The 144,179-nt window shown below is 39.0% G+C and overlaps 1 protein-coding gene and 1 long non-coding RNA gene across 6 annotated transcripts; one reads left to right on the top strand and one right to left on the bottom strand.

Moving 5' to 3' along the window:
- Positions 1-15,541: 15,541 nt before the first annotated feature.
- On the bottom strand, positions 15,542-103,020 carry SMAD2 (SMAD family member 2). 5 transcript variants are annotated; one of them, XM_047764279.1, is made up of 11 exons: positions 102,902-103,020; positions 75,876-76,164; positions 43,705-43,794; positions 42,468-42,661; positions 41,532-41,666; positions 39,434-39,508; positions 25,820-25,873; positions 24,360-24,572; positions 21,046-21,183; positions 20,714-20,858; positions 15,542-16,118 (listed from the first exon to the last, which is right to left on the bottom strand). In XM_047764279.1, the coding sequence occupies exons 2-11, from the start codon at positions 76,109-76,111 to the stop codon at positions 15,995-15,997; spliced, it is 1,404 nt and encodes a 467-aa protein (XP_047620235.1). In that variant the 5' UTR covers positions 76,112-76,164; positions 102,902-103,020; the 3' UTR covers positions 15,542-15,994. The 5 variants fall into 5 exon arrangements, with proteins under 5 accessions (XP_047620235.1, XP_047620243.1, XP_047620228.1 ...); XM_047764287.1 differs by lacking the exon at positions 102,902-103,020 and adding an exon at positions 102,847-102,866; XM_047764272.1 differs by lacking the exon at positions 102,902-103,020 and adding an exon at positions 102,494-102,707.
- A 103-nt stretch (positions 103,021-103,123) lies between these two features.
- LOC125118176 (uncharacterized) lies at positions 103,124-106,679 on the top strand. Its single transcript, XR_007132788.1, has 3 exons — positions 103,124-103,631; positions 104,004-104,173; positions 106,094-106,679. It is a non-coding gene; the product is annotated as an uncharacterized LOC125118176 (long non-coding RNA).
- Positions 106,680-144,179: the final 37,500 nt, after the last annotated feature.

Here is a 144,179-nt window from a genome sequence, read left to right on the forward strand (position 1 = left end):
TGCATAATACTTTTGGATAATACATTTCTTAGCTGGAAAATAAGAATAGAACTTTACTGGGAACTATATCTAGTCACTTATGATGGAGCATGATAATGTGAGAAAAAGAATGTATGTGTATGTGTGACTGGGTCACCTGGCTGTGCAGTGGAAAATTGACAGAATGCTATAAACCAGCTATGATGGAAAAAATAAAAATCATTAAAAAAAAAAAAGAACTTCATCTAAGAACTGCCTAAACAATTTACCAAAACATGCACAAAGAAGTAATCTCAAATGATTTAGTGTAACATTACTAATTGATTAATTTGGTATGTTTAATACTATATGTGTCCAATACATTCTCTATGCTCATTATATCTGAACACAAAGCTAACTGATCAATAACATTCTTTGGTTCCACTGCACACTTTTATTTTAGGACACTTTCAATAGACACAATAACGAAGTGTTTGTCCCAAATACACTAATCAAAGTATATAGTCAATTTAAGGCACATAAAAAAATCATGCATGAAAAGAATATCTAAAACCTTTATATTTAATTTCAAACACCAAATCCTTTGTGTTGCTCAAAGCAAGTTAAAAAAATGTCCATTATAATTTGCTGATTGGCTTGATGCATTTTAGAGATTTTTCTTATGATTCGTAATAGCTTTCTCTAACTGAATATGCTGCTGGAGAAGCTTCAAACATTTCTTGTTGAAAATACATATACATCCAAAGTAAGGAGAGGAAAAAAATTACACCAGTGTTTTTCTCTGGCTGTTAACAATCTGGGTGATTTTTCACTGGTGTTTCTGTATTTTACAAAAATAATGGGGGGGGGGTCCATTGTGGCTCAGCAGTAATGAACCCAACTAGTATCCACAAGGATGCCGATTCCATTCCTGGCCTTGCTCAGTGGGTTAAGGATTTGGCGTTGCCATGAGCCGTGGTGTACGTGGCAGACACAGCTCAGATCTGATGTTGCTGTGGCTGTGGTGTAGGTTGTCAGCTGCAGCTCTAATTCAGTCCCTAGCCTGGGAACATCCACATGCCTTGGGTGTGGCCCGAAAAAGATAAATAATCATAATGGGTATATTAGAAAGTTGAACTAAAAAAGTTCTAACCACTGTGATGCCACTAAGACCGTAAAATGTTTTTGTGTGTTTACACGAATGCCATAATCAAAAGGAGTTGTGTGACCGTTATAGAGGCACGAGGGGAAGGGGGCCTCATTTAAACATATATTCCGGGTGTGGGAAGTAACATAATGTCTTTTCTATCAAAGGAAATCTTGGTTACTCCATTTTGCTCCCAGTTTAGGCTGAAACACCCTCCTGCGGCCCCCTCCTCTTTCCTCTTCTCCCAGTAACAGTTTGTTTCAAATTAGCCAATGGAGAAGAACGTGTGCCCTGACCTGACCAATGGGAAAGGGACAGGTACATCACCCGTGTTAGGGATAAATAGGGAGGGTCTTTTCTTCTTTGCATGCGCTTTTTGAGTACCTATGCCCTTCTGCAGAAATAAAGAGCCTTGTCGAGATCTCCCCGAGTTCATGTGTCTCATTTTCCGACAATGACAATCCCAGCCATTCTCCAACACTGGGAGAAATATACTCAGTTCTCTAAATGAAACGTAAAGAAACACTGGGCACACAAAGTTGAAGGCTGAACTCCACTTTTCAGGGCTACCCAGCTTGGCCAATATCACCAAAGAAATGCTCACCTCCCAACGTCCTCAATAGCAGAGACTCAGACCCTGCAGAAAATGTTTGATACCTGTCATCAAGACACATAATCATGATGTTTCCTTTTTTAAAATTTGCATCAGTTACAACATACCATGATCAGTCAGCCAGATCACTGCTAACACATTATTGATGAAGCTTCCCTAAAGCACTCCAGCTCTCCAGAAAAGGGCCAGCATGAGCTACAGCAGGCACACATCTTGGGTGTTAAGTCCCAGAGAGATTCTGGTCATTTGTTTTTTTGATGCGGGTGGGTGGGTGCACCCTCAACATATGTAAGTTCCCAGGCTAGGCGTCCAGTCATAGCTGCAGCAGGCATGGCAACACCATATCCTAACCCACTGAGCAAAGGCAGGGATTGAACTCAAGTCCTCAAGGATAGTAGTTGGGTTTGTTACTCCTGAGCCACGAAGGGAACTCCCTCCAGAAAGGTTTTGGAAGTGGCGTTAATAAATGCAAAATTCATCCTTAAGAGAAAAGTTTTCTGTGACTTGAAAGCTTCCTTTTACCTCATTTGTGAGGTGGACTAGTCTGTACAAGTCAGGCTCAGCGTTTAGAGGGTGCTAATTCCGGTTATGGGATAACAGCCAGGAGCGACTGCAGTGCAGAACCTCAGGAGTAGATAGAAAATACATTGCCTTGGTTTTGGCCATCTTCATGGTGTGTTAGAAGAGGCCTCTCCTTCATGCTCCATGGTGAAAACGCTTCCCCAAATCTCCCTCTCCTTACTGGCAAGCAATTACAACCACCAGCACAATGTGTGGCGTGGTGGACTGACTGCAGTTAGGGCCATGTTTCACCCTCCTATTGACCTCCTCCTTTGCTGTTTCACTGTGCAGTGTGCCTTTTCACTCTGTGCTTGCTTCTGCAGGACATGCTGGTTGGCATGGAGTGTGAAGCCTTGAAAGGGGCTGGTGTCGTTTGCCTTGGTTGCCATTGTCTTCTGGCACCTTATGAAAGCATTGTCTGGGGAAGGCGAGGGAAGACGGGACTTGGAAAAGGGTTGACTTGCCCCCGTCAAATCCACCTCTGCTGTGAGCCAGGCAAAACTAGAACCACCTAGGGACGCCCCATCTAAATCAATGATCTACCTCATAAACAAAACGAATGCTTAAAACTGCAGTCGCTGGGCTTTTATGGCTGTGATGCATTACTTTTGTGGCAACAGATAATTGCCCCACAGGCCCTCATTTATTTGACATCTCTCAGTGTGATATCTCTTGAAGTTTTTCTGAGAGGCAGGTTTGGGAGCAAGGACCTTCTTTGCTGCTGCCATCTGACAGGCCATTGACCGCAGATTCAGTCATCCAGCACTGAGCTCCTGCTCTGTAAGAAACGCTCTCATTTAATCCTCATAACCACTCTGAAAAGTAACTTCTTCATTTCGGGGAATTTGAGGAAATGAAGAACTTGAAGCAGACTGATGAAATTATCTAAAGTCACCATAAATTGGCAGAATCGGGGCCCAAACCCAAGACTTCAGATTCTGAGTTCAGCTGTATTTTCTCTTACATTGAAAATGATAACCAGAGCTTAAAACTAGCAGGATGTTATTCTGTCCAAAGTCATTAAAGACAGAAAGTTTGTTTAAAGAAGGCAACTGAGTTTTATTCCATTATCCAAGATAACTGAAGCATTTACCATTACAGGGCTGTGTCTTCAAGCATCTCAACCCTCAGCATTCTTGCTGCTTAAATGTCCTTTAAGACATTGCTAGAACCAGTTGAGAAACAGCCAGCTAATCATAGACTAAGTTATATAGATCTTCTACCATTTCTGTTTTATCTTAAAGGATTTTATGTTCAATAGCTTCCTTCAGCCAATTACTAATTATGTAGATTATAAATTTGAAGATCCGTTGTTCCTTGGTGGCAATACTGATTAAAATGAAAGTACACCCATGAAAAAAAATAAATGAGTAAAGAGAGGATACACAAAATATGCACCCATTTTAAAGGTGATTAGAAGAATGTAATAACAAGTCAGACTCTCAAACATCTCCTCCTTTTGTGATTTTGGTTCTTAAAAAACAGAAACAAATCGATTAAATATTCTAAGAGAAGGCAGTTTTCTAAGGGTTACTTTAATTGCAGGAGGTTATAAGAATAGGCTGGGAAATAGGGGGAAGAACACAGAATTAAGTGACATTTTGGGAAATGAAAGTTACACCATATAATTTGAGAGGTTGTATAGACATTGCTAGAAATTTTACTCCAAATTCAATTTACCAAATCTAGCTTCATTTTACTAACATATTTGATTTTATACTTATGTTAAATTTAAGCACCTGGATACTTGGAATGGTAAAAAATAGGAAAACAATTGTTTAGTTAAAAAGTAGTTAAACTTTCAGAGGATGACTATATGTCTGTAGCTGTTGCTAAAGAATTTAAAAACTGAACTTTCCTTTGCATCATACTTCCTTTATGCATGTAACTTGGAGCAGAAAATTCCCCCTTTAACAACTTCAGAGGAAAGCAAGAAACCACAGTGGTTTGCAGGCCACTAATTCTGTTACAGATGAAAGCATTCAATTATCTCTATAAAATTCAATTCCTTAGAAAATGTGTTTGTGATTGACTAAGTACGTTTTTAAAACGTGGTGATACAACATGCTATTATTCAGGATCTTGATTTAAAAGTTGGCATGAAGTAGCTTGTGGTTCTTGGGTAAAACGAAGACACTAATCTGTTTTTTTTCCCAATATAAAAATATTTCCAATATAAAAAGGCAACCTAGAATATTTTATTTCAGATGTTAAGCTAGGGCTGTATGAATCTTCATTTTTCCCACTGCAGCCCATACTTAAAAACTGCAAACAACCACTTAAAAAAATGGGTCATCAGTTATATTAAAATCTTATTTACATGGCATTTATATTTAAAAGCATGATCAAATACTATCAATAACAAGTCAATATAGCTTAGAGATATCTCTCATGGAAAAAAACCTTAAAAATCACATATTAAAAAAAAAACAGGGGAGTTCCCATCGTGGCGCAATGGAAATGAATCTGACTAGGAACCATGAGGTTTTGGGTTTGATCCCTGGCCTCACCCACTGGGTTAAGGATCCGGTGTTGCTGTGAGCTGTGGTGTGCTGTGGCATAGGCCCACATCTACTGCTCCAATTTGACCCCTAGCCTGGAAACCTCCATATGCTGTGGGTGCAGGCCTAAAAAAAAAAAAAATCAGTTAATTCTAGCTGAAGTTCAAGATGGGCAGTGGTTAAGGCCTCTGATGATTGCTGCTTCTCACCATGGAAATCTACATGTATAAAAGATTCTGCAAAAAAAATAAAAATAAAAACAAAAATAAAACAGAGTTTCCATCGTGGCTTAGTGGAAATGAATCTGACTAGCATCCATGAGGACGCAGATTCGATCCCTGGCTTCGCTCAGCAGGTTGGGGATCCGGCATTGCCATGAGCTGTGATGTAGGTCACAGATGCAGCTCAGATCTGGCATTGCAGTGGCTGTGGTGTAGGGTACAGCTCCAATTCAACCCCTTAGCCTGGGAACCTCCATATGCCTCAGTGCAGCCCTAAAAAGACAAAAAAAAAAAAAAGATTTTGCATAAAACTTCAGAGGGTTCTCTAGATTAATAATCTCTAGTTGTGAGCAAAAAGTTAAATTTCACTTAATACACACACACACTTATATGTATATGTGTAAACTCCCCCACCCCCAAAGAAGCAGGCCATCCTGGGCTGGGTTATGGCTGGTACTCTCACATCCTTCGCCCCAGCCAGCCGGCTCAGTAGTACAATTTCTATATAGACTTCGAAACCCAAGGTGAAGAGTTATCTTTGGCTTTTATCTCTTGGCCAGTCTCTCAGTTCTACTATTAACACCTACCTAGCCTGTGGTTGTAGCTTTCATGAACGTTCAGATCCGCAAACAAGAATTCTATTCCAAGATCTCATTTTGAACGGTCCCCAACTTGTCCTGCATCGCATTGTCTAGAAGCAACTTCTTGTGGTTGAGTCTTTCCTAAACTACTTTTTAAACTTTTAAAGCAAACTTATTGCCACATAGCATTAAAGTAGGTGCAGAGGCAGCCAACACAGCAATTGAAAGTTGTAAAACCTAAGGCAAATCCCTATCTCAAACTCCATTTATTCTATAATGAACAATAAGGTCAAGTTGCTTGGACTGGAGCACAGTAACACATTCTGTTCTTTCAAAGCTTCCTAACAACACCAGTGTGTTGCTGGCCCATTACAGAACTGGCCCATACATGTGATTCAATGTTCTTGCCTTCAGTCAATGTGGATGGTTTTAAGAGTGTCATTATTTTAAGTCTTTCTGTGTACAAACTAGCTTCAGTTACCAATCCTATAAGTACTCCCACATCTATTCATTGCAGCTGAAATCATCTGCAAACTTAATGTTTAGGTTGGACTCATCTTGTATTATTGTGATGAAAAGAATGATTCTGTTAAAAAGGAAGCTAGATAATTGCATGGTGCAAATATATTCTTGAGCAGGAGATGAACACAGACTTCACCCTAGTTCTTGGGCACACCTGGTACTGAGAACAAATGCATGCACTGGAGTACATTTGTTTGATATTAATAGGTATGCTTTCCACACTAGGGTTTTCAATTTATTCTGAAGCAATGGGAAAAAAGGATTTGCCAAGTGGGGAGAAAGCCCAAACAACACGTCTCTCCTACTCTTCGGCCCCTGAAAATGTGGTTATGGACACTGGGGTTATTAATATAAAAATCTCCCAGTGCAGATGACTAGGGTCATTAACAGCAGGCTAACTAGCAGGAATATTCTTCTAGTCATCTGTCAACTGAAGTGATGTTGTAATTCAGTGTTGGAAAGCTCTGTTTAGATGCTTTAGAAAGCTGTAAGTTGTAGTAATTTCAGTAATTTGTTTAAGTAGATTTTCTACATATATATACATATACATATATATACACATATATATACACATACACATATATGTATATATATGTACATACATATACATATATATGTATATATATGTACATAAACTTTTTAGGGCTGCATCTGCAGCATATGGAAGTTCCCAGGCTAGGGGTAAAATCAGAGCTACAGCTGCCAGCCCAGGCCACAGCAATGCAGGATCCGAGCCGCATCTGCAAACTACACCACAGCTCACGGCAGCCCCGGATCCTTAACCCACTGAGCGAGGCCAGGGATAGAACCACCAATACAAAATTGTTATTGAAGGGCTATTCAAGGAGGGTAGTGTTTTTTTAGCCTTTGAGGTCCCTTCTGTTTCATCCTAAAGCATGTGTGTTTTAAGTGGTTTGAGGAAAGTAGTCTGCTGGCCAGAGTACTGACTCATCCTAGGAACTGAGCTCTTTCAAGGCACAAAGAAAGTCTGGTTGATCTAAAAAGTTTGTTTTTCGGTTATTTCATGATGATAACATATATTACATATCGTTTTAAAAAAGAGTATTTGGTTTTTTGCTAAGAGTACATTGGAAGAGTAAATGTGAATTTCACCTTCTAGCCTGTTGCTGACATCATAGACCATGTGACTGGACCATTAATTTGGCATGGGCAAACTCTGAAATAAAGTAAAATGCTAACTTACTAGCACCGTGAAGTGTGTGCTGTATGCGTATATTAAGCAGTGTAGATCTGTCTGCCAGGGCAGTGGGATAAACTTTTTCTATAACATCAAACTTAAAAAAAATTAAAAAGATGCACTCTGAATATCATAATTCCATTATATGAAATACACACTTTTTTTTGGTTTCAGTACGATTTAAGGTGTGGTCAGCAAAATATAATCCCCTCTAAGAAGAGATCAGTTGAAATAAAAATCAATGAAAACAACTAAAAATTACTCCCGTAATAACACGGTAAACAACTCAAATGGCTTTTTTTTTAATGCTAGGAAAAATGTTCACCTTTCAATGGTGAAAAGTACTGTTAACACAGGTAGAGAGCAAACAAGGTAAAAAGTGAAAGCACATACAGACACACACAAATATATATAAAATTTGACCAGAAATCACAGGACATTTAAGCCATGTTTTCTTAACTATTTTTTTTTTTTTTGTACTTTAAATAGACTAAAATATTTGGTGTGGGTGGAGAGAAGGAAATCAGTATTTCACAATTTTAACTTGAAAACCAGCTGAAATAAAGCCTCAGCTCATCGTTTAATTTTAAAAAATTGGAACCACATCATATTTTGACAATCATAGGATTAAAGCTTACAAAGAACACAGCTACCATCTACATCACAGTGCACAGAGGATGCAGTCTCTGAGGACCACCACAGGGAAACAGTATCAGACTCTGCATCCATCATATTGCATTACAAAATTAATGCTGTCTTGGAAAAATCTCACCTCCCGTGGTCGGTGTCAGAGCTGGTAAGCACCTGAGCGGCAGGAGGCTATCAGCTGAGGGCACTGCTCAGTCTGGATCCCGACACCCAATTCCTGCCATTGGCTGATGCATTTAGTAATCTTAACATGACACTCACTGAGAACAAACACACTAGTACCACATTCTGGCTTCTTGAGCAGGATAGTCTAGGGAATGTAGCAGAGAAGAGAGCATCAAAGGCCATATTCCCCCTCAAGAGAGAAGGAATCCACAACGCTACTCAGTTTTCTTTCACTGTGAACACTGACATTTCTGATTAAATCCAACCCCATAAAGACATGATTTGTACTTACGCACACATGTTCAGAAGAACTTTGCTACCTAGTTGCCTTTTCTGTTTCAGTAAACCACCAGTTATCTTTCCTGGTTACTAAGTGTTAGTTTCACTACGACCTTGGTGCCATTCGCTACTGTTTGTTAAAAATCTCACATTCCATCCATGGTAATAAGTAATTGGAAGACAAGTATCAGAAATGATGATGGTCAGAGGGCAGCTGAATTTAGCTGCAAGTACTACGACATTTAAGGTAAATCACAGGAACACCTAGGGCTGTCAGCTCCTCCTGGTGCACCTGGGGGTTTTCTGGGAAAAGCCCTGCACCCAGGTGACAGTGTGGCCCCAGGCACACAAGAGCAGCTGGGCACCCTAAGAACACTACCTACTCCTCACTTCCTATCACTAGAAGAAGGCTAAGAATTTTCAAGACAGTAGGGTTACTTATTGAGGGAATCAGCTCAAAAATATTTTTAGGACACTTGCTAATAGCTAGTTCCTAGAAATCAAAAAATATCTTAATATTTAACAGTGTCAATTTTAATAATAGTTGGTAGGACTTAAGCAAATCAGTGAGCTGTGTAGAAAAGTTCATCCTTGAAACCCGTTTTCAGACAAATCCTCTACAAGGTTCTCCTGGTTCTGCCCAGTAATATAGTATATTTTACTGTATCTTTTTGAGATTTTCAAAGCTAAATGAATAATCCAGTTCTAAATCTTTTCATCTTTTTAGTTTTTTTAGGTGAAAATATTCCTTGCCAACTATTTCCCACATTCTTGCTTCACATATTAAAAAGAAGACTGCCAACTGGAGATATTTCCCTCAGATTACAAAGGCCCAGAATTATGTTACTTTTAACTGTGCTCTACCAGAAGGTCTGGCCTTGGGAAAAGACGGCAAGAAAAAAAAAAAAAACTCCCTCAGATATGAGTATTTTTATTTTGCCTACAATGCTGTGATTTAGCTCAACAACTGCACGACTGCTTTCATCCTAATCTTTCTAGTTTTTGTTTTGCTGTCTTGTATAGAAATGGTTAGTGTCACAGTTTCACTATCACTAAGAAAAAGATATAAACATTTATGCCTTTATGGCCAGGGTCAAAAAAGAGAAAAATGAAGCCTGAGATAGAGTTGGTCTAAGAAATGACCATTTTGGGTTCTATGTTTTGCCAAAAAATAGGGCATTTTTAAAAAATGTAAAATCCATGCAAGTTACCTACTTGCTATGTATGTGATAATTATTTCTCCTAATTTAAATTAATCTGTGTATAGATTACATAAAATTAACAAATGACTATATTCTTAAAGCAAATGCATACATTCATTAGAAAAGGACCCTAATCTTTTTCACCAACTTTTTTTTTTCTGTTTGAACAATTCAAGAATGTGAAAAAAGAGACAAATGGGTATTTTCTTAGGAACTTGGTGAGAAGGAAATCTCTTTGGAAGAAAAGACTTTAGTAAGACTTCTAAAGACAAATGCCGAGAACCAACTTCATGCTACAGCAGTGTAAAGAGCAGGACTTAATACAGAAACAAATATGTCAAGTTATCTAGTGAATGAAGCTGCAAAATAGTCAAAAGCATTAAAGCCACAGGGAGAAAGAAGAGTGTGAAATAAAAAATATGTAACAGTTAAGTATTTTTACAATTCTAACACTTTACTTTTGTCCTCAAATCAGTCTATTATGGATTTCATGGTTCAATAAATTATCATCGTTAATTAGAAAGAATAAGTAAACCCCTACCCACCCCACCCAAAAGAGCAAACAGGAAGACAAAGTTTTTTTTTTTTTTTTTTTTTTCAAGAGGGTAGAAGAATATCATTTTTGGAAAATTTTGTTGGAGAAAAATCTAAAAGTCCTTTGTGTGAAGTTAATGAGCCCTACTCCCATCCTTAGCGGTAATGTTGAACTTTTGGGTCTATTATGCATTTCATGGCAGCAAACCAACTAACACTGAAGTTAACTTAGTTAGGCTGATACACTCTGGTCAGATCCTCTGAGAATCAGAAATGGCCCTCAGAACTTTGGAAAATCCATTTCTGTTAAGCATGGCTAAGAAAGTTATCTTCAGGCTACCCTTAAATACAGAAAATTTGACCTCGTAGCAGTACTTCTCAGGGTATCCTCAACAGAAATCTTATGCCAAGTGGACAAGTGTAGGGCAGGGCACACGAGCTAACATCATTTAAAAAAAAAAAGAAAAGTAACTGTAAGTCAGTATCGAGTTTTTTTGGGGGGTGGGGGAGGATGCTAATGAATTTCAGTTATGACTCTCAATTGTCACGCTGCCAAAAAATGGCTTACTAACTGAACCACCAAGTTAGGACTCCAGCAGAATAAAAAATTTACTTTGATGGTCTGTCCATGAGAGGAAAATGTCTGCAAGCAAATTAAAAAATTTTCATTGAGATCTGAACAACAGAATCATTGAACACCGTTCAAATGTATGCAGATAAACAACCCTTTCTGTTAAGCTTCTTTTCCTGTGAGTGTGTATATATAAATCCATACATACACATTATATTATTTCCTACTAAAAAGATTTAAGGCAGTTATGCTACATATAAAGTCAGCTATACCCAAGATAAAACAGTTCCTACTCGAGAAATTACGTGAACACAGTAGACAAGTTCTTTTCATAAAAGCTACCGTGAGGCTATCTATATCTAATATATTTCATTTCCTGGTTGGGGCTCCAAACGCAGGAATTCCACTCCAAGAAATAGTTTGTCCCTCAATCCCCTCACACAAAAGATAGTGTGAACAGACAAAATATTCATGAAAACTTGAAAATATAAAAGGAACCCAATAAATAGGATCCTAACAATCTCAAGACACCACACATTATGGTTATTACTCTCGATTGTACTAAATAAATCTAACAACCCAATATGCTCCAAGGTGGAAACAGGATAGTATTATGCGGTTATCACTGGTTGCAACTGCTGGAAAAGGTCATAACCTAAACATAGTGGCATATGGAGGTTCCCAGGCTAGGGGTCTAATTGGAGCTATAGCCGCCAGCCACAGCCATGCCAGATCCGAGCCATGTCTGCGACCTACACCACAGCTCACGGCAATGCCAGACCCTTAACCCACTGAGTGAGGCCAGAGAGCGAACCCGCAACCTCATGGTTCCTAGTCGGATTCGTTAACCACTGAGCCACGATGGGAACGCCCTAAACATAAATTTAAAACAGAATCTGGTGATTTGTGCTATTTGATCATCACTAAAGCATTTACCTGGATAGAATTTCTGAGCCAAATTGCAGGATTTCAGTGATTGACCAGTCTGAAAGTCAACTTTCATGATGAAGAAACCAGGACCCTGGGTGTGAACAGCACTGTCCTTTCTGGCCTTTAGTACAATTCAAAGAAGAGAAACATTCTGATGTATGCAGAGAAAACAAGGTTGGTGAGGAAGAGGGCAACTAGCAAAACCACTAGGGAAACACACTGTTAAAACAAGGAAGAAGAAAGCTCAATTGAGGAATATCAAGGGTTTAGCAAAGTAAAGCTCATGAAGGAAAAAAAGGGGGGCCATGATTTGTTGTGTCTAAACATCAATGGGCTGCATCAAAGTAAGAGAAAACCCATGGGCTGCTTGGGCACACAGACTAGCTAGTTATCTAAAAAGATACTGGTGGAATGGTGGAGGCGGGAGCAATGTGTGGAACTGGCATGTTTAGCTATGAAAGCAAAGACCGTACATAGAGACAGATTTTAAGTCCAGTGAAGATTGTCTTGTGTGACATCATATTCCATCACTATCCAGACCAGGAGGGTGCTGATGATTGAACAAATGTTCAAAATATTTAGTTACTTAAAAAAAGAAAGCTGTTAAAGGTACATCTGGACAGTTTTGGAAAGAGGTAGAGAAACCAACTGTGTGTGTGTGTGTATATATATATATATATATTTCAACTAGCAAGAGACTAGACTGACTGTTTTTCACTTTCATAATCTTAGTCTTGATGAAATTGACAATAAAGGCACAAATAAAGGGAAACTAAAATAATTTTAACAAAGGAGAAAATCTGGCAATGTGTAAAAGACAGATGAATCAAGCAAAATCAGGTATGGTTTAAGGTTACAAAAAGACCTAGATATTAACAATCTGCAAATATATACTCAGAATACAGAGTAATAAGGGTGAGAGTACAGAATAAGAATATTTAGCTTTCAAGAAAAATTAGGCAGATTTCCATATGGCAAAGTGACAGGTCCTGAGAGAGAAAGTATCCTCCCCTCCCCAAGAATCAGACAGCTTGAGGATCAGTACCAAATCCCAGGGATCTTTTTATTACTCAAAATCTGTCACATTGGCTACATAAAGAACAGGCATCAATAAATGTTTATTGAATGAATGTGTATCATAATGAATAATTAGAAAAGTCAAAAAAAATTTTAAGCAATAAAACTTAAAGAAAGAAAGGAAGGAAGCAAGGAAGGAAGGAAGAAATAGATATGGAACTCCGATACAGAATAAAAATGTAGCTGCCACTGGTTAGGCCAAAGTTAGTGGGAATGTCACCAGCCTCCAGTTCCCCAAACCAGCACTAAGGTGTGTATCAACCACTGTGAAAACCACCATTCGCCTTAGAAATGTGGTAGGCAGCGTGGTCATTCAGTTCTCATGCTGTTAAACTGAGGAAATTACCAGCACTGTGTAGAGGAAATTACCAGCACTGTGTAGAAGAAATTCTAAATGATGTGGCTAACTTAAAGATAAAATTCTACGGAGAGAAGCTCTTATTACCTAGAAGAATGAAAACAAACCCTATAAAGGGGAGGAAAAAAAAAAACAGAATAAATTAGGGCACAGTGGAGAAAATATAACGCAAAACAGCATCTCATTAGAAAGCAAATAAGACCACTGGACATACTCATACAAAGGTTAACCACCACCACCACCACCACCATGAAGTCAACTGCTTAAGCCTAACTGCTCAGTATAACAGGTGTTTCCAAAGAGTTGAGTCCCAGTTTCACATTGTACAGAAGAATCCCAGCATAACTGTAGAGATGTGACTCACTACTGAAATGTTACAGATGGCACTGTTCCATGTAACATATCAATGCAAGAATAAGTGCCAGGACTTTTTTTTTTTTTAACCACTTTCGAAGTTTTACTTTGCCCCAGAACTGTTCCCTGACACCACAAGTTCTCAAAGAAGTAAACACTTCCAAAGGGCAGAGCCTTCACTGGTTACTTCCAACAGGTCTGATGGTGGTGAACCCTTGGGACATCTTCTCTATCCACAGTCTGGGCTGTACAAGTAGTGATTAGCGGGCAACAGGATGTCTGGAAGCAAGCAGCTAGCCACTACAGTGGTTAAAATCTGCCCAAGGCAGAATTAAAGAAAGGGTTGTTGAGTTGAATGGTATTGACCCAGTATAAACGTTTTACAGTAAGGGCTTGAGCAAGAGGAAATATTAGTAAGAATGATACATGGAGCAGTCTATCACAAAATAAGGCCACCTTCAACTACTATAAACTGTAGAACCAATCTGATCCTCAAGTTTGGATGTGTAGAGGTTTAATACCTAAAACATAATGAGTTTCCTCTAAAATGAGCCTTTGCATTTGATGCCATTTTCTTTGCCAAGAATGCCTATTTTCCCTTGCTCTCTACATGGCTTGCTCCTTTCTCCCATCAAGTGTTAGCTTGAGCATCACTACCTTACAGAAGCCTCCCCTCTGCTGTTCTATCACAGTACCCTGTTTATCTCCTTCATAGACAAATAAGCTAATAAACTGTTATATCTCAGCAAAGGCAAGGACAATATGTCTTGTTCACCTTTACTCAAAGGCGAAGAAAGTTCCTGGCACACATAACAGCTGAACAATAAATATTTGTTAAATGAATAATAATAATAATAAAGACTACTGCAAGTTTACAGGAACATGTACATGCATACACAAATATCTGAAAATGGGGAATATCTAGTAGAAAACAACCAAATGCTGAGAGTATTGAAAATAACACCTGTAGAGACAGGTGAATATGGTTTTGAAAAACAAATACCAAAGATAATCTGTCTTCAAAAATATGAGAACTTACTAAAAGGGGACCAGGAGTGGTTATTTTCCGTTTCTACTGAGATGCAAACAAGAAATGCTTAAACTGCAATGAGTTGATAATAGAAATAAGGGTTATTTGCTGCAGAAGGGACTATCAGCAGAGCTTTTGACATTTCCTGTCATCGCAGAGCATTAAGTATGGTTGGTTCTAAAAGTTACCACATATTCAGGATTCGTTAAGAACAGCTCAGAATGCAGGTAACTATAAGCTAAAAAACTTGCTAAACTGTTTTCCCTCAACTTTTAAAATTTGGAATTCATTACTATGTAGAATAACAGATTTTATAAATTTAATACAACATACCTTAAAAACAGATGGCCCTTATCAGCTGATCATACCTCTGCATTACTTTTCTAGGTATTTTACAGAAGCGATTGCATCTACAAAAGGTTCACTTCATAATACAATCTGGTAACTAAATCAAATGAAAGTCAACTCAAAGAGCCCTAGGTCTGCTAGTGAAATATTTTAAAATATCTTTTTAAAAAGAGTGTTTGTATCAATAGACTGATTTTTTAAAAAGGATGAACCTATTGAAATAATTGTAGCGTATCCCTGAAAATAACTATACTGCCACCTGTGCATATTTTATGAGGTGTAAAGACTGCTAGGTTGCACAAGTCTACTATTATCTGCTGAAATTGGAACTTGGTAAGACAGAGGGACAGACTCCATATGAATTCTGATTGTACCCCAGAATCAACTGGTGCTGGCAGTATCAGTGCAACCATTCCTGGCGATGGATATCATGCTACGCTGTTCTGGTATCAGGACAAAAGTGGAAATGGAGAACAGGGGTGGAGAGATTTTCCATAAGGTTTGCTTATAATGAGATTTAGCAGTAAGTGAACAAACACAAAAAGAATGAATATTTAAGACCCACTGAACACATAAGGTCAAGGATTTCAAAAGTTAATCCACTTTTCTTCCCCCATGAGTTTATTTTTGGTAAAAGGCAGAAAAATTAGTTTTTCTACAAGGGAAATCTGCTTCTAAATGATAATTTGAAAATCTTGATATATATTATATATTAAAAAAGACACACAAAAATAACGAAGAAGTGGGAATAACAGATTAGGTACTGTAACTTTATAAAGGCTTACCTAAATCAAGAAGCAGCACACACACCTAATTTATGCAAACTAAAAATGTATAAACAGCACAATACTGTGATACTGGATCTTGATACATTACCTGTACACATAACTACTACTGTTATTAATAAACCTTCGGGACACCCAGTTTTATGCCCAACAAGACATCAGTAAGTCTTTAAAATCTTCTCTTCCTCCTTTATGGGAGGGTATTTCTAGACACTAATTTTCCCACCTAATATCTGAACATAGGAAACCGATTCCACAAGGTGCTTTAATTGATGAGACCTCAAGTGCTGTTTTCTCTCTTGAAGTTTTGGACAGTAAACATAAACAGTCCACGGGGACCACACACAAATACTATGACAGAAGAGTTGGTACATTAAGTCTTTTGATGGGACTTGATTGGTGACGAGGCTTTTATGACATGCTTGAGCAACGCACTGAAGGGGATCCCATCTGAGTTAATACTTTGTCCAACCACTGTAGAGGTCCATTCAGATGAAGTTCAATCCAGCAAGGAGTGCTTGTTACTGTCTGCCTTCTGTTTTAAAAGAATGCAAGAAAATCATCATAAAATTAAAAGAATAACATAGTTATGTAAGAATTTAGATAAATCGAAAGGCTATATACACTAAAATCTAGATTTCTTTTGAACAAGTATGAAGTTTGGATACCTATTATTTTGATAACTTTTATCCTCAAAGTCTAACAAAGTACTTATGGATGGCTTTTTTTTTTTTCTTTTAAGCAGATGTATAAAAACATTCTATTCCCCTCAAATTAAGATTAGTAGGGTAACCTTATTATTTACCATCCAAAATGGCACACTTTAAAGTGAGAATGTAGTTACCATAATCATTGCCAGGGCAAGAGACATAAACCAGCTCTGCCCCAAACAAACTGGAATATAAAAAGTCACTCTACTTATTAATCATCCACAGGATAGAAGATACTCAACAAATATTTGAGTCTAAATGGAGCAGGGTTTAGGGAGTTTCTGCTGTGATCTAGCAGAAATGAATCTGACCAGGAACCATGAGGTTGCAGGCTCAATCCCTGGCCTTGCACAGGGGGTTAAGGACCTGGCGTTGCCATGAGCTGTGGTGTAGGCAGGCATGCGGAAGCTTCTATTCAACCCTTAGTCTGGGAACCTCCATATGCCGTGAGTGCAGCCACAACTCCAGCTCTAAAAAGCAAAAAAATTAAAAAAAATTTTTAATTTTAAAAAATTAAAATACTAAATGGAGGAGTTCCCATCATGGCACAGTGGAAACAAATCTGACTAGGAACCATGAGGTTGTGGGTTCAATCCCTGGCCTCTCTCAGTGGGTTAAGGATCTGGTGTTGCCGTGCACTGTGGCGCAGGTTGCAGATGTGGCTTGGATCTGGTGTGGCTGTGGCGTAGGTTGGCAGCTATAGCTCCAATTAGACCCCTAGCCTGGGAAGCTCCATGTGCCTTGGGTGCAGCCCTAAAAAGCAAAAAAAAAAAAAAAAAAAAAAAGCAGGGTTTAAATTTAAAGTATATCAAAACAAACCAGAACTCTGACCCAAGTGTATCACAGAATGTTAAGAGTTGAAGTTCAATTTTCCCTGACAACACTCCTTTTAGCCATATCATGCAGGCTTTTAACAAAAAACACCTCTATCTAGTACTTCAATAAAATGAGCTATCCTCTGGGAATCACAAATTGTTCAATGACATCCTATCATTTCCACATACTGATTTTAGTTCTGTCTTATTTATTATAGACAGTAAGTCAGTAAGTCGGCTTGCTTCTTCAACGTGACAGCCCTTCAAACATGACAAGAGGCCATTATCAACTCTCCACCTTCAAGGGACGCATGCTCACTATAATTTAAAACCAGGATGTGGTTTTCTGTAGCAGATGGTGTCAGTGCCCCACACTACAGCCTTTAGATTTTCTGTGCTCTCTAGCCAACTTCCAATTCTAGGTATCTGTATTTCTGTGCCTGAGAACTTCCCTGCTAAGTCCAACATATAGAGCGGATCAGAAGGGCCAGGAAATTAACATCCCCTGAACAGCCCTCAATCATTGACACATGACTTGGCATTTAAATGCTCAGTTTCCTTTCCCTCTGGGTGGGATAATTTTGTGTATTCTTTACAGTTTTCCAAAGTTTTCCTAAGGGAGTAGCTCTAGTGACCCACCCACCATGGCTGATGGCTTAAGAATGGTACTGGCTGCCTTCCCTCCCCCACCTCCCTCCCCACTTCCTCCTTCCTTACCAGTGAGCCCTCCATTTCCCGAATAAACTCTGTGCATGCAAACCCTCGGCTCAGAGTCTGAGACACACATTATCTGTCCCCTACCTGTTTCCACGCTTCAATACTAGTTCACTTAATGAGACACAGTTCTCAATTAATTATGAATTCATACATCTGTATTTCCTACTTACTACACTTTCTGATTTTTATTCGGGCAATCAAGCTGGCACTAAAGAAACTGAAAAAGTTTTGGAAATCCAACCTTTAGCTCTATCTCCTCAACTCCAGTGTCATTAAGGATAAAAGTTTCCACAGTTCACAGATATATGGGTATCTAAGTTATTTTGATCTGTACATGTTAAAGGAAACTACTTTATTATCCAAAGTCGATGTAAACTAACTCCATCATCCATGAAAACACACTGTATATTACTGCTCCTCTTAACTATAGATTTTAAATTATCTCTGGATTAAGAACAGCACGGTCCGCAGTAAACAAAGGGCAGTATCCCTAATCAAAACTGGTCTTAGAGTTCCCGTCATGGCCCAGTGGAAATGAATCTGACTAGGAACCAGGAGGTTGCAGGTTCGATCCCTGGCCTTGCTCAGTGGCTTAAGGATCCAGCATTGCCATCAGCTGTGGTGTAGGATGCAGATGCGGCTTGGATCCCACATTGCTATGGCTCTGGTGTAGGCTCGAGGCTACAGCTCTGACTGGACACCTAGCCTGGGAATCTCTGCATGCCGCTGGGGCGGCCCCAGAAAAGGCAAAAAGACAAAAAAAAAAAAAAAAAAAAGACAGGGAAAAAACAAAACAAAACAAAAAAACTGGTCTTAAGAGGAGACCTGCATGGAGTTCCTGTCGTGGCGCAGTGGTTAAGGAATCCGACTAGGAGTCATGATGTTGTGGGTTCGATCCCTGGCCTTGCTCAATGGGTTAAGGATCTGGCGTTGCCATGAGCTGTGGTATAGGCCGGTGGCTACAGCTCAGGTTAGACTCCTAGCCTGGGAACCTCCATATGCGGTGGGAGTGGACCTAGAAAAGGCAAAAAGACAAAAAAAAAAGAAAAAAAAAGAAACCCACAGATAGATAAGGAATTCTCCCTGATCTCTTCAGTTCACAGTTAATTCTACCCAAATCTCTACCATTCTGCAACATTCTAATCTTTTAAAGGAAAAAAAGAGTCTGACCTAATAAATTGGTATCAGATAATAATAGCTGAATCTAATTTTGCTACATCCCATAGGTTTTAGAGTGTCGTATCTTTGTTGTCATTTGCTTCTAGGTATTTTTTAATTTCCTCTTTGATTTCTTCAGTGATCCACTGGTTGTTCAGTAGCATGTTGTTTAGTCTCTAGCTGAATCTAATTTTAATATCAACTCAATCCAGCAGAAGAAAAATTCACCATTCTTTAAAGTTACTGCATCTCAGAAGGGAAATGATTAAAACAAAAGAGAACTATGACAAAGTAAAAAAAAAAAGAATTCTTCTACTAACATAACTGGGACAAAATAGTGACAAGTCTTCATTCTAGGATATAAATATGTAACACACAATAGAGTTTATGAAGTATGCAAAACAGTATATCTCAAATTTTACCACTTTGAAAGTCATACAGGGAATCAAGTCTAAATGAAATGAAATAAATTCTAAAGAAGGTCCCAAACTGCTGATGAAACAGAAGTACTATTACTATACTATGTAAATATCTTAAGCAGATGTTCAGAGTCAGTAATGTGAATTGGAGAAAGACTAAGTATTTTGCTTACAGTTTCATTTAATACGCTGATGAAGTCTTCCCTTCTTTGAGGTGGAGTCCAATCAATTGTTTTATTTAGCAATAACCTATTCTATCTTATCCCCTGAGGACAGATTAGCTTTCGTAAAACTCAATTGTGTAACTGCTACTATCATCCTTAGAGTCAAGGAGAGCTTTCCTCAAGTTTCCTTTCTACCACTCAGAATGTGCCCTTGGGCAAATTTTCAAATCACTTCTAAGCCTATTTCCAAATAAATATTAGTTTGGACAATTTTTTTAACCTACAAAGATTACAACCTTATATAAAAAGTATAAAAACAACAGAAATTCCTAGCCTTGCTGAAAGCCCTGAGACACTGCATTTACAACACAGCATGGGAGTTCTGTCGTGGCTCAGCAGTTAATGAATCCAACGAGGAACCACAAGGTTGTAGGTTCCATCCCTAGCCTCGCTCAGTGGGTTAAGGATCTGGCGTTGCCATGAGCTGTGGCTGGCGGCTACAGCTTCGATTAGACCCCTAGCCTGGGAACCTTCATATGCCACAGGTGCGGCCCTAGAAAAGAAAAAAAAAACAAAACACAAAATGGTGCCTGGTACCTAACTTTACTGAACATTGAACATTATTGAATAATGTTCCGCCTTTTAACATTATATTGAAGTCATTTCAACTTATCCAGCCATTGTTATCCTTCTTTACTTTCTATGCTCCAGTCAATCCGAACTGCATTGCTAAGATTATCATTTGCCACCCCCTAAAACCTGTGACTACTGAAACCCTGGGCATCATTTAAAACCCAGATCCCACGCCGACTACATCTCCCGCAGCCTCAGCAACACATCCCTCCTTCCATGAACTGACAGAATCCTTCAAATACGCCCTTTGTGGTATTTAACACTCTGCATTCTGTTACAGTGCCCGTCTGCACACGTTTTAATTCTATGTTCTATAACGACAGCACAGGAATTTGCCGTAGTTTTGAAACTGAGAAGCCTCCAACTTTCTTTTGTTATTTTATATACAAAGAGCTGCTGATTCCATAAACCTCCATGGAAAAAAAAAAAATACACCTGAACTTAAGAAGATACAAAGAAGGGAAGAAAAAAGAATTACACTGTGGAGATTAAGAACTGAAGATGTATTTCCTACCGGTATTCTGCTCCCCAGCCTTTCACAAAACTCATTCTTATGGTGCACATTCTAGTTAGCTGATACACGGCTTCAAAACCCTGATTAACGGACTGAGCCAGAAGAGCAGCAAATTCCTGGTTATTGAAGATCTTCAGATTACAGCCTATGGTTGAAAAAAGTAAAAAAATAAATTAAAAAAATTGTGTAAAGGGATATTACTCTAAGAAAATAATTTTAAAAGAGCCACAGAATATGAGCATGCAAATCACTGCCCGACTCCTAAATTAACAGCAGCTAGAAACACTTGGCAAATTGATAGGATAGATTTATTTACATTGTTGTATCCGTACCTGGTGGGATTTTACACACTGTTGCAGGGTGCCAGCCGTACCTCTGGTTACAGTTGGGGCTCTGCACAAAGATTGCACTGTCACTTAGGCACTCAGCAAAAACTTCACCGCCTATGTAATATAAGCGCACTCCTCTTCCTAAAACAAAATACATAAGTCATTAACTTTACAATATTTAATATTTCACCATGACTTTGGGAGAGTCTTCTAAAATGATATATTTTGATGACCTATTCCATTGGTATGCTTTTCTGAAATCTAACTTTGAAACATACCACTGTATACTTTTTCAAGTATTTTTTTAAATAATGATTTTATTGATTTGTAAAGCTAATACATGCTGATCAAAAGTACTTAATATAGAAAAGTGCATGGATAGTAAATACTTTCATAGAAATTATTATTTTTTATTTTTATTGGATTTAGAAATATATTCTTTTTTTATTACTCAAACGAATTTACCACATCTGTAGTTTATTATTTTTTAAATAAGTTAAAGAAAATGAATTACTTTGAAGGAAGTAACTAATGTCTCAACAAATATGCCTTCATTATAACAAATAGTATTTCCTTAAAGATCTCACTAAGGTTAAGAAAAAAAGGTAATAAAAATTATCAAGAGGTTAGAGTCATTTGCCTCTTTTTAAAACTATATATACTATGGTAGCAACCAGATCTCCATACAAGCAGAATTAGGTTAGAAAAAAAATTTTATGGGAACTTTTTTTTTTTTTGTCTTTTTGCTATTTCTTTGGGCCACTCCTGTGGCATATGGAGGTTCCCAGGCTAGGGGTCCAATTGGAGCTGTAGCCACTGGCCTACGCCAGAGCCACAGCAACTCGGGATCCAAGCCACATCTGCAACCTACACCACAGCTCAGGGCAACGCCGGATCCTTAACCCACTGAGCAAGGGCAGGGACCGAACCCGCAACCTCATGGTTCCTAGTCGGATTCGTTAACCACTGCGCCACGACGGGAACTCCTATGGGAACATTTTAATATACTTCTTTCAGAATTTGACAAATCAAATATATACAAATACTAGGGACATAGGATTTAAAAAAAAAAAGAAAAAAAAACACTGTGAAAAGCAATTCTAAGGTCTCAAATCAACTGACTCCAAGAAACTATCTTTGGTGGGCCTGACTTAATCAGGTAACAGTCCTTAAAAGAGACTGGGCTGGCCCTGGTGAAAGTGATTCAAAGAGAGTGAGAAGGATCCAACATTTCACTGCTGAACTTGAAGGTGGAGGGGGCCATGTGGAAAGGAATGAAGGTGGCCTCTAGTTGCTGGGAGCAGCCTCTAGCTGACAATCTACATGAAATGGGAATCTCAGTGCTACAACTTCAAGGAATTGAACTCTGCAGTAATCACCTGTGAGCTTGGAATAGGACTTCAAGCTCTAGATGAGAACACAGCCCATCTCACACCTTGATTTCCTCTTGTGAGACCCTGAGGAGACTCCTAACCCATAGAAACTGTGAAATAATAAATTTCTGTGGTTTGTAGGCTGGTAAGTGTGTGGTAATATGTTATGCAGCAAAAGGAAATTAATAAAACAATCGACAAGCTAAATTTAATACATATATACAGAACCTGGTGCCCTCTTAATGACTGCAGAATACTTTTTTTTTTTTTTTAAAGTGTGCACTTAACCATCAGGAAAACATTAAGTCCAAAAAGTAGAGATTTTTCAGGCCATATCCTCTGATCAAAATCATCCAATAAACTAGAAATCAAAAGTAAAAAAGACCATCTAATCATTACAGCATCTAAAATTTTGTAGAGAAGTATAAATAAGACAGGGTAAACCCTCTATTAAATTTGTATGTGGAACCCTAATCAAAACACAGAAAAATGAGAACTATTTTAGTTATAATACAGTGGGTATTTAGGGGCCTTCCTCATCTGCAAGACACCTGAGTACCTTAATAAGATTATATGAAATTTATACATTAGCCAAGATTTGGGAAATTCCACACAGAGCCAACTAACTGTCCTCTGAAGTCACGAGCACTGTGCAATATCACACTAAATCTTTTTTTCCTTTTTAGGGCTGCACTTGCAGCATATGGAGGTTCCCAGGCTAGGGGCTGAATCGGAGCTACAGCTGTCAGCCTACGCCACACAGCGACAGCAACACGGGATCCAAGCCACGTCTGCGACCTACACCACAATGCCGGATCGTTAACCCACAACCTCATGGCTCCGAGTTGGATTCATTTCAGCTGTGCCAGGACAGGAACTCCCGCACTAACTCTTTATCAGCATTGTAATTCAGGAGGTGATGGTTAACTAAATGAAATCAGAAGTAAATTATTATTAAAAGAAGTTAGTTTAAGGTGATGAGAACTAGTTCAGTTATATTAGCAGCACTCAAACTGCTTTTACCTCAGTGTCAAAAAAAATACCAAAGACCCCAAAGAATTGTTTATGTGGATTACATCTATGGAAACTCCATATTACATGTTAAAACTGAGATTTTAAAAAATTTATTAATTCATCTGAAAAGTAATAAATTCAGTATAAATTAATATAAACAAGTTTATGAAAAATAAACTATTTTCCAAAGCAAGAGAAGAATTAGTGGGAAGAGTAGCAATGTTTTAGATTTTTGCAAATCTCCTTAATGTCTGGCTGAAGAGAAGAGAGCAGAATTCTCAGCAGACTCTACATTTAATTTTTTTGCTCAACTTTAAGCCTTGTAGACTCTGGATTACAGTCACGAAGGAAACAAGAGTAAAAATGGCAAAGAATGTCTTTATATCATTATAAAAATAGTTTTCACCTCACAAACTTGCTGCAAGGGTGCCTGGGACGACCACATTTTGAGATCCTCTGAATTATTTTTGAACTGTATTAAATGGTAGTTCTTGTTTCAATATCTTGCTTCAGATTAATAGTACGTAGATTTGATTTACTATATGAACTCATTGAAGGGGGAAAAACTAAGAGATGTAAATAAACTGAAAAAAAGTCATGATTTGTTGAAATCACAATACTAAAATCCGAACATGACAATTTTATGACTGATAGAGGCTCGGCAAAGTCAGTATGTCTTTATTGAAGGACGTCTAGTATCGAGGGTACCAAATAAGGAGAAGCCCAAGATAAAAGTCTGCAGATGGAAGGATCACCAGGATCTATTAAAAGCTGTGAAGCTGTGCACTTAGACGTGACTACACTTTAGCTGACAGAGAAGGCAGGCTTTTCTATACACAATCTTGATAATCTTGATGTGGTAAACCACATAATGCTCACATTATGAGTACAGGGTATTGGTATTTCACACAAGGGGAAAAAAAAACATACCTATATGTCTTCTTGTCATTTCTACTGTAGCATTTCTGTTGACGTTGGAGAGTAAACCTAGGCAGAACCTCTCTGAATTGGACGGATCTGTGAAGCCGTCTACGGTGAGCGAGGGCTGTGATGCATGGAAGGTCTCCCCAACCCTCTGGTTTAATTCATAATATGCTATTGAACACCAAAATGCAGGTTCTGAGTAAGTAACTGGCTGCAAATCTGAAGGGGAAAAACAAACCCGTCAAAGCAAGAAACGCTGTGGGAACAATTCAAGCCAAGTCAAGCCAAGAATAGACTGCGTATCATCATCTTTACATGTTCTATGCCAGCTACCCTGGCGACAGCCCAGGAGACAGGTTTAACATCCACAGCACGAACTCCACATTCCAAAGATCCTACCAGATTTTCAATGTCTCTAATTTCCTCCATCTCGTTAAGTCGCCCAAATCTTCAAACATCTTTTTTAGACTTTATGGTGGATCATTTGTTCTACAAGTAGTTTTCCTCCAGTTGCACCATAGGTAAAATAAGTCAATTTGCATTATAAAGTTAATTTGGAGAAGGATAAAGTACAACGAAGCTGAAGCAAGGATTAATGAGTCAAAAGCCACAAGAAAAAAAAACTGTCTTACTAGGATACAAAATAGGACATATTTTTGACACGTGTCTATTTTAACATGAGAGTCTCACTGAGATACCCTAGTTATAAAAATAGGAGACTCACAAATACACAAGAAACGTAAAGTAATAAAACATAGCGTATGCAAGTGGAATCAGAAATAATAAAACATAGTGTATGCAAGTGGAATCAGAATACAAATCAAGAGTATTTACATATTTCATGAGAAAATGAGGACCACATATATTTAAGTTCTATAATTTTGATTAAAATGCATCATTGCGAATACATGGAAAAAAGACAATTTTGTAGAACAAATTCTGAATGTGTAGAAACTGAAGAGAAACTGTAAAACAACAAGGTAAAGGCCAAGAATAAACTACAGAAGGCATCCACACACACACATTAGCTACTGCATATATCTATCTATCTATCTATCTATCTAGCTCCCATACCACATGCATATATCTGTGATGGTGATATATGCATATATATACATATTTATACACACATCTCATATTAATAGTTGCTATTACAAAATAAATCAGAAAATAAACACACCCATAAAAATCTAGCCATATAGAATAAAATTTTCCATGAATAATGAATTTGATTGCCATGAATAAATATTATTAATTTCTTACATTCATATGTGCCAGAAGAAAAGTTTTAGTAATACTGAAGCACATTATCAATATCAATTTTTAAAAAGCATTACTTTGAGCAATCACTTGCTTATTCACTGGGATCTCTTTCTTTATATATGGAAAATAATCACTAGAAAGGATGCTTAATTAAATAAATGATACCGTATAAAAACTGTAGGGGAAAAGTATTTGCAACTTACCCAAACTATGATTAACAGGGGAAAGAGTAGTAGGCGATAGTTCTGCTGGCGATCCTGAAACAAGGATTCAATTTAAAGTAGCTGAGTAAATTTTTCCAGTACTTTGAACCAAATAATAATAAATTGATTCTATCTGGTCATAATTAATTATCACAAATAATACACAGATAATTTATATGCCAAGAATTCAAAATATACAATTGCTTTATGAAAGTTTAGTTTTGGAAACTTCAATACATAAAAGATACAAGAGGCCTGGCTTCTAGGTACCCTCTCCCAAAGGCATCAGTTGTCGCCAGTTCTTTGTGTACCTTTCCAGAAACATTTACAAACCATACAAGCAAATAAATTGTGTTCTGTGCCTCCTGCTTTTTATATACACATGGTAACATAGTTCTGAACTTTGCTTTTACACTACTTATTCTCTCAGAGATGTTCATACATTTCCTTTTTATTATCTATCTATCCATCCATCCATCTGTTCATCTATTAGCTGCAATACACTATAACACACTGTGATCCCATATTGAGGGGTATTCAGGTTATTTTCAATCTTTTGCTTTAAGAACCAAGATTCCAATGACTAATCTTGCATTCTGCTTACTTTCAAATGTATCTGAAGGACAGATTTTAAAAAGAGAAACTGCCAGATCAAAGGGCTATCCGTCTCTAATTTTGATAGATTTTACCAAAACAGTTATCTATAGAGGTGGTATCAGTTTACACTCCCAGTAACAACATAAACAGTGAGGGAATGCTCATGTGTTATTGCTGATAAATGAGGGCAACATCTTAACAAATTTAGTTTTAACTTATATTTCTCTTATAAATGACACTGAGCAGCTCTATGTTTGTTTACATTTTATTTCCTTCCTGTGAATAGTCTGTTTTCTTTTGCTCAATTTTCTATCATGAAACTGATCACTTTTGTCACTGATTTACAGAAGGCTTCTCATGTTGCAAGGATTAACAGTCCTTTCACAGATGGGATGCAAATATTTGGTCATCTGGCTTATGACTTTTCATCCCAATTTTGATTAAGCAGTATTAAAAAAACTTTTACGTAATTTAGTTTAACAGTCATTTTGGGGTATGTCACATTTTGATAAAACAATGGTGACTGGAAATTCCTATTTTACTCTTAACTTGAAGGGAATACTTCTACTCTTTGCCCATTAAGTATGATGCTAGCTTTGAGGATTAGCGAGATAAAATTCCTTATTTAGGAATTTTGCATCAACATCTGCAAGCAATAATGGTCTGCAGATTTTATGTTGCAAGTGCAAATGTTATGCTGCCTCATAAAGACAAGCCAGAAGCTTTACATCTTTTCTATGCTGTTACATAGCATTGGAATAACATTCTTTAATAGTTTGGTAGAATTCCTGTGTGAAATTGTTTGCAGTTAATTTTCCAGGGCTTACTCTAAGACATTTCTCTATTTCTTCTATGAAAGTTGACTGTCAAGACAGCTCTATGGTCTGGAGTCAGTTTCAGTAAATTATATTTTCTTAGAAAATGATTCATTTCTTCCAGTTTTAGGTAAAATGTCTAAATACAATAAAAAAAAAAATAAGGCAGGGAGGGGGCATACTCACATAAAATAAGAAAAAGAAGGTACCACAGACACAAGAAAAAAAGAATGACTGAGAGATTACTTCACTCAATTCCATGCAACTACACTTTAAAACATATTTGTTGTAAACTGTTAAATAAGCATAATTATAGAATAAATTTTGTTTGTTCATCATTATTCTCTACATATTCTGAGAAGGTCATCTAAAAATGCATGTTCTACAGCTCCCAAGCTTTAAATGCATAGCAATGGCGAAGATGTAGAACAAGGCCAGATGCCCCCAGGGTACCTCTCCCCTCTCCATGCTATGATAACTGTAACATCAAATACCAGGCAACACAGGTGAAATGGCAACCTCAGATAAGTAAATGAATCAAGAATAGAGAACCGGAGTTCCCGTTGTGGTGCAGTGGTTAATGAATCCGACTAGGAACCATGAGGTTGCAGGTTTGATCCCTGGCCTTGCTCAGTGGGTTAAGGACCCGGCGTTGCCCTGAGCTGTGGTGTAGGTTGCAGACTCGGCTCGGATCCCGCATTGCTGTGGCTCTGGCGTAGGCCGGTGGCTACGGCTCTGATTAGACTCCTAGCCTGGGAACTTCCATATGCCATGGGAGCAGCCCTAGAAAAGACAAAGAGACAAAAAAAAAAAAAGAAAAAAAAAAGAAAGAAAGAATAGAGAACAGGTGATAATTATTTTTAAGAATACAGAACAGCCTTTCATGATGGAGTCCTTATGTTCTTTTCTGTTCCTCAGTTTGAAAAATCTGTTGGCAAGCCACAACAGGTACAACTAAGAAAGGTCAAAATATATTTAGAACAATGAACTAAAACTCACTGTTACTTCCTGAAGCTGAGATAAAATAAACAAAGCCACTATTAGAAATGGAGGAAACTGCTCAATTTTTCATACCTTTTAACTGTTTACTCTCTCTACTAAATACGTATTAGAAGTGATGAATAGAGTCATAGCTCATTAATTTAGACTACAGGAGTTCTGTCAAATGTGACAAAATTTAGAATTGTAGATTACAGAAAGTTCACTATAATCATATATGAAATTTTTAGAAGTTTAAATTGAGCTAAAAATTATTAGTTAACAGAAGTCTTTAGGAATTTTTAAAAAACAGAGCCAGGATAAATGATGATAATCCTATTGGTTATTCATATATACATGCTGCTACTGAAGTCTGGGACTTCCAATTATGAGAGATATTAAATAATCTCACCATTTAAAGCTAGTTTCTATTACTTGCAGCTAAAACATCTAGAAAAATTCTTGTGCCTGTATCTTCGCATACAAGTCTGTATGTATTTGTAGGATACATTCTTTTCAACAAGAATATGTTAGATTAAAAGGAATGTGAGATTAAATTTTTATAAGTATCAAAGTACCCTCCCCAAATGCTTAGTCCCACCAACAATTTATGAGCTAGTGTTTCTTCACAGTGTCATAACCTTTTGACATATAACGATTTGATAGGTTTAAATAGGGTGACTCTAATTACTTATATTAATTTTTATTATAAATAGTGCATTCATGGAGTTCCCGTTGTGGCGCAGTGCTTAACCAATCCGACTAGGAACCATGGGGTTGTGGGTTCGATCCCTGGCCTTGCCCAGTGGGTTAAGGGTCTGGCGTTGCCTGAGCTGTGGTGTAGGTCACAGACACAGCTCAGATCCCGTGTTGCTGCGGCTGTGGTGTAGGCTGGCGGCTACAGCTCCGATTGGACCCCTAGCCTGGGAACCTCCATAAGCTGCAGGAGCGGCTCAAGAAAACGCAAAAAGACAAAAAAAGTGCATTCATGTTCTTTATGTCCATTTCTATTAAGTGCTATCTTTTTTTCTCAATTTATAGGTTTTAAATTTAGAAATTGATTATTAGGCTTGTACATTTACAAACATTTCCCCAAGTTTTCTGGTTTGTTTTGGCTTATCTTTCAAGGCAAAATTTTTTAAAAAATTTTTTAAATAACACTTTTTTAGAGCACTTTTACATCCAGACCAAAATTGGTCATGAAGTATGAGTTCCCGTATATGCATATACACGTACGTATACAATCTTCCCTGCCAGCAGCATCACACACCACAATGTATAGTTTTTGCAACTGAGGAACCTACATAGACATCATTATCACTCAATGCCCATAATTTACATTAGAGTTTATTCTTGGTGTTGCAGGTTCTGAGTTTTGCTTTTTTCTTTTTTTTTTTTTTTTTGTCTTTTTGTCTTTTCTAGGGCCGCTCCCGCAGCAATATGGAGGTTAGGGGTCCAGGCTAGGGGTCCAATTGGAGCTGTAGCCACCGGCCTACGCCAGAGCCACAGCAACGTGGGATCTGAGCTGCGTCTGCGACCTACACCACATTTCATGGCAACACCGGGTCCTTAACCCACTGAGCAAGGCCAGGGATCAAACCTGCAACCTCATGGTTCCTAGTCGGATTCGTTAACCACTGCGCCACAACAGGAACTCTTGGTTCTGAGTTTTGAGAAATGTATAATGACGTATATTAGCCACTGTAGTATCATACCAAACAGTCACACTACCCTAAAAATCCTCCATGCTTACCTCTTCATCCCTCTATCCCCCTAATCCCTAGCAATCACTGATCTTTCCAACTGTCTCTATAGTTTGTGCCTTTTCCAGAAGATCATATGGTTGTAATCATACAGTATGTAGCCTTTACAGATTGGTTTCTTTCACTTGTAATATGTTACTGTTTCATGTATTTTCATGCCTTTATTGAGCAGACTTCATTTCAGCACTGAATAATATTTGTCTGGATGTACCAGTTTCGTTATTCTTTCCTTCATTCTGAAGGACATCTTGGCTGCTTCCAAATTTTGACAATTATGTTTATTCATTTACTTATTTTGCTTTATTTATTTATTAATTATAAATAATTATTTTTATTACTTTATTATTTATTTATTTATTTATTGCATTTGCAGGCTGCATCTGCACCATATGGAGGTTCCTAGGCTGGGGTCAAATCCGAGCTTACAGCTGCCGGCCTCTGCCACAGCCACAGCAATTCAGGATCTAAGCTGCATCTGCGACCTACACCATAGCTCAAGGCAGTGAATTTTGGCAATTATGAGTAAAGCCACTATAAACAGCCATATGCGCAAGTTTCTGTGTGTTCAGAAAGTTTTCAACTCTTTTAGGTGAATACTAACGATCATGACTGCTAGATCGTATACTGAGAGTATGTTACATTTTGTAAGAAGCTGTCAATCTATCTTCCAAAGTGGCTGTCCCATTCATTTCTAGTCCCATCAGCAATAAATGAGAAGAGTCCTTGTTCCCTCTACATCCATGCCAGAATTTGTTGTTGCCGGTGTTTGGATTCTGGTCATTCTAAAAGGTGTGTAGTGGTAACATTTAAATTTTTATTTACTCGAATTTATCAATCTTTTCTTCTATTGTTTTATATCCTCCATGGTTCTTGCTCAGATTCTTTAGAAAATTCTTCAATGTCATGTCCTGGAAATGATAGGGTCTCATTTTTTAAGTGTTTTCTCCAAATGGAATTTGTTTTGGTATGAGTTATATGTTTAATATTTATTTTATAATGTTCTGAGGAATATTAAAATTAGTTTGAATTTCTTGAGCAAAATTAATGGCAAAAATATATTTTTAAGTTTCAGTGTATTAACTAACCATAAATTATTACCATTCAACTGAAAAATAAAACAGATTTATAATTTCAAAAGGCATATATGGAAGGACAGGAAGTTAAAGGCCTTAAAATCATTTTACCTTCTTTGCACTCATATTACAGAGACTTAAAGCATATGCTTTACAAACAATCTAAGTTACCAAATACAGACCAATCACATTCACAAACCTTTCAAAAAACTGAGAATCATGCTGGATTATTTCTTTAAGCACACCCATACCTAATCATCCAACCAAGTCCTATCTCAGCATTATGTTGCAAAAGTAGGCATTTCTCCCCATGTTATGTGAAACCAGCTAGAGGAAGTCTAGTGTAGTTGAGAACAGAATTTCTAGAATCTGAGATCCTAGGTGTAAATTCCTCTGTCACTTTCTAGATATCTTTTTCTGATATTCACTGCAATATTTTTTTTATGAATTACATACAATGTTAAAGCCCCTTGTTTTACCTGCTTTTTAATTTTTTACAGTGAACAACCACTTGTTGCATAATTCAAAATATTACATCATAATTTTAATCTGTAAAATACTATTTAACTTTGATATAGAATGGTAAAAACTATGACATTAAGAGAAAAAATTTTAAAGATATACATAATATGTCAACTCCACCTTAAAAAATACATTCCTCATGTTTATTATGTTCTACATATTTCCAATGTTCTGTGAGCATGAACTGCAGTCATAACGAGAATACAGTTGCTCTTCCGCTTTAATAATAACTTATACAGGGTTTCCCTTAGAGTCAGAATGTAGAAGACTGTTGGAAATACCCTTGCTCCTAAAATAAGAAAATATCAGAAACAATAAAAAGAGAAAACATATATATATATATATATATTTTACAAAAAGTTGGCCAAAAGCTGTAGATCTATTTAAGACTAAATGAAGTAGTTTACAGAGAGGGATGAGCTCTTCCCACCTAAGCAGAGTGGTAACCACTTTCATCGCTGGGAGCGTCTGACAAGTCAGAACACAGACACACATAGGACTGTACTTATCAAAGGAGAAACCAGCTGAAATTTTAATGGCCACGCAAGGCAGCTGGAATTGGAGAAGCCCACAGATAAAGCCTTCTTCATTAGCCAATTCTAACCCTCATGTCTTTTTGCCATTTCTTGGGCCGCTCCCGCAGCATATGGAGGTTCCCAGGCTAGAGGAACTGTAGCTGCCAGCCTATGCCAGAGCCACAGCAATGCGGGATCCGAACTGCGTCTGCAATCTACACCACAGCTCACGGCAACGCCGGATCCTTAACCCACTGAGCAAGGCCAGGGATCGAACCTGCACGCTCACGGTTCCTAGTCGGATTCGTTAACTGCTGAGCCACGATGGGAACTCCCAACCCTCATGTCTTTAGTTGAGTACGTGGTGGCACAGAGGTTTCAGGCAATGCTGGAAAGCAGTGAGAGATCCTACAGTCTCACCATAATACTCATATCTGAAAGACCTGCTGAGGTAGAGAACTGCCCCTCCTTCAAACCTGAGGTGATTTGATATTAAGTGTTATATATCAAATGCATTTGGGGTATACATTGTAATCAGCAGAATACTCAATGAGAAAATAATACAAATGATACTGTGACAAATTCAAGAGACTAGATTCAAATATAAACATACTTGATTAATATAAAAGGTAGGAAACCAGGAACAAAGGAACAAAAGCCAGATGGTACAGGCAGAAAAGAAATAGCAAAATGGTAACCCAAACCCAATGATACCAATAATTACATCAAATATAACAGGACCAGGTTATGGTTCAGCAGGTTATGAACCCAAGTAGTATCCATGAGGATACTAGTTCCCTCCATGGCCTTGCTCAGTGGGACGGATCTGGCATTACTGCGGCAGAAGCTCCAATTTGATCCCTAGTCTGGGAACTTCCATATGCTGCAGTTGTGACCCTAAAAAACAAAAATAAAATAAAATTAAATTAAAAAGGACCAAGACCAAATATTCCATTTAAAAGACAAAGATTGTTAGATAAGACATAAAAAGCTATCCACAAGAGGTACATTTTAAATATAAAGATGCAAATAGATCAAAAGTAAAAGGATGAATGAAAACTCTGCCATGCCACCTCTGAAATAAGAAAATACAGTGATGTTTTACACAAGACAAGTTTTATAACAGGGGTCACTTCATCAGAAGGACAAACAATTCTAAATGTATACTACTTAATAACATTCAAAGATTCAAAACACATGAAGTAGAAACTGACAGGGCAGGAACTTATGTTCCCACTGTGGCTCAGTGGTAACAAACCTGACTAGTATCCATGAGAATGCAGGTTTGATCCCTGACCTCACTCAGTGGGTTAAAGATCCAGCATTGCCATGAGCTGTGGTGTAGGCAGGCAGCTGCAGCTTCAATTTGACCCCTAGCCTGGGAACCTCCATATGCTGCAGGTGTGGCTGTTAAAAAAAAAGACAAAAAAAAAACCCAAAAAACAAAGAGAGAGAAAACTGACAGGACAGAAAAGAAGAAACCAACAATCCAAAGTCACAGTTAAGAGACTTTAATACTCCTCTCTATGACTGGCGTTAACAGATAAAAACAAATTAGACAGGATTAAAAGGATTTAAAGAATCATCAACCCCCTCCTCCGACCTAAATGATACTTAAGAGCAACACTACAACTGCACAGCACTCTTTTCAACCATAAATGAAACTCTCATCAAGATAAATAAGCCATGTTGTGGCATAAAATAAATTTTAGTAGATTTCAAAAGACTCAAATCTTACATAGTATATTTTGGATCCTAATGGAATTAAGTAAGAAATAACAAACTATCTAGAAACCACCCCCATACTTCTAACAGACGAAACTTCTAAATAATCATGGATCAAAGAAGAGATCAGAAGAGGAATTAGAAAATACTTAAAAGATAATAACAACTAAATAATAATGAAACATTTGTGGCATGAGCTAAAATAGAGCCGAGAGGGAGATTTAGTTTTAAAGGCTTACATTAGAAAAGAATCAATGATCTAAAAATGTAAACTACAAGATCTAAAGAGAGAAAATTCAATGAAAAATAAGCAGATGAAAATAATAAAGAATAAAAAAAAGTAGTAAAAAGATAAACACAATGAAAAATTTAACAAACCAGGCAGTTCCTTGTTAAACTGGGTTAAGAGTTTGGCATTGTCACCGCTGTGGCTCAGGTTGCTGCTATAGCATGGGTTCTACCCTTGGCCCTGGAATTTCTGCATGCCGTGGGTACAGCAAAATAAATAAATAAATGAATAAATAGCCAAAATCTGGTTCTTTGAAAATATTAACTGATAAAGCCCCTGTAAGACTTACCAAGAATAAAAGACAGAAAAGTCAAATTATCAATATTATAAGTAACTCATGTGACATTACTACAGATCTTGCAGACATCAAGGGGATATTAGAAATATTAGAATATTAAAAATAACTTTATGGCAATAAAATCTACTCAGATGAAATCAACAGATATCTTGTAAGATATGAGTTGCTAAGCCAACACAAAAAATCGACAATTGAAATAACTCTCAATTTAAAAAACCCTTTCCTATAAGAGATGATTTCTCTGGTAGAAACTATCAAGTATTTAAGGAAGAATTAATACCAACCCTATGCAAAGCCTTTCAGAAAATAGTAGAAAACCCCTTCCAATATATTTTGAGTCTACTCTTCCTATGCTATTGAAACCACAGGAAAACATTACAAAAAAACTAAAGACCAAAACCTCTCACAAACATAGATGTGAAAATCCTTTAAACAACATTAGCAAATTAAATCCCTAAGTATTTTAAAAGTGTAATTTATCATAACCAAATAAGGTCAAAGTTGGTTTGTCATAAGAAAAATCATTTAATGGAATTCTTCTCAAAAAAGGAGTAGAACTGTATAATCCTCTCAATAGATACTGAAAAAGTATGGATGGAAATTCCACAGCTATTCATTACAAACACTCAAGACACCAAGAACAGAAAGAAACATCCTCAATCTGACAAAGAAAATCTATTAAAAATCCATAATTAACACCTTTCTTACTGGGGGAATTATTAAATGTATTTCCCTTATGATCAAAAACAATGCTTTTTAAAAATGTCCATTCTTGGGAGTTCCTACTGTGGGGCAGTGGGTTAAGAATCTGACTGAAGCATGGTCATTGCAGAGGCACAGGTTTAATCCCCGGCTCAGCACAGTGAGTCAGAGGATCTGTCTTAGATTTAATCTCTGGCCTGGGAACTTCCATATGCCAAGAGGGCAGCCATGAAAAAAAAGTCCATTCTTATTATTTCTACTGAACAGTTTACTGTAAGTCTTAGCCAGGACAGAAAAAGAGGAAAGCATAAAGATGAGAAAGCAAGACGTAAAACTATCTTTATTTAAGAGATGACAAGATCGTATATATACAAATTAAGAATCTACAGAATACTAGATACAAAAAGCGATTTTTAGCAAAGTTCAGGAAAAAAGATCAAATACAAAAATCATACTTTATTCTATATCTTAGAAACAATTAAAAACAAAATTGGAAAATATAACTTTTTAACAGTACTAAAAAGGTTAAAATAGTGAAAAACGTATCTAAGGATAGCTCTATATCTATGCTAAAAACTATAAAACGATAGAGATGGCATAGCCAATTAAGATGACTACCCTAAAGTTCTCAAAACTGCCCCTTCATTCTTCTTTTTTTTTTTTGTCTTTTTGCCTTTTCTAGGGCCGCACCCATGGCATATGGAGGGTCCCAGGCTAGGGGTCCAATCAGAGCTGTAGCTGCCGGCCTCCACCACAGCCACAGCAACACGGGATCCGAGCCATGTCTGCAATCTACACCACAGCTCACGGCAACGCCGGATCCTTAACCCACTGAGCAAGGCCAGGGATCAAACCTGCAACCTCATGGTTCTTAGTCGGATTCGTTAACCACTGAGCCACAATGGGAATTCCAAAACTGCCCCTTCATTCTTGACAAATAACTTTACTTTCCTATTTCATTGAGAAGATCTCAATCATGAAGACGAATTGCTTTCTGCTTCTGGATCCCAATCCCTCCATTTATTTACCTCCATTCTTCATACAATCAACTTTCTTCCTTTTTCTTAATGGTTATTTCATCCTTTCATATTTTCTTTAAATATACTCATATAGTATATACTATGTATTAGGAACATTTAACTGTTTTACAAAAACTAACTTAATCCTATGAATTCAATAAGCTAATTTTCCCTAATTTACAAATAAGGTGCCTAGGTCATCTGGCTCACACATGATAGAGGGAGAATTCAAACTAAGGTAGATTAGCTCAGAGTCCAACCATGCATTTATTTGGTTAGAGAAGCTGTCCTTACCTAAGTGGGATATGTGAACCTTGTCTAAGTGTACACCAAATGACTGGCTTGCAACAAGAAAAATAATTAAACTTAGATTTCTTGAGATGTCTAGCCTGATCACTAAGGTCCACAAACTTTAAAGAATGAAGGCTTCGAGTTCCCTGGTGGCTCAGCAGGTTAAGGCTTCAGCTTTATCACTGCTGGGGCTGAGGTTTGATCCCTGGCCTGGAACCTTCTATATGCTGCAGGCATGGGGAAAAAAATTAAAATGAAATAAAAAAGCAAAGCAAAGCAAAAAATAACAGTGCTAGTTCAAAGAGTTCTTTGTTCTGCTTTATTTGCCCTCTGGTAAACTTTTAAAAAAATATATTAACTCCTTCTACCCCAGCAGGCCTTGAACAATTAATTTAATTATGTCCTTCCCTCACAGAAGAGTATGGACTAAAGTTTAAAAGAGAGGTCAATTTTGTTCTAAATCGGGACCTTGCATCAGTCAGAAAATTCTTGCCATGAAACTGAGAAAACAATAGATAGCAGGTAGAAGACTGGTATGTAAACTGACTTTTAGCATCTCATGAATCAAATATTCACACTGTCAATGTCATTATAGTCAATAATTTTATCATTATAATTTTTCATTTTTGCTTTTTACTGTCACATGTGGCATATGGAAGTTTCCAGGCTAGGGGTCAAATCGGAGCTGCAGCTGCAGGCCTAGACCACAGTCACAGCAACGCCAAATCCTTAACCCAATGAGCAAGGCCAGGGATCAAATCAGCATCCTCATGGATATTAGTCAAGTTTATAACCCACTGAGCCACAAAGGGAACTCCCAACAGTCAATAATTTTATTTTATTTTGGTCTTTTTGTCTTTTCTAGGGCCGCACCTGTGGCATATGGAGGTTCCCAGGCTAGGGATCAAATCAGAGCTGTAGCTGCCAGCCTACACCAGAGCCATAGCAACACCAGATCTGATGCGCGTCTGCAACCTACACCAAAGCTCACGGCAATACCGAATCCTTAACCCACTGAGAGAGGCCAGGGATCGAACCACAACCTCATGGTTCGTAGTCAGATTCGTTAACCACTTAGCCACAACGGGAACTCCCTCGATAATTTTAAATGCGTCGTTTTGAAAAAGTAACATTCCCCCCAATGAAACAGAATTAGAAATATTAGGTTACATTCAAAGCTGGCCCCAAAACATTGCATTCATTTTAGCTGATTCAGCTTATTCTCCCCTTTTGGATTTTGACCTATTACCATAATCATACCATACCATTACCATAACAGTAATTACATTCATCTTATTCTCCTCATTTCAGATATATTATTGAACAGGCATTTGTGCACTTAGGAATCCTTTTGGCCTTCTGCATTAGGATGTACAACATGTTATTTCCAATGATGATTATCTTTTCTTGGTTATTTCTCTTTTTTTAAATTTTGTTTTCTTCTGTTTTTTCTTTTTAGGGCCACATGTGCGACATATGGAAGTTCCCAGGCTAGGGAGTCAAATCAGAGCTGCAGCTGCTCGCTTACACCACAGCCACAATAATGCCAGATCAAAGCTGCATCTGCGACCTACACCACAGCTTACACCAATGATGGATCCTTAACCCACTGAGTGAGGCCAGGGATCAAACCCTCATCCTCATGGATACTAGTTGGGTCCTTAACCCACTGAGGCACAAGAGGAACGCCCAACTTTCCTTGGTTATTTCTTATTCTTGGGTCTTCTTTCTTTCATTTTTTTTTTGCCACACCAATGGCTGTAAGTTCTTGGGCCAGATGTTAAACCCAAGCCATGGCAGTAACCTGAGCCACAGCAGTGACAATGCTGGATCCCTATCCCGCTGAACCAGCAGAGAACTCTGGATATCTCCTATTTTAAAAAAATGTGATTAGCTATAGCAGAAGCTTCTTTACCTAGGAGTTTAAATAATGGAAGAATTTAAACAACAAAATTATTCTAAAAGCCAGGAGTTCCTGTTGTGGCTCAGCAGATTAAGAACATGACATAGTCTCTGTGAGGATGTGGGTTCAATCCCTGGCCTAGCTCAGTGGGTTAGGGATCTGGTGTTGCTTCAAGCTGCAGTGTAAGTCACAGATGTGGCTCAGATCTGGTGTTACCATGGCTGTGGTGGGGGCCTTGGCTGCAGCTCCAATTCAGTCTCTAGTCAGGGAAATTCCATATGTCACAGGTACAGCCATTTAAAAGAAGAAGAAAAAAAAAAGGCCAACCATCTTAGTCCCCACCACTTAAAAAATAACTAATATTATCATAAGTGCAGAATGCTTTACTATAAAATGTAAAAAAGCTGATGCTATACTCTGACAGGTTGGGATATTAATGTGTCCAATCCCTAAGCTATAAGCAGGGTGGAATAGATCAAAACAGACAATTACACTGACATCGTAGCTATTTCACTGGTAACCTATTAGTTCTGATGAGTTATATAAATTTTACTACATAACTGTTTTAAAGCTTTGGTGTGTGTGATATTTACTACATGTCAAAATTTTCTCTTCGTTGTATTGGAAACTGGTAGCTAAATGTTAGAAATTAATTGAATTAGATCAGGCATAGTGTACAAGGTATATGGTGTAAACGAGCTACAATAATTCAGAACTCACTATTAAGTTAAAAGAGCACTGAAAAGCTGATCCCATCTCTTAGCTCTAAATTCCTCTGAAAATTTGTTATTGGGCTAAAACAGTCATCACAAAGACATTTATTCAGAGTAACTAAAACTTTAAACAGAAGCACAGAATACTTACAAAAGTATCCGAGTGTTCTTCATTTACTCTAATAAGAGAAAATTCTAACAATTCTTCTGCAGAGGAGCATATGTTAATCTTTCACTGAGAACAGGTCCTCCCTTTGATGGTCCGAATATGATTAAACCAAGATAAAAGATTTTTTTTGGATATGTGTCCAACTTCTTTAAATGTAAAGGTTATGAGTAACTCTAGTGAGTTTTAAACAAGGCAAAAATGTATTATCTAACTACGGAGAAATTTTGAAAACTATTTCTTACCTGTGTCCATACTTTGGTTTAACTGTTGATCACTTGTTTCTCCATCTTCACTGATATATCCAGGAGGTGGCGTTTCTACAAAAGTTTAGAACAAATCAAGTATAGCTGCCATATAATCTCAACATCTTTTCTCCCAGCTACCAAAGATGACCAACAAATCACTCCAAGTAACAAACATGAATGTTTTATAACATTACTATAAAAAGTAATACTTGGATGCATTCCCATCGTGGCGCAGTGGAAACGAATCCAACTAGGAACCATGAGGTTGCAGGTTTGATCCCTGGCCTCACTCAGTTGCTTGTGATGAGCTGCGGTGTAGGTCGCAGAGGTGGCCAGCAGCTGCAGCTCCAATTTGACCCCTAGCCTGGGAACCTAAAAAAAACAATGCCTCGGATGCAGCCCTAAAAAGAAAAAAAAGAAAAGAAAGAAAAAAAAAAGCAATATTGGATACTGAGGGCTTATGATTCAGGTTCTTCCCAACCCTTATAGGTGAAGAGAAGTCTTAAAACCTATTGGTGATACAATTGAGCTCTCTGGAGAATATTTTGTTAGCTATTATTTACATATCTGGCTCATTCTCCTATGTGTATTTTCTGGGGCAAGAGCCAAAAATATAACTTCAAAAATGCCTCGGTTCTGAATCAGTATGCTTCAAAGAAATTAGTACCCACATTTTTCTTTTTTAAATCAATAGCCATCATAGATGGGTACTTAGAGATGATTAAAGGACACACAAAACACCCAAACAAGATTTCAGATTACAAAGTAATACAGGCTTACATCTTACACTAGGTTCTTTAGGGCAAAATACAGTAATATAGCTTAGGACTGGTCTAACTTGAATTCTACCTAAAAAGTATATTGCTCCAGGGATTTCTAACCAGTAAATCCTGAGGGAAATTCAAATACAGGCTACTATACAAAACTGAGGTAAACTATTTCCTGAAAAAAACAAACAAACAAACAAACAAACAAAAAAACAGGATTCTACTCTTTTTTTTTTTTTTTTTTAGGGTCGCACCTCAGCATACGGAGTTCCCAGGCTAGGGGTTGAATCAGAGCTGTTGCTGTCAGCCTACGCCACAGGCACAGCAATGCCAGATCTGAGCCGTGTCTTTGACCTACACCACAGCTCACAGCACCCCTGGATCCTTAACCCACTGAGCGAGGCCAGGGATCAAACCTGCAACCTCATGGTTCCTAGTTGGATTCGTTTCTGCTGCGCCATGTCGGAAACTCTAAAAAAAAAAAATAGGATTCTAACATGTCATTATGATTTATGAACAAAATGTTTATATTTGGGAGGCATCTGAATATCTAAATAAGTTCCATGTAAAATAAAAATATTTATACTAGCAATTATAATTTCAAGAAGGAAAAAGTTTAACATTTAACACTGTTATAGTTTTAAGCAATGTTTTACATTAATGCTGACATGTACTAAGAAGAATTTTGTAATTATTAAAAGGAGGATAGAAAAGAGATGGATTAAAGGTCCCCTTCATTAACTCTTAACAATCTTTCTTCAGTAAGCTAACTATAAATTTTAAGTACCAAACCTTTCATTTAAGTGTCAGTGCCCCCCAAAATTTAATAATGAAATTCACAAAATAAAATAAATTCCTTCATATACTCAAACAATGAAGATACAAAAATAAGAATACAAACCATTATGTGCTATTTTAAAGGTTAAAGCAAATAAAATTAAAGAGAGATAAGCTTTGCCGGTTTAACCACCCATGACTTAAAGGTCTAAATAGGAAGAAATACTGAAATGATATTTTATCCTTTTTCATTTTTCTCTATTACTATTTATCTATAAAATAATAAATAATAAAGCTACTAGAGTTTTGGGGAAAAATGTTAAAATTTCTTATACAGTGGAATAAAAAGTAAATTCCAAGGTTTTGCTGTCTGCTGGAGCAGGATAAGCCCCGCTGTCCAGAAAAGCAGACAGGTGTAATTTTTCTATTCAAAATCCAGAGCATTTTTTTAAAAGCCCAGTCATAAAACTATTAGTATGCTAATACATGAATGTTTATGCACACAATTGGTATGTATCCCAAATTTTAGGAGACTCAAAGGGCCAAAATACCTGGGATATAATTACTCTGTGGCTCAATTCCCGCTGGGAAATTAGTGTTTTCTGGAATGGAGTGGGTATAATCATCCAGAGGTGGTAGTTCTGTTAAGATCTCAGTATGCCGTGGCACTAATACTGGAGGCAAAACTAAAAGAGTAAAAAGTTCCAAGTTAACGGCAGAGGAAACTTTTTTACAAGTTTTCACAAAAAAAAGAAGAAAGCCTGATTAATGCTTAAAGTTTAGGATCCACCTATGTGGTATTACTTGGTTATTGAGAAATTGACAAACCTGATTATGATTTTAACTTACCATGCAGTCCATAATCTAAATTTCCAAGTCCCAATTTATCTTGTACTTTTGGGGACCAAGTGATCCTGGTAATATTACATTACCATAGAAGTTCATAAATCCTCACTGGAAAGGTTGCAGAAAGATTTGCAAAATCAGATTTGGGTTTTGTTTTTTTTTTTTTTACTATAGCTGTATTCTTTTAGAAAGTTTCAAGTATACAGCTAAACAGACTGAAAGTCTTGCTATAAGTTTAACGAAACTGCTAAATACAAATGATATCACTGAAGTACATCAAAAAGAAAACAAAGAAAAATGACTGAACAGTTAATGCAGCAGACAGATGAGACCTATCATTCAGTTGTAAGCAGACTGTATCTGTGGAATCAGAATTTCCTAGATAGGCACTTTGATACGAAATAGTATGCTATTCCAAGAAACAAAGCTATCTTTCCCTCTAGGATATATTTTTCCATAATGTACCTAAAAAAACTTTTTTAAGTATATTTAATTACCACCAAAAAATATAGTGATTTTAAGACAAGTGGTTTAGAGTTTACACCAAGATTTTATCTGGTTCAATAGGTATAAGAGTACCTAATACACTTAAGTTCAAGCATTTCATTCTAAAAAGGGGGGAAAAAATTGAATTTTCCTACCTGGTGTCTCAACTCTCTGGTAGTGGTAAGGGTTTACACATACTTCATCCTTTTTAAGATTAAAAGCATATTCGCAGTTTTCAATTGCTTTGAGTTCATGATGACTGTGAAGATCAGGCCAGCGCCATAATCGACAATAGATTACGTGTGGCAGTCCTTTTCGATGAGATACCTGAAGACGACCATCAAGGGACCTGTTGGAAAGCAAAGGGAAAAAGAGAGGAGGGAACTTTTAAAAAAAATAAATACATTCAATTGGGATAAATTCATACGATAAGAGCATCAAGATAGAAATGACAGACATTTAGTTAGTTTTAGTGAGTACAGGAAGAAAAATGTACTATCTAATGGATCTGACAAAAAAGCAAGCAGCAGCACTAGCGGATGTTTCTGATAAATATGCTTCATAAATGACTCAAATGCCAATGAACGGGTAACCGCTTGAGGAAAAGTGACTTTTAAAAAGAGAATCATAGCTATGCTTGAAAAACTTTTTTGTCAACTTCAGTCTTTATTGAATCAAACTCTTTTTGAGAGAGGCTTTTAAGGGCATTCATTCTGTAGGTGACTGAATTATCAAAAAAGGGAACTAGTGTGAAGAATGATAAATACCAACAATGATGTAAAAGTAACTTACTTAAACTAATGTAACTCATACCCAATTGTGACTGTTTTGAGTACTGAGGTATTTCTCTAGCTCACACATAAATGCAGATGGTGATGAATATGATGAGATGAAATGGACAAATACAAATACGCTCAAAAAAGAGAATAAGGTGATTTAAAAAAAAAAGATAACATAAAAACAAGTTAGCCTAGTGTTAACTGTGATACAGAGAGTTCAGTAAGTAACTATGTACTTATTAGTATAAAGATGAGATTTAGATGATAGCAGGAAATTTAGCAAAAACTGGTTATGTATCTACTTAAAACTTAGGCCAACAGATTATAATCTAACCTCGCACTAAAATGAGAAATAGAGTTATCAAAGTTCCTGTTCTTCAGGGGATGCGATAATTTAAAGAAGATTCAAAACTAGAATTTCATTGATCAAAACATCAGCTGAAACATTTAATATCTTTTTCATACTGGCAAGCAGTTGTTTTAAATGCCATGCCTTATTTTACATTAAGGAAACATCCTAGGCAAAATTATACTAAGCAACCCACTATAGCTCTTCCAAAACACCCTCCCTCCCACAAGATCTCTAGGATTCGAGAGAGGGCAGAATATTCACCTGGTTTGTTCAGAGAAGCTGTAAAGGCCTGTTGTATCCCACTGATCTATCGTATTTGGTGTACTCAGTCCCCAAATTTCAGAGCAAGTGCTGTGCATAAATTGAAAAACAAAAAATTGATGTGAACATGGAAGCATGGTTATTCAAATTACCATGATGTAAAACATGGAAAATGTACAGAATACTTCCTTCACCCAGAAAATATACATTGCTTCACTTTTCCACAGGCATTTAGTGCTGGTTTCTATATTTTCTATATGAAGGAAGCCAATAAAATGGAACATGTGACTCCAGATAAGTTATGATTATGTTTTTAAAATGTGAACACCAATGCTCTCTAGCTTTATGAAATCATACCTACACTCCAATTTCCTCTACTCGCAACAAAAGATCATACGCCATTAGCCTTTATTAACAGTGCTTCATTTTATAATCCAGATTTTTAAAAAAAAAAACTTATCGAAAAACAGAGGTCAACTGGTATTCTTAAAATAGGTAAAATTTCAGTTAAAAGACATATATCCACGGTTAAGATCTTCAGGGTACTTGCTTGAGATACATATATATTCCGTTTTACTGAAAATTATTATCGCTCTCTTATTACTACAGAGAACAAGGAAACGGATTTTGAAGTATACTACCTTAAAAGTTATGTGAAAGATATGTGAAAGCATAAAATTCTTAAAAGATAGTATCACTACGACAAAGTTGCTGTATCTAGTTTTTTTCCTTAATACACCTGGAAGACAGACCAGAAAGACCAAATTTTCTCTTCCACATTTCCTTCCAAAACATGGGCTGTCCAGAGATAAATCTGCCTAGTTACCCTGCCACCCTTTCATTTCAAAGTAACTCCTCCTCTGTGGGAAAAGAGGAGCTTAAAAAACAATTGGAATGGAACTTCTGACTGGTCACAAGTTGTACTTTTGAAATTACAGAGAAAAGATGATTTCTAAAACTCAATTCCACTTCTTACACATTACAAAGATCAGCAAAATGTAAAGGAAGAGGAAGAAACGTTTCAAAAGAATCAGTCGGTTAAACTCAGAAGTCAAACAACTGGTTAAATTCCAGATGTATACTCTGCTAAAGAGCTACCTCAATCAGCATTTCAAAGGGCGATGTGAAAAGTGCCCTCTTCCTGAGGCTGGGAAACCTGGGCTGCAGGCTACAGCGCTGGAAGGGTGGGGGTGGAGGCTCTCCTGCACAGTCACTGGGCTGCACAAACACCTCATGCCTTGGGGGTGACAGTAAGTATAAGACTGGATGGTTTTTAAAAACGCATTTTCAGACACGTCAGAGCAGTTTTTTGAGATATTTAACAGATTCTCTTGGTCTTCAGGCTTCAGAATTTCTCAGGCTATAAAAGTCAGAAAAAGCCAAACTGGAAGATAATTCAGACCTTCTCCTTTCCCCCAAAAAGGTTTACTGACTAAAAAACCATGCCATAAACGGTTCTTTTATTTAAGATATTGATCAACTATCTACTGGAAACATATAGCACCATGTAGTTTAAAACACAATAAAATCAATTAAATACTAGAGTCTCATGAATCTGAATTTAAACCTCAGAAGGAACAGCATACATCTTAACTTAAGGAAAATGATGGACGAAGGCATAGAAAAGGAGGCTATTCTGTTTTTATGAGACTAAAATGAACATTTCACTCCAGTAACTCTGGGACTGACAGGAGAACCAGAATGTAAGAGTGCAAGACGAGTTTAAGTTGTGCTTTATTAAAGCCTTAAAACAAATCCGAGAACAAATAGTGGTTGTTTAAAACATGCAATCAAGAGGCAGAGAGACTGAGATCCCAACTCTAATTCAGCCACTTTCCAGTTGCCATCAGAGTATATTTAAGCCTCAGTTCTACTGATCATCATAATTTCTCACACAAATTGGAAGATTTATTTAAAAACATCAAATTTGCTTCTAGCTAGTCAAGTTTTTCCTTGTTTATAAGAAAAAAAGTTAAAGAATCAATTTATAACAAAATATACAAATCATCCAGAATGTCATTCTATAAGTGTCAAAACTACACAAAGAAACATTTTAAATTATTACAAAAGAACACAAAAGTAAAATGAGCAAAGAGAAAAACATGTATCTTCCTAGACAGGAAGATATCATAGGGATATCAGTTCTACCAAATTTATATACTTCATGTACTCTCAATAAAAAGTAAAAAAAAAATTAAGACCCAGACAAATTACCTGAAATATAATACACCAAAATAAACAAGAGTGACCAGGAAAACACTGATAAGGGAGAGACTGGCCCCACCAGATCCTGAAACAAATTTTAAAATTCTCAGCAATGGGAAGAGTATGCAATTAACCAAAGAATACAGAAACAAAACAGTTCTGCCTGTAGAGCAGTCTCAATCAGGCAAACCTTCCTTTTAATAAAAATGACAGCCTCTGAACAAAATATAATAAAATAAACTATGTGAAAATATAATGAAATCAACTGTTTGGTCACAGTGCAGAGAGATCAAAAAGAGATAAAAACAGGAGGGAAGTCACCCTTTGTAAGGGGAGAACTGCACTGGGTGAGGGCTGCATTTATGTGGCTCTGTAGCCAAAGGACCCCACAGTGTAAGCCTGCGGCAACCAGACCTTAAGCAGCCAAACAGCAGCTGTAATGACCTGTAGAATCAGAGAGGGGATTAAAAGGCTGAAAAAAGAAGAGGGAAATTTCACAAGGGGGAAAAATAATCAAAACAGGAGTGTGATTAGTGTGACTGGACCCCCTAAACTATGTGGAGACTGCGGCAGTCTGCTAAAACTCAGCACTTGAAAGTCTGAGAGAACTAAGCTGAGATTTCAGCTGCTGCTTTCTTTAAAGGCAGTTTGGACTTTGAGGTCACTCAAAACTATCTGTTAGAACAAACATCAACACTCTTCAGAGAAGGAACAGAATTTAGTCTCTATAATATTTTGTCCTAAATATTCAGTATTAAAAAAAAAATCACAAAATGCTAAACATGTGGAGAAATAAGAAAATGTTACCCCGTAGTCAAAATTAAAAACAGCCAGTAGAAATAGACCCACCAGGTAAACTAACAGATAAGAATTTTAAAGTAACTACCATGGATCAGTTCAGAGACTTAATGAACAGATGAGACTCTCATCTGAGTATTGGAAGCTATAAAACAAATCAAACGAACTGAAAATTACAAGATCAGGAATTAAAAAGTAACCTGATGGTTGGAGAAGACAAGTGGTGAATTTGAAGATGGATCAATAGAAATTATCTAATCAGAACTGAAATAAAAGACTGAATAATAAAATAAACAGTCTCACTAACACGTGCAGTCCCTGAAAGATGGCGTGTAAGGAGGGACAAGGAAAAAATACAATAATGACTGAAACATTTTCAACTTCAGTGAACAACTAAAACTTCCAAGAAACTCAGTGAATGAATACGAAGCAGTCTTAAACAAAACAAAACAAAAAACCCCAAACCAAAAAAACAGTTGGGCGTATCATTGTCAAACAGCTAAAAACAAAAGATGAAAAGAAAATCTAGTGAGAACTACAAAAACTCTTGGCACAAAGGACTCCACCCAAACCCCTACAGTAAAAGACTTGACCAAACGCTAGCACAGCTTCTAGCAACCTGAGGTCCCTGCAGTAACCCAGACCCTTTTGAGGTCCTATCTGGAAAACCTCAAGTCAGCCTATTAAGAATTGACCATTTGCTCCAGCCAACACTGGTCCATAGACTCTGATCTCCTTTTCTTAGAGCACATATTTAAAAAACTTCCTCGGTCTCTTTGAGATGTATATGTGACTTCTACAACTCAAGTGTCTTTATGGAGGACCTGAAAACCATTCCTTTGAAATGGAACCAATCATCAGGAAAAAGAGGGCTTCTGTCTCCCAGTCTGCCCTCTGAGGAAACGCAGAAGCTTAACTTCCAGAAAATGCCCTTTAGCAGACCCGGGCCTAATCACCTTGGCACTGACCAAGGCTCCTACCCACTTTTTGGGTAAATTTCCACATCCCTGAGTGTTCAAGACCCCACTCTTACCACCTTGCTAATTCCACATTCTCCCAGCCCCTGCTGGAAATATGAGTTCTAATCTTTCCCTTACTGTAATGGTTTTGGAATAAAATCTGTTTTTACCACCTTCAACTGATGTCCAGCTTTGTTTAATTTTGACAGCAGCTAAACCAGAACAATTTATACATGTGGAGGCATAAAGACACCAAATAACAACCTCTCATCAGAAACAGAAGCCAGAAGAAAACGGAAAAACAGGAGTTCCCGTCGTGGCGCAGTGGTTAACGAATCCGACTAGGAACCATGAGGATCCCGAGTTGCTGTGGCTCTGGCGTAGGCTGTTGGCTGTGGCTCCGATTGGACCCCTAGCCTGGGAACCTCCATATGCTGTGGGAGCGGCCCAAGAAATGGCAAAAAAAAAAAAAAAGGAAAAACAGCTTTAAAGAGCTGCCAGGGCAGAAAAAAAAACCCTCGACCTAAAATCTATAATCAACAAAAATATCCTTCATAAAAGAAGCCACAACAAAAACATGTTCAGATAAACAAAAATGGAGAGATTTCTAGCAGACTTTGAAACCAAGAAATGGTAAAGGAAAAGTTCTCCAGGATAAAGAGAAACGACAACAGATGGAAAGCCCAAATCACAGGAAAAATGAAGAGAACAAGAAAGTATAGGTACGTAAGTAAACATAAAAGGCAATACCTTTTTCTTCTCTTAATTTCTTCAAAAAGGAGATGACCAGGTTGGTCACCTTAATCCCAGACACCACCATCTCTCTTTGGGGCTTTTCCAGTAACCTCCTAACTAGTCTCTCACTCTATCAACCATTCTCCATCCAGCAGCCAGATTTGCTTTATTTATTTATTTATTTTAGGACCGCACCCACGGCATATGGAGGTTCCCAGCCAGGCTAGGGGTTGAATCGGAGCTGTAGCTGTTGGCCTACACCATAGGCACAGCAATGCCAGATCCTTAACCCACTGAGCAAAGCCAGGGATCGAACCTGTGTGCTCATGGATACTAGCCAGATACCTATCCTGAAGGAATGTGTGTTTCTTTGTTTAGGATCTGTCTCCAGACATGTCCAGGCCTCCTCTCTTTTCTTCACCACTCTATCTACAAAGACTCATGCGAAACTTGTTACAAGAGGACTAAATAAACTGCTGAATGTAGAGCAAAGGCTGAGGGTGCGAAGGAGTGGAAAAGGGCAATGCTTAATTTTACTTGATAATTTTTATTCCTCTGTCAAGAAAAAACATTTTGAAGACCCAAATGCTCAGAAATTTTAGAGGGAATATTTTTACTTAAACATGTTAATTAGTTCAAGCTCTCTGAAAGGACCCAAGGGGCACTAGAACACGCTAGAGTCATCTACAGGGCCCATTCTGGTGGAGCTGAGGAAACTGAAAATGTCACATCAACCTTAAGAGAAAGGTCAGAAAAGAGCTTCCTCTGGACCTCACTGACTTTCTAATGAGAATCAAAATCCCAGCTTTCACGCTAGCCTGCTGCTGTCCTTTTGAAAATTATTGTGCCCTTAACCATTCTTTTCTCTTGTTTGTTATTTTCCTTTTTCTCACCCTAATCACATCTATTTTCATTCCTAGAGTCAACATGCATTTTTAAATCTCCAGGCAACTCTCAGCAGCACAAGACTTGTCTGGAGGATGGACCTTCTATAAAGCCCCAGTATCTCAAATAAAGACTGCAATTTCATCAAGGGGGAAAAAAAAAAAAAAGATGAACAACTAAAGAAAAAAATTCTAACTCTTAAAAATCTGTATATGTTATTTATATGGCAACGGCAGGTATTAAAAACCACATTATTGCAAAGCTAAAGAGGTATATAACGAGAAGTCATCCATGGATGCTATGTTGTAGTCAATGGGTTTTGAACAAAACCAAGGGACAAGATAGGATCTAGCACAGTAATAGTGACTCAAAAAAAAAGAAAAAATCTGACAAATGAATAAACTTAACAGATAAAAGGAGAAAGATTTATGCTTACTGTTGGCATTAAACAGAAGCATAGAGTAAGAGACAAGAGGAGTTCCCATCGTGGCTCAACGGTCAAGGAGCTCCACTAGGAACCATGAGGTTGAGGGTTCAATCCCTGGCCTCGCTCAGTGGGTTAAGGATCCGGTGTTGCCGAGAGCTGTGGTGTAGGTTGCAGGCGTGGCTTGGACCTGGTGCTGCTGTGGCTGTGGGGTAGGCCAGCGGCTACAGCTCCAATTGGAGCCCTAGCCTGGGAACCTGCAAATGCCAGAGGTGTGGCCCTAAAAAGAAATAAATAAATAAGAGACAAGAGTACTATCTCCTTTGCCTTCCCTTTAGCCTGAGGCACTTCTATTTAACATCTGTGATCCAAGAGTAACTGATCGATAATCATCTGGGGTCAACAGGCAATGACCAATGATCAATGAGCTATTTTAGGGAAATGATTTGCATTCATGCTGAATAAATGAATAATCTACAGAGACCTAAACTGAGTTTACTAAATTACACATCATGACATCCTTGGTTAAAAAGAAAATGACAGAGACCACATGCCAAGGCCTCTTACCTTTAAAACTTACCATAGAGAATTAAATTAAAAATCAATGACTGCCGGCACAACATTGTAAATCAACTACATTTTAATAAAAAATTAAAATTAAAAAAAATCAATGACTGAAAGATATTTGGAAAAGTCCCAAATATTCTGAAAATAACACACACCTAGGAGTCAAAGGAAAAATCACAAGATAAATTAGAAAATACTTTATATGATACAGAATCCACAATATAAAAAATTAGAATGGGTGCTAAGGGTAAATTTATTACTTAAATGTTTATATTAAAAAGAAGTATTTCAAATTAATGATTAAATTTTACTCAAAAATGATATAGTTCTAATTAACATTGCAGCCAGTGGCACAAAAAAGAGAAGAAAGAATATTAGAAAGGGAAGAAATAAAATTGCCTTTTTGGGGGGGGGGCTTTTGAGGGCCACACCCACAGCATATGGAGGTTCCCATGCTAGGGGTCCAACAGGAGCTAAAGTTGTTAGCCTACGCCACAGCCACAGCAATTGGGGATCTGAGGCACTTCTGCAACCTACAACCACAGCTCATGGCAACGTTGGATTCCCAACCCACTGAGCGAGGCCAGGGATTGAACCTGCATCCTCGTGGATACTAGGATTTGTGTCTGCTGCGCCACAACGGGAACTCCCTAAAATTTCTTTCTCAAAGAAATAGAGTTGAATGGCATGTGGAAAATGGAGACATGGTAGTCAAAAGATGAGCTCAAAGTTCTGGGAATCTAATGTACAACAGGATGACTATAATTAACAATACAGGCATTCTTCATTTTATTGTGCTCAGCTTTATTGCACTTTACAGGTATCATGCGTTTGTTTTTTGGGGTTTTTTGTTTGTTGTACAAACTGAAGATTTGTGGCAATGTTGAGTTGAACAACTATCAGCTCCATGTTTCCAAAAGAATTTGCTCACTTTACATTTCTATGTCACATTTTGGTAATTCTCACATATTTCAAACCTTTTTCATTGTTATTATACTTTCTGGTGATCTGTGATCTTTGATGTTACCATTGTAATTGTTTGGGGGTACCATGAATCACACTCATGTAAGATGGGGAACTTAATAAATGTTGTGTGTGTTCTGACTAGTCCACCTACCGGCCAACTCTGCCCTCCCCACTCATCCCACCTCCCTTTCCCTTGAGAGAAAAACAGGATTGAAATTAAGCTAATTAATAAACCTATAATGGCCTCTAAGTGTTCCAGTGAGAATTGCACCTCTCTCATGTTAAATCAAGTTAGAAACAATGAAGCTTAATGATGAAGTGATGTCGAAATCCCACACAGTCCGAAAGCCAGGCCTCTTGCCCCAGTTAGCCAGATTGTGAATGCAAAGGAAAAGTTCTTGAAGGAAACTCTAAGTGCTACTCTGGTGAACACAAAAATGATAAAAAGCAAAAACACTGCTAATAAGAATAAAGTTTTAGAAGATCAAACCAGCCACAACACTCCCTTAAGCCAAAACCTAATCCATCCAGGGCAAGGCCCTCTCTTCAACTCTGTGAAGGCAGAAAGAGGTGAGGAAATTGCATTAGAAAAGTCTGAGGCTAGCACAGGTTGGTTCAAGAGGTTTAAGGAAAGAGGCCATCTCTGTAACATCAAAATACAAGGTGAAGGTGAAGCAGCAAGTGCTGATGTACAAGTGGCACCAAGCTATCGAAGAACTAGCTAAGATAAACAGCGAAACAATACTTTCATTGTAGATGAAACACTCCTGTATGGGAAAAGATGCTGTCGAGGATTTGCACACCTTGAGAGAAGTCAACGCCTGGCTTCAAAGCTTTAAAGGATAGGCAGACTCTTGTTAGGGCCTAATGCAACTGGTGCTTTTAAGTTGAAGCCAATGCTCATTTACCATTCTGAAAAATCTTAAACTCCTTAAGAATTATGAAATTTTGACTCTGCTCTATAAATGGAATAACAAAGCCTGGATGACAGCACATTTGTTTACAAATGGTTTACTGAATATTTTAAGTCCACTGCTCAGGGGGAAAAAAAAAAAGATTCCTTTCAAATTTTTACTGCTTATTGACAAGGCACCTGGTCACCCAAGAGCAATCAGACTGTATTTTGTCCATGCCTGCTAACATAGCCATTCTGCAGCCCGTGGGTCAAGAAGTAATTTTGACTTTTCAAATCTTGATATTTAGGAAATACATTTTGTAAGGCTATAACTGCCACAGTGAATCCTCTGATGATCTGGGCAAAGTAACTGAAAATCCTCTGTAAAGGATTCACCATTCGAGATGCCATAAGAACACTCACGATTCACAAGAAGAGAAGTATCAACATTAATAGAAGTTTGGAAGAAGTTGACTCTAACCCTCATGGATGACTTTGAGAGGTTCAAGATTCCAGTGGAGGAAATAACTGCATATGTGGTGGAAATAGCATGAGAACTAGACTTAGAAGTAGAGCCTGATGTTGTGACTGAATAGCAGCCATCTCACAATAAGACTTTCAGAAATGAGTTGTTTTTATAGATGAGCAAAGAAAGTGGTTTCCTGAGATGGAATCTACTCCTGGTAAAGACACTAGGAAGGCTGTTGAAATGACAACAAAAGTTTTAGGATATTCCATAAGCTTAGCTGATAAAGCGGTGGGCATAATGCTATCAAACAACACAGCACACTACAGAAAAATAATTCTTGGAAGGAAGAGGCAATTGATGTGGCAAACTACACTGTTGTCTTACTTTAAGAAATTACCACAGCCACCTTGACCTTCAGCAACCACCACTCTGATCAGTCAGAAGCCATCAACATTGAGGCAAGACCCTCTATCAACAAAAAGACTATCACTCATTGAAGGCTAAGGTGGTAGCATTTTTGGGCAATGAAATATTTTTTAATTCAGGAATGTACATTGTGTTTTCCTTAGACATACTGGTATTGCACATAGACTACAGCATAGCATAAAAATAACTTTTATATAGATTGGGAAACCAAAAAATTAGAGTGTTTCACTTAAGATATGTGTTTTATTGTGAGGTCTAAAGCAGAACCCACAGTATCTCTGAGGTATGCCTGTACTGTATTGTATGTCTGAAAGTTAAGAAAGCAGATCTTAAAACTCCTCACACATAAGAAGGTAATTATGTGAAATAGAAGTGTTAAATACCTTTGTTATAGTGATCATTCTGCAATATATATATTATCAAATCATCACATAGTATATCTTAAGTTTACATTTGTTATATGTCAATAATCTAAATAAAGCTGGAATAAAAAAACTTTTTCCAAACAATGACATTGTTTACATAGAAAATCTGTGAAGCAAATTCTAGAACTCATTAATGAATTTAGCAGAGTTGTAGGATTTGATGGCAACTTATGAGAACCCACTGTATTGCTATTAGAGGAATAAACTACTTGAAAATTATAAATTTTAATTTCATTTACTGTAGTGTCAAAACATAAAACACTCAGACAAAAAGTTTAATACAAGATGTGTAACATCTGTATACTAACAACTAAAACTCTTGCTGAAAGATAATAAACATAGGTATATAAAGGAATACACTATATTCAAGATTAAATGGCTCAATATTAAGATGTCTATTTTCCCTAATTCCCTATAATATCTGGTCTATTTTTTCAATTCCATTGCAATTATGATTTCAACAAGGTATTTTTATAGCAGTGGACAAGCTGAGCTAATACGTATATGGAAATGAAAAAGGTAAAAGCAAAACATTCTGGAAAAAGAATTAGCAACAGACACAACATGGATGAATCTCAGAAACATTTAGCTGGATGAGAGAGGCTGAACTTGAAAGACTAGATACTGAATGATTCCATTTACATAAAATTCTAGAAGTGGCAAAACAAATTTAAAGTGAAAAAAATTCCAACAATGGTTTTATCTAGAGAGAGAAAGAGGAAAAAAGAACTTTCCAGGCAACTGGAATGCTCTATATCTTCATACACTGTATATGCATTTGTCAAATCTAATCCTATCGAGCACTTATGATTTGAAAATTTTACCTAGGAAAACAAACAGGAGTTCCCGCTAGTACAGCAGGCTAAGAATCTGGTGCTGTCTCTGCAACGGCGAGGGTTCGATCCCCAGCTCAGCACAGTGGGTTAAAGATCTAGCATTGCTGCAGCTTGTGGTATAGGTCACAGCTGTGGCTCAGATTTGATCCCTGGCCCAGGAACTTCCATACACCACGGGTGTGGCCAAAAAAACCCCAACCAACCAACCAGCCAACCCAAAAAACCTTCAGTGAAACAATAATCAAAATGGAAAGTATCAACCAAAAAAAAACATCATATGGTAATTTAATATATGAAAAAGCTCCCTGTGAACTGATATGGAAAGCCCTCCAAGATTTAATATTAGTGAAAAAAACATGTACAATATTTTAGGAAGCTACTCTGTGTAAAAAAAAGGACTAGTAAAAATATATCTTTAAGTATTTGTGTATACATACATGAAAAACACACCCCAAACGGCAGTTACTTGAGGGGCAAGAGGGAGCGAAGTGCGACTTTTTCAGTATTTGTTCTGTTTTTATGTATGTATATGTATACATATAAAATATATACAGATATGGACTTTCAAATTATGTGGATGTACTACCTTTTACCAAAATCAAATAAATCAAACAAAAGAAAAGACTTGCACAGAATTAAACAAGTCATCTTGACATTTCTATTAAAAAATATGCTTCTAACCTTAGATAACTAAGAATAAGAAGTACAGACTGTATTTCCTATTCTGCGTCATTTCAGCTTACTTTGGGAATTACTATAGAAGATAATAAAACGCCAGTCTGAGCCCTGTTTATTCTCTTCCAGCAAAATGTTCTTTCTAACATGGGCCTTTGGCATCCATTTTCTTCTGCATGCATTAATTTCAACAACCCCCTCCTAGCCGCCTTGTGACTTAACTACCAATTCTTTAAGAATACCTAGCAAATCAGGTCAATTTTTAAGTGTAGGGGATTTAAGTCAGGCAGTTTTAATCACCCCCTCTTCTTTAAAGACTGATTCTTTCTAATCGCAGTTTTTATTTATGGGGGAAAATAATTCCCTGTAAGACCTTTAACTCCCAAAGGCCTCTGTATACCTACACTGAGCAAGCAAGATAGCTGATGACTAAATTAGCAGTATTATAGCATAAAAACTGGATCACAATATTCCTAGTCACACTAAATCATAATACTTTAAATAAGAGTGGGGAAATGGATCTCTAAGGTTTTTAGTTTGTTAACAAGGAATAGCAAATTATAATTGCAAGAATGGACAGTTTTAAAAGATATTAAACACAGGAAAAACGTTAAGAGAAATGGCACTGATTGTAACAACTACTTTATAAGGCTTTTGCACGTTCCCTATTTGATAAATCTAAAATGCAACATTATATTGTGTTAAACTTAAAAGGAAAAGCTTCCAAGTTTATTTATATGATGAAAAAATGTGCATCTCAGAACCAATGAAATATGTAGTAACAACTGCCTTCAGAAGTTAGCTACTACATGTCAGGTACCATGTAAGACTTTAAATGTATTATGGACCTTATTATAATCCCCTGCAAGCTTTGTATTATCATCTCATTTTAAATTTGAGGAAACCAACCCTCAGAGGGATAGTAAAACAATCTCATCAAGGTCATACTTCTAAGTAGCAAGGTCAGAGTTCTAGCCCACTGTTGTCCAACAACACTTTCCACCCTACCAAAGCTCTACCAAGAGCTTTCTGAGCTTTTTTTCACACCACCTATATCAGCATTTTTATTGCCTAACACCTGGGGATCTCTGGCACCTCAAATATAGTACTGTCAAGGGGCTATGTGATTCCTACAATAATTTTTTAAGCTACATTCTTATTCTGAGTAAATAATAACTTGATATAAATCTTCTAAATACATATCCTAGATGATCTGATAAGCACTAGCCTTGGTCTGCTTCATCATCTCAGTCTCTGGGTTTGAATCTGGGTTTGACAGTCACTTCTGTCATAAGTAGAGAGATTGACTTAACATGCAAATAATGAGATCACACTCAAAAAGCCAAAAGATATCAGGATGTGCTAAATAAATTCCATTTTATATCAGTCTTAGATAAAAGTGGTAAAGAATTTAGCAACATAGGACACATGGTAGTAGCTGACATCAGAAGAACCCTTGTCATTCAGCACCACAATCACAATGGGAATGGAAAATCAGTATTAACAAAAATGGCATAATTCATTAACACGATGTTAGAATTTTCTTGGTTATAGAACTCAGGATAAATTAGCCTTTTGATGAGCATTAGTTACACTACATTAAGTTTCTATGCATTTAAACATCATTAAGGGGAAGTCCACAAGAAATGTCTACGCATTACTCCAACATGAAAAGTATCAACCTGCACAACATCATGCTGTTGACAAGAAGGAAGGAAGAGAAGGATGAGCCTGAAAACATTAAACTTATAAAAATACTTGCTAGGTGAAGTCAATATATCCCAAAGAAAATATATATCTTATCATTAATTATAAATTTAGCTATAGTGTTAGCACTATCCTAAACACATTAGCTCAACATTTCCTGAATTTAACCGACTTCACAGTCTAAAACCTCCTAAGTACCAAAAAAACATGCTAATTGGTTAAAAAATTGGTCTCAGATGAATTCTGTCTGATGAAAATTTAATGCTGTTTAACAATACAATTAACATAGACTATTACAAATAGATGATGAAATAAGATGTAGCAAGTCCTAAGTCCTCTACAATGCTAACCCTGCATCAATACACAGGTGAGCAAGCATATCCATGTTAGGATCTCATGCAAAGTCCCCCAGTCCTTTGTGTAGAGAACAATTTCTTAAAGGCAGAATGTCAACTGCAAAACTTTCTTGCTTACATGGACCGAACTTTTAAAATCTGGGGAAGAGAGGCTGGAACACCTATTAAAATCAGCAGGACACTAAACTGCCAAAAAAATCTCTATGGAATATATTAGCTGATCACTGGGCTAAAGATCATCACATTACTATCAGATGACTTGGTAGTAAACCTGGAAGATATCCTTATACAATTGCCCTACTTATCGCTTTTACAATTAAGTATCAGCAAAATCAATTAACGCTTTTCTTCATCTAAGAATAAACCTTAAAAAGAACTTAAGTTAAAATTTCAAATCTAGTGTATGATTTGCCAACTATATATATGCATAGGTATTTTGTACACACAACTACAATAATATCTTGCACTTTGGTTCAAACAGACATCATGTTGATTAATATATTTTTTGAGTTAAGGACATATATTTATTTTGCATATTGTTATCAGGAGATAGAAGAAATAAGCTCAAGAAAATAACACAACTTTGAAGGCTTATACCATAGAACCATATAAACTATTTAAGTAAGTTGTACTGTCCCTACAGTAGCTGCATAATTTACTGCAGCAGTTAAACTACCAGTGTCAAAAGTAATACACCACTATATTTTAGTAATTTATTTTTCGTAACTTTATTGCCTAGAGAGTATCAAATTAAAGGGAATGAGGATCTAGCCTGACACCGGAGAAACCCATATAAGCAATGCTAGACACCAGGTAAAATTAAGGGGTTAATAAATTTAGCAGCATGGCATCAATAAAAGAAACTTCACCTGAGGCTCCAGCTCGATTCTGATACACTCATGAAATATGGACTTCTATGGAGTAATTTATAACCACCCAGCCATAATTATTTCTACTTACAATAGATCAGTTCCTCCATTTTATATATGACTAGCAACACTGAAAGTTTATATTAGCTCGGGAATGAAGAACTGATCATTGTAATATAAAAGTCAAGTCTAATTATACATACTACATCTGCATGTATAGTTCACTTCATCACCTCTATTCAGCTAAGGGACAAGGAATGGAAAACAAGAAAATGCATAGTTTTTTACCTTCCCTCCATCATCAAGAAAGGCGCTTTAGGAAAAATCTAGTCCTTAACATTAGCAAAGGACACAAGTGAATAATTAAGAAATTTTCATTGGCTACAGAAACTTAAGAAAGAAAGAAAGAAAAAAAAGCCAACACTCATTCTAAGTATTTGCCATGTATCTGGCACTACTCAAAGTGCTTTCTATGTACTACCTGATTTCTACTCATAACAACCCTATAAAGTGAATTAACATGGACCATTATTTTCGGATAAAGAAATAAATGCAAGCAGTTAAATAACCCAAAAGGTCACAAAGCTATTGGGATACAGCTGGGATTTATATCCACTTCTGGCTGGCTTAAAAGCCTAAATTTATTCATTTATTTTATTTTATTTTTTGGTCTTTTTAGGGCCGCACCCGAGGCATATGGAGGTTCCCAGGCTAGGGGTCCAATCAGAGCTGTTGCTGCTGGCCTACACCAGATCCAAGCCCCCTCTGTGACCTACATCACAGCTCACGGCAATGCCAGATCCTTAAACCACTGAGCGAGGCCAGGGATTGAACATGCAACCTCATCGTTCCTAGTCAGATTCGTCTCTGCTGCGCCAAGACAGAAACTCCCCAAAAGCCTAAATTTTTCAGGGTATACTTCTGCAGAATGATGGTAGAGTTTCAAACTTTTGTAGGAACATGTATTAACTGTATTTTTCTCATTTTCAGTATCCTTGATATTCTGGCATTTGAGGACTTGATCCTGGAGAGACTGTTTCCCCCCCACCCTCCAATGACAAGTGATTCCCATGAGAACCCACCTCTGAACCACACCTGTATTTAATCAAACACACACTAAGCCAATATTCTTCCTGCCCTAAACTGCCCAAGGGTTAGGTATTGGACAGCTAGGAACCTACAGCCCAGAGACTGTTACTACCTCATGTTAAACTTAATTCAGCATTATCTACCTAACACTGTCATTCCTCCTCTGGAAAACTACAATGAAGGCTCTGAGTCATGCTGTCCTTGTCCAAAAAATTCATCTTGTTTTCTTTTTTCGGTCTTTCTAGAGCTGCACCCGCGGCATATGGAGGCTCCCAGGCTAGGAGTCCAATGGGAGCTGTAGCCACCAGCCTACACCACAGCCACAGCAACACAGGGATGCGAGTGGTGTCTGCAACCTACACCACAGCTCCCAGCAACGACAGATCCTTAACCCACTGAGCGGGGCCAGGGATCGAACCCGCATCCTCATGGATGCTAGTAGGGTTCGTTAACCGCTGGGCCACGATGGGAACTCCTCATCTTGGTTTTTGATGCATTCAAAATTAAACCACAGATACTTCAAATCTAGACACTTAAGTATGTGTATATTGTTAACTAGAGTTCACTGTTCACTCTTTTTTTGAGGTGAAAGTCACACAGTGTGAAACAAATCTGAATGGTACCAGTTTGGGGGTTTACCAGATGGGTAACCCTCAATCCTGCCAAGAAGTCCCTCCTACCCCTTTCTCAGCCAATCCCTGAGAAAAGGCAATCACTGGTTTGTTTTTTGACCCACTACTGTGGGTCATCCTGGTGGTTGTGCAGTGGTATTTCATTGTGGTTTCACAATTTGCGTTTTCCTGATGACTAACACAACACACTTTCTCTCTGCTCACTCTCCCTCAGTGTATTAAGGATCCGGCATTGCCTTGAGCTGTGGTGTTGGTCACACAAGCAGCTTGGATCTGGCATTGCTGTGGCTCTGGGGTAGGCCGGCGGCTACAGTCCCAATTCAACCCCTAGCCTGGGAACCTCCATGTGCCAAAGGTGCAGTCCTAGAAATGGGAAAAGAAAAAAAAAAAAAAAAAAAGGTTGAAAACCAGGCTATTCCTCTTCTCACCATTGAGTTACATAAGTTCTTTATATAAAATGTGGGTACTATCAATCCTTTTGTCAGAAATATGTTTCGCAAATATTTTTTCACTCCATGACTTTACTCATTTCTCAATGTTTTTTGATGAAATGTTTTTAATATCTATAAAACATTATAATATCTGTTTTTAATATCTTACTGCCTTCCCTCTCATTTTAAGAAAAAAGCCCTTTGCCTGCCTCCAAGTCATAAATGTATTCTCAACAAGTTTGATAGTTCTAGCTTTTAAATGAGAACTATGACCCATTCAGAATTAATTTTTTGAATTGTGTTACATGGGGCGCCAAGGTTCATTCTTCCATATGGATAACCCAGTTCTAGTATTATTTGTTAAAAAGACTTTCCTGTCCCTACTGGATTGCTTTAGCCTATTTGTCAAAAATCAGATAACCATGTAAGAATCTATTTGTGGGGTCTCTTTTTTTCCCCATTTATCTGTTTGTTTTTATGCCAGAATCACAATATATGATTACTATGGCTTCACAGAAAGTCTTGAAGTCAGATAAAGGCCTCTTTGTTGATCTTTTCCAAGATTCCTTTGGATATTCTAGGTCCTATATATTTCCATGTGAATTTTAGGATATATTTGTATATTCTATGAAAAACAAAAATATTTTAAGGTTTGATGATTTGAGATTGATTTGATTCAGATTAAACTGGGAGAGAACTAATTTAATACTATCAAGTGTTCCAATTCACAAACACGGTATGTCTGTCAATTTACTGCATAATGGTTCCAACATGAAGGTTGTCTCAGAGTTGGTCTCCACTGGTTCCCTTCTGAGAAGGGTCTCATTTTCTTTGTTCTTCAAATGTTTAGAAATTCAAGACTGTATACTGGACACTGAACATTACAAGATGGAGACACTAAATTCTGTTACATTCCTCCAATAAGTGTGAAATATTTTTGTTTCAGCAAGCAACTTGTTTGCACTCCAAGGGCAAACTCTTTGAACAATTCAAATTAGTTTTTTCCTTCAGCCAGACTGCACTAACTCCACCCCTAACACATGTAAGTTTAGTCAGCCTAGTAGTGTCTTCAGCAAAGTTTTTAAGCAGAATCTGTGGCTCCCCCTCTGTAGCTCTCTCCATGCCACAATTCTCCCTCTCTCTGTGATTGTCCTAAACTCTAACCTCTGGCTCTTCAGGACAGCAAAGGTAGGTTTCATACTGAAATTTTAGCTACCCCATACATTCTGTGTGAATAAAAGCTGAAAGCAGAAAATTCACCTTATGCCGTTTTCTTCTTCCAGGGTCAAATCCCTTCAAGACATGTCTATTTTGTTTGTTTACTCTCTAGTGCCGTATGTTTTTATCTTTTTATTTTGTGCAGAGTTTCTAATTGTTAGCCGAGGGAGTGTGTATCTGATAAAAGCGAATCTGGCCAAATGAGAAGAATGCTTCCCCTATTTGTTTGATTTTTCTCATTCTGACCGAAACGTCAGTGTACAGATCTCATGTCTTAAAAAAAAAATGTAATCCTAAACATTTTAATTTTGTTGATGCTACCACTAGAATTTTCTTAGTATTACTTTCATTTGTTCACTGCTAATATTTATGAAACTACAACTGATCCTGTAAAACACAGCCTTGCTAAATTTACTCATTTTCTTTAATGGCTGTTTTTGCAGATACTTTAAGGTTTCTTGTAATAATCATGTCATCTACAAAAAGCAAGTGTTTTGACACTTTCAGATACTTAAACCTCTTTCATCTTACTTTCCTTTCTCACTACTGGCTAGGTCCTCTACTAAAATAACAAATTGAAGAAGACACAAGAACGGACATCCTTGTTCTACTTTGGATCTCAAGGAAAATATTTTGAGTAAATATATTCCTAAACCATCAGTTTTTCTTGAATGTCCTTTATCAGACCACAGAAATCTCTTTATATTTCTCATCTGCTGGGAGTGTTTGTCATGAATGATGAATTTTTCTCAAATGCTTCTGACCAAGTAAGGCGATCATCTTTTTAGTTTCCTAGGTGATGACAGCTTAGTTTTTCTTTTCTAGTATAATTATTTAAAGCTATAAATTTACCTGTAAGCACTGTTTTAGCTGCATACCACTTATTTGATGTGGTGTAAGCTGATTATCATTTAGTATGAAATATATTCTAATTTCTCTCATGGTTTTCTTCTAAATAACTCATGGGTCAAATTATGATGTCATTTTTAAAAACATATCTTACTGGTTCTGCCTTTTAATTTTATTCTATTGCTGGCAGAGAACATACTCTATTGACTTCAATTTTTAAAAATTTATTGAGACTTGTGTCCTGCATATAGTCTTTCCTGGTGAGGTTACCATGAGCATTTGAAAAGACTGTATTATAGTGATTTTAGACCCATATATTCAAGTAGTCGGTTAATAGTATAATTCAGATCTTCTCTGTCTTTACTCACTTTGTTAGTCTAACTGAAATCTCCAACTATACCTGCAAATTTGTGATTCTGACCCATTAATTCTACCAATTTTTACTCACGTATTTTAAAGTTTTTTTTTCTTTGTTCTTTTTTACTAAGCAGATACACATTTATGGTTATGGCTTCTCAGAGATGTCATTTTACAATCTTCTGGCCCTCTTGCTTCTGCAAAAGGTCACCTGTCCTTCCTATCATTGTCCCCCAGTATGTAACATGTCATTTTTTGCTGGTTGCTTTCAAGATTTTCACTTCATGTGTTTGACTATGATGCACCTAGGTGTGGTTTAGTTTCATTTATCTTTTTTGAGTATAATGAGGAATCCGACTTCACTTTTGACATGACTGCTGATAGTTTCAAGTTCCACGATGTCCTTGTCCCCTCTGTCTCAAATCTGAGCAATAAGAGAGCCCAGATGTTCCCTCCCTTGGGGCGGGTGGGAATTTTAAAACCAAGCAAGCATGGGCACACACAGGAGCACAGGAACTGTCACCCCAGCCCTACGTCTCCTATCACACTGGTTTCTCAAATAATTTCTGGACCACCCTGGGAGCCTGCCCTGCCTTCCCCAGAAAGCCTCATTATAAGAGCAATAATCTTTTTAATGCCCTTTCAACACACGTTTGGCTCTATCAGTCTCACATCAAAATCAAATTTGGGCGTGGTGGTGGTATGAATCCATTCCACATATAGTTCATACTGATTAAGCATTTACTATTTATTAGGCATAGTACAAAGCCCTTACATCTATCAAAATCACTTAATCCTCCAACAGCCTGCAAATCAGGCATTGTTAACCTATTTGACAAAGGAGATAATAGAAGCACTGAGATAAAGCAACATGTCTAAGGTCATACAGTTAGTAGTTACTGAAAATAAAGACAGAGCAAGACAAAATTAAAACCATAGCTTAGGTATGGTATCCCAAATATTTATAGAAATGCACTTAATTATAAAAATGAGAGATTTCACTATAAGAGATAATTTTCTCAGGGAAAAAAAAAAAGGTTCTTTGGATAAAGAAATTACTAGAGCAGAGACACTCCCAAATTAAGATGGGGGAGACAACAGAATTTCCATAGTCAGAGTCCTGTAAGGTGAAACTGATACTCTTATTCTTCTTTGGTTTGGAATAGCTCTTCTTTTTTTCTTTTTTGTCCTTTTTTTCAGGGCTGCACCCGTGGCATATGGAGTTTCCCAGGCTAGGGGTCTAATCGGAGCTGTTGCCCCCAGCCTACACCACAGCCACGCCAGATCCGAGCCGAGTCTGCGACCTACGACCTACGCCACAGATCACTGCAATGCAAGAGCCTTAACCCACTGAGGCCAGGGATTGAACCTACAACCTCATGGTTCCTAATTGGATTCGTTTCCACTGCACCATGACAGGAACTCCAGAATGGCTCTTCTTAGAAGCAGAAGAAAGGACCAGGTTAACAACTGAAAAAAATTTTTCACATTTCCCTTTAAATGTTATGCTGAAAACTACTACTCTGAGATCTTACTAGAAGTTTCTACTGCCACTGGAAAATATATATAAAAAAATCTTCAACATGAATAAAATAGTCCCTATCACTGAAAAATTCTAAATATAAATTCTAAAAATAGTTGCTCAAAGTATTTTGAGTTCCTCTAAAAAACAAACTTTTTACTTAAAAAAAAAAAAGCTAACACTAAAATAGGCTCATGGACATTTATTTTAATAATATAATTGTTGATGAGAGAAAACCATGACTGGAAAAGATACATGTACTCCAATGTTCACTGCAGCACTATATACAATAGCCAAGACATGGAAACAACCTAAATATCCACCGACAGAGGAGTGAATAAAGAAGATGTTGTACATATACGCAACAGAATATTACTCAGCCATTAAAGAGAAAGCAGTAACAGCATTTGCAGCAACATGGATGGACCTAGAAATTATTATGCTAAGTGAAGTCAGTCAGAGAGAGAGAGACGCCAATATCATATGCTATTACTTACATGTGGAATCTGAAAAAAAGGACACAATGAACTACTTTGCAGAACAGACACTGACTCACAGACTCTAAAAAACTTATGGTTTCCAAAGGAGACAGGTTGGGGGGTAGGGGGATGTGCTGGGGGTTTGGGATGGAAATGCTTTAAGACTGGGTTGTGATGATGGTTGTCCAAATATAAATGCAATAAAATTCACTGAGTAATTCAAAAAACAATACAGCTGATGGACTGCCTTATATTAATTTTAATATATATTGAATGTTTCTAACAAATTAAAAAAAAAAAACAGTACCCTAAATAACAACAGAAATCCTAATAGAAAATATAAGTACACAATCATTCCAATTTCTTAAATTAAATGCATAAAACATAAAACAAGGATTGCACTATGGAACAGAGTTCTGTAAAAATTCAACTTTTTAAGTTATACATTTTTGTAATCTTGTATTTGGTTGTAAAGAAAATTTTTTTAATTTGACAATTTTAACATTAGCACCCTACAAAATAAAAATTAACTTGCATTTGTATAGCACTTTGAAGCAAACAATGTGTTTTTACATGTGGAGGTTAAAATGTTTAGGTAAGGTATATTGACTACTGTTTTATACTGTTAATGCAAATTATATAAGCCATGACATGAGAACTATGGGGGAGGAATTCTTTTAAGTTACTTAAATTGTTTTTCATTATAAGTTTTTGAGTATCTGACTCTGAACTTTTATGTCATCCTTAACACAAATATAGCCTCCCTTAACCTCCTCTCCCCAACTGGCCTAGCAAGCTTGCAGCAAACTAAGCCAGGGAAAAATTATATCTCTTATGTGTATATAAAGCCATAAAGACAAGCAAAGTTCATAAAAGAAGAAAGTCAGGGATGAGGGAGTTAGTTAATAAAAAATCTTCTATATTTCAGTTCTAATTTAAGCATTCTTCATGATCACAGTTTAGTAAGAGTCTCAAGACAACCATTTCACAGTACTTCCCGTAACAACCCAAAAGCGAAGTTAAGTAATGTTGGATTTTGAGAATAGAGATTAATCTAACAGTTCTAGGGAAAAAATGTGATGGTAATAAAAAGAAAACTCTTAGTTATAATAAAACAGTCCCTTTGGAAATAAGGAATCATTGGATAATTTAACAGGCATATGGTCAGATATTTTCTGTTTAGAAAAAAAAAAAAACTTCTGTTAAAATGCTGCATACTTAATGTAAATGTATGTAAAATAACTATTCTTCTCATATATTCTACCCATCCCCCGCCCACTGAATCTGGATTCCCAAGTTTTCAGAGTATATAGACAGCTTATTCAAAAAGCTGGATTTGGGAATTCCTGTCTCCGCTCAGAAGTAACAAACCTGACTAGGATACATCAGGACAAAGGTTCGATCCCTGGCCTCGCTCAGTGGGTTAAAGATCCGGCATTGCTGTGAGTTGTGGCTGTCACAGACATGCCTCGGATCCTGTGTTGCTGTGGCTGTGGTGTATGCTGTCAGCTACAGCTTCAATTCGACCCCTAGCCTGGGAACTTCCATATGCCAATGGTGTGGCCCTAAAAAGCAATAAGCAAACAAACCCCCAAAAAGCTGGATTTGCTGAGGGCTCCAATATCATTACTTTCACACAAAGCTCCTCCTTTCTGCATAAAAAATCTCAAAAATATCCTGTGGCTATTCTAGTCACACCCAAATATATATTAGCAAATACATCTCTTTGCAGAAACTAAAAATTTACTCTGATCTAAATAAATCAAAACTTTATTCTCTCATTCAATTCTGCTAATAACTCCACCTCTTCCAGGACTCTCCAGCTGCTATTTTTAAGGGTCCTGGAGGTTCTGGAACAGCAAGAAGAGGGGGTCTTAGAGGAAAAGGGAACAACTTTATAGGGATGATTTGGCTGAAATCTAATGTGACAGTAATGAGGTGGTGGGGTGACTTGGTGAATGTCAGAAGCCCAAATGCTGCCTCCTTACTCTCTGGAGTTAGTTCCTGTAGCAGGAACTTCTCTGGCTGGTCAGCCTGGGCCAACGACTCTCCAAGTGGAGCCTCTTGGTCTTTTTAAAACAAATCAACCTCAACTACCTCAGTGAAGTTCATCTGGCTCATGGCAAAATTCCTGCATTTTCAATGCAGTCCATTCCCACAGTGCCCGTCCTTCCTTCTACAGATACAGAAGCAGCTTGAGCTGCTCTCTCACTTTTTTACCCCTTTGCAGGTGTCCGTCAGGTACCAGTCTGTCTCCCAAACTTCACATCAAACTGAGAAGTTCTTCACATCAAACTGAGAAGTTCCCACTGAAGACCCTAGATTTGGATGAAGTAAACGGGAAATGCCACAGCATATCCTACTTTCTCCCAAGTTCTCCAATGGGATGTCTCTCTCGAACTATTATATTTTATTTATACAGCTCAGAGGTGAGTGATGGGTTAATGGTAGCAACATCTGCCTTAGGGAATCCTTTCTGCAAGTCTTTCATGAATGGTATAGCACCTTGATTCCGAGGGTAGGCTACCTGCAATCAGTTGTTCTCAGCTTTGGGGTCTTTAAATAAATATCAGAAGAGTTTCCACTTTAACATATTGTTACAATTTCACTTCCAAGTTAAGATACGCAGGTCACAGCACAGGCTAATATTGCAAAAACTGGGGGTGGATAACAAAATAATACTTATTCAAAGACAATGGAGAGCTATTAAAGTAATGAGATCCAAATGAATAAAAACTGTGAGAAGAAAGAACATTTTCTAGTGAAATGACAACTGTCTGCCATTTCCTGCCCTGGGGCCACCTGCAGATTCTAGGCAGAGGCTGAGCATCAGGCTGGGTCTGGGAAAAGAAACTAATGAAGACGAACTTTTGACAATCAGATTCTCCTCCCTTAAAGATGTCTGCTTAGTTTTAAAAATGCAAGCCTCAGGAGGCTCAAGGGCCAATCTCAAACTGTGGAAGAAGAGAAGTCAATCTCTCACAGCATTTTTTGAGGGAGTAGATGACAGAGGTCTGCCATGATTTCAGTCAAAATTCCAGGAGAATCTTATTTGTAGAAAAAGTATGTGCCGATGGTAAACTCAGTCACACTAAAATGACAACCAAGCCTCCCCCCCAATCCCCCCAGAAGATTAAAGTGATCAGCCTCTCTATCCCTAAGGAAGGTCAATTACTCTGCAGGGAAAGCATCATTTGTTAGCATCTTTAATTCTCTTGTATGCCATATGGGGCATACAATCAAAATTACACAGCATATGAAGAGGCAGGAAAATGTGAAGAAAAGCAAAAGAAGGGACAGACAATAACAGAAGCAGGCCAAAAGATGATCCAGATGTTAGAAAGCAGGAAAAAAAAAAAAACAGGTGAAGAATTTCAAGAGGTTCAGAATCTATAATATCAAAGGAACATACTAAAAATGAAAATATTTATATGTATGGCTACATCACTATACAGCAGAAACTGGATTGGCATGAGTTTGTAAATCAACTCTAATTTTTTTAACAAGAAAAATACAATATTTGAAATTAAGAATTTACTGAATATGTTTAATAGACTTAACATAACAATACAGGAGCAGAAGGAGTTCCCACTGTAGCTCAGCGATAATAAACCCAGTGAGTATCCATGAGGATTTCATCCCTGGCACTGCTCAGAGGGTTAAAGGATGTGGTGTTGCCATGAGCTGTAGTGTAGACTATAGACAGGGCTAGGATCTTGTGTTGCTGTGACTGTGGCATAGGCCGGCAGCTGCAGCTCTGATTTGACCCCTAGCCTGGGAACTTCCATATGCCACAGGTGTGCCCCCCCCCCAAAAAAAAAGGAGCGCTAAACTCAAAGTTAGGTCAGTAAGAAAATATCTAAACTGACAGAGGAAAGAACAAAGTATAAGAGACATGTGGGATCTGATCATTTTAGCCCAAATACCAGATAAAATTTAAAGCAAGACTGCAGGATATCCTAAACTGGTACTTCACTACTACTCTGCATCTCCATAATCCATGTGTGGTACTGTCAACTTCATGTCCCTTAGGTGGCAGTGGTACATTTACTTGTATCACCAGTGGAGACCACACAGACCTGCAAATACTCTATGACAAGACAGGCAGGAGAAGGAGTGATATAATTAAATGTTGTCCCCAGTAATTATAATCTTCTCAGGATGTGGTTAGTCACAGAGGAATGGTCTAGGCAAGCTAGAATTGTTCCAAATAAGACTACCAATACACAGCATGAATGGGACATGAAAAGTGGCGATGATGCTTATTGCATCAGGTGTTAAATTTAAAATTACAGAGATTAGGCGTTCCCGTCGTGGCTCAGTGGTTAACAAATCCGACTAGGAACGATGAGGTTGCAGGTCTGATCCCTGGCCTTGCTCAGTGGGTTAAGAATCTGGCATTGCGGTGAGCTGTGGTGTAGGCTGCAGATGAGGCTCAGATCCCGTGTTGCTGTGCCTGTGGTGTAGGCCAGCAACTGCAGCTCTGATTGGACCCCTAGCCTGGGAACCTCCATATGCCGTGGGAGCGGCCCTAGAAAAGGCAAAAAGACAAAAAAGAAAACAAAAAGACAACCCACAAAATAGGAGAAAATATATGCAAATCATCTTTCGCATAAGACTCATATCCAGAATATATAAAGAAATATGCAAAGAACATACCAAAAGACAACTGTATCTAAAAACAGGCAAACTATTTGAATAGACACTCCAAAAAAATATATAAATGGCCAGTAAATGCCTAAAAATAAATAAATAAATTTTAAAAAATTACAGAAATTAATCTGGGTATAATTCAGTAATTTTATAAAGGAATCTAGATCCTAGGGCAGATGGATGTGTCCCTTGACAAGGCAGATGGTAAAAATCTAACTCTAAATGTAGGTAGCAGATAAAGGTTAAGGGTCTAGCAAAGCATCTTTCAAACTATTTCACAGGACCCTACTGAAGTTTTATCAGAAGTGCATTCACAACTGATACACAGAATATAGGAAAGAAAATGACAAGCTGGATGCTGATAATCTCAAAGGTTTAGTTTGTACTTTAAAAATGTTTCATTGTTTTAACTAATCTACTTTCATAAATAAATGTTATACTAAATTATGATAGCTGTCTGAAAAAAATGCTGACTAAGCAAAAATAATCAATACAATTTAATGCCTACAATTTATTTACAATACATTTATGTATTGCTTTATTTATTTGGCCATGTCCACGCCGCTGCAGTGACTATGCAGATTGCTTAAACTGCTGTGCCAAAAGAGAACTCCCTGCCTATGATTTAATGTGAGTTCTCTTAGAACAAAAATGAAGACATGGAATACCTGTGATCATTTCAAAGAAATCATGTTCATAGTGCTTTATAGCTTACCAACAAAACTTACATTATTTCAAAGGACCCCAAAATAGTACTGGGAAAGTACCGAGTACCTTCCCCTTTCACAGATAAAGAAATAGTTAAAATATGTATATATAGTCATATGTCTCAGGATCCACACTGATCAGTACTAAAGAAGCTGACTCAAAAACAAGTCATTGGTCTTCAGAGTTCCTTCCATCAAAATACTACTCCATACATATCTCTCTCTCACACACACACACGCACAGCCTATATCTATTTATGTATGAGGGACAGAGAATTATTCTGAAATAACTAAAAAGCACTAGTTTAAGAACTGAAGGATACCATAGGTTGGGTTTTAAAAGACTTCTCTTTAATTCTTCCTGGATTATCCAGAGAAATAAAGGGAAAGGAATATAAAATTAAAAGTTGACAATATGCATAAAGTTTACTTCAATTATAGTAATGTTTAAAAATGCAGAATATGAAAAACAAAATCCAGATGTAACATTAAAAAGAAACACATCATCCTGGAAGGACACATAAGATACTAGTACTAGTAACACAATAAAGTGAGGAGACAGTGACAAAAGGAATGGGAAGGAAGCATTTTTCCGCTGTCCAATCTGTCTTTAAATTTGGAATTATGTACACATACTACTTTATGTTTTTTAAGGAACAACACTCTTTTTTTTTTCTTTTTTTTTTGGTCTTTTTCTGTGGCCGCACCGGCAGCATATGGAGGTTTCTAGGCTAGGGATCTAATTGGAGCCGTAGCTGCTGGCCTACACCACAGCCACAGCAACGCCAGATCTGAGCCGCATCTGTGACCTACACCACAGCTCAGGGCAATGCCAGATCCCTAACCCACTGAGCAAGGCCAGGGATCAAACCCACAACCTCATGGTTCCTGGTAGGATTCATTAACCACTGAGCCACAACAGGAACTCCGGAATAACACTCTTTTTGAAGGAAAAATAGATATAAATCCATGTAAGAATGTCAAGAAAATGAAAATATAATCGCCCTTTAACAGAAACACTGACTTAAAGGGTAATAAAAATAATAAAGATAGAGTCCTTTTGTGGCACACCAGGTTAAGGATCCCGTGCAGTCACTGCAGGGGCTTGAGCTGCTGCTGCGGCGTGGTTTCAATCCCTTGCCTGAGAACTGCCACATGCCATGGGCATCCCCCGCCCCTAGCAAAAAAAGTAAAGACAACAGTAGTCTTAGTATTGCCCAAAAGTCCTACTTAAACATTTAATTATACTGACTATAAAAGTACAACATACTTTTTAAATTTGTTAACATGAATACTGAATTTTATAGAAACCTCTTTCAAGATCCATCTAGACGATCAGACTGTTCTTAAATATGAATATGGAATATGGAATACATCACATTAATGGATCTCCTGTAGTTGAATCACACTTGCTTTCCCACAATAAACCTTACCTAGTCATGATTTTGTGGTTTTGTTTCTGTAATTCTGGTTTCTGATATTTATAATTTTTGCACCTATTTGTATTAGTTAAGACTGGTTTAAACTTTTACTATTTATGTTCAATTCTGGTATAAAATGAGTTGGGTTAAGTTTCCTTTATTATTAAAGCAAAGGAAACTGTGGGTTGGGATGGGTTTTTATAGTTCTTTGCTATTATAAACAGTACTGAAATGAACAGCACAAATCTCTGACTGTATTTCTGATTGTTTCCTTAGATGAAAGATCAAAAATGTACCTTAGAAAAGCCCTTATTATTTACGTTTATGAAAACAAATTCTGTGTTCCTACCCATTTATGTATAAAGGATATTATCAAATTGCCATTTTAGACCTCCCAGCCACTTGTTTTTAATTTTACAAACTCTCCATCCCCACTGCAATTTAAATCAGATCATGCATTGAAAGCCATTTTTTCTTCTGACTGATTCATTACCTAAGTATCAACTGCCATTGTGATTTTATGACTGAGTTGTCCTCCATTCCTTGTCTCAAATACGTCTTGAGATGGAAAAGCTTCATGAAACTTTATACTATTCAGTTCACTGTAGCTTAAAAGGTTAAGTTCTACCCATGAATCACTTTACATCACCATGCACTACAGTAGGAAAGAAGCAGTGACATATATGTATAGCCATAGCTTCTATACCTGCAGAGACAAAGCTATGAAGGGAGAGTAATTACAGGAGGGGGATGGGAGGGACAAAGTCAGTACTATGTTTGTTTATTTGTTTCTTTCTTTCTTTTTGGAGGTTCCCAGGTTACGGATCAAGTTGGAGCTGTAGCCACTGGCCTAAACCACAACTCACCCCATTGCCGGATCCTTAACCCACTGAGCAATGCCAGGGATTGAACCCGAGTCCTCATGGATGCTAATCAGATTAATTTCTGCTGAGCCATGATGGGAACTCCAGGACTATGTTTCTACCCTCAATTTAGCCCCACTCTAACATTAGAAAATAGAAAGTAGAAAGAAGAAAATTCTGTTAAAAGTCAATGAAACAGCTATTTTAACAGAAAATATTTGCCATTTTAAAAATTAAGTAATTTACATTTTACGTTCATCAACTGAATTTTTTGGTGTTTTTAGGTTTGTAAAACCATAAGGTATTTTATTAACAACTTACTTGCAATTTTAAGTTAATAAGCTTATAGTAAATCCAGTTTGTACTATATCTTAAATAATTTTGCTTAAGCTGTAGTTTGTATTCCTCCACTAATGGACCCTTTCCCCAACCATCCCCCATGCTTAAGAGATGACTGAATGTTTAAGGACATTTAATAGTTAAGGAATGACTAATAATCTGATATAACTGTTCTACTATTAAAAGCAAACATATATATATGGCTCCAAACTACAGTGTAAGAAACTTAAATTTTTTTAGAGACAACAACCTAAATGAACAAATCTTTATTTCTTGCAATATAAAAAAGACCACCACATGAGACAAACAAGTTTCTAAGCTTCAAGGAACTTTGAAGAATGAAGCAAATAATGGTTGATAACCAATTCACTTTCATTACTCAGGTAAAAGTGCAGGAAAAAAAATCTTTAAAGAATGAAAAAGTATAGGAAAATAAATTTTAAATGATGAAAAAGCATTAGAATATTAAAAAAAACTCTAATAAATAGACTGTAAAATGAATAATGGAAAAATAAGGAAAAGAATTTTGACTAAGGCGATTTTCACAGTTTAAATATCCACATCCACAAATATCCACGTCATGAGGTGGCTGCCTACTGCATCTTCTTAAAAGACAGGACTGCATGGTTACACCCTCAGCCCTGTTCCTTCAATGACCTCACCGCACTGGCAGCTGGAGTCTTAGATGAAGCTGTGCAAAAACACGGCTCCATGTCCCCCAGGGATCACATGACACCCTTTGAGGAGGGAGACCACATACTAACCAGTCTCCCTGCCTCTACTCTTGACAGGCTCACAACCATTTCCTCACTGCAGTCAGATGCTGTATGTAAACTAACCTGACTCAGGAGTCTTCTTTACCTAACACCGAGGACTCCACCTTCACCCAACCAAGCTGGGGTTCAGGGTGAACCCCTAGTGCAGGATGTGGGGGCTCCTCACACCCACACAGCCTCTCGCTCCTGCCATATGCCACCTCCCACTCCCAGGACACCCTTCACCAGTTCTGGCCAACTGCCACCCTCAATACCACAGAGCCTCTCTGGAGGGATTCAGCTTCTCCTGAAAAGTCCTCCTTGACATCCACTCAACCCAGGCATCAATCTTTCTCCAGCAGGAAACTTTCCACACAGCATGGAGTAGGGAAGGCTCCCCCTCTTTGGACATAGCTCCCTGAGCATACATCTTTCAGAACAACCCCTGGATGTTGTGAAATTATCTTTCTTCTTTTTTAAAGTTTATCTTCCTTTCTAGAAAGTAAACAACTCAAGAGCAAAGACTTTTTTTTCTAAATGTTTACTGAACTGAAACACCAGACACTATACAATGAAAAATCAACAAATACGGCCTGACTTATTCCTAGCCAATTCATTAGCAAATCCTGTCAGTTCAGCTTCCAACCAGATTCATCCACTTCCCGAGTTAGCACCACCTCGCCAGCCCAGCCTAGCCTCTGGCATCTCCATTCTGGATTACTTTAACAGTCGCCTCATTCCTCTGTGTCCAGACCACTATACCACACCAGTCTATAACACACATGCCCACACACTCCACTATCCACACCCTCTTGTCTCCAGCAGCCAGAGTGATCTAAGATATAAAGATAAAAATTTCCCTTAAAATTTACTTAAATTTAAAAATCCACTTTAAAAATCTTCATTTGCTTCCTATTGTATTGGGACTAAAATCCAAACTGCCTCCTGATGCCCCATCTGATCTGACTCCTTCCAAGCCTTGTGCTCGTTTGGTGTTACTGCATCTCTACTGTGATCCATTAAGTCTCCAATACGACAAGCTATGTCCCACCCTGGCCATCTGTATGCTTGCTCCTTCCTCTGCCTAGAAGACTTCCTTCAGCTATCTGCTACTTCTCCAAGTTTAGCTTAAGTGTCACAATCCAATCCAAAGCAGCTTTTTAATCCTTCAGTCACTGTCTTCTTTGTCCTCATTACCATCTCAAATTACATTAATTTGTCCACTTGTTTACAGTGTGTATCTGTCCCTCAGGAGGGCAGGAACTCTGCATTTCATCCATGCTGTGTTCCATATGCCTAAAACCAGTGCCTTTCACAAGGAAGGCATCCATAAGCATTTCTGAAACAAAAGAATAAACCAAGAAAAGTGACCCTTACTTAAGAAATACCTGAAACAAGGAGTTCCCGTTGTGGCTCAGTGGAAACGAATCTGACTAGCATCCATGAGGATATAGTTTTGATCCCTGGCCTCGCTCAGTGGGCTAAGGATCCAGCATTGCTGTGAGCTGTGGTGTAGGTTGCAGATGCGGCTCAGATCCGGCGTTGCTGTGGCTGTGACGCAGGCCAGTGGCTACAGCTCCAATTCGACCCCTAGCCTGGGAACCTCCATATGCCATGGGTGTGGCCCTAAAAAGCAAAAATTAAAAATTAAAGGTTTAAAAAAAAAAAAAGAAATACATGAAACAAGGTAAAAGAAATGGAAAGTAATCGGTAATTTTGTTTTATTACCAAACAAAACAAGGCAGGAAACATTCTAGTTAGTATCTGCAAGTAAGAAAGGCTGGTGTCACTGGGAGCTATTATCACAAGAGCATCCAGAGTTATTTCCCAAAACTCATTAGAAACATGTCAAGTAGAATGGTTTCATGTGCCATATGCTAGCCTATGTGTATGGCACTGCAAACAATCATTTTAGAAAATGCTATAAACTCACACTCCCCATAACCCTGCAATGTGCACAACTACAGTAGTGTACACTACAACACTTAAAAACTACTCGTTATGCTATTTGAAAAACCAGAATTTCTGACAGTGGTAATGATCTGTAAATGATTAAATTTATACTAATAAAACTTCAACCTCTTAGGTAACAGGTCTTTCTCTTATACGAGGCAGGTCTTCAAGACAGGATCTGACTATGGCACCTAAGAAGCTGCCTCATATACTGTTCTTTCTTAGAAATAATGCTGCAACTCAAACAAAAGCCATAACTCGTCACAATGTTAGCAGCCTCTGTTAACTCCTTACTGAAGTTTTGACCAGAGGAGGAGGAAACTGTCAGTCACTACTGCACTAGTGATACAAAAATCTTTGAATCTTTATTCAAACGTCACTCAATCACAAAAATTAGGATAACATACAATGAAGCATTTAGGCAATGAAGGCAAATGAAGACAGTGAAGATAAACCTTAGTAAAATCTAAGTATTTTATTTTGCTTGATTAAACTTTCTCGCTGTTCAAGAAAAGGATTTATAAAATAAACAAGTCTTATCGTGTCCAACAAAATTAATATGACAGGTTAGAAATAGATTTCATATTTTAATAATCACTATTGACAGGTGAATTGCATGTAACAAAATTTCAGTAACTTTCCTGCAGATTCCTTTAAGCAATTTTCAACAGGATGGCCATCAAGTTTCTGACCTAACCACACTTACCTTGGTATGGTAACACATTTAGTATTACAATTTTGAGTGGTGATGGCTTTCTCAAGCTCATCTAATCGTCCTGTTTTCTTTAGCTTCTTCACCAAACTTTTAACTGCTTTCTCACACCACTTCTCTTCCTGTCCATTCTGCTCTCCTCCACCTGCTCCTCCAGATCCACCAGCTGACTTCTTCCATCCCAGCAGTCTCTTCACAACTGGCGGAGTGAATGGCAAGATGGACGACATGTTCTTACCAAAGGCAGCGGTCCACACTAAGAAAATATCCTCCTTAATCTAACCTAGAAAAGATATGGAAAGGATAGTTGAGAGGCTAACTTCACCATCAACTACTGCTTTCAACACAGGAGCAAAAGCAAATTACAAAATGAGATAGAAATTCAAATTATTACTTTCAGAACAGACTTTCAGAAGTTATCTTTTTCACCCATGACAAGTCTTCACGAATTTAAATGAACTGTGGAAACAAATCCTTCTAAAAACAAGACAATGATAAGTGGGCCAAGAGAACAATTTTGCAAGACAGAAAATTTTTTTATCTTTATCAACACTGGACCATTAATCACTACCCATACTACTATATTTTTACCTTTTAATAGTAGCAATAAAATATTTTCACTAAAAGTTTTCCTTATGTTTTTAGAATTTCAGTCTATTCTCAAGACACTTAACAAAAATACATTTTTTTAATTTACAGGGCCAATCTTCCCGAAGTTTTAAACTTTCATAACTATCATAAAGTAAAGTCTAAGGTCATAACAAGGGGAAAGGAGAAAGGCATCAAGTGTGAAGTAAACAACCAGAATAAAGAAGTAAAGGTAACGAGAGACTGTGAGGAAGAGATTGGTTCACTTTGAGAAGACTTTTAATTAAGCTTCATTTTAAAAATATTTTTTTCTCTATCTAAGTAACAACCCACATAGTGGATAAAGTCAAATAAAGCTCTTCTCCCCACACCAAGGTACAACTCTTTAAAATCTTTGAACCTTTACTCTTGCTATTTATACCTCAGCAATGGTCCCCCTTGAAGTATCAAGTTAAATATGCCTATTGAAAATGAAGATTTATACCACAATCACTTGCTTTTCCTCCAGCCCTAAAAATAATTATCTTCCAACTGTAGTTTTATACCTGAAGAGATTAGTAGTAAACTACTATATAATCCTGTTTCCTTTTTTGTACATCTCTTTCTTTTTCCCCAGAGCTAATTATGTCAGTTTTTCATCTGCCTAGTTTTCTAAGCACCTACCATAAATTCTTCCTACTCTCTCTACCAAGTCCCTCAATTAAAATTTAATGTCAACAGCTTTAACCTCAAAGTGAGAGATAAGAACATTTACCACTGAGGGCAGAACTAGAGAGTTTAGATTTGAGAAGAAGGGAAAAGATTTAGAAATGCAGCTCTGAGAAATACTGTAGAAAATCGAACTGAGTGAGGTCAGATAAATTTTATCAGGTATTTGCCAGACTATATATCAGAAAGTATTCCATGAAGGAGTTCCACTTCTAAACAGGATGTAGCAAGTCACAAGAGACCACCACTTTCACCCTAACAAACAAGACAGATAAACTATAAAATCATGGTTTTTCTGAACCCGTCTAAAAGTTAAAGATGCAAAGTAATAAGCTAAGTGTAACTAAATTCCAGAAAGTGTTGAATTTTGATAGGAGAGGGGCCCGCAGATGGTCTCTTTCCTAGTGGAGCAACCAAGAAGGAATGATCCCACCATGATGAGGGGAAGGAGAAATCAACCTAAACTTTTAAGACATTTAATAGCAACATGTAGGCTGACATGATATATTAGAATTCAAAGGGTTCCCCAGAGCAAGGCTATGACCCCAACTACTCAACCCCACAGGCCCTCACCAAGTGCTGGCCAAAATATTCCAAAGGTTGATGGACAGGGCTGAAAAGATGGGAGATACCCTAAGAAGCTTGGGGTCTTCCTCAAATGCAAGGAATCTGTCCTCTGACCAGGGAAGGGAGTGAGGGGAGGTAAAAGAAATCAATCCAAGAGACTATAGACATGCAGCTGCCAAGGGCTGAGGTGGTACAGAAGAGCTGAGACAAAACCTTAGAGCAGACACTCTGGAAATTGAACTACCAAGGCTGGGGTAGGAAAGGACTGCTGAGAGAAACTCTGGAAGGTATCTCATAGGCACAAAATCCCGGGGCAGGACTAGAGAGCAAAAGGAACTCCAGAGTAGAGTTCCCTGGTGGCTCAGTGGGTTAAGGACCCAGTGTTGTCACTGCTGTGGCTTGGGTTCATCTCAAACCCAGGACCTTTTTTATGCCATGGGTGTGGCAAAAAAGAAAGAAAAGAGCAGGAGGATGGGGGAGGGGGAGGCTCCAGAATGGCCAAGGGACCAGCAGCTGGGCTGTAAAGCTGAGAAACCACCCACAGTTCAAAGAGCTGATGGCTCAGAGATAAAGCATAAGGAAGTAACTGAAATTACACTAAAACAACAAAGCTTGAAGAAGGAATCTTAATCCCACTCTCAAAACACTTGAATTAATCCAACTGAAGTTGCAAAGAAGCCCAGAACCAGTTTAACCACACACACATCTTACTGACACAGCCCCAAGAGAAATGATGGTCCATTTTCTGGTTTTACAAAAATGTTCAGCATCCAGTCAAAAATTACAAGACAGAGAGAGTAGCAAACCACAGTCAAAGATGAAGTACTAATATAATCACATCAAAGAGGGTCTATATTTTGGGATTATCAGACAGAGACTTTTTTCTTTTTTTTTTTGGTCTAAGGGCCTCACCCATGGCACATGGAAGTTCCCAGGCCAGGGGTCAAATCGGAGCTGTAGATGCCAGCCTACACCACAGCCACAGCAACATCAGATCCCAGCTGCGTCTGCGACCTACACCACAGCTCATGGCAATGCCTGATCCTTAATCCACTGAGTGAGGTCAGGGATCAAACCTGCAACCTCATGGTTCCTAGTCGGGTTCGTTTCCACTGCACCACGACAGGAACTCCAAGACACAGACTTCAAAATAACTATGATGAAAACCGATGGAACAGACGGACAACATGAATAATGAAATGGAGAATTTCATCACATACATTGAAGCTATTAAAAAAGATCACAAGGAAATGTTAGAAATGAAAAACAGTATCAGTAATTAAAGATTTCTTCAGATGGATTTAATAATAAACAGAAATGAGCAGTGAACCTGAAAACAGACCAAATTAAAGTGGCCAGACTGAAACACAAAGAGGAAAAAAAAAGAAAAAAAGTATATGGAAAAAAAAGCCAGAACATCCAAGAGTTGACAAACATCCAACATCAATTGGGGTTTAAGTGGAATTTAACTGGAGTCCCAGAAAGAGATGAAAAAGAGAACGGGGCAGAAAAAGCATTAAGAAGAGATGATGGCCAAGAACATTTCAAAAATGATGGCAGATATCAACCCATGGATGTAACAGCCAATCTGCTGAATATTAAAGATAAAAGTAAAGACAAAACTGAGTGTCAGCCAGGATAATTAAGAATCCCTGGAAAACTCAGACAAGAGAGAAATTTGCACTCACACACAAGCTCTTCTCCAAGGACCTCAACTGAGTTCTCTTGAAAAAGAATGGCATGGGGCAAGAGATGAAAAAAGCTCCTCCCCTTTAAGTGGCATCTCCTACGAAGTAAAAACCTTCAACCAGGAGGGGAAATGCAGGAAAGCCTCCCACACCCAGAGCCCAAGGAGCCCTGCCTCAAAGGAAGAGTGGAACAAAAGCTATGTAGTATTTGGGAGGATCAGGGGAGTAGAACCTACTTGCCCACCTCCCACATATACACACGCCTTTTACTATGTAACAATGACCACAGTCTACTAGAGGAAGGCAGAGCACTTCTGACAACGGGCCAAGAAACTGTCTTTAGCCTAAGGTTCTGCACTAAAACAAAGCAACGGTCTGCTACTACTAGGAGAAATCCTTATCAAAATATTAGCAAATCACACCCAGTGATATATACAGAAAAGGTAATACCTATCACTAAGTGGGGCTTATCCCAAGGAGCAAAACTTGCTTAACATTTTTTAAAAAATCAAGCACCTCATTTACAGTATACAGGAAAAAACACTATGATTCTCTTAATTGATGCAGGGAAAAAAAATTGGCAATGTTACTTTAGTATCTATCCACGACGAAAAACTCAGCAAACCAGAAAAAGAAAAGGGGAAGAAGTTCTTCATTCTGAAAAAGGACATCTTTGAAAAACTTAAAGTTAGCAACTTATCTAATGATGAAACAATAAATCCCTTTCCTTTTGAGTGGGGATAAGACAAGGATGTCCACTGTTACCACTTCTATTCAATAATGCAATGGATGCTCCAACCAGAACAATAAGCCAAGAAAGAGAAATAAAAGGCATAAAACTTGAAAAAGAAAGAAGTATATTTTGTGGTGATATGCTTGGAAACTACAAAAAACACTAGTAAAATTAGTTAAGTGAATTTAGTAAAGTTTCATGATAGAAGTTCAACATATACAAACTAATCATACCTCTACATACAAGTAAAGAACTGAAATATGAAGAAAAACCAGTTATAATTACAACAAAAACCACCCTACAGGACAATCTCAAGAAAGATACTCAAGACCTCTACACAAAGAATTACAAAAATATTGCTAAGGTAAATGAAAGACTGAAGTGAAGAGAGATTGTGTTTGTAGACTGGAAGACTCAAATTATTTAAATGTCCATTCTTCCCAGTTTGGTATATAAATATATCCCTGTTGAAATCCCAGCAGATTTTTTTTTTTAAAGAAACTGATATGCTGATGCTAAAATCCCTATGGAAACAAAAAAGATCGAGAATAAACAAGCCAATCTTGAAAGACGAAAAAGGATTTTGGAGGATTACACCACCTTATTTCAAGACTTACTAAAAAAGCCTTAGTAATCCAGAGTTTAGAGTGGACGTAAGGAAAAGAGATGGTGAAATAGAAGAGTCCAGAAATAGACACATACATATACAGTCAACTCATTTTCTACCAGGGCACCAAGTCAATCTAGTTTCCACATTTCTTCAACAACTTTTCAACAATACGGAATACAGTATGCCTCAATCACTATCTTCTATCATCCTCAATGGTAAAGCAAAATCTGAAACTCAGAGGAAAACACAAATACTTTTATGTCCTTAAGACATAAAAAAACACTAATCACAAAAGAAATATAATTAACGCAAACCTCATCAAAATTTAAAATGCCCGCTTATCAAAGGACATCATTAAAAAAATGAGTAGGTAAAAGTCACAAACTAGAGAAAATTTACTATGTCTATATGACAAAAGACTACTATATAGAATACATAAAGAGCTGCAAGTCAAAAAAAAAGAACTTTTTTTTTTTGTCTTTTTGCCATTTCTTGGGCCGCTCCCGCGGCATATGGAGGTTCCCAGGCTAGGGGTCGAATCGGAGCTGCAGCCACCGGCCTAGCCAGAGCCACAGCTAGGCCAGAGCCACAGCAACGCTGGATCCAAGCCGCGTCTGCAACCCACACCACAGCTCACGGCAACACCGGATCCTTAACCCACTGAGCAAGGGCAGGGACCAAACCCACAACCTCATGGTTCCTAGTCGGATTCGTTAACCACTGCGCCACGACGGGAACTCCTCAGTTTTTTTTTTTTTTAAAGAGGCTAAGGACAAATTACAGACATCTCATGAAAGAGGATACAGGAATGGCGAATAAGTACATTAAGAGTCATGAAAACACAATTAAAACCACATTTCACATCATTTAAAGATGTTCTGACACCACCAAATGTTGGTGAGGATACAGAATATATTAGTTTGCTATTGATGCTATAACAAATTATCACAAACTTAATGCCTTAAAACAACACAGATTTGCTAAAATAAGCTTCAATAAAATTAAAGTCAAAGTATATGACTACATGACTTGTTCCTCTGGAAAGTCTAAGGGGAGAATTTGTTTCCTTGCCTTCTTCAGCTTTTAGTGGCCTCCTGTATCCCCTAGCTTATGCCCCATTCCTCCATCTTCAGAGCACATCACTCCAATCTCTGCTTCCATTGTCATACTGCCTTCTCCTGCAGTCAAATCTCCTACTCCCGCTCTTATAAGGACATTTGTGATTACATTCAGGGCTTGCCCAGATAATCTACAATAATCTCCCCATCCCAAGATCCTTAGCCACACCTGGAAAGTCCCTTTTGCTATGTAAAGTAATAGTCGCTGGTTCTGGGAATTAGGACCTGGATGTCTTTGGGGACCTTTATTCAGCCTACCACATGTAGTAACTGGAACACTTACATTACTGATGCAGGTATAAAATAGCACAGTGTCTTTGGAAAACTGGCAAGTTCCTAAAAAGTTAAACATACATCTGCTCACAACAATTCCACTTCTACACATATATTCAAGAAAAATGAAAACTTATGTTCACAGAAAGAGACTTGTATAAGAATGTTCACAGTAGTCACACTCACAACAACCCCAAACTGGAAACAGCCCTAATAGCAAGAAAACTGAAAAACATTAAACAAGCAACCATGTTATTATATTCATACAATGGAATACTGTTCAGAAACAAAAAAGAGTGAAGCTATATAAACACTTCACAACATTGATAAATCTCAAAAATATGCCTGGAAAAAGACACGCAAAATATATACTGATTCCACTTATGACTTCTAGCAACTAGGGAAACTAATAAGTGACAGAAGTCAAAATGACTGTCTCAGGAAAGGGAAACAGAGAAATGCTTGGTGTCAGAGGCACAAATACCCTTTTGGAGTGTCTCAGGAGGGAAACAGAGAAATGCTTGGTGTCAGAGGCACAAATACCCTTTTGGAGTGATAAAACTGTTTTCTATCTTATTTTGAGAAGTAATTACATGTGAGTACACAATTATCAAAACTCGCAGAACTGAGTATTTAGTATTTGCGCATTAAACACATGCAAATTTAATTCAAAAAAATTAAAGTTTTTGGACAAATAAGAAGTTCCTAGACAGGGAAAGTTAAATGGATTTCTTATTTAAGGCCTTACCAAAAGTTCAATATGCCAATGCATTCTAAAAAATTTCAGAAGGCAAGAGATGGCCCATAGATGTATGCCCACAACTTGGAGGTAAGCATCTGCAAGCACATCTAGGTTTGTGTTAGGGAACAAATCTTGAGAGCCCAAATGACATCCAATCACAAACTTATTTGGGGGCAGTGGTGGCAAGGTTGCTGTAACAGAGGTATATATTTATTTAAAAAAACATACAAAAAAACCGAAACAAAACATCCAGTAAGTATAATTCTCAAAGAAGGCCCCAAAACGGTCTTCTAACCGAAGATACTTGAGCTTTGCTACAGTTTGCTAGAAAATAATGGCCACAACCTAATTAATAATCATATTCATTACCCCTCAAAAGGGAAAAACAATTAACTAAAGTCCCAAACCTCAATTCAGGAGACGGTCCCAAGGATCTCTCACAAGAGGCAATAGAATATATATACCACTTTTCACACATTTATTTGGCCAGGGGGACCCTTTTATAGGGACATCTCTGGAATTCTACTTAACAATACTGCCCTGGCACCCAAGAGCCCAACTGTGGTTTAGATGGTAAATATTTCAAAGGAGCCAAAAAGCAGGATTATGTGACTTTCTTTAGAAATGGTGAGAAAGTGAAGTGTGCCTAGGTAGAGAACTGTAAGGTAAGTAAAGAATGTAAGAACCTGACAGTAGGTAGCACCATTTAACTCAAGTCTATAGTGGGAAACTATAATAATACACACAAATAAGTATATGTAAAAATGTTTACATTACAATATACTAAATACCGTAATTAAACAAAAGACCTGTAGTACATAAAACTACAAGTTGATAAAATAAAGCAAACAAAACTTCAGCGCACACATATATATATTCACCAAAGCAGACATTTGGAACCCCCAGGTGACAAAATACGTACTTAGCCACCTCTGACCTCTGCTGAATTCCTACTGTCACAAAGGATGCTCTAATGGAGCCAGCTACATAAACCTCGATGCCATGCAACAGTCTTAGCCACAAGAGGGACACCACAGCAGAAGTCTTTTTTAAAAAGAGAGAAACACCAAAGTTCAGCAGGTTTTCTAGAGACAGAAAATGTTAGGAGTTACTTAAAAAATGTAGGTATTGTCAGAACACAAAGAAGCAATGTGGTAGAAGAGTGAGGCCCGTCCAGTTATAAAACACTGAAGACAGAAGTTAGTGCTAACGATAGGAGTATTATCACTTCAGTGATTTCAGAAAACAATTCACACGTTATTGGCTAGTTGGATGTGGACAGCTCAGGGAAAAGGAGGACTTCAAGATAACGGCTGCTAACCAGTATAACAGACAGCAGTGTGGAATGGTGCACTAACCACTACTCGGAACACAGAAAGAGAAGCAAATCTGAAGGCTGAGGTTAGAGGGTCAGTGATAATACATGGCTTACTGCAGGTAATCATGTTTATCACATAACGGCGGAAAAAAGAAATGTGGCCCAGGAGAGAGGGTAGTCAGGGCACCAATAAGAGGCGCCACGTCCAACTGAGCAGGTCTCCGGGCTTGGATTCCTAGGACTCTCTCTAGGCACTGTTTCAGCCTCACACCAACTTTTATCCTTAGAACAAAACTCCCCCTGAGTTATATGAGAAACTAGTTCCTTATGAAAAACTGATAGAACAAGGAAATATAACAAGACTCTATCTAAAAGTAACTATACCTTCAGTTCAATTAATCCATCCATGAGAATTCAGCCTAGGAAAGTTGACAAAAATTAAATTTTTATATAATCAACAAAAATGAAAGAGATTCCCAGTATTAGGAAGAATCTGAGTAAATGGGTTCTCTGATACACTTCTGTTAGGAGAAATGTTTCCTGTGAGTTAAGATGATAATCTTGGGGATCTGAAAGTTTTCCATAAAACTTTTATTTTTCTTAAGGAAATGAAAATATGAAAAGTTTAAGCCTATCCTGAGTCAACTGAATGACCTCATGACCACTGCCACGTGATTTCAGTGTCCCATGTCTTCAAAGAGCAGTTTTGGCCACACTGGAACACACAATCACTTAAAGTTACCAGCCTTAACTTGTCATGTCTTACTAACCATGGCTGGCTGACTCCTGGCTAATTATCTCTGGTAAACTTTTCAATTATGCAATATTTTTCAGTAATGCTAATACATTTTAATTAGCTGAGCATTTAAAAAAAGCTAAGGTGTCATATTTAGGCAATAATTTTGAAATGTAAACAGACTGAATTTAGGTTTTTTACAAGGTACTGATTTCCGCGTATTCCAAGTTGAAGACAAAGTGGAATGAGAAAATAAGTAAATTCGATTTATGATCAAGTTATCTTTGAAATGTCAGTGAGTCATTTACATACTATACAGATTTCCTTAAAGAGTGTAGCAGCAAGCTCTGTACTGAAGTTAGAATTTTTAAGTTCAGATACTAACTCTGTGCCTAATTCCAGAAACAGGTGATACTTACAAAATGCAGGTTTCAAAAGAATAGGAAGGCTATCTTTACAGCTAAATGAGAAAGCTTATCAAGTGATGCCTTAGTAAAATTGCGATTCCAAGATTACTCACTGGAAAGTTTCAGTTAAGAGGTCTGATTATACTGAACTAGCAAATAACGCCTTTATGTTACTAATACCTGTATGATAGTTCTGCAAATAGCATTCTCTATATGTCTTCTTAAACTACGGTTCATCTTATTAAACTATGGTCATCAATAAAACTCCATTTCTTTGCAGAGTCTCAATTGTGTTCTTTGCTTACTGTTTTTATTCTGATAAAACCTTTATCACCGATTATGTATAACAAAAAAGTCTCCAAATCCTTAGACTGCTTTTACTCAGTGCTTTTACTCAGTGACACATTAGTCTAAGAGTCAGGTAATTCTCACAAGAATCTAGTGCTGTGGGTATTATTATCTACAAATGAGGAACATGAGACATGAAGAGATACCCTAATGTTATAAAGGCATTGTCCCTCCCCCATGCAATATTCTTGTGGATATTTCAGTTTTGCTCTTTCCATTTAGGTTTCTAATTTATCGAGAATTTGTTTTTAAGGGGTGAGAGCGATCTAAACATCTCCTGAAAGGATAGCCCATTTCACTAGCATGATTTATTGGTTTATTTTTTCTTTAATAATGCAAAATGCTACTCCTGTCACATGTCAAATTCCTATATATAAATGTCTGATTGTGGCCTTTATATTCTGTTCACTCATGTGCTTGTTCATACCTCTGCCACTGCGACCACTTTCAAGCAAAATTTGGTATCTGTAGGATGAGCTCTCTTTCCTTTTTCAAATTTACATTATTTTAATGTGAGCTTGTCAAATTCCACCAAAACCCTGCAGCCCTTTGCATTTGGATGTGCAATGAACATTGATTTGTGGAGAACCAACAATAGGATCTCATTCCTATTTATGAAAATATTTCCATTTATTTTAGACTGATACCTATCAATAAGTTGTCTCATTTTCTGCACAAAGGTTTTACACACCTCATTACATTTACTTATTCCTCAAGGTATCTTCGGTTTTATTGTGAATGGGGCATTTATTTTAAAAAGTTAACTATTTCAGTCATATACAAAAATACACTGAAACCTCTGGGCCTCCCCTCCAGCACTGTCAACCTTAAGCACTTAGCAGTGTTTGATCAGATATAAGAAATAAGACAAGATTAATGGATACAGCAAAAGTCCCTTAAGAACACTCTCCTCCACCTAGGTTCTCAGATAATCACTATCTTGACTTTCCCCAATGGTGATTTAACGGTTTTGATACCTATTGCATCCACACAGAAAAGTCTGCCCATTTTATAAATCTATGTGAAACTTTAACACTGTTCATGTCACTTCCCTTTTGACTCACTCCTGTAACTATCCATGCTGATACCTAGAGTCCTCAACTCCAGTGCATTCATTATCACAGTTCACTGTCTATTCTCCTTTTGATGACTAGGCCTAACTTTGCATGAGTAGTCTGGCATATATCTTCTTGTACGTATATGAGAGTTATTCGAGGGCAGAAACTTTTGGACTTCTTGATCAAAAAAGAAGCTGCACCATGAGAAATACATTTTACATGCAACCTCACACACACACACACACACACACACACACACACAATTAAAACAGTTACCCTCTGTTATTTCTCTAAATTGAGGGTTATGAACCATTAGTGAACACAAAATTCACTTAGTTGGTCCTGAGAATTAACTTTTCAAAAGAATAGGAAAAAGAAAATGGAAGAAAATCAAACAATATGGTAGAAAACAGAAAACACTCAATTATTTCAAAAATTTTAATTCAGTCTGTTGTCTCATGTAAAATATATTTCCTACTATGGGTTTGTAAAAAAATATATGAAAGCCACTGCTTAGGACATATACCAAGGAGTAGAAATGCTGCATGGTAGGATAGGCACATATATAACTTTTCCAAATACCATCTAAATGGTTATACCAACTGTCATTCCCACCAGGGAAATGAGTTCCTAGTTTACTCAGTATCACCAACACATCATTTGGTCCCTCAAACTCCAGTCAGGATGGGTACAACACAGAGAGCTGCCAATGTTTAGCACCTCCCCAACTACTAAGGAGTTTGAGAATATTTTCATGTTTATTGACTTCTCAGGATTCTGTTCCTTTGAACCATTTGTTCACATTTACCATCTTTTTCTTTTGTCTTTTTTTTTTTTTTTTTTGTCTTTTTGCCTTGTGAGGGCCGCTCCGGTGGCACATGGAGGTTCCCAAGCTAGGGGTCTAATCGGAGCTGTAGCCACCGGCCTAAGCCAGAGTCACAACAACGCAGGACTGGAGTCGAGTCAGCAACCTACACCACAGCTCACGGCAATGCCCGATCCTTAACCCACTGAGCAAGGCCAAGGATCGAACCTGCAACCTCATGGTTTCTAGTTGGATTCGTTAACCACTGAGCGAGCCACAATGGGAACTCCCTGATGGCCTTTTTTATGCTTAAGGATTTCACTTGAATGCGCTCAAATTTATCCTGATTTTAAATCAAATGTATACATTTGTATCTTCTTAAAGATCCTTCCATATGTTGTCATCTTTTAAAAATCAAAGTGTAAAGTTTTGCTTTTCACATCTGTAATTTATTTGTGTGCAGTGTGAAGCAGGTATCTTCCCCTCCCTAACAGAAGTAATCAAGTACACCAGCACCCTATACTGAATCTTTTCCCCAGTGATTACAAATGCCACTTTGTGTTTCTAGGAGTTTTTTTTGTTGTTTTTTTTTCCTTCCATTAGTCTGTCTCTGAGACAAATACCATCATATCCTAACCACTAAAGCTACAGAAAATGTCTTAGTATCTGATAAAGTGACTTCTCTTTCACTTCCTGGGATTTTAACTGGAATGACACTGAATTTATAAATAAGTGGAGTAAAATTGACACTTACGATACTGTGTCCTCTATTCCTAAACACAAGTTATCTTCTTATAATTTGATTATATGGGTCTTATAATTTTCTCCACTAAAGTCTCACACATTTAAATTTTTTCCTGGGTATTTTTTAGTTTGTGTGTGTTGCCATTTTAAAGGGTGGCTTTTTTTTAAATGTAGATTTTGCTTGTTGCTGGCATACGGTAATGCACTTTTTTTTTTAAGGAGATTGATGAGTTTGAGGCATTTTATTTTATTTACTTAATTGACTTATTTATTTATTGACTTTTTAGGGCAGCACCCATGGCGTATGGAAGTTCCCAGGCTAGGAGTTGAACTGGAGTCGCAACTGCTGGCTATGCCACAGCAACGGGGAACCCAAGTTGTGTCTGCGACCTACACCGCAGTTCACAACAGTGTGGGATCCTTAACCCAATGAACAGGGCCAAGAATCGAACCCATGTCCTCATGGATACTAGTCAGGTTTGTTACCACTGAGCCATAAGGGGAACTCCAACGAATTGCTTTTTATATACAGGTGATCCTTGAACAATGAGGTGGTTAGAGATGCTGAGCAACCCCCACCCGAAGCAGCTGAAAATTCACATATAATTTTACAGGTGGCTCTTCATATCACAGATGGCCTGCATGTGAAGATTCAACCAACCATAGAAGGTGGAGTATGTATTTATTGAAAACAAAAATCCACAGATAAGTAGACCAGCACAGTCCAAACTGTGAACTGTTGTTCAAGGGTCAAATGTATTGACATTTTAAAGGCAACTTTACTGGGGTATAGCTCACACAGAAAATGCTCAGATGTTAAATACATAATTCATTGAGTCCTGATAAACACACACCTCCATGTTAATCACCATCCCAGTCAGGATACAGAACATTTCCATCATCTCAGAAAGTTACCTTGTATCGCTTGAGTCAATCTACCCTTCACAGCCCTAACTTCTATCAAAGCAATTTTACCTGTTCTAGAAATTCATAACTGCAACCATGCCATACGTACACTTCTGTGTCTTTTCTTTTAATCAACACCCTTTAATCCAATTAAGCAAGTTCTCTTATATTCCTAGTTTTCGAAGAATTTTTGTCAAGTACTGCATTTTATCATATGCCTTTTTTCCGTTACTCATTTAGATTATCATAGGGTTTTTCTTTTGATGTATCAATGTGATGAATCTCATTTATGGGTTTTCTAATGTCTAATCATTTCTACATTCCTGAGACAAACCCTAATTAGTCAGTGTTTTTTTGTTCTAAGCAAACACTAACATTTTACCTAAAATTGTACCGACATGATCATTAGTGAGATGAGGCCTGTTTCCCTCTGATACTCCATTTGTCCCTCGGGAAGGGGGGGCTGGTAATCAGATTACGGCAGCCTCACAAAATGATTTTTTCTGTTATTTTTCTTATTTTCTATGACATGTTCTGTAACGTTTAGGTATTACTGGGTCTTCATGTAAAACTTTGCCCATCTGGGATTTTTCACTTTGGGTTTGGGTTTTTTTGTTTTTGGATTTTTATTTAATTTCATTTTGGCGTAGGTAATTTCTAACTATGAATGTAAATTATAAAATTAAAATCTAATCAAGTTTATTATTCTTAAACCAATTTTGGTAATTTATTTTACTTTAAGTTTCCATTCTGTTTTCCGATCTAAAGGCAAAAAGCTATTGACAATGTTCTTAGTTCTTAGTTTTAAAGTCTCAATTTATCCAGAGTTCTATCTCTTTTTCATTTCTAATACCTTCTTCTTCTCCTCTATCAATCTTGGCAAACTTAGTCTTCAATTCAGCACCCTAGGTTTAGTTGTTTCAATTATCTCTCCTTTCCCCCCATTAACATTTCTCAATTTTATTTCCTTCCTTTTTCTAACTCATTATATGTATAGTTAACTCATTAATTTTTAGCTTTTTACTAAATAAACATTCTTAATTCTTTAATAAACATTTAAAGATCTAAGTGCCCCAGACAGGCAAATGAGTTTTTGTTGTATCACAGTTTTGATAAGTAGTACTTTTATCATCCTATTCTAGACATTTTCTAATTTTTATGAGCTGTTCTTTATCCCATAAATTTGGAAATGTTCTTCACATACAATTATGGATTTGGGAGCTGCTGCTGTTAGCCTCCTGTTATGTTTCTAACTTAATTGCACTAGGGTCCAAGGACATGATTTGTTAAGGTACAAATTCTGAGGAATTTGTCAACACTTGCTTTGAGGTCTAGTACATAACCAATTTTGTAAAATTCCATGGGTACACGAAAAGAATACATCTTCTGTAATTGCTGTGTGCTTGCTAACTATATATTTCCAATCCTGTATAATCTTGCGTTACCTTTTCTTAAAAAATTACTGTGAGGTATATTAAAACCTTCTACAGTATTATACATTTGTTGATTCATCCTTGTAATTCCAACAACATTATTACCATATAGATTGCTATAGACTGTCCCTCCCTGCCCTGCACTCAAATTCAGATGTTAAAACCTAATTCCCGGGGGGGTTCCGAATCCGACTAGGAACCATGAGGTTTCGGGTTCGGTCCCTGCCCTTGCTCAGTGGGTTAACTATCCGGCGTTGCCGCGAGCTGTGCTGTAGGTTGCAGACGCGGCTCGGATCCCGCGTTGCTGTGGCTTTGGCGTAGGCTGGTGGCTACAGCTCCGATTCAACCCCTAGCCTGGGAACCTCCATATGCCGAGGGAGCGGCCCAAGAAATAGCAACAACAACAACAAAAAGACAAAAAACAAAAACAAACAAAAAAAAACCTAATTCCCAATGTGATGGTATTTGGAGGTGGGGCCTCTGCAAAGTGATATATGGTCACAAGAGTGGAGCCCTCCTGAATGGGAATAATGCCCTTATAAAAGAGACCCCAGGGAATTCCCGTGCCCTCTTCTGCCATATGAGATTCCAGCAAAAAGACTGTGAAGTAGGAAATGAGCCTCTACCAGACACCAAATCTGCTGGCACCTCGGACATGAAATTCCCAGCCTCCAGAATTGTGAGAAATAAATTTCTATTGTTTATAAGGCACCCGTCTATGGATTTCTGTTACAGCAGCTCAAATGGACTAAGACATAAATTATGCCTAGAATATCTTTTTGCATTCCTTTACTTTAAAACTATGCCATCATAGTTTCAGATGTATCTACTAATGAAAAGCATTCAGTTAGCTGCTTTGTTTTGTTTTTAAAGACTTCATTCTCCTTTAACCAGCAAGTTTAATCTGAAATTATGTATTGGGTTTATGGAGATATTTAACCTTATTTTCTAACATCTTATTTTGTGTTTTCTAACTCCTATGCAATTTCTTTGTTTCTTTTTTCTCCTTTCCCTGCCGTCTACTGGGATGATCAAATATTCTTCATTTCCACCCCATCGTCCCCACTGATTTGTTTGGAGTTATACATTCCATTCCAATTCTTTTGGAGGGCTATCCTTAAGAAAAAAATTGTAATGGAAAATTTTAATTAATGTGTTGCAGGTGAAGACAAAAACAACAACAAAAACCCCAAAACAACACCCCCCCCCAACACACAATAAAGAACCTAAAATTAAAAAAGCAAAGACAACCTCATGAGGACAAGGAGAAGAGTAAGGAGAAAACAAGCAAAATTTTGACAACTGGAAAATAGATGAGTAAGAACAGTGAACAGATCAAAGACTACTACTAACTCTAGGCTCCCTGTGGAGAAACCTCCTGATTTACACAGCACAATTCTGCAGACCTCACCAGTCAGCAGGAAGGAGATAAAATAGGAAGGACTTGGGTGTAAGAGATGTGAGAAGCAACGAGATACTCAGATCGGCTCCCCACTCTAAGTTACTGGCTAACTGCTCCTCTCCTACAGAAGGCTAAATGATTACTCTTGGCAGAGTCACAGAGTCTACGTGGACTATGAGATGGCCAGGGTACCATTACAAGAAGAGAAGGAATAAATGAACATGCTAAAAACACACACTCCCCAAACGCTTCCTCCAATGAGTTCAGGCTTCCAAAATACTAGCAGCCAGATCTTTACCCATTTAGTCAGATCAAGACTCCTTTCTGGGGTACCCAAATAACCCAGGAGAAAAAACACACAGATATTAATATTGAAAGTTTACCAACAAATAGCCCACTCAAATCACTCTACAGTGAAATTGAAAGGAGACAAGCCTCATCCACATACTTAGTTTCTTTCTTTTTCTTTTTTCTGGCTTTTGTTTTTTCAGGGTGGCACCCGCAGCACATGGAGTTCCCAGGCTAGGGGTCGGATCAGAGCTATAGCTGCCAGCCTACACCACAGCCACAGCAACGTGGGATCTGAGCCATGTCTTCCACCTACATCACAGCTCACAGCAATGCTGGATCCTTAACCCACTGAGCAAGATCAGGGATCGAACCCAAGTCCTTATGGATACTAGTCAGGTTCCTAGTCAGGTTCCTTAACCACTGAGCCATGAAGGGAACTCCATGCTTTAGTTTCCAATAAGCTTTTTAGATCCCTACTGTCTTAATCAAGGATTACTTAGATTATCTGAGGAAAAATGCGGGGAAAAAAAAAATGAAAAATGCAACTTCAGGAAGTTTGAGGCCATACAGAGAAAGAAAACATTGTCAAAATCATAACCATACCCAGAGAAACAAGAAAACCCTGAAGCAAGAGCAGCAAGATTTGCAAAGGAAACATGTTTTGCAAATGGAAGCTGACTTGCACTGATGAAACCCACAAGGATCAGGGTAAAATGAATGAGTATGACAGTGAAGAGCCACATGGTACCTTTTAACTAATGTTGAGATTTCTGATCCTACAGATTATAATGCAAAGGAAAAAACCTGCCTGATAAGATAAATTCTCATATATTCAGGCATGTTTATACATGTATGGAATTCCTGTAGGCCAGTGCTTTCCAACAGAAATAGGATGCAAACCACATGTGTAACTGTAAATTCTCTATAGGCTACAACAACAAAGTAAAAATAGTTTAAGTGTTCAATAATTTAATAATTTTATTAATTTACCCCACTATATCTAAAATATCACTTCAATGTGTAATTGGCATTAAAAATGGAGATATTTTACTCTATTTTTTAAACTAAGTGTTATAGCTCTAGTGTGTACTTTATACTTGCAGCCCATCTCAATTTGGACTAGCTACGTTTTTTTAAATTTATTAATTAATTTATTTTTTGTCTTTTTTGCCTTTCTAGGGCCGCTCCCTTGGCATATGGAGATTTCCAGGCTAGGGGTCCAATCGGAGCTGTAGCCACCAGCCTACGCCAGGGCCACAGGAATGAGGGACTGGAGCCGCATCTGTGACCTGCACCACAGCTCACTGCAACGCTGGATCCCTAACCCACTGAGCAAGGCCAGGGACCAAACCCACAACCTCATAGTTTCTAGTCAGATTCGTTAACCCCTGTGCCACAATGGGAACTCCTGGACTAGCTGTATTTCAAGGGTTCAAGAGCTACGTGAGGCTAGTGGCTATGGAACACAACCTCCCTAGAAAAATACACAAAAAATAGTAACAGTGCTTACATTTCTGGAAAGTGGAACTGGGTAGAAAAACATAAGAGATCTGAGGGAGAGTTACTTTTCATCATTTACTACTTCGTTCCTTTTGAATTTTGCACCATGTGTACTTATTACCTATTCAAAAAATGAATAAAACACATTCCCTAAAATAAATGCACAAATGTAGATATCCTCTGGCCCACTTCTAGAAACCTATCCTCTGTATGTGTATAATGATACATAAACAAAGTTACTTGCTGCAGCACTGTTTTTAATACCACAAGACTAGAAATAATTTAATGTCCATCAAGAGAGAAAATACAGACACCTATACAAAACAATACTGTGCAACCAAAAATAAAAAGGTACTCATTTATATACTGACATGGAACAATCTACAAAATGCATTATTAAGCAAATACAGCACCAGCAACCAAAGTTGCCCATACATGCATAAAATCTCTGGAACAATACAGGAAAACCTAGTAATGCTACTTGTCTTTTGAAAGGCAACTGGGCAGCAACGGACAGGCTGGCAAAGAGACTTTTCACCATATTTTTGTATCTCTGAATTTCAAATTTTGAGTTGGAATGCAATAATGCATTGCCTATTTAAAAACTCCAATCTACATCTAGCTAGTGCCTGCTTTTATTTACCCTGCTTGGCCTTCATGTGCTATTTAAGTTCATCTAAAAAGACTAGTGTTCTTCTAGTTCCTTCAAGAGAAGCTTGAGCCTTGTTTTTCCACAGAGATGGGTGTACACACACACACACACACACACACATATATTTGGCATAACGTTCCTAGAATTTTATCTCCTTTCCCCAAATGGCATTACAACCCCATCCATAGTTACCGAATTCTTTATCTAATAAATTCCTCAAGGCCAGCTTTTCCTTGACACAAACTCATTTTCTAAGTTTCTGGTATCTGGGGACTTTTCTCTCCCTATCTCTCCTTCTCCTGTCACCCTCTCTAGATACGCTATATGTAAAAAGTCTTACATTTCATCCATCATTTGTAGCAGGAAGAATGGGCCTCATCTGTGTCTCTGTGATTTTAAGAAATCTAGATGAAGAGTATAGTAGTCAGTGATGGCAAACACTGAAAAAAGCAGTATGAAAATTGAGAAAAGACTGCTAAACTTGGCAGTTGAGAATTCAGCGACGACTTCTGAAAGGGCAGCAAGAGGGGGAACATGAAAAAGAGTGGCCAAAGACACTGCATAAAGTTCATGTCTAGAACAAAGGAAGTCATTAAATATAGAAAGCAGGAGATCCCCTTGTGGGCTCAGTGGAAATGAACCCAACTAGGATCCATGAGGCAGGCTTGATCCCTGGCCTCGCTTACTGGGCTAAGGATCCAACATTACTGTGAGCTGTGGTGTAGGACACAGACGACGAAGCTCAGATCCTATGTGGCTGTGGCCATGGCATAGGCCAGCAGCTGTACTTCTGATTCAACCCCTAGCCTGGCAACTTCCATATACCGCAGGTGCAGCCCTAAAAAAATAAAAAGTAAATGTAGATTTCAAATATCTTCAAATTGCAAATACAAAATATTCCCCAAATACCTATATAAATACTTATTTCAAGAGAAAATTCAACATAAAATACCTGAAATGTGATGGTGCTGCCCCATAAAGAACACCTAGTGAAAATCACCATTAGATTTTTGGGACTCCACATTCAAACATGTTATCACACAAGGCAGGGGAAAAAAAGGCAAGGTAACTAATGACCTCGATTTTTTACAACTGTTTTAGACAAAGAAACCAGGACAACAGAAACCATTTAAAAAACAAACAAAAGGGAATTCCCATTGTGGCACGGCAGAAACAACCCAACTAGTAGCCATGAAGATGCAGGTGAAACCCCTGCTCTCAATCAGTGGGTCGGGAATCCGGCGTTGCCGTGAGCTGTGGTGCAGGCCGGCAGCTGTAGCTCTGATTCGAACCCTAGTCTGGGAAGTTCCATGTGCCGTGGGTGCAGCCCTAAAAAAGAAAAAAAAAAAAAAGAAAAAAAAATAATTAAAAAGTTAAAAACAAACAAAACACATAAAAACCAGTTTAAAAAAAAAAAAAAACTCAATTCTCACTGTAACTTTGCTTTTTTCCCAAAGTTGTACACTAGTAAGGAAAGACACTGCCAAATGGAAACCTAAGTTGGCCCCATGGAGAGTGATGGGTAATGTGCCTTTTAAACAAAAACAAACAGAAAACATTCATTCATGTGTTCAATTTTACAGACTGTTAAAACCTAATGTTAGAGCTTGAATTTAACCCTAAAAGCAGGTCATTAGTTCAGTGAAAGTGCACATTATAGGGGGACTGCTGTGCAAAGCGAGTCTCTTTACTTGAGTTACATTCCTTTCACCTTTAATGAGTGGTGTGGAATCCATAGGTCTATATTCAGCTTGTAAACATAAATTTTCATAGTTTATCATCCCCAGATTGTAAAAAAGCGTCCAACTATTAAAAGACTCCATAAGCCTAGCCTCAAATTAGCACAAATAACCAGTACTGTGATTTCTCTTCAAATTCCCAAAGTCTGTACTGACATTCGGCTAAAGCAGTAACTTACTCCTATCAACTAAAGACAGTCCTCAGGGTGTGAAAGCACAATTAAAGCAAAGTCTAGAGTAGTGTTGCCCAAAAGAACTTTGTTAAATTAAAAGTGATTAAAATTAAACTCAACATTCACTTCCTCAGTCACAGTCACCACATCTCAAGTGCTCAAGAGCCACATGTGGCTGGTGCTACTATTTTGAACAGTGTGGGTATAAAGCAAAGATTCTTCTCTATGATCTATTATTCCTCAAAAGAGCTTCAAAGGTTTCCTGGGGGTAAAAGAGAGGAAAACTGAGTAGGCAGGGCTTCGGCGACTGCCACTTTCCTTATGTTTTGAGATTCTGCATAATGTTGCTGCTGTTGTTAACAACCTTCTTCCTGGGTGCTGAAATATGCGTAGGTATGTGTGTGTGCATCAGGTTTGAAAACTGGCTTAGAGGATAAATGGCTGATGCACAAACTTCAGGCCAAAGAGGAATGAACCCTCCTGAGACTTCAAAACAGTTTATAAAGAAAAGTTTAATTGGCCAGCTTACATGAACTACAGCTTAACCATCTGTCTATAAAGTAAAAGGTTGGTCTAAACATGGAAAATTTGCATTCACTGCCACAGACACAGCCTCTCTAATCAACAAAAAAGCTCCCATAGTTCATTCAAACCCAGGGAGAAAGCCCATGGGCCCAGCTTCCGCTGCACCATTTATCAGGAGTTTACTCTGTGACCTTCGAAAATCAGACTCACCACCCTACATTCTGTAATGAAGGATGTGATGAAGGCAGCATTTCCCTAATATTTACAAGTCCTTAATCATTCTCTCTTTATAGAATTCTTTGGAGAAAGCTGAAGGAGGATATGCAAATATACTTTATCTGAAACAGGCAAATTATAAAATCACAGATTTACTATGCTACTTCCTCAGATCGAGTTTTTGAATTGAAAGACTCAAGGTAATGAATCTGATGAACCCAGTGGCATTACTAGCTGAATGCATTAAATCTGAAACTATGCCCTCCCTCAGAAAGAGAAGGGAGGTTGTGGTAGGGCACTATATTTAAGGAAATATAAGTTTTCAGATGCAAACTGGACCTGTGTACTAACAGATCAAAACTAAAATCTACACTCACTTTCCACTGTTCTAGTCTTGAGGCCAAAGTAATTCCAAGATTTTGAAAAATTACAGAAGCACCTGGAAGAATCATGACAATTTCAAAATAAACACATCGATTTTAATGAGAATGAATCACTTGAGGATTTCTGTTGGTTTTAAAAGTACAAAACTAAAGACAGATTTACAGTACCAGGCAGCTGTCCTATCAAGAGTGGCTCACTTATATCTAAGAGGAACCCATACACTCTAGATGGTAAGGCAAGTATGTAAGCTACAATTATCTTACACGTACATTCAAGCCAGAACTAACCTAATACTTTTGGCTAACTAGCCAAACCAGAGGCAGTGTCTAAACCCTTCTGGCTTGAAAAATTACATTCTCCCCACATGAAATTACTAAAACTGAAGCTCAGGGCTATCCTTGAGATGTCAACCTATAATTAGCATTGAAATATGTCCTAACTGCCCACATCACAATTACATCAATTTGGAGAAATGATCAAAATTAATCAGAGATAAGCAGTAAGCCCAAACTGCGCATTTGTTAAACAAAAAAAAGGCTGCACTACTTTTGTACTGCTGGTTTTAGAAAACATCCTATTTTTTAAAAATTTTTTAAATAGCTAAGGCTATAAATTATAAGGTGATCAATTAATTAATATGTGATGGGGTAGATGGTAGAAAGTAACCTTGAGATAGAAAGGAGGACCCCCCCCCAAAAAAAACTATCACGGCTAATACTGGATGAAAGTCACATATAAGAGGCACAAAGCCCTCAAAAAGACAGCCTAGCAATGCCCGCACTTGTTCAGTTCTACAAATCCCTACCACACGTGAAGTTTTACGTGACACCCCTGCACAACTGACAAAACAATGACTTACTCTGAAGAAAAGGTGTGGCAGGGAGTGCTAAACCATTTAGATCACCTTTCTTTACTACTGGCCCAGCATGATAGGCTTTTCAGTCTAGAATCACAGCCCTCTGAATGGCAAAACAAACAAAAAACACCTTGGTGAGAGTAGGTACTGTGGATCTTTCAGGAACTTAGAACCATGTTCTACCTCTTTAGGAACATTCGTTAATCATTCTGAAAGACAATGTAAAGGATATTATGTAGATTACTGTGCTCTTTCCCCAAATATGATTTAAACTAATTGATGAACATTCATTACTATGCTTTCAGGTCTGGTCCTGCACTGAATGGTCCCAGACATGCTGGTTAGGCTCTGAGTATTTGTTTTTGTGTCTTGAGATTATCTCCATTATCCTCACCAGGCTGTTATCTGTTTTTTCTTACAACAGACAGTAGGCTAACAGTTCCCCATCCTCCTATCCCACCCTACCCCCACTAGACTCCCCCGAACCTCCCACATTACCAACAATCTACTTGTTTCTAATCTACTATGGGTTTAGAAGCCAGATAACTTTGCTTGTTAGAAACATTTGAAATAAATGCCAACAGGGTCTAATTAAAAGTCCCAAAGGCTCTCCAATGACTAGAGCTGCAGTGTATTCGGACTTGGGCAATTTGGTTACCCTAGGCCTTTTGGCTTAGTGTCTGTTTCTCAAATGCATTTTATCATAGGTCAAGGAGAGTGTAGCAAAACCATCTGGATTAAAAAAACAAAACAACAAAACAAAACCTGAAAGCAACTACCAGAGGAGAACAAAAGAGATTATCTGAGAAGATCCTTCTGCCTGAGGCACTGTTTCAGGTACCTTCATCACAATCATTTAATTTTTGTAACAACCTTAAGAGGTGGGTTTTATCACCTCCATTTTCAGTCAGAAAACCAGAGCTCAGGAGTTAATGTGCCCAATTCAGTAACTGAAAAACCCACTGTTAGCCTACGTCTCTCTGACTTCAAAACTACTGCGGCCCAATAGGTTTTCTTGGTTTAGCTAATTATTTTTAAGAGTCTCGTGCTCTACAGACTGAGCTAGCTGGGAGAGCTGTTTTTATACTTTATTCTGACTCTTTTATTGGAACCTGACTGATTTCAGGTTTGCTTTCTAAACAGTTTCTATAACTAAAAGGCTATGGATAATCAAACTAAAGGCCACATTAGACATTAGTCATATCTTCAATTTGTAGAGATTGTGCAAAAATGGTAAAAGTCGCCCCCTCCCCCCAAATACACTGTTCCCAGTGTCAATTTCAGTTTGACATCTTCCCTAGCGCTGTCCTCTATGTTCAAAAGTAGGAATGCAAGCATACTTCAGGAACTGGCTCAGCAATGTACTACAATCTCCTTCAATCGCACATTAACATGATTTTCTTCCTCTATAAACACTGGAGGACAGGGCAGGAAGATATGAAGACTTTCCGCCTTTCTAATCCCATTAAGGAACAGGGGTATACTTGTTCCCTGTTAGATACTTTATTGCCTAGTCCAGCACCTGACTCTGACCCATACCAAAAAGCTATTTTACCGTTGAATAAATGAATAAATGTTACTTGTTCCATAAATAAAAGCTATTTGTTGAATAAATGCATAACCTCTCCTGAACTGGTTTTGAAATCTTTCTATTTCTCATCTTCTGACATACCTTTGCAATATTTAGGGGAAAACATCTTTCCTCTCAGAGACTACGAGCTTAAAAAATGGCTCCTCTAATCCCATCAAAAGACATGCCCCTCTCCATCCTCTAAAAATGACTCTTGTCCCAAGAATATGAATAAGCTTCCATCTGCCAGACTGTACTAAATACAGCTTTTATATGCATTACAAAAACACCTGTATAAAAAAGCTGCTACAAAAATGAGGCCTTAGAAGTCCTAAGTACAAAACCAACAGAATCAAAACCAAACAAGAATAAGGAGTGCTTTCAGACCTCTATAAAAGCCAAAGCTGAAAATACTTGCAACATGTAAAAATTCAATACGTCTTTGATCAGTAGGTTATGCAGCTAAACTGTTTTTCACTCATGTATTTTGCCCTAACAAGTAACAGAATTTTAGCAACATGTTTGTAATATTTACAATATGAAAATGAAAAGGGAATCTTTTGCTATCTAGAAGTAGAAATAACCTTTGTTCCTACTAAAAAGAATTTCTGCTGAAATATACAAAACTATCCCCAAATTCCTACTTAAGAGTTAAAACACATACCAAGCCTGACAAGCCACAAACAACAGGAAATTACTCTGCACAGTTTCTTACAACACTATTATTTCATGAACCTTACAGATTGTGTAGAGATTTGACCATTTAGGACTACGTCCAGGTATGCTAGAACTTTGAAAACTTGTTGAACACCTACAATGTGAAGTCACTTTAGAAGGCATAGCTACAAAGTATAAAAACCAAGTTCTAACAGCAATGTCTTGCTAAAAGAAGCCCAGAAATGGATGTTTCCAATTACATTACATTAATTAAAACAGGCCAATGAACTACTTTAAACTCAATTTTAATATTAAGAGTATAAATGCCCAATCACCTTAGCTAGAAATGCCCAGACTTGTGAACTATTCTGATTTACTACAACAAATTTTATGGCAAAAATACTAAGGACCTTTAAAAATAAAAAGCAGTGCTACTTTTCTGATTTTAATACAAATGTACGCTAAATGATCTTTTGGTGAGGGAATATTCTATCAATATCCTGTAATTTTTTTTTTAAGGCAAATGAAAAAAATCCTCAAACTATGAAACATTTATGAAATTCATTTTACATTATTTCTCCCATCTCTGGGTATACTTATGTCATTTATTTATTCATATCAAAACTTCTCAAATTTCATTTAACATTTGCCTTTACACATCACGTTAAGAAAGACTTTTTTTTTTAAAGAGGGCCCATACTAGAACAACAGCTAATGAAGTTTCGGAAAATAGAAAATGTATTATCTTATTAGCCTCATATCAGCGGTGAAGGTTCAACTCGTATGAAATCAGAAGAGAGAACATGAAAAGGAACTAAAGTATAAAATCATTCAGAATTCTAGAATTAATTCAAATTCCAGGAACCATTTTTGAAAAGATGAAATTACTCCAAGTAAGTTTGCATGATCACTTATTTATTTACAATTACATGTTGTTTTTCTTTTAAAAAGTTTTATAACACCAAAATTTAAGATACTCCAAACTATAATAAACAAGAAATGACTTACATGGAAAATACTACATTCAAATCTGTTTTGCCTGGAATTTTTTTTTTAAACTAAAGTTTAGTTGACAACAAACCGGTATATTTAGCTTTTCAGGGGTCAAGAGGAAGGAATAACAAAACCAACCTAAGTATTTTCCTTTTGTTTAGGATCAAAAGAAAACCATAACCAGAAAAGGGTTAAGCAAGTAAAAGACCAAAGTACCCACCCAAGGGTAGTACGCCTCCCCCCAGAGAGAACAAAACAATTAAAGTTACAGATTCGAAAACCAAGTCTGAAATACGTGAAATCAATTAGAGTGCTCTCTAAAGGCGTGTGATAAAAACTAATAGGCGCCGCTCACAGAGCAACTTTCACTAGAGTACAGAAGGATCTGGACAGAGTATCAGCCGTGTGCGGGTTTGCGTGAATACACACAAGCGACTCTCAACCCCGAGATCAGAATGGTTCACAAAGGTTACAGCACCCCCACCTACAAAAAAAAAGTGGAAGCAAAGTATCGCACGCTCCTAACTCGGCCTCCCAACAACTCCCGAAACCAGAGCGCTGTCCCTCCGGGGTTTGAAAATCAGAACCACAAACTACCGAGTGTGCTCGCGGCAGAGGAGACCGGCCACAGCCAGCCCCCGCCCCAGGCCGCGCGCGCGGGTGGGCGGGAGGGCAGCTCCGGGCGCCGACCCGGTCCCTCCAGCTGCCCCGCCCCACGCTCCGCACCCCGAGGGCCCAGCGCCCCACGGCCCTGACTTCGCCACACCCCAGCCCCTGGCCCCCGAAGCCATGTGACGCGGCCAGGCTCTCCGACCCGAGCCCCACACCGACGCACCCCAGCCCCGAGGGCCTGCCGGGCGCCGCGGTGTTACCTGGACCGAGCTCCGGGTCCCGCCCCGTCAGAGCCGGGGGTCCGGGACCTTTTGTTCCTTCCTCTTCCGAATGGGATGAGGGTCTGGGAGGGGAAAGGGGAATGGGCGATTGGAGGCGGAACTGAAAACACTCTCGCGGCCACCCGGCCTCCCGCCCCGCCCCCCAGCCGGAGCCCGGCCTGCAGCCCCGGCGCGCGGGGAGGGGGCGCGGGCCCGGCCACCGCCCGCTGGAAGGAGGGGGTGGGGACGCGCGTCCCGCCACCGCCCCTCCTCCCCTCGAGCGCGCGCCCGCCTCGCCCCCACCCGGGCGGCCCGGACAGCCGAGCCCTCCCCCGCCGCGCCCGCCAGCCCACCTCCGCTTCCGCCCTGCGCCCTCCACCGCCGGACCCTGCGGCGCGGCGCACCCACCTCCGGGCGGCTCGCTCGGTGCTAGCTGGCTGCTGGCTGGGAGCTGCTCCTCCGCCGCCGCGGCCGCGCGGTAGACCCGCCTCCCACCCCCGGCCGCGAGCCCCGCCGATTCGCCGGCACAGCCCCGGGGCTGGCACCCTGCCGCCCGCTGATTGGCGCCCCTGGCCGCCCGTTAGGACGCGAGGCACGCCGGCCGAGCGCAGCACTCGGCGCGCACGGAAGACTAGGCGAGCGGAGGAGGGAAGGAAGGAGGCCGAGCGCCCGGGAAGGGCCAGGGCGCGAGCAGGGCTTGGAGAGTCGCGGGCCACTACCTCCCCACCTCCTTTCCCCTTGGGCGCCCCGCCCTCCCGGCCGGACCGGCGGTGCACGCAGCCAATCAGCGCGCGGGGTGATCGGGGTGTGAGCCGCGCGTCGGGGGCCTCGAATCGGAAGGGAGACGTCGCTCGCTGATTGGTCCCGCCTCCCCCGTAGAGCGTGAGGCGAGGCGCGGCCGGGCGGGCTGCCGGGCGGCGGCGGACGAGGCGGGGTGGGACGCTCGCTGTTTCGGTTGGCTTCGTCCCCGGCGCGCTCCCCCGAGAGGCTCTGGGAAGGAGAAGGGAAGGCTCATAACCTGCTGCGCTGCGCTGGCGCCCACTCGTCCGTCATTACCTCGGCCCAGCTCCCCGGCCAGCGCCATTGGGTGGGGCCTATCCGGGGCCAACGCCTGGCCAACCCACCGTAGTCAACCCAGGTGTGGATACATGCTCATCCCTAGGGGGGCGCCCAGAGGACGGGACTAGCCTGGGGAACAAGATGGTTCTACAGAAGCCCGGGTACCGGACCCACACTGGGCGTGTCCGTACGCGAACGAGTGGGCGGGGCCCTCGTGGTAACGGGGGCGGGGTCCAAGATGTAAATAAGCCCAGGGCCGAGATCTTTCCTGGGCCGTCCGACCAGGGAAGGGAATGCCAGGTATTTTTTATCTCAACCTTGGTTCTGTCTTCGTTTAAAATGGTGCTACTAATGCATGTTCTTAATGGTCCTTGTGAAATCTAGAAAGCAAGTGCCTGGAGCGATGCCCCTCAATTGCCGAGTTATCTTCCTTCATTTCTGCCCTGTTCAGGCACTGTTTTTAGGCCCAGCCTCGCACGTCCGTACCACGAGCCTCTAAGCTGCTGGCTGCCCAAAGCTGGTGGAGTTTTAACCACGCTCGGGTAACTTTGTCGCTTTTATCTTATGGATACTCAAGCCTATGCTGAAATATTAAAGCCAGCTAATCACATCAACCATATAGTAAGTACCTAGTATGTGAGACAGGGAGCACCGTAGATCTAAAGTTGAAACAAGTCTCACTCTGGTAGTTGGTGTCAGGGAAAAGATTACAACACGGTTTTCTTGGTTCCCTGTTTTGCACTCATTCTCATTCTCTTATTCCTTTGATTTAACTGAGATAAAGTGGCACTAGCAATACAAATCAATAAACAGATAGTATTAAATGACCCATTTCAAACAGTAAGAATTCTTGAAATATATTTTCTTTTCAGCGGTAAAGGCTGCCCTGAGGAGAGTACCTTCAGTTGGACCTGGGGAGCTATTTGGTCATCCTCTGAGTCTTGCTGTTTTTCCAAATATCCTTAAAAATGTCCTAATTTCCACCATCTCACACTTCAAATATAGAAGTACTTTTCAAAAGTTTGTAATGAAGACAATGAACCAAATTGTAGGCAAATTTTAGTTCTGAATGCAGCTGTGCTCCAAATTGGTAATCTTTGGCATGTGAGACTCAACCTACAATGATAGCTACTTAAATATAGCTGCGTGGTGATTAAATAAAATAACAAATGTGAAAGTGAATAGCATAAGGCTTTGAAGTTAAAAGAAAACCAATATTCATTACACTTTCTTCCCTTCGGTCGCCTGTAGGCACATATGCTAAGATGGACCCACTCAGCAGAAAATCTACCTTCAAAAGTTTACCTTTAGGGTGTTGTCAGTTTACTGGCATCTCTACTCACCCTTTTTTTAAAAATAGCTTGTGAAGGAGACTTCTGAAGCCAATTGGTGGAGCTGTTCCTCCTCCTAAGACTCCTCTTTTCACTTCCCAGAGCCACTGGGGAGGATGTTCTAGGGCAAAGGCTGTTCGATTTAGAAGTAGGAAGCCTGTTTATGGTTTTTGGTCCTTTTTCCTGCTAACACAAGCCAATAGTTTTTATATAAAATGGCCTATAAAAAGCTACCCTGGGTCACTAAGTATGCTCTCCTATGTGACCAGGGTGTGCATTTGAGCATCCAATGCGGATGAATAGAAGTAGAAACAGAAGCAGATCTGGCTGAATTCCAGAAGCATCTGCTCCCAGTATGGGAGTTAAGTACTTTGAGGGACACCAGTTGATAACATGCTTGAAGTCTCAGTTCGACCATCTCCAAAGGTTCACACTTTGGATCCCTAATTCTTCAGTTTAGGAAGGCTTCCAGGATTTGTAGGATTGAGAAAAGGGGAAGAGGAGCAATCTGGCTACCAATGCAGTCCCCAAAAGGCTTAGAAAAGGAGCATGCCTACTGTCCCCTCAGCTAGAAATGCATCTCAGCCAAAGTGGGTCAAGACAGAAACTGAAGGCAGATGGAGCAGGGATTGCCGTGGCAACAATCAACTTGGAAATCCACTAGGTTACCTCAAGACCTTCAGTAGGTTCCAGTTGTATAAATTATGTTGAGAATGGATGGACCCCAAGTTTAACCCTTTATATGCATGATACTAAAAAATCAAATCAAAATCAATGCAGAATCCTTTTAAAAGTAGTAAAATGTATGGAAAGACATAAGAAAAATAGTAATGATGCTTGCTTCTAGAAAAAGAACCTTGAAGTCATGAATGGAAAACTTAAATTTTATCATTAATCTATAGTTTGAGTTTAAAAAATATATACATATGTGTGTTTATGTATGTACATATGTGTGTGTGTGTGTGTATATAAAATCTCCATGTATAGATTTTTCAAAAGCTGTAATGCATAGGCTATCTTCTCTTTGCCCAATCTGTAAAGTCCTTCCTGGTTACTCTAGCCCAAAGGATATCACTCACCTATGACTTTTCTCTCATGGTCATAATGATTTACATACCATGACTTTGCTTGGATTAATGTCTTGATCTGCTAGTTTAGTCTTCAACAGTTTTTTTAACTTCTCTTGTATGTGTTTTGTCTCGCCATTTAGATTGTAAATTCCTGAAGGACAAGGACGGCAAGCATCTTGTTCCCAGTTGTTTCCCCGTAGCCGAAGATAAAAAAAATACCATAATTGAAGAAATGTGAAATACATTTGTGTAGTACAAGAAGGCTGTATGTGTGGCAAAGGTCTGCAGGCATTCTACACAGCTTGGCCCCATCCTTGTAGTTGCCCTCAGTACAGCTATTGAGTATCTTGTCAACATCTGATCTCTATATTTACTCATCCTCGTGGAACTAACTTGCAGTGAGCATTACTGGATCTTAAAAATCCAGCAACTGAAAAGACACTGATTAAATGAGATAACCTAGGTAAAAATGATAAAGAATGAATGTGTAGGGTTACTTTTGTTGTAAATGATAATGAAGAAACCCAACACCAGCTGGATTTTTATCTCATCACAGTGAAATTTCATGTTTAAAATGAACTTATGTTGAAGTTGTGTGCACCTGCCTCTACAAACACACACAGTCTTCATTCACATGCTAATTTTTAGTAAAAATGAAAACATTTAATATCTAATGGGAAATGCTAAAGACAAGAATAAAGCATATACAAGAAAAAAACAATTTCAGCAAGTATTTATCAGGTATCTGTTATGTGCCTATCATAAAAGCAGTGGTTGTTCATGGAACATTCTCATTCCATGGCCAGAGTCACTCAAGAAAACAAAACATGCAAGTAAGGTTTTTTGGGTTTTTTTTTTTTTTTTCAGATTTGAAGAGAATGAGATTGGCAGAGAAGTTGGCTCTGGTTGATAGAAAAACATTTGGAGAAAACAAGTTATACTTTTCATCATTCTCAAGGCATCTGACAATATTATATTTCTTATCTGTACATTTAAAAGCATATAGAATCATTGGATAACTCATCCCAGGATTGTTCAACTGTAACTTGGAAAATTATAATTCCAGTACAATGAGCATTCCCAAAGAGGCATTTGAATGTTATCTGAGATCTACATACTTTGGAAAAAACTAAACAGAGGCCTATATCTAAACCCTGGAAGAACAATGGGCAAATTATTTAAAGTTCTATTGTTAGAGGGATAATTTGGTAGTCATATGTCAACAATAGGGCCTTATGCCCTGATTATAATTGTCTGTGTGTGACAATATTGACTGAGCCAGGCTGCTGCTAGGCAGGATAAGTGCATGAAGGTATAATACTCTTAGAAAATTTCAAGCAGATTAGCATAATTGCTGTGATGAAGACTGAAGAGCTTATTTAACATAACTGACTAGAGTAGACAATAGATGCATAATCAGTGTCCTAATGATTGAATTAATGAGCCCCAATTGTTTGTCCTTACTGTAAACAGTCCTCAGCGATGAAAAAGACATTTTGCTGAAAGAGTCTGACAATTGTGTTAGGTGATGAGTGGCCAAAATGTAGTTAATGATGGGAGAGTCCATTGCTTTTGGGTCCTAAAGACTTCCCTGGTGGATTTCAATGGGTAAATTACATAGCTCCATAGAAATTTCCTATCACTTTCTCCTCACCTTCATACAATAATGAAGCCTGGTCAATGCTCTTATTTTGCAGCTAAGGAAAACAAGGCGCAGGCTTTTCCAAAGTCCTAGGTGCCAGGGGTTCATATGATGTCTACTTTTCCTGCTCTGACACTGCGCACTGACTCTTTGACCTGTCCCTAGGCTATCCCCTCACCCGTGCCTTTGCTACTCTCTTCAGTCTCCCTCTTACCTTCTCTGCATATGTCCTCACCAACTATTTCACAGTGAAAATAGGGGCAAGTTTCCTCTCCACAGCCAAACCTCAGCACTTAAACAAATATATCTGACTCCAGGACTTCCCATCGTGGATCAGTGGTTAACGAATCCAACTAGGAACCATTAGGTTGTGGGTTCGGTCCCTGCCCTTGTTCAGTGGGTTAAGGATCCAGCGTTGCAGTGAGCTGTGGTGTAGGTCGCAGACTCGGCTCGGATCCCGTGTTGCTGTGGCTCTGGCGTAGGCCAGTGGCTACAGCTCCGATTCAACCCCTAGCCTGGGAACCTCCATATGCCACAGGAGCCGCCCAAGAAATGGCAAAAAGACAAAAAAAAAAACAAAACAAAACAAAACAAAAAAAAAAACAAATATATCTGACTCCAAATCTATCCTGCTAGCTATTTCCTATGGAAAACCTGCTCCTCCTGGAGAAGATGTTTCTACCTATTCTCTGTTCCCTTGACCACACGGTCTAAATTAGAACTACCATCCTAAATACACACACACGCACCAATCATATCACCTTTCAAAATTTTTTCTTCAAGGAGTTCCCACGGTGGCTGAGCAGGTTAAGTATTAGACATGGTGTCTGTGAGGATGTGGGTTTGATCCCTGGCCTAGCTCAATGGGTTAAGGATCCAGTGTTGCCACAAGCTGTGGCTCAGATCCCATGGCTGTGGCTGTGGCTGTGGCCTATAGGCCCCAGCTATAGCTCCAGTTTGACCCCTATCCCAGGAACTTCCATATGCTTCAGGTGTGGCTGTAAAAAGAAAAACAATTTTTTTCTTCAGAATTCTTGTCATCATCTGGAATTATCCTGCTCTCTTATTTCCATACTGATTTATCATTTGTCACTTCTGCCTACTGAATGTAAGCTCTATAAGAGCAGGGAGCATGTCTGTTTTTTTCCCCAGAGTACCCCGACTCAAGCATGTCTATTTTGTTCACCATAATATCCCTAATCTCCAGCATACCTGGAGGTACCCAATGCAAATTTTTGAACAGATGGATCATTTTTACTCAAAGCATGTGAAAACTGAATTCATCGTCTTCTGTTTTCCTCTCCGGGTGTGTTTTAGCCCAGTTCCCTAGAAAACAGAGCCTGGTGCAAGGATTCTGAGGCTTTCTTTAGGAGATACTCTCCCAGGGCAGGGACCAGGCCAAGGCAAGGAAGAACGGAGAGCAATGAACAGAGATGCATTTCTGTGCCAAACGCTGGTTCAGGACAAGGCTCGAGCTACAGCCAGTCTCTTGACAGAGGCAACCACTTGGCTAGACAGACAATATGGAGGAATGATGCCTTGGAACAATCCGAGGAAGAAAGGAATTTTTACCTTTATGACTCCTGTCTCCTGTTTGTCAAAGCGTCTCCCACAGGGAGCTAGCTTTCCTGTACTTCCCTGTTGTGTTATCCACATTTTTTGATAGCCACTTAGAAAGCCAGGCCCCTGCCCTGGAGTCCAAAAGTGGTGGGAAGAAACCGTTGGTATGTAGCTGGTCTGTCTTAGGCCATCAAACCGCAGGGGACCTAACTAAGTCACTAATGACAGCAGCCCAGACAGAACAAGAGGCCCAGGAAATCTGAGAAGACAAGTAAAAGGGGCGTAATACAGAGTAATTGTGACTGCAGCAAAGGTAGGTCTGTTTTATTCGCTGCATTATACTAGCACCTCCCTCAATAAGTGCTAATTCAATATTTGTTGAAGGAATGTATGCGTGCACAAATAGCATCACTGTCTCTGACTTATTTAAGCCAAGACCTTGGAGTCATCTGTAATTTCCTTCTTAATTCCTATTATTTCAAAATGAGGACAAAAATTCCTCTACCTCCTTAGTATATCTCAGACCTACTGCCTGTTGTCCAAGCTCACTGCCTGAATTCAGATCTTCGACATCTTTCAAGTACATATATTAAGCTCTCAGCCCCAGTTATTAAACACAATATGAGATTCTAAATATGTGAAAATGTACTTTCCTACCCACAAGAGATTGTAGATTAACAATTATGCCCAATGCTTCCATCAAGAAGTTTTCAGATTTTCCAGGATGTTTTCAACTTGTATGTACAACCGTGCTTTCTCTCACAGCTTAGTAAACCGAAGACACCCAAGCGTTGGGTTCTCTTCTTTTATGCTTAGTGATCTGGGTTCTGGTCTTTGGATTTCCCTTTGACTTGATCAAACCTTCGGTATTGCTTTTTAAAATCATGACTTTTGTATTTATTACACTGCAGGATGTATGCGTTTTCACCCAACAGTTTTATTTGTGGCCCTCTTCTGACTGGTCATTTCTGGACATCAGCACAGTTTAGATTAAAACTTTGTTTCTAAAATACTGTGTTCCGTGTTCCAGATACCAACCCAGGGTGCTTTAATAACAAAGAAATGCATTCATAAGCGGAATCATAAGGAAAAACCGATATGGGAAACATTTCTTCATAAGCTCACAACATTGATAATGACCATAATGTTTACATTAAAGAGACAAAGAGGAACAAAGACACAGGGAAATAATTTGCGAGTCTTTCTTGGGTTCTCTGTCATGGGCTGTTTGCCATCATGGAAGTAGTTATTTGGATCTCATTTACCAATCCTCATGGTGGTAATGAACTTCTGTATAAGTTTTGTGTATACTTGTATGTTCTCATCTCATTTGGTGCTATACATTCTTAGTCATTCCAGACAGCGTATTCAGATTTGTTGTAAGGCCCAGGTTTTAGTTTCTGTTTTTTGTTTATTTGTGTGGCTGCAGCGTGAGGAAGTTCCCGGGTCAGCGTTTGAACCTGTGCCACAGTAGTGACCCAAGCCATGGCAGTGACAACACCCGATGCTTAACCTGCTGTGTCACAAGAGAACTCCCAGGCCCAGGTTTTTAAAACATTTTTAATACTTTTCTACATACAGCCTCTGCATGAATAATTTGAGTCCATACAAAAGTTTTCTCTAACTTGGGTACTGGGTCTTAAGGAATGTATGCAGTCACACACGTGAGGATCTGCTCTCGCACACATAGTGGTGAGTTTACTGTGTAAGGAATTGTGATCATGAATCAGTGGTGGATTTCTTTTCTTTATTGTGTTTGGGGTTTTTTTTGGCTGCGCCCAAGGCATGTGAAAATTCCCAGGCCAGGGATCAAAGCTGTGCCACAGCAGAGACCCAAGCCGCTGCAGTAACAACACGGGATCCTTAGCCTGCTGTGCCACAAAAGAACTCCTTAGTATGTTTTTTAATATAACTATACGTATCATTCCTGACATTATTTTAAATAAATCTGGATGACTGTAAAGTCTAAAAAAAAAAAATCTTTCTTTGGAATTATTGCTATAGCTTCATTAACTGGTCTTCCCATCTCTAGTCTTGCTCTCCAACTCATTCTCCTTCCTGCTGCCAGAATTTTTCTTTCTTTTCTTTTCTTTTTTTTTTTATCTTTTTGCCATTTCTTGGGCTGCTCTTGTGGCATATGGAGGTTTCCAGGCTAGGGGTCGAATCGGAGCTGTTACCGCCGGCCTACGCCAGAGCCACAGCAACGCGGGATCCGAGTTGCGTCTACAGCTCACGGCAACGCCAGATCCTAATACATTGAGCAAGGCCAGGGATCGAACCTGCAACCTCATGGTTCCTAGTCGGATTTGTTAACCACTGTGCCACAACAGGAACTCCCAGAATTTTCCTTTTTTTATGGCATATTTTCTAAATGCAAATCTGGTAATGTCACTATCTGTATTAAATTGATACTTTTTTTTTTTTTTAAAGGATAGGATCAAGACTCTTGGAGTTCCTGTCATGGCTTGGTGAAAACGAACCCGACTAGTATCCATGAGGATGTGGATTCAATCCCTGGCCGAGCTCAGTGGGTTAAGGATCCAGCATTGCCGTGAACTGTGGTATAGGTCACAGATGCAGCTTGGATCCCACAGCATAGCTGTGGCTGTGGTTGTGGCATAGGCAGGCCAATACAACTCTGATCAGACCCCTAGCCTGGGAACTTCCATATGCCATGGGTGCAAGCCCTAAAAAGCAAAAGCAAAAAAAAAAAAAAAAGACTCTTTAGTCTGGGCAGCAGCTAGGATCACAACCTAAAAGATCCTTCATGATCTGATCTGTCCTAGGCTAGTCTTTCTAGCTTTATACCCCACCACTCCCCACCTTGCCATTATACCCCACCCAGATTGAGTTCCTGGTGTTTTCCCCAGTACACCATGCTCTCCCATTCCTCAGTGCCCATGCTGTGCTTTTTTGATTTTCCTGGAATGCATTTGGGCCTGACAAACTTCTACTCATACTTCAAAACACTGTTTCCATGAAGCCCAATTCAACCCCTCCTGCTCGCCCATCCAGTATTCATTGTAACAGTCAGGTTTCATAGTTGCAAGCAGCAGAAGAAACTGACATGGCTGACTTAAGGAGAAAGGGAATTCGTGAAAGGATAGTGGGTAGCTGACAAAATTGCTGAGAAGTCTGCAGAAATAGGCTCAGAGAGTGAGCAAGCGCAAAGAAGTCTGGGCAGCAGCTAGGATCCAACCAATATCACAGCACAACACAGTGAAGGAGGTGACCACCACCATTCAAAACAGGATACCTCAGCTTACACTTCTAGTTCATTGGCCCTGCATCCACTCGGCACTGGCATTACCAGCACTCTTGCTCCTGGAAACCAGATGTCACTGCTGTGCCTGCTCTTGCCACCAGAATGTATTCTCCATCAAGCCTACTTTGCATTTCCAGAGCACCCACTTTGAAGCCTATGGCAAATCCTTTAGGTTTCCCAACCTCGACACATATTCCTTGCTTTAGTTACAAGCAGGTCTGAGAAAGTTAAGGAGCTGAGATTTTTTTGGGATCTTCATCTCTCCAGTAACCATTAGATTGCCCCCCAAAAGGGAAGGGGGTTAGATCTGGGGGAATCCCAAATGACAAATGTCCACTATGTTCTCAGACTCACTCAACCAATAAATCGACATCTGCCTATGCCGGGTTCTCTTTGAGGCATACACAAAAATTCCTACACCCACTGGAATGTATGGTCAAAAGGCAGAAAACAACAAGTGTTGGCAAGGATGTAGAAAAAATGATGGGAGGAATGTAAAGTGGTGGATTTTGGAAACCAGCCTGTCTGTTCCTCAGAAGATTAAATAGAATAACCACATGGAAACCATCCTATCCATTCCTCAGAAGATTAAATAGAATAACCACATGACCTAGCAATTCTACCTCTAGATGTGTCCACACAAGAGAAGTGGCAACATATGCCCACTCAAGAACTTATACATGAATGTTCATAATGGTATTATTCATAAGAGCCAAAAAATGAATCAAATGCCCATTAACTGATGAATGGACAAAGTGTGGCATACCCATTTGATGGAATACTATTCAGCCATGAAAAGGAGTGGAGTTTTGAGGCATGCTGCTACATAGATGGATCTTGAAAACATAATGCTAAGGGAAAGAAGTCAGTCACAACAGGTCACATACTATATGATTCCATTTATATGAAACAGCATAAGCAAATCTGTATGGACAGAGAGTAGATTAGTGGTTGGCTAGGTCTGAGAGCCGAGAGGGGTGGGATAGGGAGAAAATGCTAGTGGGTACAGAGTTTCTTGCTGGAGTTAAAAAAAAAAGTTAATTATTATTATTATTATGGCCATGCCTACAGCCTGCGGAAATTCCCAGTCCAGGGACATAACCTGAGCCACAGCAGTAACCCAAGCCACAGTTACAATGCTGAATCCATAGCTGCTAGGCCACCAAGGAACTCCAAAAATGTTCTAAAAGTAGATTGTGGTATCGATTGTACAAACCTGTGAATATACTAAAAACTATTGAATCGTATACATTAAATGAGTGAATTTTGTGGTATGTGAGTTATGTTTCAATAAAGCTGTTTGTTTGTTTTTTTAACCAATAACAGGAAAGGCTCTCTTTCCTCAAGGAGCTGACATACTTGTGGGGCAGCAAAAAAGCAGGAAATAACACAGCTTCAACTAACTGTAGGCCTCTTCCTCACCCCTCTTCTTTCTTGTCTTTTTTTTTTTTTTTTAATTTTTTTGGTCTGCGCTTATGGTATATGGAAGTTCCCAGGCTAGGGTTTGAATCATAGCTGCAGCCGCCAACCTTCACTACAGCCACAGCAACACTGGATCCAAGCTGCATCTTTGACCTCAGCTCTTGGCAACTCCAGATCTTTTAACCTACTGAGCAAGGCCAGGGATCTATCCTGCATCCTATAGATACTAGTGGGAGTTCTTTTTTTTTTTTTCTTTTTGTATTTTCAGGGCTGCACCCTAGGCTTATGGAAGTTCCCAGGCTAGAGGTTTAATCCGAGCTACAGCTGCCAGCCACAGCAATGCCAGGTCCAAGCCAGGTCTGCAGCCTACACCATAGCTCACAGCAATGCTAGATCCTTAACACACTGAGAGAGGCCAGGGATTGAACCTGCATCCTCATGGATATTGGTCAGCTCGTTACTGCTGAGCCACAGACGGGAACTCCCTGAGATTAGTTTATAAACAGTTTTCTTTTTTTTCTTTTTGTCTTTTCTAGGGCTGCACCCACAGCATATGGAGGTTTCCAGGCTCGGGGTCTAATCAGAGCTGTTGCCGCCGGCCTACACCACAGCCACAGCAACTCAGGATCCGAGCCATCTGCAACCTACAGCACAGCTCAAGGCAACGCCGGATCCTTAATCCATTGAGCAAGGCCAGGGATGAAACCCGCAACCTCATGGTTCCTAGTCAGATTCATTAACCACTGCACCACAACGGGAACTTCTAGTGGGTGTTCTTAACCCACTGAGCCAACAACAGAAACTCCTCCCTCTTCTTTCTGTATTCCTCAAGAGGAAATAGGTCCCCTCCTCTCTGGAACAGCACTTATACTTTTAAAAAATCACCTTTCTCTGGAAAATGAGATCCTTGAAGTAGGAAATTTGAGTCTATAGGTCTAGATGCGGCGTCTGGCATGTAGGAGGCTTATAATAACTATTGAACAGTGAATAAAGGACAGAGCCAGGACCAGAATGCCAGTGTCCTAAGTCCAGATCAGCACTGCTTCCAGTCCAGTTGGTGTCTGAAATGAAATCTCCCCAAATCGGACAGCCAACCAGCAGAGGTCTACACAAAAATAGTCATGCTTTTACGAGCTGTCAGTTTCCAGGTACGTGTTTACATTTTGGGCTATAAACATAATTTTTCTGTGTCCTTTGAGTCTATCTGCTCACCTCATTTACAGCTTTCTCCCTTCCATTCATCACACTGTAGCAGCCTGGCCGGCAGTTTTAGTGTCTTGGCATTGTAACTCCTCAACTCTTGGCAGGTCAGCAGTGAGTGGGACTTCCTAGGCTATGCAAAAGGCCCAGATTTTAGAGGTTTGGTTTTTCACCTACCAAGAAGCACCAAGTAGAACTCTTACAAGTAAAGGTTATTTAAAAAATTATTTTTTCACGGTTTACTGAGGTATAACTTTGCAACAAGTGTTCTCAACTATTTTTCAAAAACAGTTTTATTGGGAGATAATCACGTACCATGCAATTTGCTGATTGAAACCGTACAATTCAATGGTTTGGGGTATATCCATAGAGTTATGCCGTGATCATCACAATCTAAGGGTAGAACATTTCATTATCCCCCAAAAGAAACCTCATGCCATTTACTCCCCCTCCTCCCTTCCCTTACCCCAGCCCTAGTCCACCACTAATCTAGTTTTTTGCCTTTATAGATTTGCCTATTGTGAATATCTCATGTAAATTAAATCATACAGTATATGACCCTTTGTGACTGACTTCTTTCCCTGAGCCTAATGTTTCCAAGGTTCATCTCTGTGGTAGCATCCCTCAGAACTCCATTCCTTTTCATGGCCAAATAATATTCCATTGTATGAGTATGCCACACTTTGTCCATTCATTAGTTGATGCACATTTGATTTGTTTCCAAAATTTTGGCTGTAATGAATAATGCTGCTGTGAACTTTCTTATATAAATTTTTCTACTACTTTCTAGATCATAACTTCATTCTCAAATTTCCTCTTGCCTTCTGATCAGCTCTAAGTATGCTGCCCCTCCGTCTACAAGATTCTGCCAGACTTTTTATAAAGGATTATTCACGGATATTGAAAGCTTGGCACATGTACAGCCTTGCTGCTATGCGAGTTGGCTGCCAATATATAAAATATTTCACTGAACTCATGAAACAGTCATCTCTCCAATGACATTTTGTGACTTCTGTTCAAAGGTGCCAAGGAGCCAGGCCTTCCATTCATTCAACAGAGCTATGTGTTCCTAGAGAATGTGCCCTGCATTAGAGACTGTACACTGAGCTGGGAAGGGAAGGAACAGGACCCAGGCCTTTATTCTGTTAGAGGAGGCCATTCTCCAGGTGTGGTCCCGGTGGGCTTCCCAGAAAAAGAAGCAACTATAGCTGAAATGATGCTCCCAGGAGTTAGCCAGGCAAAGAGCAGAAACAAAGGAAGGCTGATGTGTAGAGGCCTGGATGTGAGAGGTATATATCTGGGTGGGAGGGAGGGAGGAAAAGAGAGAGAGTGAGCACCAGGCGATGGGGAAAGAGATGAAACTGAACAAGAATGACAAGTAAAGAAATGATCACAGGGAGTTCCCATCGTGGCGCAGTGGTTAACGAATCCGACTAGGAACCATGAGGTTTCGGGTTCGGTCCCTGCCCTTGCTCAGTGGGTTAACGATCCGGTGTTGCCGTGAGCTGTGGTGTAAGTCGCAGACGCGGCTCGGATCCTGTGTTGCTGTGGCTCTGGCGTAGACTGGCAGCTACAGCTCTGATTAGACCCCTAACCTGGGAACCTCCCATATGCCTCGGGAGCGGCCCAAGAAATGGCAAAAAGACAAAAAAAAAAAAAAAGAAAGAAATGATGAAGGGGAAGGGTTCAAAGTTCAGCAGAATGAAGCAGTCACTGAGTGTTTGACCCTCTAAAACAAACAAGCAGAAGAACTTGTTGAAAAATGTACACTATGAAAGGGAACTCATGGTTTGTTACTGTTCAGTCCTCTTATTGGAAGCAAATACATTTCTTTTTAATCAAAATATTCAAATTTGGCACCACTTGCAATCCTAGTAATATTTTAAATTATTTTTTCATTGAATAAATATGGATTTAGACCCTCCTATCTACGATAAATTATTACTCTCATCTCTGAGGCTATAAACTGTTTCCTGATTCTTGGTTCCTCACTTCCAGGCATTAAATGATAAATCAAGTAAGACCTGAAGAAAGGAAAAAAAACCACAGAGCTATTTTATCTATTATATATATTTAATGAATTACTTATTTAGAAGAATAGGCATGACAAAATAATTCAGAGTCTCAGCACTAATCTCTCTCCTTAGCACAATTGTAATTAATATAATTGTTTAAAAGAGCCCTAGACCAAGGGGCCTTCAACTAAGAGTCTTTGAAATATTCTTGCTTTGGAAACCTTTGTATACTCTGGTACAATTCAGGGTGGAACCCTGGGAGTATAATAAATACACATCTACTAAACATTACAGGTAAAGCACTATCCTGTGAGCTATGGGGGACATGAAGGACATAAAGATGGTATGAGGGGCTTCTTCTCTCACTGAGCTTCTACTTCACCTGAGAACAAGGGAGGTCAAGGAAAGGAAGAGAGCAAACCGTTATTGCTCATCCTATCATTGTGCAAGGCTCCTAAAGCCTACCTTATCTCACTTAATTTCCAAATAACCCCAGAAACAAGGAATTTTTCTTATAAACAACAAAGTCCCCATAGAGGTTAAACACCTTGCCTAAGATCAATAAGCTACTGTGGACGTTTCCAATTGAGGCAAACTCCAGGAAACACATACCAAGTGCAGACACATGGGCAGCCTCTTAGTTCAGCTGAGCACAGATGAGGCTGGGTTCTCTCCTAACTGACCTTCATGGGTCCTGTTTGCATATCTGCTCTTTGTTCCGGGGAAGGCGATAAAAAAGAGCTTTCAGAACCTGGGGTTTGGACATGGGCAGCCACCAGGGAATGTGGGTGTATTTCCGCAGGGTCTTTGTTGTACCTCTGGGCCTGGGGGTGGGGGGTAGGGTGGGAGAGCACGGGGCAGGCATGCTGCTGCCCAGGCCTGAGTCCCCCTGCACACACCCTGCCTAAGCCTGCTTGGACCCTTGGGATGGGGCTGTAGCCTGGGGTGCAGGGAACTCAGGGAGTGGGGGCAGGGAGCAGAAGGAGGACAAGAGTTGTAGCTGGGAGCTGAGTGCTTTTGCCTGGGTAGAGAAGCAGTGTAGCTCAGCAGCTCCAGAAAAGGCAGAGGCCAATGTGGCCAGGAAGCTGCATCTCAGAGGGACTAGATATGGATGTGTCCCCAAGAAGGAGTCACCAAAGACTGTGAGACAACCAGGCTTAATGATGCAGGGGGATTTCTGCTACAGTGTTTGGGCAGGGTCTTGCCCAGAATGGAGAAGCACATCCCTAGAATGGAGGGTGTCTGGTTCTATTAAGCATGTACTCTGTGTCAGGCACTATTTCAGAAAATTGCCAATAGCATTAAATGAAGCAAACATTTCTATCTCCTCAGGGCTTGCTTTGTAACATGGGAGGAGGGATAGAAAAAAAGAAAAATGGATAGTAAATATCAGGGGAGCTAGGTTTGGAGGAGAGAGAGAAAGCAGAGAAGGAAAACTGGATATAAAAAACAGGAGATCCCACTGTGGCACAATGGGATCGGTACCATCTCTACAGTGGCGGGATGTAGATTCAATCCCCAGCCCAGCACAGTGGGTTAAAGGATCTGCAGCTGTGCCCTAGGTCACAACTGTGGCTCAGATCTGATCTCTCACCTGGGAACTCCTTATGCCAAGGAGTGGCCAAGAATGAGAACAAAAAGAAAGGAAGCAAGGAAACAATGAAGGAAGAATGAAAGAAAGAAGGAAGGAAGGGAGAGAGAAAGGAAGAAAGGAAGAAAGAGAGAGAGAGAGAAAGAAAGAAAAGAAAGAAGGAAAGAAGAAAGAAAAAAAAGAAAAGAAAGAAGGAAAGAAGAAAGAAAAAAAAAAGAAAGAAAGAAAGAAAGAAAGAAAGAAAGAAAGAAAGAAAGAAAGAAAGAAGGAAAGAAGGAAGGAAGGAAGGAAGGAAGGAAGGAAGGAAGGAAAGAAAGAAAGAAAAAGAAAATAGGACATACTGGAGTAGGGCTGGAGGGCTGTTTGCTGTTTTCTGTAGGTTGGTTAAAAAAGTCCATTCTGAGAAGATAACATAGGAGCTGAGACTTGCATCAGTAAAAGAGCCAGCTCTGCAGAGCTCTGGGAAGGAGGCTCTCAGGCAGTGGGGAGAGTGAGTGCAAGGGCCCTGGGCAAGAACACACCAGGCAGGCCAGTGAAGGCACAGCGAGGAGGGGTGGAGAGAACAAGGGAGAGTGTGGGGAAAGGTGGGGGTAGGTAGGCACAATTTTTAGGGATTGTGCCTCTTAATCCCAGTAAGATGAGAAATCTGCAGCTCTGAGGCTGCAGGTGTGGAATAAGGGGTTGCGTTTTTGCCACATGAAAATAAAAAATTGAGGAGTTCCCTTCGTGGCACAGTGGAAACGAATCCGACTAGGAACCATGAGGTTTCAGGTTCGATCCCTGGCCTCACTTAGTGGGTTAAGGATCCAGTGTTGCCGTGAGCTGTGGTGTAGGTCGCAGACACGGCTCGGATCCCACGTGGCTGTGGCTCTGGCGAAGGTCGGCAGCTGTAGCTCTGATTAGACCCCTAGCCTGGGAACCTCCATATGCTGCAGGTGCGGCCCTAAAAAGACAAAAGACCAAAAAAAAAAAAATGAGAGATGAGCAAAGGAATTGAGGAGTTACTACAATGATGAATGATCCCATTTATCTTTGTTGTGTGACCAGCCACCTCAAAATGCAACAGCATAAAACAACCACAGATTCTGTGTGTCAGGAATTGGGGCAGAACACAGTGGGGATGACTATTCTCTAGTCTATAACGTCTGGGGTCTCAGCCGGGAAACCTGAAGTTTAGAGGGCGGGCTGACCCTCTCATGCTGCCCGCTCATGCTGGCATCATCTGGATGCATTGTCACTCTCATGTCTGATGGGTGATGCTGGCTTTTGGCCAGCACACCTACCCATGGTCTATTCATGCAACCCAGATTCCTCACAGCCCAGAGGCCTCAGCAGCCTAAGTAGCAGCTCAAGGTTCTCAAGGTGAGTGTCCTGAGACAAAGTGGAGGCTGCCCGTGTCTTAAGGCCTGGGCTTGGCAACTGGCACAATGTCACTTCCACCACTGGTCAAGACTGCTACTGGTCAAGGTGGCACAGAGCCCAGACTCAAGGAGAGGGGATGTAGGCCCCATCTCTTGATGAGAAAGGAGCATAGTAGAATCACGTTTAAAGTAAGGCACAGGAAGTTCCCGTCATGGCTCAGTGGTAGCAAACCAGACTAGTATCCATGAGGACACAGGTTCGATCCGTGGCCTCACTCAGTGGGTTAAGTATTTGGTTGCTGTGAGCTGCAGTGCAGGTCACGGATTCAGCTTGGATCTGGCGTTGCTGTGGCTGTGGTATAGGCCGGCGGCTGCAGCTCTGCAATTCGACCTCTAGCCTGGGAACTTCCCAAAAGGCAAAAAAAAAAAAAAAAGAAAGAAAAAGGGAAAAAAAGAATGGGTTAAAGACAGAATGGGGGAGTCCTCCTACACTGTCGGTGGGAATGTAAATTGGTGCAGCCGCTATGGAGAACAGTATGGAGGTTCCTTAAGAAACTAAATATAGAGCTACCATATGATCCTATAATTCCACTCCTGGGCATGTATCCAAAGAAAACCATAATTTGAAAAGATACATGCACTTATGGTTACCAAAGGAGGAAGGTGGGAGAGGATGGATTGGGAAACTGAGACTGACACATGCACACTATTGTATATGGAATGGATGGTCAACTAGGACCTGCTGTATAGCACAAGGAACTCTACTCAGTTTTCTGTGATAACCTATGTGGGAATAGATACGTGTATATATATATAACTGAATCACTTTCTGTATAGCAGAAATTAATACAATATTATAAATCAACTATTCTTCAGTAAAATTTAAAAAGCAAAAAATGCAAGATATCTGCACCCCAGTATTCATAGCAGCCCTTTTTACAGTAGCCAAGACATAGAAGCAACATAAATGTCCATTGACAGAAGAATGGATAATGGAACACTACTCAGCCGTAAAAAAAGAATGAAGTAATGCCATTTGCAGCAACATGCATGGACCTAGAGATTACTATGCTAAGTGCAGTAAGCCAAACAGAAAAAGACAAATATTACATAATATCATCTATATGTGGAATATGCGCGTGAGCGTGTGCACGCGCGCGCGCGCGCACACACACACACACACACGCGCACACATGAATTTATTCCAAAACAGAAAGAGACTCATGGGCATAGGAAATAAACTTATGGTTACCATATGCAAAAGAGGGGTGGGGAGAGAGCTATGTTAGGAGATTGGGATTAACATATACATACTACTATCTATAAAACAGATAGACAACAAGGACCTACTGTATAGCACTCAATATTTTGTAAAAACCTATAAGGGAAAAGATTCTGAAAAAGAATGTGTGCGTGTGTGATTTAAATACTGTGCTGTATGTCTGAAACTAACATGATGTTGTAAATCAATTATACATCAATTAAGCCTTTTTAATTTAAAAAATAGAATGGGGGAGAGAAAGTAAGAACAGTAAAGACATGTCTTTTGAATCATTTTGTAGAGAGTAACATAAAAATGGGACAGACTAGCGAAAGGAGATGCAGGTTTAAGGGAGGATTTTAATGCAATTGAACATATAAGATTTTTATGGACTGAAGCAAATGATCTAGCAGAAAAGGGGACTGATGGTAGTGAGGCCAGAGAGGGTAGTGGTGGAAATGATGCCCATGAGTTGGTGGATGGGACCTGGTACACAGTGGAGGGGTTAGCCTAAGATGGCATCACAGATGGTCCACTGATGCATACATTGTCAATGGGGACAAATGTTGGTTCTTACTTTCTTTTGCTGTTGTTGTTGTTTTTTTTAGGGCCACACCTGCGGCACATGGAGGTTCCCAGGTTAGGGGTCTATTCGGAGCTGTAGCCACTGGCCTATGGCAGAGCCATAGCAACGTGGGATCCGAGCTTCGTCTGCTACCTACACCACAGCTCATGGCAACGCCGGATCCTTAACCCACTGAGCGAGGCCAGGGATTGAAGCCGAAACCTCATGGTTCCTAGTCGGATTCGTTAACCCCTGAGCCACGAAGGGAACTCCTTCTTACTCTTTTTATTTATAAAGCTCAGAAATACGTACAGTACATACATAGATATATATGGTATCTGTGGCATTAGTATTTCATGGGGGGCACATTTAGGGAAAATATATCAAAAAAGTTTCTGTAGGAGTGGTAATGAAAAAAATTGAGAAATACTGGTCTATCATAACAGAAGAAAAGGCAAAGCATATGAATAGACAGAAGGTGTTTAGATGCAGGGGAAGGAAATGTGGACACTTTCTTCTGATAATATTTATTTATTTATTTATTTATTATTTTTAGTGCCACAACTGCAGCATATGGAGGTTCCTGGGCTAGGGATCCAATAGGAGCTGCCACTGCAGACTTATGCTACAACCACAGCAACAACAGATCCGATCTGCATCTGTGAACTATGCTGCAGCTCCTGGCATTGCCAGATCCTTAATCCACTGAGTGAGGTCAGGCATTGAACCTGCATCCTCATGGATGGTAGCCAGGTTCTTAACCCACTGAGCTGCCACAGGAACTCCTGATAACATTTATTTTCTTTTTGAAAACAAGGAGCAAAAAGAATAAAATGAGATGATAAAAGGGAGGTTTGCTGGTTTGACAAGAGATGAAAAAGTTTAAAATTGACATTTGGGAGGTGAGGGGAGGAAACTAAGGATTCATTTGATGTTGGCAGACATTTTAACGTGAGCCCCACTGGCACACTTCTATGCTATTCTCCAAACCAAGTTTAGCCACTCTGTTTAGTTAGAGGTTGGTCAGGGGCACATCCAAAAGTGTGATTGTAACAGTCCTTAGTGCCCCACCAGTGGTCCCCACAACAGTGAATGTTACTGGATTTTACACCAGGCACCTGTAACTCTCCATCTGAGAGCTTCTTGTTGGCCTGTGTTCCAGGCAGGCCAGAAGTGCTGGGAAGTCAGTGCCCCCAAGAAAAATCTTCAGCCAATAATGGATGGGATGCCCAAGTTCCCTTGCCCCTGGGTGGGGTGGAGTGGGGGAAATAACCCAATGTGTGCTTTGCATACTTGCTTTAAAAAATGCCCTTTATTGGAGTTCCTGTTGCAGCTCATGGGTTAACAAACCCAACTAGTATCCATGAGGACTCTAGTTCAATCCTTGGCCTTGTTCGGTGGGTTAAGGATCCAGCGTTTCTGTGAGCTGTGGTGTACGTTGCAGACCTACAGTCTGGCATTGCTGTGGCTGTGCTATAGGCCAGCGGCTACAGCTCTGATTTGACACCTAGCCTGGGAACCTCCATATAATGTGGGTGCAGCCCTAAAAAAGATTAATTAAAATTTTTTTTTAAATTTTCTTTATTCAATTCTTTCCCCTCTATGTCTGATTTTCCTATACCTCTACCTATGTTTCTTGGGATCACTTCCCAAATATACTACTTGCACTTGAATCCTTAACTTAAGGCCAACTTCTGAGGAAACCAAACCAGAATAATGAACCATAGTTTTTAAGCCAGGTAATGATGGTGGGGATGGGGGAAAGGAAGTGTTGATAGACAGTGACAGGGGATAAGATCAATGGATCTGAGGACCCTATGAGGTCAAAGAATGTTGGAGTCAGGGTACCACACATAGTGATTAAAGAGAAAGATACTTGAAGTTGAGATTATGAAGTTATTGGTGAAGACAGAGTTTAAGGTACGACCATGAGGATATGACCTGGTGGGGCGGAGGGTAAGTTCACTGCAGGTGAAGAATCAAGGAACTGAGAAGTCAAAGACTAGGTAAAATCACATATACAAGAATGATTTTTTTTTTTTTTTGGTCTTTTTGTAGGGCCAGACCTGTGGCATATGGAAATTACCAGGCTAGGGGTCAAATCAGAGCCATAGCCGCCCATGCCACAGCCACAGCAACACCAGATCCAAGCCACATCTGTGACCTACACCACAGCACATGGCAACGCCAGATCCTTAACCCACTGCGTGAGGCCAGGGATCAAACCTGCATCCTCCTGGATAACTAGTCAGGTTCTTAACCCACTGAGCCACATCAGGAACTCCAAGAATGATTATTTTTTTATTTGCCTTCTGCCTCTCCCATAGTTATTCCGAAGAGTAAATAATATAATTTACCCCAAGATGTAAGTATAGGGCCTGGCTCATAGCAAGTGCTTAATAAATGTTAGTAGAGGTACACAGATGAGCATGATCCAAACCACACTGGTCAGTCCTTCCCAAGAATTGTTACAATGCAATCCATTGAGGAAGTTTTCTCTTTCCTTTTGGTTGTGGGGCTGGAAGGTTTCATCTGCCTATAGCTACCCATATTGTCCAATAGAGAGAAAGAAGGAGTTAGAGCAACACAAAGACAGAAGCAGAGAGACTTGGAGAGACAATCCTGGCAGTCTGAGTCCCAAGAGTCAGTTGTCTCTCCAACCAGATCTACCCTGGCCCCTTTACAATTATTGTTTAGTTTCCATAAAACTTTTGTGAAAACTTTCATTTTGTTTTGCTCAAGCTGGTTTGAGTGGAGTTTCTATCATTTGCAACAAGAATAACAAGAATAAAATAATAAGGGAATGTGTCTCTTGCCTTGCTGGCCAGGAGGTTCCAACTCAAGGTTCATACATGGAGATTTTTCAGAAAGGACCCAGAGAGGAGGAAGTATGGTGAGATTTGAAGGACATCTGGCTAAGATTTGCACCTGGGTTTGTCTGAACTCTGTCATTTGCTAGCTGGGCAAGCAACATGCCTTGGGGTTTCACTGGGAGACTCTCTAAGAATCAGTCTTGCTAACTTAGGTTGGAGTAATGTCATTGACCGTGTCATCTAGCTCAACTAACACAGGAGATGATGCACAAGGGAGAAATCTATTTTACAATTTGTTGCCATAAAAAACTTTACCTCTCTCAAAGAATTGGCAAAGGTTTTTTTTTTTTCATTGCAAAAGAGAACTGAGTAATCAACTGTGTCTATTCACTTTGACTATCCTGGGAGCTTGGACATGTAGGGCCTTATAATCTGCATATGTGAATTTTATATTTTCTTCCTAATCTTAGTCTTATATTCTTATGTATATTTTCCTTAAACTTTATTTAAATGTTACTATTTTATATGTGTCATGTAAAAATTCCTTATATTATGTATGGAATAAAGTGGAAATACACACCCTAGTATTTATTCTGGAGGATATCCCTTCCTCTATCTATCACAAAATGATAGAGTTAAAGCTTCTAGCAGAGATAGCAAATTCTGAAGCATCCACTTTATTCCAAAGTATCACAGTAATTGATGACCATTAAAAAATAAAACTGAAATAACACAACCAGTTTCAAAAACAAGATAAAAATCTCCATGACCCAGAAATAAAATAGAGACATCATAATGTAAAAAAGACTAAAGCCACAGCTTGCTGGGCTTCTGGTCTAGAGGCAGCAATCATGGCTAGGAGTTCAACTACTGCAGAATAATGAGGACCAAATGTACTCCATATGAGATGGAGTATTAAAGATGGGAACACTTACCTAACTATGAAGGGAAGTTGAAAAAGATAATTGCTGTTAACTAATGTGTGAGTTTATAGCTTTTATAAAGGCATCAGGGAAGTCTAGGGAGGTGGGAGACAGAAATGCAGCCCAGCAACCAGGAGCTAAATCAAACTGCCCACTGGCCTGGTTACATGAATCTGAAGCATCCTTAGTATCATTATGGGGCAGGAACCCACAATCTCATATATAGACCGACATTTTTAAGACCTAGGTTGAGATACTGGGGTGAGAGTGGGGAAAACATAAGAAGCCATCACAAACCTACCAAAAAGGGAAGAGGATGAGGGAAAGAGAAACAAATATTCCTCTCAAAATGAGTTTACAAACTAAGATTAGTTTGTAAATTAGTAAGTTTAATGAGAGTATGACATGGTTCTCTTGGAACACAGCACAGAACACATGAAAAGTTTTAAGAATAGTTAAGAAACGTGTAGAATAATTTGAAACTACACAATACATCTAGTAAAATTCTTTAAGAGAAGAATAGAGGGAATGGAGGAGAAGAAATAATTGAAGAAGTGTTAGCTGAATATTTACCAGAATTAAGGTAGGGTACATGTTCTTGATTTAAAAGTATGGAATACCAAGTAAGAAAAATAAAATTAAATCCTCAGATACTTTACTGTAAAACTGTAGAATATCAAAATAAATGAAAAAACTTTAAGAATTGTTAGAGATAGAGGTAGACCACCTAAAAATAAATGACAATTACACTAATAGCAGGCTTCTTATTGGCAAAAATACAGGCCAACAGACAATGGAATAATGTCCTCAAAATGCAAGAAACTGTATTTAGTGAGTTAGAATTTTATACCTAGCTAAAATACCACTCGAGATGCAGCAAAATATAGACACACACATCATCTGGGAGCGTTTACTATCCATAAATCCTCACTGAAAGACAATATTTAAACTCTTTAACATAGAGAAGAAACGAAGAAGAGAAAGAAATAAGAAAGAAAAAAATTGAAGAAAGAGAAGCCAAGGCATGGAATACAGGCATATTTTGGAGATGTTATGGGTTCAGTTTTAAATCACTGCAATAAAGGAAAGATCACAATTAAATGAGTCACATACATTTTTTGGTTTTTCCAGTGTGTATGAGTTATGTTTACAGTATAATATAATCTATTATGTGTGCAATAGCATTATATTTTTGAAATATTATATTTTCTATATCATATTTGCAATATATTTTAAATACACTTAAAATATAAATATTTTAATAAATATATTTCATATACTTGTATATTTATATAATATTTTAATACATAAACTATATTTTAATAAATGTTTTATTTATTAAATAAATTATATTTTATTAAAATGTATGTAAATACTTTAATAACATATAATATTATATTATTATATTATAAATGTTATATTTAAAAATAACATATACATACCTTAATTTAAACATTCTTTATTGCTAAAAAAATGATTGCTATCATCCGAGCCACATCATCTGAGTGGTAGTAGTACTCAAATGTAATAATGTTTGAAATATTGTGAGAATTACCAAAATGTGACACAGACGCGAAATGAGAAAATGCTGTTGGAAAAATGGTGCCAATAGAATTACTCTATACAGGGTTGCCATAGATCTTTAATTTGTAGAAAATGCAATATCTGCAAAGTACAATAAAATGAACTATGCCTGTACAAGCACAGAATGAGAATATATATTTCCATAAATATAATTAATATTGACTGTAACAAAAATAAAAATAACATGATACATGTTTACAAAGAGAAAGTAAATTAATATTCTAAACCATCATTAGAAGATTGAAGAACAGCATACATAAAGTGTATTCATGTTATCATTTTTAAAGAAGGATAGAAATATTGAATATATTGTTAAATATATACAAACTAAACATTTGGAGTGACCTCTTTAAAGAATAAAAATAGTTTCTATAGCTTCTCAAAAAGGTGATTTAAAAATAGGAATACAGGAGTTCCCCTAGTGGCGCAGTGGTTAACGAATCCGACTAGGAACCATGAGCTTGCGGGTTCGATCCCTGCCTTTGCTCAGTGGGTTAAGGATCCGGCGTTGCCATGAGCTGTGGTGTGGGTTGCAGACGCGGCTCGGATCCTGCGTTGCTGTGGCTCTGGTGTAGGCTGGCGGCTACAGCTCCGATTCGACCCCTAGCCTGGGAACCTCCATATGCCGTGGGAGCAGCCCTAGAACAGGCAAAAAGACAAAAAAAAAAAAAAATAGGAATACAGAAAATTTCATCTATATACAGAAGTCTGGAATGGAGACAAAGCAGCAAAGTCAAATATGACAAATGGAAAACACAAATTAAGGTAGTAGAAACAAATATATTAACAATTTTAACACATAGAAAAGGATTTAATTCACATAGTAAAAGACAAGATTATCAGATTGGATTTAAAAATTCATCTATATGTTGGTTATAAGACACACCCAAATAAAACTATATAGAAAAGTTAATAAAAGGGTGGGTGAAAAAAATATACCATGCAAATACTATCCAAAAAAAAATGAGGACAGTAGTAATGATATCAAACAAAATAAAATAAAAATTTACAGCATAAAGTCCACATAGGGATAAAGGGTATACCACATAATAAAGCAACAAGCTAAAAAGAATATATAATATTCGGGAACTTATGTTCACCTAACCACACAGCCTTTAAATACACAAAGTAAAAACTGATACTATTATAGGGAAAAATTGACAAATCTATGGTCACAACATAGAACAATAACCTCTCTCTTTTAGAAATTGCTAAATGAAGCATACAAAAATTTAGAAAGGATATAGAAAACTAAATAACAATAGGAAAAAATATGATCTAATAGATTGTTCAGAAAACTCTGCTCATTGGGAGGTTGGTTAACAGGCTCTTTGGGAGAAGATTAGAGCAAAAACTCACAGATTTTCTTTGGGACACAGGGGCATCCTCAACCAGCGTGCCTGGGCCTCTCAAATTCTGAATTCAAGGTCAGGGTCCAAGAAGAGCCCATTGTAGGACAGGAATTTAGTAGAGGGCAAAGTGCCTGGCACATATTTAGCACCTGTTATGTACAAGCATGATGATAGTTGTAAAAATTACAAAACAGAGACATAGAATCTGACTTTAAAGTTGCAAGATAATGATATCCAGTAACAATTTGCCAGGCTTATTGCTTCATTACTTAGGCATGCTTTGGTATCAGACACACCCAGCTCCGCAATTTTCTATCTATGTGCTTTTTTCCCTACTCTCTTAAACCAAGATGATAGTACTTATCAAGAGGTGTTGTTGGGAGAAATAATTGGCACAATACATATATAATACACATAGCATAGTTTTTCTTTTTTCTTTTTACAGTCCCACATGTGGCATATGGAGGCTCCCAGTCTAGGGGTTGAAATGGAGATGCAACTGCCAGCCTACACCACAGCCATGGCAACACCAGATCCGAGCCACAACTGTGACCTATACTGCAGCATGCAGCAATGCCGGATCCCTAACACACTGAGCAAGGACAGGGATTGAACCCTCATCTTCACAGAGACTACACTGCGTTTTGTTTTTTTGTTTTTTTTTTGTTTTGTTTTTTTGTTTTTTTTTCTTTTTAGGGCCGCACCTGTGGCATATGGAGGTTCCCAGGCTAGGGGTTGAATCAGAGCTGTAGCCGCTGGCCTACACAAAAGCCGCAGCAATGAGGGATTCCAGCCGCCTCTGTGACCTACACTACAGCTCATGGCAATGCCTGATCCTTAACCCACTGAGCCACTATGGGAACACCTACACTGGGTTCTAAACTCACTGAGCCACAATAGGAATTCCTACATAGAGCATACTTTTATCACATCAAAAATACTCAGTAAGTAGCTACTAATATTACCTCTAGGATACAGTAAATTCAGTAAATAATTATTGCCATTAATAATATTAATAAGATTAAAAAAGTGGAAAACGATGCAGAGTTAAGATAAATGAAATTGAAGAAAAGACTGGAGAATTTGGTTAGAAAATGTACCTCAATGTACCCAAGTCCAGCATGACAGCAAGAACGAGTTGGTACTAGAAAAGTATTTCTCCCCTCTTAAGCTAGCATTTTTTAAAAACTATTTTATTTTTTTTTAAATTTTTTTGTCTTTTCTAGGGCTGCACCAGTGGCATGTGGAGGTTTCCAGGCTAGGGGTCTAATTGGAGCTGTAGCTGCCGGCCTATGCCAGAGCCACAGCAACTTGGGATCTGAGCTGCGTCTGCAACCTACGCCACAGCTCGAGGCAACGCTGGATCCTTAACCCACTGAGGGAGGCCAGGGATTGAACCCGCAACCTCATGGTTCCTAGTTGGATTCATTAACCACTGAGCTGCGACGGGAACTCCTAGCATTTTTGAGGTGACATAGGATTATCAAATTTAAGCAGTCATTGTTTTTAATTCCCCCACAACAATGGCCACATTTCAGTTCTTTTCTAAGAGCCAACTGTTAGAAGTATAAAAACCTGTAATTAGAGATCTTACTGGGATTGCAAAATCAATAAGAAGAACTTGCCATTTTCTGACAAGGGAAATCATGTTACCAAACAATGCCTGAAGATAAATCTCAATTTTCTATCACAGATTATTGCATTTCCTACGTGACCAATACTTTTCATATTATTAATTTTGCTCTTTTGGCTTTATAACACCTTCCTGAAATAGATCTGGGCACATAGAATTTTCCCTATTTTTTTCTGGAAGAATGGACAGAGATATAGAGAGTTTACGTACCCATCCTAAGGTAGCTATCTAGTTAGAATTTTACATGATTCTAAGAAAATAGGTCAATCAAGTCAGTGAAGAAGTTCCATACTCAATCTAACCATCTAATAAATCAATTGAATGAATTCTTTTTTTTTTTTTTTTGCTATTTCTTGGGCTGCTCCCGAGGCATATGGAGGTTCCCAGGCTAGGGGTCGAATCGGAGCTGTAGCCGCCAGCCTACACCAGAGTCACAGCAATGCGGGATCCGAGCTGCGTCTGCAACCTACACCACAGCTCACAGCAACGCCGGATCCTTAACCCACTGAGCAAGGGCAGGGACCGAACCCGCAACCTCATGGTTCCTAGTCGGATTCGTTAACCACTGCGCCATGACGGGAACCCCGAATGAATTCTTTTAACGATAGTATTTGCCTGGCTCTGGAAATATATGGAGCCTCAGTCATTGCCCTATCAGAGTTTACATTTAGTAAAGAAGAAAAGAAGCAAGAATTTTTCAAAGGAGAGAGAAAATGAACAACAGACTCACAAAACTGCTCCAGTGCTATAGTGGACAATTCATATTTTGCCTGCCCAGCACCTGCCTTTCTTGAGGAACCTGTACCTCCCTTCTCTACAAACTGCTCCTCTTCCACTTATAAGGATCCTTCAGCAGCTGCCATGTTCTTAGACGACCTCAGTCCTATGGCCGTAGTTGATTGGTCCAGGGGTGAGGGGTATCTGACCTAATCTGTGCCAGTTGAACTCTTCCAGCCACCACCAGCCCCGCAGGCACCTTTGTGGAAATCAGAAAAGACGCTGCTTCCTCGGGACACTTTGTGGTCATCTGTGAGGAAATTGTTGAAATCTACAATGTTTATGGTGTGAATGGTGCCCCTGAGTTTGTGAAGTGACTTCTTCCAGCAGGATCTTTGAACTTCAAACTAGAAACAATGATAGGCAGTATCTCTCCAGTAGCAGAGATGATAACATTCAGAAGCCAAGGACAGACATCCAGTCTGACACATGGAGAAGGCTGGTCTGCAGGGAGACAGAATGAAGTCAGCTGGTGGAAAGAAGCCAAATGCAGAACAGAGAGAGGTGGTTCTAGTCATTTTGAGGCTATGATTCCAATTGTTCCTGGAAGTTCCACTGCATCCCAGTCTCTCTCATTGTTTGGATGTTCAACTTCTTCTATTTTTCCACAACCAAAACATTCCTCTTTTTTGCTTATGCCAGACCAAATAGAATTTTTTTTTTGTTACTTGTGACTAATGCAGCTGTGAATTTAATTTCACTAATTTCCACATCCCTCAATTTTCAAAGCTAATGCAGGAGGGCACATTAGCTCTAACCTCGACTTGATCAAGTATGATTTTTACACAAAGGGAAACAGCTCTGTTTCTATCTATTCCAACCCAGTAAGTAGTTTCTCATTCTATGTCCATGCCTAAAAAGAAAATTACATGTTGGCTGCCCACTTTAATTGTTTGTAATCACTGAAATTTGCAATCCTATCCTGTGGTGTCTTCTGAGACCTCTCCTCATGGGGCATTCTTTCAGTGTGTTTTGCTGGCAGTAGCTGTAGCAATTAGAAAATTGGGAAATGTATAAAATCCAGAGGGATATCAATTTTGGCGTTTCTTTTCTTTAGTCAGTGGTGGTGTTAGACATGAGGAGGGGCCCTAGAAAAAAATTAAATGGCCCCATGGGCTTTATCCTGATGGATAGAACTCATCCTGTTCCAAGAATCACTTGCAATCCTCATTGGTGAATTCAAATCTAGGAGGATTAGGGTCCAGTGAACTCTTCCTGGTGGGAGAGAGGAGGACCACTGAGTTTGTTTAGAGGCCAGTATCTTTAAAAGGCCATCTTTTCCCCAAGTACACATGACTCTTTGTTATGCTTCTCCTGTCAGATTGGCCTTTAATTTATAGTTATAGCCAATATGCAGAACAGAAAGACTGAATTTTGTGTATATGCATACATGCATCTGATCAAATGCAACTATAAAATCATAAGGCTAATTTTAAGACACACGCAGAAGGGTTGAGGCCCATCCCTTTCCCCATCTTCAACCTGCTTCCAAGGTGTATTGTCTCTTTGGAAATAGGAAGGAGTTATTTGGAGCCATGTTATCTGGCAAATAAAGTTGGTAATCAAGCCACAGTGTGCAATTTTAAGTTTAAAAAAAGTGCTATGAAGTTTTAAAACTGATTTTCTATGTGGCTCAAAAGGTGCTTCCAAAAAATTTCAAAAGGAAATCAGCAAAGAATGTTCCAGTAATGGAAGCATCCTTAAAATAGTTATGTAAGCTTCTAAAGAGATTACTCAGAAGAGGAACCACTCATTTGGATATAAGAGGTTGTATATGCTTCCCATTTAAAAGAAGTTAGTGACCAAAAATCATAAACTAATGCATCTGCACCATATACAGCAATATAAATATTTATGTTTCTAGAATATTCACCAAATGATTCTGGAAAAATTAACAACTCAGAGGTAATCAAGTTAGATCTTCACCTTCTGCTATATCCTAAAATAAGATATAACAGTGAAAAAAATAAAATCATACAAATTTCAGCAATTAAAAATGTGAATGAAATAAAATGTCTTGGGACAAACTTTCTAAGCATAAAATTATGAAAGAAATATAAATGCAAGGATGATATATCTGCCTACATAAAACATAAGACTAAAAAACATTTTATAGAAAACTTATATATTAAATAAAGCAAAGAATGAGTACATTTATTATATATATAGAGCTATTATAAAGCAATAAGAACATATTTTATTTTATTTTATTTATTGGCCATTTTATTTTTTCCAATTTATGTGAAATTCCCTGGGCCAGGGATCAAACCTGAGCCACAGCAGCAACCCAATCCATTGCAGTGACAAACAGGATCCTTAACTTGCTGCACCATAGGGGAACTCGTAGAAAATATTTTAAATTTATATAAACATGAGGTATATTTTTTTAAATATTTATTCTTACCTGTCACCAAAAAAATTGCATATTAAAATTTCGTAACTAGAATAATATTTGTAAGTATCTAATGTGGGGTGTTTTTGTTTTTTGCTTTGTGGTTCTATGCATTTGACTTCCACCAGCCAATGAAATCCATCTGTGTTGGGTAAAGGGGACAGAGAGGAGTTGGGAGGATACTGGGCATGAGGAGCTGGTAGAGTTCTTACTATAAGAAAAGGGAAGAGTTAATAATTTGCTTTTGATATCTAAAATAGGCTTGTAGGGCATGGGAAAATTCTTGAGAAACAGACTTTGTCAAGAGAAACAGGATTTCTAAATTCCTATAGCTCCTGTTTAACCAGATTAGGGACTAATCCAGGAGGGCTCAGAGCATGCGGTTCCTTCCACCGTAGAAGAAACTTCCATATTTGCCCATGATGGCTAAACTATGAGATGGGCTGACTTAGGGACAAAGAGGATTATAACACAGACACAGCAGGGAGTACAAAGACAGACCTTTCCTGGTCAGGTGGGAAGAACATGTGAGAAAGACTGATTTTTTTCCTCTCCGCTTAAAACCATCCAAATCAGTATGGGGAAACCCAAAGACACTGGGGCTAGCAGTTCACTTGCCCAGATGCCACCTAGGAGAAACACTACCTGTGGATGCTTCAAACACAGAGAGAGGCTGAGGCAGGATGAGCAGAAGAGGGGCAGTTAAACAAACCAGATGCTCCTTGTTCTCCACGGCCAGCCTGCAGAAAGCAGAGAATCCACGTAGCCACGTGCCCTGGGAATGCAGTAATGCTGACATGGTCAAGGGATAGCAGAAGCAAACTCAAAGACCCCAGCAAAGGATGTGAGCGAATATCCCAGAGGCCAGGTAAGGGCAGGTGCCCTCCGGCAGCACCAGGTTCAGGTAGCAGATCACTCCAATACCTGAGCAGCTGCTGCCTTATGGGGAACTGGTTTGTGAAAAATCTGAATTTGCAAATTGAAAAGACATGTTTAACGTAAGGACTCGGGAATAGTGTTCCCTGGTAAATCTTAGGACTCCCACCATGCAGGGGTGAGCTGCTCCACCAGGAGTATCAGAGCATTTTCAAAGCACAATGAAACTACAACTTCTGAACACAGAGAAGTGCTATTTGGGTAAATTCCCACCCCATGGCACCATTTTATTTCTTTCTCGGGTTTTATTTTATTCTATTATATACTTTCGTACCTTCTGATTTTTTTTCTGTAAAAGCATGCATTACATGGGAGCTCCCCTTGTGGCTCAGCAGAAATGAATCTGACTGGTATCCATGAGGATGTGGGTTTAATTCCTGGCCTTGCTCAGTGGGTTAAGGATCTGGTGTTGCTGTGAGCTGTGGTGTAGGTCGCAGATGAGGCTCAGATCCCGAGTTGCTGTGGCTGTGGTGTAGGCCTTCAGTTGTAGCTCCTATTTGACCCTGAGTCTGGGAACCTCCATATGCCATGGGTGCGGTCCTAAAAAGCATAAATAAATAAATAAAAGCATGCATTATCTTTGACGTAAATAAATAAATAAACATTTCTCCCCCCCCTTTTAAAACTGAAATACAGTTTACAAAGTGTTAATTTCAAGTGTACAGCAAAGTGATTCAGTCACACATATGTGTAGATGTATATATGTATGTGTATATATATATTCTTTTTCAGATTCTTTTCCATTGTAGACTATTATAAGATATTGAGTATAAGACCTACTGTACAGCATAGGGAATTATACTCAATAATCTTTCTTCCTTTTTTTTTTCTTTTTTCTTTTGTCTTTTTAGGGCCCCACCCGGGGATATGGAAATTACCAGGCTAGGGGTTGAATCAGAGCTGTAGCCACTGGCTTTCACCACAGCCATAGCAACGCAGGATCCAAGCTATGTCTGTGACCTACACCACAGCTCATGACAGTGCTGGATCCTTAACCCACTGAGCGAGGCCAGGGATCGAACCTGCGTCCTCACGGATGCTAGTCAGATTCGTTTCCGCTGAGCCACAATGGGAACTCCTCAATAAACATTTTTAAAGATATGTTTTAATTTTAAACATGAAGAGAACTCTAACAGAATTAAGAGAATTAAGCAGAAGAAAACACAGGCTGGTGTCTTTAAATTAGTTTCTCTAAAATTAAGTACAGTAGATACTCAGTATCCGTGCGTTCCACGTCTGCGGTAGGTTGAATCCAGTGGTGCAGAACCACAGACTCGCAAGGCTGACTGTCCTACACTTTGTATATAAGGAACTTGAACAGTTGCAGATTTGGGTATCTGCTGGGGTCCTGGAGCCAATCCCCCCAGGAATACCAAGGGCGACTGTATCCAAGAGAAATGCAAAGGTTAACAAAATTGGCCTTCTGTCACACCTTACACATATGTGTATCTTAAGTTGTTTTTTTTTTTTTTAATTTTAAGATGAAAACAAGCCATATCCTGTACAGATTTTAATCATTTGCATGTGGAAGTCCAGCACACCCCTGCCTAATTAAGCATATGCTTACCGGGATTAGCGCTGGAGCAAAGATTTACCACCTAGCGAGGTTCGCTCGGCTCCCAGCACCATCTGTGCAGCGAGCTGTGCCTGGAGGAACCGGGACACAGATCTGGTGATTCATTGGACCCATTAAAGAGGCTGCAAGGCTCACAGAAAACAGGATATGGTAATTCTCTCGAGGCTTAGACCAACTCTGCTGTGGTTTCCTTGATATGCTCTCTGATTTCCCAAGACCAGCCTTCGGTTTTTATTGCTCTGCAGTGGTTTTTCCACACACACGCCTGGCTTCAGACAGAATGATTTAGGTAATGAATTTGTGAGCTTGTTACTTCTCCAGGAGGCCCAGAGGAACAGCGTGCCTTGACCAAGGTCACATCGTTGGCTGGTGGCCGAATGAGGATCCCACCCAGCAGTCATGACTACTCATCCAGCAGTAGGAGAATGAGAGGAAAATGGTCACAACCCAAGGTCACACCACTTGTTGACCTGTCAACAATCATGAAACCCTTTTCATTTTTATGATCCATGTGAGGGAAGCTTAAATTCAAATAAATCTGGTCTTATCTGGAACTCACCTGGGCTGATTTCTACACTTGGGCAGAGATGGATTGTGTATTTTATTTTATTTTAGGGCCACACCCACTGCATATGGAAGTTCCCAGGCTAGGGGTCAAACCAGAGCTGTAGCTGCCAGCCTACACCCAAAGCCACAGCAACACAGGATCCGGGCCACGTCTGTGAACTACACCACAGCTTATGGCGATGCCGGATATTTAACCCAGTAAGCAGGGCCACGGATTGAACCCACATCTTTGTGAATACTAGTCGTTACCCTTGAGCCACGACAGGAACTCCCTATTTATTTTACTTTATTTTTCAATTTCTTTCTTTCTTTTTTTCTGTCTTTTGTCCTTTTAGGGCCGCACTTGCGGCATATAGAGGTTCCCAGGCTAGGGGTCTAATTGGAGCTACTGCTGCTGGCCTGTGCCACAGCCACAGCAATGCCAGATCTGAGTCACGTCTGTGACCTACACCACAGCTCAAAGCAATGCCAGATCCTCAACCCACTGAGCAAGGCCAGGGATTGAACCCGCAACCTCACGGTTCCTAGTCAGATTCATTTCCACTGAGCCATGATGGGAACTCCTATTTTATTTTTTATTAAAGTATAGTTGATGTTCAATGTTGTACCATGATGAATTGTACTGATACATGAGTCATTCACACCCCAAGGCTGCCCTTGCCAGGGCCCACTGCATCTGCCACTAACGGGTTTCTCAAAGCAGCTAAGGTTTATTATTATTGCTATAATTATTTTTATCATCGTTATCATTTTTATTATTTTGATAGCTAATACAAGCACAATGCACAGAAGTAACAACCGCCCAGACACAGTGTTGGTGGATTTTGGGTATCTTCAGAGAGTTATTCCATGAATATATGAGTGTGTGTGTGTGTGTGTGTGAGAGAGAGAGAGAGAGAGAGATTTAAACAATGGATGGAGGTATGATACTTACACTGTTGCCTCTTGCTTTCGTTTTCTCTTAATCTTTCTTGACTATTTTTCTAATAGGAAACCAAGTAGCCATGCATGAATTTTCAATGCCAAATATACCTGGTGCTTAAAGATCTTCCCCCAAAGCTATGATATTTTGTGTTCGTTTACATTCAACCAAAACTTTTCTTTCTATTCTTTTCAAGATTACAATTGGGACGATTTTAACAATGAATGGTCAGGATGTACATAAACACACACATACGTAATGGTTGGTTACTCTCCGCATACAACTGCCATAGTATCAAGCCATAGAATCCAGTGCCTCAGTGTTAGAAGGGACCTCAAAAGTCCTTAGTCTGATACTTTGCCCAATGAAAGAATTCCTTCCATTCTTCCTGGCAGTGTCACATAACTTCTGTTTGAGGTGAGCTCCACAAGCATCTCCCCAATAAGCCTTTCCATGTCCAGAGTGTCTAACTTTTTCTTACATCAAGGCAAAACTTGACTTCCTAGTGGTCCTTTCAGGAATCTCATGGCTGCTGCCATGGTACCTCAAGCCTTATCTTCAGACTGCCCTTCTCTGGGGTCTTCCACTGCTCCAGGACCACCCAGGTGTCACGTCCCCAACTCCTTCTTCAGCTGCCATTTGTCTGAAAGTAAGGCACTCAGACCAAGGCAGGACTACAAAGCAGAGACCTGGCCAATCACAGATTTTTTCCTGCCTAAGGACAAAAGGATATTGCTTGTGACCTTGTTCAACTTCTCCAAATATTTCCTTACTTTTCTTGAAAATACTCCAAACAAGTGTTATCTCATAGGTTTAGTAGCCATATCTTCTTTCTTTCCTTCCTTCCTCCCTCCCTCCTGCCTTCCTTCCTTTCTTCCTCTCTCTCTTTCTTTTATATATAGATTTTTTGCTTTTTAGAGCTGCTGCTGGCCTTCACCACAGTCACAGCAACTCAGGATCCAAGCCTCGACTACAACTTACACCACAATTCACAGCAGCTCTGGATCCTTAACCCACTAAATAAGGCCAGGGATCAAACCCTCATCCTCAGACACTATGTTGGGTTCTTAATCCACTGAGTCACAAGGGGAGCTCCAAGTAGCCATATTTTCTAAGTCAAACAGTACATGCATCAGCCACCAGCCAAATGCTTACCTGATCTGCAGAGAAGACCACTACACGGAAAGAAGCAGGCACAAGCATAGGCCAATACTCAATCCATGGGTTCCCTCTGGTTCTTGGAAGTTTATGAAGAAGTGTAGCCACCGTTAGGAGTTGTGCTGTTCTGTGAAGAATACGAATTTATGATGTTAACTTAGGAAGAACTAAAGTGATGATTATCCATGTTTGTCTTTGTTTCATAGGGGTATCACTAATACATCCCCTGATTTTTGAGAACAAGCCTGGAAAACAATTATTCCCTGAAAGTGAAAATGATACTAACTAAGGGAGTTCCCATTGTGGCTCAATAGTAAAGAACCTGACTAGTATCCATGAGGACTCGGGTTTGATCCCTGGCTTTGCTCAGTGGGTTAAGAATCTGGTGTTGCTGCGAGCTGAGGGGTAGGTCATAGACGTAGCTCAGATCCAGCATTGCTATAGCTCCGATCTGACCCCTAGCCTGGGAACTTCCATATGCCACAGGTGTGGTCCTGAAAAAAAAAAGGGGGGAAAAAAAGGAAAAGAAAAGAAAATGATAATAACCTATGCATGACAGATGAGAATAACGAACTCTAGAAATCTTCCACCTAGCTCTATATTTATTTATAAACATACTTATATATAATGTAATTAAAATATCATTATAAATATATAAATATTATATAAAGTAAATAATATATTTCTTTATATTTATAGCTAAACAATTACTGAGAAGACAAAAGGCCCATTTACATCAGACCTGCCTGGGTGACCCATGATTATTCTTAGACTCAGATCACAGCATGAGGAAGGCTGTAGCCTAGGCAGCTTGAGGGGGCTCTGTGGGACTGAAGAAAGAGTTGGGGACCCGAACTGAGGGGTGTGCACACAGCCAGACTAAGGGAGGTAGAAGGGAATTCTTCCGCACCTACTCTGGAAAAAAGCACACTAATCTAAGCAGAAGTGCTTTCATTCTGGTGCTGGGCTCTTCTGACTATGGATTTGGTTCCTCGGTTACCTAGATACCAGGTAAAAAGGGCCAAGAAGCACAGACATAGTTCTGAGTGCTGATCCAAGAAAAGGCATATTTCCCACTAAGTCAGTAGCACATGGCTTTCTAGATCCAACTTTGTTAATCACGAGAGTGGTGTCTGTTCCTGAGCAACTGACCCATTGTGGATAAATGGGAACAAACTGAGTTGCTGTAACACCACCAGGACAAGACCGGTGGGGAGACCCTGTTGGGAGCTGACCATTACTCCCTTTAAAGGTAACACTTCTCCTCGTCTATGGGGCCCTGCCTCAGCTCCTAGGTAACTCTTTGGCACATGATTCTCATTCTTTCTCTCCAACCCACCATCATCCCAGTACCTTTCAACATTCATGCCAACAACCTGATGAATGGGTTGACTTCTGTTTTCTCAGCTCCATGGACCTCTTCTCCACCCTGTAAAGCTGCCCGTAGCTTCACCGTCTCACAGCTCTGCTCTGCTGAACTGGTCCTTAGAAGGCCCTCTCTGCCTTCTGGCCCTATCTCCAAATGACCCTCTGGTGCAAACTCTATTCCCTTGGCCTCTGAGATGTTATATATTGCTGCTTCTCCTCTTAGCTATCTGACTTTTCCTTTTCTCTCCTTGGTTTTCTAACCCTCTGTATCAGCTAAGAATGACGATTTGCCTTACATAAGAGTAACCTGACTTAGAGTTCTCTCGTGCACAGTGGGTTGAGGATCCAGCATTGTCACAGTACAGGCTTGGGTCACTGCTGTGGCATGGGTTTGATCCCTCACCCTGGAACTTCGTCATGCCTTGGGCATGACAAAAATTAAAAAAAAAAAAAAAAGTAACCTGACTATCCTAAGAAAATAAGGATTGTTTTTCTTTTTTTTTTAATTATTTATTATTATTTTTTTCCCACTGTACAGCAAGGGGGTCAGGTTATCCTTACATGTATACATTACAATTACATTTTTCCCCCAGCCTTTCTTCTGTTGCAACATGAGTCTCTAGACAAAGTTCTCAATGCTATTCAGCAGGATCTCCTTGTAAATCTATTCTAAGTTGTGTCTGATAAGCCCAAGCTCCCGATCCCTCCCACTCCCTCCCCCTCCCAGCAGGCAGCCACAAGTCTCTTCTCCAAGTCCATGATTTTCTTTTCTGAGGAGATGTTCATTTGTGCTGGATATTAGATTCCAGTTATAAGTGATATCATATGGTATTTGTCTTTGTCTTTCTGGCTCATTTCACTCAGTATGAGATTCTCTAGCTCCATCCATGTTGCTGCAAATGGCATTATGTCATTCTTCTTTATGGCTGAGTAGTATTCCATTGTGTATATATACCACCTCTTCCGAATCCAATCCTCTGTCGATGGACATTTGGGTTGTTTCCATGTCTTGGCTATTGTGAATAGTGCTGCAATGAACATGCGGGTGCATGTGTCTCTTTTAAGTAGAGTTTTGTCCGGATAGATGCCCAAGAGTGGGATTGCGGGGTCATATGGAAGTTCTATGTATAGATTTCTAAGGTATCTGCAAACTGTTCTCCATAGTGGCTGTACCAGTTTCCATTCCCACCAGCAGTGTAGGAGGGTTCCCTTTTCTCCACAGCCCCTCCAGCACTTGTTATTTGTGGATTTATTAATGATGGCCATTCTGACTGGTGTGAGGTGATATCTCATGGTAGTTTTGATTTGCATTTCTCTTATAATCAGCGATGTTGAGCATTTTTTCATGTGTTTGTTGGCCATCTGTTGTTTTTCTTACATCACAACAAGTGCAGAGGTAAACAGTCCAGGACTGATGCAGGGGCCCTACAATATACTCAATCTCCCAAGAAACTTCTTCCTGCTCTCAAGCTCTTAGCATGTAGCTTTCATCTTCTTTGTTAGCCACAATTGCACAATGGCTGTTGGATCTCTTACCTTCTGTCCTCTGTCCAAGCAGAATAAGACGAAGGAAGCCACCAGAAAGGCTGTCATCTAGACGGTGGGGGGACCTTCCCAGAAATCCCCAACACCCTTCCACTTAGTACTAGAATTGGTCACGTGTTTATTTCTAGCTGTGAGGGAGCTGGGAATGTATTTTGGAGGCAGACACAGGGCTGCTTAGGGTTAAGTCCATAAATAAAATCAGGTGGATCCTGGGTAGGCAACTCTCACACTTTGTTTATCCCTTCATTTGTTGTTGAGTATTTAAGGTATTTCAACTTTGGGGCTCTTATGAATAATGCTGCTATGAGAACCCATGTACAAGTTTTTGTATGAATATGTTTTTCATTTCTCTTGGGTCCGCCATTACTTTCTTCTAAAATAAGGGCTAGCAAGGAGTTCCATATGGCCGAGTGGTTAAGGACTTGGTGTTGTCATCGCTGTGGCAAAGGTTTGATCCTGGGCCTGGGAACTTCCACATGCTGCAGGCATGGTCCAATAAATAAATAAATAAATAGATAAATAAATAAATAAAACAAAGACTAGAAAACTTTTCCAGCAAAGGACCAGATAGTAAATATTCTAGGTTTGGTGGGACAAACTTTACAGAAATGACTCAACTCTGCCACTGCTGGGAAAAAGCAGCCATAGACAATATGCAAACAGTTATGGCTACTCTATTAAGATGAGACTTAATAGATTCTAGGACTTCATTCTATTCTACTAACATTCTAAAGTTGTTCCAGTAAGATTTTCTTTCTTTCTTTTTTTTTTTGTTAGAGCCACACCCACGACACATGGAGGTTCCCAGGCAAGGTGTCCAACTGGAGATGCAGCTGCCGGCCTACACCACAGCCACAGCAACATGGGATCTGAGCCACGTCTGGGACCCACACCACAGCTCACAGCAACGCCATATCCTTAACCCACTGAGTGAGGCCAGGGATTGAACCTGCAACCCCATGGTCACCAGTCGGGTTCATTAACCACTGAGCCACGACGGGAACTCCCAGTAAGACTTTCTTTATGGACAAATGAAAATTTGAATTTCATATAAATTTCACATCATGAAATAATATTCATCTTTTGTTTTTTTTACCCCCAAACATCTAAAGAAGCATACAAAAAAAACAGGCAGGACAGATTTGGTCCATGGACCATGTTTTGCTAATAAACATCATCATGTTTATTTCCTTCAAAGCATTTATCCCAAACCTTGTATGACTGTTTACTTATTTGCTGTGTAGTTCTTCCTACAAGAATGCAAGCTTCATCAGATGGCAGACGAACAACATTTTGTTGAATTAATAAATGTACTTTAACTTTGTTCCATTGATCCCATTGAATAGATGTTTGAGTTGCTTTCAGTTTTGCGAAGCAACAAATGATGCTGCCAGGAATGATTCTGCCAATAGGTCTAAATATATATATATATATTTTGGTCTTTTTTTGCTATTTCTTGGGCCGCTCCCGCGGCATATGGAGGTTCCCAGGCTAGGGGTCTAAACAGAGATGTAGCCACTGGCCTACGCCAGAGCCACAGCAACGCGGGATCCGAGCCGCGTCTGCAACCTACACCACAGCTCATGGCAACGCCGGATCCTTAACCCACTGAGCAAGGGCAGGGACCGAACCTGCAACCTTATGGTTCCTAGTCGGATTCGTTAACCCCTGCGCCATGACGGGAACTCCCAATAGGTCTAAATATTTTAAGTGTCACTAGACCTGACAAATTCTCCTGCTAAAAAGTTACATCGGCAAACATCTGAGTGTAGCCATTTTTCCATGTTCCAGCCAACACTGGTAAACAAAGAAATCCTGTTCTTGTTTTATTTGCATTTGTGTAAGTATTTATAATGTTATATACTTTTTCTTAATTTTTGGATCTTTTTGATGGGAGGTCACGGCAGAAGCATGCAGAAGTTCCCAGGCCAGGGATCGAACCAGCTCCGCGGGAGTGACCAGAACCACAGCAGTGACAATGCTGGATCTTTAACTTGCTAGGCCACCAGGGGACTCCTAATTACTGGGTCTTGATTTTTGTTAGCTCTCACTGATTTTTACCTGAAGGAAATTAGCCCCTAATCTGTCATATGTATTATAAATATGTTATTGCCATTTTTTTGACTTAGAATGTCCTTTTTTTCTCACTACAAATATTCCTCTTTTTTTTTTTTTTTTGTCTTTTTGCCATTTCTTGGGCTGCTCCCGAGGCATATGGAGGTTCCCAGGCCAGGGGTCTAATCGGAACTGTAGCCGCCAGCCTACGCCAGAGCCACAGCAATGCAGGATCCGAGCCGCATCTGCAACCTACACCACAGCTCACGGCAACGAAGGATCGTTAACCCACTAAGCAAGGGCAGGGACCGAACCCACAACCTCATGGTTCCTAGTCGGATTCGTTAACCACTGCACCACAATGGGAACTCCAAATATTCCTCTTTTCTAAGTGGTCACATTTATCAAATGTTTCCTTTATTGCGCGATTTTCATTTCATGCTTAGAAATGCTTTTCTCATTCCGTGATTATAAAAATATTTCAGTCCTACTTTCTTCTAGTAATTTTATGTTCTTTCTCCCCCACCCCAATGTGTGTGTGTCTCTCTCTTAAATGTTTTAATCTTTGAATTATAGGATAGATGAGACAGGGCACCAGCTTTATTTTCTTCTAAATAATGAAGTAGATATCTGTATAAGCCATATTCTCCCAGTTGATTTGAAATACTATTTTTAGAAAAGACTAGATTTCCCCAAATCTTTGATATATTCAGAAGGAATATTCAAAATATTTAAAAACAGGA

The sequence above is a fragment of the Phacochoerus africanus genome, chromosome 2 (assembly GCF_016906955.1).
Source record: "Phacochoerus africanus isolate WHEZ1 chromosome 2, ROS_Pafr_v1, whole genome shotgun sequence".
In the NCBI taxonomy this organism is placed as follows: domain Eukaryota; kingdom Metazoa; phylum Chordata; class Mammalia; order Artiodactyla; family Suidae; genus Phacochoerus; species Phacochoerus africanus.

Coding starts and splice junctions, on each gene's coding strand:
- SMAD2 (XM_047764279.1), bottom strand. CDS start 76,111: ATGTCGTCCATCTTGCCATTCACTCCGCCAGTTGTGAAGAGACTGCTG. Junction 39,509..41,531: donor ACAGAGTAATTATATCCCAG/GTATTTTGGCCC, acceptor AAACTTTTGTAG/AAACGCCACCTCCTGGATAT. Junction 16,119..20,713: donor GGCTGGGGAGCAGAATACCG/GTAGGAAATACA, acceptor CTTTTAAAACAG/AAGGCAGACAGTAACAAGCA.